The 144179-nt window shown below is 47.3% G+C and overlaps 2 protein-coding genes across 2 annotated transcripts in view; both read left to right on the forward strand.

Moving 5' to 3' along the window:
* The first annotated feature begins 10156 nt into the window (after positions 1 to 10156).
* Positions 10157 to 110784, forward strand: TRIM9 (tripartite motif containing 9). The gene is made up of 13 exons (XM_054971922.1): positions 10157 to 10990; positions 50667 to 50762; positions 52900 to 53022; positions 77982 to 78092; positions 79537 to 79690; positions 83978 to 84135; positions 86319 to 86457; positions 92037 to 92225; positions 97160 to 97195; positions 99267 to 99290; positions 100669 to 100972; positions 107874 to 108036; positions 110722 to 110784. The coding sequence occupies exons 1-13, from the start codon at positions 10157 to 10159 to the stop codon at positions 110782 to 110784; spliced, it is 2394 nt and encodes a 797-aa protein (XP_054827897.1).
* A 20714-nt stretch (positions 110785 to 131498) lies between these two features.
* The window catches only part of PYGL (glycogen phosphorylase L), a 65441-nt gene continuing 52760 nt past the window's right edge, over positions 131499 to 144179 (forward strand). The window contains exons 1-2 of the mRNA XM_054970028.1: positions 131499 to 131823; positions 134475 to 134735. Coding sequence (XP_054826003.1) covers positions 134493 to 134735 — 243 coding nt within the window. The 5' untranslated portion in view covers positions 131499 to 131823; positions 134475 to 134492. The remainder of the gene's footprint in view (positions 131824 to 134474; positions 134736 to 144179) is intronic.

The following is a 144179-nucleotide window of genomic DNA, read 5'->3' on the forward strand; positions in this document are numbered from 1 at the left end:
GCTGTCCCTGTGTGCTTCTAAGGATGTGGCTTGCTTCATTCATTCATTCATTCATTCATTCATTCATTCGTTCATTCGTTCATCCGTCCATTCATTCATTCATTCATTCATTCATTCATTCATTCATTCATTCATTCATTCATTCATTCATTCAATAGATTTATATCCCACCCTGCTCGCAGGCGGCCTCCAGCCAGGTCACAGAATCATGTGTGTGTGTGTCTGTCTGACTGTGATGTGCTATCAAGTTGCCTCTGACCTCTGGCGACCCTATGAATGAAAGACCTCCAAAACGTCCTATCATTAACAGACTTGCTCAGATCCTGCAAATTGGAGGATGTGGCTTCTTTTACTAAGTCAAGCCATCTTGTTTTAGGGCTTTCACTTTTCTTACTCCCTTCTACTTTCCCTAGCATTATTGACTTTTCCACAGAATCTTGTCTTCTCATGATGTGAGCAAAGTATGATAGCCCCAGTTTTATCATTTTAGCTTCTAGGGAGAATTCAGGCTTGATTTGATCTAGTACCCACTTATTGTTCTTTCTGGCTGGCCATGGCATCTGCAAAGCTCTCCTCCAGCACCACATTTCAAATGAATCAGTTTTATTCCTGCCAGCTTTCTTCACTGTCCAATTTACACATCCATCCATAGTAATGGGGAATACCATAGTTTGGATTATCTTCATCTTGGTATCATAAATATCAATAAATATAACAATCCATAAAACAATAATAAAATATTATAAAATATAGTATAAAAACAGTAAACACAATCCACTAGGACCTCCAAGTTGCGGCTCTCAAGCCACAATTTCAGTCACAAACTTGCTGTGGGGCAGGTACGGTAAATCTAATTAAGAAATGGTGTCCATTGCAACCCACATAGATTAGAAACCGTTCGGTGTTAATGTTGTTTAATGTTTACATTTTAGGCAATATACATTTTACAGTAATTTTATTTATATGTATGTAACTATATCTGTATTCTTGTATTTTTTGTTCTGTTTTTAATGAATGATTTTAGATTGTGATGGCCTATGGCCACATACAATAAATTCGTGTCTCTCTCATTGCAACCCCCTCAGCATCAATTAATCTGGAACAGCTACCACCAGAGCCTGCTTCTGCAGTAGCAAAATAGCAAAGAGTCCAGTAGCACCTTTAAGACTAACCAACTTATTGTAGCGTAAGCTTTCGAGAACCACAGGTCTCTTCATCAGATGCAAGTTGGTGAGTCTTAAAGATGCTACTGGACTCTTTGCTATTTTGCTTCTGCAGACTAACACAGCTAACTCCTCTGCTTCTGCAGTGATTCTCAAGGGGCAATTGGTGTGATTTAGTGTTGCCTGAAAACTTAGCCATTCCCCGGCTCACTCCTGGATGCCGATCATTGATTGATAAATTAAAAACCTCCAGTTCCGATCTGAAACGGTCCGAGGAGCTGCCATTTGTATTTCTATGCTTGACACAACAGGGCATGTAGTGGCTTCCCAGAGCCGAATCCGTTCAGGAAGAAGACTGAATCCTCCTCAATTCAGTTCATTCAATAAAAACATTAGGGATCTCAATTTGCAAAATGTCTATCATCTTGTCTGGTTTGGCCCCTAACACACGCCGATTAACAGACTCTGAGCACTCCAAAAGATTTGTGAAGCAGCATTTCCCTTTGCAGTAGCCATACTGATACTTCAACAGCAGGGCTTGTTCTTCTAAATGCTTAATGATTCTTTCTTTAATAACTAGTTTCCACAAACGTGCGCTGAACAGACGTTAGTCTATTTAGCCTGCAATTTCCTAGACCCCTTTGTAAAAAGTAATATCTTTCCTATGTTCCAGAATGATTTTCAGAGACAAGTTGCATATTTTTGCATATCAGGCGATCGACAATTTCACATCTGAGTTCCTCAAGAATCCTCATGTGTAGGCCAGGTCTTGTTAGATTTAATTTAAGCTCTAGAATTTTGTACGTCGTCACCTGCATTGGACTCAGTTCCTCCAACACCTCCAAAGCAGCGATTCCAGGGTGGGAAACCATCCCGTTTCACAGTGAAGGCTGACAGAAAGAATTAATTCCACTTCTCTACAATCTGTCTATCTTTAGCAGTCCTTTCTATTCTTGATTGATTAATGGCTCAACCAACTCCTTGACAAGTTTCCTACTTCTGATGTATTTAAAGACATTCTAATTGTTGCTTTAACATTTTTAGGAATATGCTCTTTAGACTTTCATTTTGTTATCCTTACCTGAGTTTACTCTGGGGATTTTTTAATGTCCTAGTGTTCATATTCTTTCAGGGCAATTTCAGTGGGCTTAGACTGGAGTAACTCTGTTTAGGATCCAGTAAAGAGTCCAGTAGCACCTTTAAGACTCACCAACTTTATTGTAGAAGCTTTTGAGAGCCACAGCTCTCTTGGTCAGATGCATCTGATGAAGGGAGCTGTGGTTCTCGAAAGCTGACGATGCATCTGACGAAGAGAGCCGTTGTTCTCGAAAGCTTATGCTACAATAAAGTTGGTTAGTCTTAAAGGTGCTACTGGACTCTTTACTATTTTGCCTTTTATGGTTTCCTTGACTGCTTTTTTACTGGTGCTGGCTACTTTGAAGCAAGTCACATACCATGTTATTGTCTGAAATGAGGCCTTTGTTTTAACTACTGGCCCTTTTGACATTCTATTCTATTCTGTTCGTAAGTCTGTTTGTAACACTGAGATATCAACATTTATTGATTGATGACATTTCCTTTATTTATAGTCCACTTTTTTTGCTGAATCTCAAGTCAGATCACAAAATTTTAAAAGGATTTTAATAGGAACAGTAGAAGACATAGCATACCATATGCAATGCAAAATCTGGATTGCAGAAATTAGAAAACAATGTAGTAAATGCAAGATAATGTATACAGTAAACAATGTCATGCCCTGACCTGGATAGCCCAGGTGAGCCTCATCTCGTCAGATCTCAAAAGCTAAACAGGCTCCACCTTGGTTAGTAATTGAATAGGAGATCTCCAGTGAAGACCAGGGTTGCAGAGGCAGGCAATGGCAAACCACCTCTGTTAGTTCCTTGCCTTGAAAACCCCAGTAGGGGGTCACCATAAGTCAGCTATGACTTGAGGGCATTCTCCACCACCAAACAATGTCATCATCTTCAGCCCTAGTCCTTTTATATAAATGCCCTCCTAAAGAATTCCATTTCACTATCAATCTATCGAGCAGTAATTCCTTGTTTTAAATTGAGCTCCCTGCTTGGGCATCGCGTTTGTTTTTAGAGTGTTAATCATATAGACTGCAGAATAGTAAGAAGTCCAGTACACCTTTAAGACTAACCAACTTTAATGTAGCATAAGCTTTCAAGAGCCACAGCTCTCTTCATCAGAGGCATCATCAGCTTTCAAGAACCACAGCTCTCTTCGTCAGATGCATTGTCAGCTTTCGAGAACCACAGCTCTCTTCGTCAGATGCATCGTCAGCTTTCGAGAACCACAGCTCTCTTCGTCAGATGCATCGTCAGCTTTCGAGAACCACAGCTCTCTTCATCAGATGCATCATCAGCTTTCGAGAACCACAGCTCTCTTCATCAGATGCATCATCAGCTTTCGAGAACCACAGCTCTCTTCATCAGATGCATCGTCAGCTGTCGAGAACCACAGCTCTCTTCGTCAGATGCATCGTCAGCTTTCGAGAACCACAGCTCTCTTCATCAGATGCATCATCAGCTTTCGAGAACCACAGCTCTCTTCGTCAGATGCATCGTCAGCTTTCGAGAACCACAGCTCTCTTCGTCAGATGCATCATCAGCTTTCGAGAACCACAGCTCTCTTCGTCAGATGCATCGTCAGCTTTCGAGAACCACAGCTCTCTTCGTCCGATGCATCATCAGCTTTCGAGAACCACAGCTCTCTTCATCAGATGCATCTGACCAAGACAGCTGTGGCTCTCGAAAGCTTCTGCTACAATAAAGTTGGTTAGTCTTAAAGGTGCTACTGGAGTCTTTACTATTTGCTACTACAGACTAACACGGCTAACTCCTCTGGATCATAGACTGCAGAGTAACCGTATCTAGACATGGCCCTTAAACCTCCCTTTTCAATCATTACAGTAGTTGACTCACATAGGTTTACCAGCTCCAAGTTGGGAAATTCTTTGAGATTTTAGCAGTGGAGCTGTAATTCCAGAGATCTCCAGTCATCACCTGGAGGTCTGCAACCCTAGACTCACATCATTGTCTGTAAACCAAAGAATCTAGGCCCCTTCACTCTAACTGGCACAACATGGAAGCTCCATCTGTGTGTTTCAAGGTATTTTGTGAGGAAATACGATGCTGTGAGTGCATAAGGGAGTCCGGCGGCAAATGGTCACTGCATCAACGGCAAAACATCTGAATAAGATGGGCAAGAGACAGGTGAGCTGAACACCTGTGTGAGTTGAACTCCAAGGCAAGGAAGCCAGGGCATGAAAGTCCCTTCCTTACTGCTGTAAAATCTAGAAAAACTTCAGTTTGAGTAAACACTTCAGCCTGTTAAATTAAAACCCTTTGAAAGCGCTGTGAGCTGTGAACTAGAAAACCAACAGGGAAGTGGGGGCTATCCACGTGTTGTTTAAAATGTCGATGTCGGATGATATCTTGGAAGCGGACTGAGCCCCTGGCTCTCTGCTGCTTCCCTTAAGGCCCAGATTTCTGAACCCGACAGGCTTGAGAGAGAGGCTATATGAAGCACAGGAAGGCTGGGATACAGTTGTAAACCAACTTTCCTCCAAGAAAATTCAGCCTCAGTCTTTGCATCATTCCAGACTAAAGATGGTTCCACACATGGTGACCTCAGGACAACAGAGTTTTCAAAGTTAACCGATGAGCAGAGGTCGCTTGCCATTGCCTTCCTCTGCATAGCAACCCCGGTTTTCCTTGGTGGTCTCCCAGTTTGGTGTAGTGGTTAAGAGCCGCCGGACTCTAATATGGAGAGCCAGGTTTGATTCCCCACTCCTCCACTTGAAGCCAGCTGGGTGACCTTGGATCACTCTGGCTCTTTCAGAGCTCTCTCAGCACCACCCACCTTACAGGGTGATTGTTGTGGGGATAATAATAACATACTTTGTAAACCACTCTGAGTGGGCATTAAGTTGTCCTGAAGGGCAGTATATAAATCAAATGTTGTAGTTGTGGTTATGTTATTCAATTCTAACCAGGGTCAACCTTGTATATCTTCCAAGCTCTTGAAAACATCAGGCTAGTTTGGGCTATTAGGCTGCTGCACTCAGAGCCAAACTACAAGTGACGCCTGACACAGGTTGGACACTTGTCAGCTTCCCTCAAGTTTTGATGGGAAATGTAGGCATCCTGGTCTTGCAGCTTGGCTCTCCGACTGCTGTCCAACGGACTTTTCAACAGTCACTTGTCCGACATACCACGAAGCTGCCTACATTTCCCATCAAAACTTGAGGGAAGCTGACAAGTGTCCAACCTGTGTCAGGCGTCACTTGTAGTTTGGCTCTGAGATGTGCAGTATACATGTATAAATATTTTCTTAATTATTGTATTGATATATGGTTTTATATTTTGTAGTATTCATTTTATTCCTTTTTTCCACCTGTGAGATGCCTTAAATATCTGAAAAAGTGGAGTAAAAATCTGCTCAGGAGGAGAAGGAATATGTGCATTTTCATGGATAGAGTGGACTATAAGCTCAATCAATCAATCAATCAATCAATCAATCAATCAATCAATCAATCAATCAATCAATCAATCAATCAATCAATCAATCAATCAATCAATCAATCAATCAATCAATCAATCAATCAATCAATCAATCAATCAATCAATCATACTTCTAACAAATGCTGGAAATGCAAAAAACATGAGGGTTCCCTCTATCATATGTGGTGGACGTGTGAGGTAGCCAGGCAGTACTGGGGGGAAATAATAAGAGTAATAAGTGAGATTTTACAATTTCAAATCAATAAAAACCCAGAACTCCTGCTACTAAACTTGGGAATGGAGGGTATTCCAGCTCATCACAGGACATTGTTATTTTATATGACAGCAGCAGCTAGACTTTTGTATGCGCAAAAATGGAAAGTACAAGAAGTGCCAACTATTGAAGACTGGATCTACAAATTGCTGTATATGGCAGAAATGGACAAAATGACAAGAAAATTGAGAAACCTTGACCCAGGACAGTTTAACACAGACTGGGAGAAGTTGAAAGAATATCTGGTGAAGAAATGGGAGGTGGGAGGAGAACTGTGGCAGTTTGAGAACTATTGAAATATAATAAAATGTAGAGGGGGGTGACTTTACCGGGGGGGAGAAGAGGTAAACGTGAATCTCTAAGCAGTTATGTTATTAGATTGATATATATAGAATAACAAATAGAATATTGATAGAAAATAACTAACCATAAGGGTTAACTATAAGGATTGACTAACTAATAATATTTTCTTTCTGGTAAGATTTGTATAATGTACCAAACTGAATATGTTTATCTGAAGACATATATGAGTCAAATTGATTGACACCATATGATGACAGTTATATAGATTTATGATTGAAGGGGAATTAAATATAACCAAAACAGAAAGAAGAAGATAGAATGAGTAACACATAGAGTATAAGTTAAATTGGTTGATTTATATGAATGTATGGTTTACATGGTTTATGATTTATAGAAATATTTGAAAATGGAGTTATGAAAAATGGGATAAATTGTTTATCCAATATGGAAATAAGGACTCATAGTTAGAGTACAGAGTACTAAAAATAGTTAAAGAAGTATTGCTTAGAATAAAGGGAGAATATATATTTGTTAGATAGAGGAATTTAAAAGGAGCAAGGGAAAAGGGACAAAGGGTTGGAAAACTGTTGGAAGTCAACAAAAAGGGGGGGAAAGGGAGGGGGTTAGAAATTGGAAAATGGGAGAATTGATTGTAATGTGAAAATAATTGATCCTAACCCAATAAAAATTTTTCAAAAAAAAATCAATCAATCAATCAATCAATCAATCAATCAATCAATCAATCAATCAATCAATCAATCAATCAATCAATCAATCAATCAATCAATCAATGTATTTCTTTCAAAATCTGAATGTGTAGATCTCCCTTAACTTCCTGGACATGAATCAACAGTGGCCCGTACACATGCATTCTCTGTGGTGGCCCCTGTCCTATTGAAAGGACTGCCTGAGGAGGTCAGGAAAGCCCCCCCCCCTCTCCTGGCTTTCCGCAAATAATGCAAAACTGAATTATTCAAAAGGACTTATTTATTCAGGAGGGCTGCATTGTAGGGAGGTGGTATCAAAGAGAGGTTTCACTAAGAGTTAGGGACCATAGACTTCCCCACTATGTTGCCTTATGTCCTATCTTGAGTATGTGCTCCTATGTACTACCTGTTGCTTTAAGTATGACCCTACTAGGTAGTTCTAGGTTGTTGAATGTCAGTCCTAGAATGGCTTGTGTTCTGTTTCAGCACTTTTTCAACTCTGTATTGGACTCTTGCTAATGTTACATTTTTGAAAACTTGCATTTATTTACCCTATGGCATTGTTCGTTGGAATGTCGATGTATTGTCAAAGGCTTTCACGGCCGGAGAACGATGGTTGTTGTGGATTTTCCGGGCTGTATAGCCGTGGTCTTGGCATTGTAGTTCCTGACGTCTCGCTAGCAGCTGTGGCTGGCATCTTCAGAGGTGTAGCACCAAAAGACAGATCTCTCAGTGTCACAGTGTGGAAAAGATGTTGGCAGGTCATTTGTATCTACTCAGGAGGGGTGGGGTTGAGCTGAGTCATCCTGTAAGAGTCTCCCAGGGTGTGGAATGCTAATGGCGGGAGGCTTCACTGTATCCTGAGGAGGTTCTTTTGCATATGGATTGGGGCTTGATATGCTAATCTTCTCTGTTGAAATGTCCTTGATATTGACTGTACTAATCTCACACTATGTAATCTGTCGTGAGTCTCATTGAGAAAAGTGAACTATAAATGAGATAAATAAAAATAAAGTTTATAAAATGACATGGAGGGGAATTCTGCCCCCTCTTTCCCAATGATAGCAGATATCAGCATCAGCCACTAACATTCATTGGCAGATTTGGCACTGGAAAAAAAATCAAGACTTCACATAATTAGTTTATGAAATTTGCCACCTCAAAATGTGGGGACAGCCATGGGATTAGACAGCTTTAAGAAAAGGTTAGGCTCCATTAGAACACACCTTGGTCCTGAGATCCTGGGAGGGGGGAGGCAGGTATAAATGTTTAAAGAAATACATAATGATAAGGGGGTCTATTCAGGACATTGGACATAAGAGAAAAATGCAACCTATTAAGAGGGCTTTTTACTCAGATAGGAGGGCTGTACTGTAAGGAAGTAAGCTCAAAGACATGCATCGGTAAAGGGATAGGGCCTATAGACTTTTCTACTAAGTACTGTCATTTGCTGTATGATCCTACTGGGTAGTTTCTGTGTCGTTTAATAGGTCAGTCTTTAGAACTGCTTGTGCTCTGCTTCGGCATTTCTTCAACTATGTATTGGATTTTAAGATGGCAAGAAGATACTGAATAAAAATACACGAGGATGTGCAAAATATTGAAGTTTTGCTTTGTGCTGGATCCTAAAAATATGTTATTAAATATTTTACCAAGCAATATAATAAAGGAGCATAGTGAACTTTTTAAATATATGGTGACAGCAGTGAGAGTAATATATGCAACAACTGGAAGGCAGAATCTTGTCCAGACATGATTGATTGGTTGAATAAATTGTATGAATACACATGAACGGCAAAATTAACTTCTTATATGCATAATAGACCAAACCAAGAATTTCAGGGAAAATGGAAAGGTTTTTTTTTAATACGCTGTAAACTAAGGAGAATTAAATATAAGTCATATTAAAATAGATAAATTGTTAAGATAAATAGTTAAGTTAGCATGCTAATATATTGAACATAATGAGATTGAATATAATGTTGAATATAAAATGTAAAATATAAAAGGCTGTACGTAAAGTATCTTAAGTATGTATGGAGGAAACATAGTTTCATTATTCTGATATTTTCTTTTTTGCTTGTATTTTGTGTGTATACTGTTGGTTTTTTTTAAATTTCATTGTTTAAAAAATAAAAAACCCCTCTGTATTGGATTTCTGTTGGTTTAAATCTTTGAAAATGTGCATGTACCTACCCCATTACATTGTTTATTGAAATGACTTTAAAATTGACTCCATTGACCCATACGCAAGAAGAGTCTCAAGGAGAAAGGCAGACTAGAATGAACGAACGAATGAGCGAATGAATGAATGAGAAAAGAGCTTTCGAGAGTCATGGCTCACACTTCTTCAAATACTGTAGAAGTATCTGAAGAAACAACCTGTGACTCACGAAAGGTAATCCCCTACCACAAATTTTGTTAGTCTTATAGTTGCTATTGGGCTCTTGCTCTTTTCTACTGCTACAGACAAACATGGCTACCCAACTTGAATGAATGAACGAACGAATGAATAACCCCCCCCCCTCCCATGTTCAGGGGCCAGGTACCTCTGAATGCCAATTGCAAGAGGGCCAAACAACAAGGAAGGCTTGCGGTTTTCATCCAAGCTTCCCAGGGCAGCTGGCTGGCCAGTACTGGAAGCAGTACTGGAAGACTTGGCATGACATAGCAGAGCGGTTGTTCTCTCTAGGATAGGCGCCCCTCCAAAGACCTCAATGCGCGTTTGGCATCAGGACCTCCACTTCACCCAGAAGGGTGCAGGAGAGGCGATGCAGTGCATTACGCTGCGGTGCAGTGCATTGAGCAGTGCAGTGCAGCGCTCCTAATTCCACTCCCAGCTGCCTGCGCCGCTCTCGAGGAGGAGACGCGCTCCCGACTCCCCGCAGCAGCAGCAGCAGCCGCGCAGCCCAGCTCCGATTTGAGCCAAGGGGGCGGGGCGGTGGGCGTGGTCTGAAGGCCGCCCGCCCAGGGAGGGGGCGGACAGACACCGCCGTGGCCCAATGGCAGCCGCGCGCTCCTCGCGGGCGGCCAATGGGGCGCGCCTTGGGCGGGGCGAGAGGCGCGGAGGGCCGGCTGCAGCGGCCGGGCTGGCACTGCCGGGCTGGCAGGGAAGGCGGCCGGAGGTGCTGCCGCCGCTGCTGCTTGTCGCTGTCCGCGGTGCTGCCGGCGGTGGGCCCCATGGACGAGATGGAAGAGGAGCTGAAGTGCCCGGTGTGCGGCTCCTTCTACCGGGAGCCGCTGATCCTGCCCTGCTCGCACAATCTGTGCCAGGCCTGCGCCCGCCACATCCTGGTGCAGACGCCCGAGGCCGACTCGCCGCAGAGCCGCCGCGCCTCGGGCTCGGCCGCCTCGGACTACGACTACCTGGACCTGGACAAGATGAGCCTGTACAGCGAGGCCGACAGCGGCTACGGCTCCTACGGCGGCTTCGCCAGCGCGCCCACCACGCCGTGCCAGAAGTCGCCCAACGGCGTGCGCGTCTTCCCGCCCGCCGCGCCGCCGCCGCCCGCCGCGCCGCCGCCCGCCGCCGCCGCCTCGCTGGCGCCGCTGCCGCGCAACGCCTGCCTGACCTGCCCGCTGTGCCACCGCAGCCTGATCCTGGACGAGCGCGGCCTGCGCGGCTTCGCCAAGAACCGCGTGCTGGAGGGCGTCATCGAGCGCTACCAGCAGAGCAAGGCGGCGGCGCTGCGCTGCCAGCTGTGCGAGAAGGCGCCCAAGGAGGCGGCCGTCATGTGCGAGCAGTGCGACGTCTTCTACTGCGAGCCCTGCCGCCTGCGCTGCCACCCGCCGCGCGGCCCGCTGGCCAAGCACCGCCTGCTGCCGCCCGCCCAGGGCCGCGTCAGCCGCCGCCTCAGCCCGCGCAAGGTCTCCACCTGCACCGACCACGAGCTCGAGAACCACAGCATGTACTGCGTGCAGTGCAAGGCGCCCGTCTGCTACCAGTGCCTGGAGGAGGGCAAGCACGCCAGCCACGAGGTCAAGGCGCTGGGCGCCATGTGGAAGCTCCACAAGGTCGGGCCCGGCGCGCTCCCGGGGGCGGGCGGGGGGCGGGCAGGGCCTGGGGCTGCCCCCTCCGAGGTCCCGCTCCTTGCTCGAAAGCCCTGGCCACCGCTCATCTGCCTGCCCGCCTGCCCTTACTTTCATGCTACTGCTCAGTTGGCCAGCTGGCCTTGACGTGCTTCCATCCATCCAACTATATGTCTGTCCATCTATCCTTACTGTAATGGTACTGCTCATTTGGCCAGCTGGCCTTGACTTCCACCCATCCGACTACATGTCTGTCCATCTGTCCATCTATCCTTACTTTAACTCATTGGCCAACTGGCCTTGACTTTCACCCATCCATCCAACTATCTGTCTGTCTGTCTGTCTGTCCACCTGGCCTTACTTTAATGATACTGCTCATGTGGCCAACTGGCCTTGACATCCATCCATCCAACTATATGTCTGTCTGTCTGTCCATCTGTCCATCTATCCTTACTGTAATGGTACTGCTCATTTGGCCAGCTGGCCTTGACTTCCACCCATCCGACTACATGTCTGTCCATCTGTCCATCTATCCTTACTTTAACTCATTGGCCAACTGGCCTTGACTTTCACCCATCCATCCAACTATCTGTCTGTCTGTCTGTCTGTCCACCTGGCCTTACTTTAATGATACTGCTCATGTGGCCAACTGGCCTTGACATCCATCCATCCAACTATATGTCTGTCTGTCTGTCCATCTGTCCATCTATCCTTACTGTAATGGTACTGCTCATTTGGCCAGCTGGCCTTGACTTCCACCCATCCGACTACATGTCTGTCCATCTGTCCATCTATCCTTACTTTAACGTTACTACTCATTGGCCAACTGGCCTTGACTTCCACCCATCCAACTACATGTCTGTCCATCTATCCTTACTTTAACTCATTGGCCAACTGGCCTTGACTTTCACCCATCCATCCAACTATCTGTCTGTCTGTCTGTCCACCTGGCCTTACTTTAATGATACTGCTCATGTGGCCAACTGGCCTTGACATCCATCCATCCAACTATATGTCTGTCTGTCTGTCCATCTGTCCATCTATCCTTACTTTAATGATACTGCTCATTTGGCCAATTGACTGTCTCCCTCCCCCTCTCTCTCTCCATCCATCCATCCATCCATCCAGTGGCATAGAAAACAACAGGATTTTCAGAGTATAAGCTTTCAAGGGTCAGAATTCCCTTCAAGCGCCAAGGCCCTGTATCTGAAGAAGGGAGCTTTGACTCTCAAAAGCCCATATCCTGAAAATCTTGGTCTTTAAGGCACCACTGGCCTTAAATCCCACAGTGCCTCTGAGACTGTGCAAAGTATCTTAAAAATGGATCTCTGACTCTTGAAAGCTCATATCCCGAAAATCTCGTTGATCTCTAAGGTGCCACTGGGCTCAGATCCTGCTGTTCTACTGCAGACCAGCACGGCTGCCCACCTAAAATGACCCTGCTTTTGAAGGCTCCGGTGCTGCAACCAGCATCCTACTGGGAGGCTTCGAAAAGAGATTGTGGCCCTCTCCCTATTCACAATGGCCCTGGGCCCTCCTGTTGTTTTACATTTTTATCCCTTTCCCCCAAGAGGTACATGGTTTTTGTCTTCCCAGTTTTATTCTCACAACAATCCTGTGAGGTAGGTTAGGATGACAGAGAAAGACTAGTCTAAGGCACTGGTCAGCAGCCTGTGGACTTGAACCCAGGTTTCCCAAATTCTAGGCTGACCCTCTGACCACTAAACATCACTGCCTTATTGATTTATCTACTTCATTTATATCCTACATTTCTCCCCAAAGTAGCTTACAACATTCTTCCATTCTCCTTTTTATCTTTACTGCAACACTGTGATTTTGGTTAGGCTGAGAGTGAGGGACTGGTCCAAGGTCAGGCATCCAACTTCTGTGGCAATCTGACCCTGAGTTTCCTTGATTGTAGTCCGACGCTGATCGCTACACCACCCATCGTTTGTCAGGCGCATTCTCTCTCTAGCTGCTGCTGCATTCTGTTGGGCTGATTCTTCTGAGAAGCTGTTCTGTGGCTGGAAGGCTGGGTGGAAAATCCTGCCCCATTTCCATTCTCCCTGCACACTCCATTTGTTAGGGTGTCTTTGTGTCACCCCCCCCCCAGCATCTTCTCTCCATCCACTGAGCCAGACTTGCCCTCTTCATCCATCAGCCACGTCTCTGCCTTCTCACCCTGCACCTCCTTCTCCATCGATCGTACCTCTCCAGGCACAAACAACCTTCCCAGTCCTTGCTCTTCTTCTCTGTTCCTCCTTTGCCATGGGGCCAGCTGTCTGGCCAACTGCTCCCTACAGTTCTTCTCACCATGGGTTGGAAGAACAGAACTGCCTACCGGGCCACTTGCCTTTCCCCCTTGAGCTATCCTCCCCGCATATCTCTCTTGGCTGACGTTCAGGTGTTTGCACCAAGCTTCCTGCAGTAGCAAGCCACATAGCGCTGGTGTGAATTTGACATCCAAAAACAGGCAGGGATAAACTGGGTTACTGCACCTATCCTGTATGACCCCAAGAACTGACCATACTGGATGTCCCCTCATGCACAAGTTTTTTGCTGACCTGTGTCTCATTGCCCAAACATGTAAGACTGGAGGTGGGAAAAGAAGTGCTGAATGTAAAATGTGGGGGCTCCGGGCTGGCTGGGCACCTCGACTCGTGTTTGGTTAGGAAGATCAGCAGAGGGCTGTAGAGTGAGAAAAGCACTTACCACATGCTCAGAGAGTGATCTTTTAGTGCTGCTTCTTTACAGATACTGGGCGTGGGCACTTACTCTGCAGATACAGTTTAGGGTTCACCCTGGCTCCGTGAAGCCCTGGGCTGGCAGAGCTAACTGACCGAGAAAGGACTGGGGGTTACCTCTGAAGAAGAGGCGTGGTGTTACACCTGAGAAAGATCTGCACGTTGTTGGTGGAGCAGGCCTCGGAGGGAACTCTGCAAATTGAATTTTGGGGAATAGGGCTAGCAATCCTACCCTGCCTTTCTCCTTTGAATACTGATCAGCCACTCTGTAGCATGCTTAAGTGGTTGGATTGTGCATCAACACTCTGCTGGTTCGACTCCCATTACTGCCGTGAGCTCAAAAGGTGGCCTTGGGTCAGCCACTCCTCTCATCCCAGCTCCCCAACTGTATTGTGAGAATAACGGTAACACTGACTTTCCAGGCATAAACTGCTGTAGCATAGAGGTTAAGTGGTTGGGATGTGAATCAGCACTCTGATGGCTTGACTCCCACTACTGCCATGAGCTTGAAAGGTGGCCTTGGGGAAGCCACTCCTCTCAGCCCCTGTTCCCTAGCTGTATTGTGAAGATGACAACAACACTGACTTTGTTCACCACTCTGAATGGGGCATTAATCTGCCTAGAAGTGTGGTATGTAAGCGCAGTTATATATTATACTCTGGCTCTTCCTACAAAGCTTTCCTTAGCTAAGGGAGCTAAGTGGAGCCGAAGTCTTTAGTGGAGGATGGAGAGCAGGGGAGAGGCGGGGGTTTAGGAATTTTTTTTTTGCAACCCCCTACTCCATCCCTTTCCCCTCCCCCCATCTCCCTTTCATCCAAGAGCTAGGCGTGCGAAGACAACCCTGTCTCTGAGGTAACTAGGGCAGAGAAGTGATTGCATCATGGGTGGACATCTTCTCCCCCCCTGCCCTGACAGAGCGCATCATCCATCGCAGGGGCACGCACATTGAGATAATTGAGTTCCCCTCCCCCAGCTTCCTCCCTGAGCAGTCCAGGCACAAAGCCAGAATGTGTGTGCGTGTGTGTGTGGGGGGGCACCTTGTGACATTTTGTCTCTGGAGAAGAGGGGAAAGTTCACAGGAACTCAACATATGGGGGATTTTCAAGGCAGGAAAATCTGGATTTAAAAGACGTCAGTACGCAAATGTGAATTTGAACATTTGTTCTCTCCTGGCTCCAGAACGGTTGAAACTGTAGCTAGAATTCTGCTAGTCTGTCTGTCTATTCACATTTGCTTTAAGGAGCTCAGGCAGTGTACCTGGTTCTCCTTCACTATTCTGTTGTCACAACAACCCTGTAAGGTAGGTTAGACTGAAAGGTAGAGATTGGCCCAAGGTCAGCCAGGGAGCTGCATGATTGCGTATTTGAAACTCGGGCTCTCTTGGCTTTCTGCAAACTATGCAAAACTCGTTTATTTTTTATTTATTTTTTTAGACTTTTATACTGCCTCGAACGAGGTCCAAAGCAGATTACAACATTTCAATCAATTAAAAAAAAATATATATATTAAATCTATTTTAAAAATCCACTACCATTAACAGTGAAATCCTAAACAGAGCTACTCCAGTCTAAGCTCATTGAAATCAATGGGCTTAGACTGGAGTAACTCTACTTAGGATTTCACTGTAAGTGGTTCCTCAAATACAACCAATAGTAAAAAACAAAACCAGGTGACAAAGCTGTGTTATTCAGGAGGGCTTCTTAATGCAGATAAAAGGGCCATACGGAATCAAAGTGGTTTGGAGGGATACTTTGGAAAAGGGATAGGGGCTGCAGACTGTACTACTGCGTACTGACCGTTGCTGTAACGTATTGCATCGTTTATGGGATGATCCAGCCATTTTTCACATTGACTTACCCTATGTAATTCCCCTTGAGTCAATGAGAAAGGCAGACTATAAATAACATAAATAAATAAAAAATAAAATAAAAACCTGAGTTTCCCAGGTCTGCACTATACCCACACTGGCTCTTACTGGTTATGTGCTGCGCTCAGGGAATTCTGTAGCTCCAACCTCATCTCACCGACAAGCTAGGTCATAATATGGGGAGAATATTCCCGCCCTACTTTACAGGGCAGTCGTAAAGTTTACCGAGACGGTCCAAATGCAGCACCAAATATTATTAGAAGAGTCAGGGCTCTAATTGAAATTGAATTGAACATTCCTGGCGTGGCCAGTGCCGTGGAGGGGACAGGGAAGGAATTCATCCGGCCAATTGGACTTGCACCCCCGGTAGCTGCTGCTGTAGCACATAAAGAGATCCTCCTTCCGTGTCACGATCTGCATCCAGATCCCCTCCGGTTTCGTGAATCAGTAGCAGGTCAAATTTGATGTATCGTGGCAGGAGCTTTCAAAGGCAAAAGATCACACCATACAACGCGGCAGGCTCTTGCTCGCTGAAGCTTACAGAAAAAGGTGCTCGTTGCCTAATCCCACATCTGTTTACTCCCCAGTAATCTCCCCTGCATTCAGTGGGGCTTCTTTCCAGGAATGATGCAACCTGAGCGTTTGAGACGCTGCAGGAACCTTGCTTGGGTTTACTGCAATGGAACAACATGGCTGCTCGTATTCATTTGATTTTCACATTGCTGTTACTCTATGGTGCTTATAGCAGGATGCATAGTTCCCTCTCCTCCATTTTTTCACAACAACCCTGTAAGGTAGGTTAGGCTAGATCAGAGTGATTGGCCCACGATCATTGTCATTGTCATCGTCACATTCGATTTATATACTGCCCTTCAGGACAACTTAATGCCCACTCAGAGAAGTTTACAAAGTATGCTATTGTTATCCCCACAACAGTCACCCTGTGAGGCAGGTGGGGCTGAGAGAGTTCTGAGAGAGCTGTGACTGATCCCAGGTCACCCAGCTGGCTTCAAGCGGAGGAGTGGGGAATCAAACCTGGCTCTCCAGATTAGAGTCCTGCTGCTCTTAACCACTACACCAAACTGGCTCTCACAAATGCACAAAACTTTAGAGGGTCTTAAATTCCCAGGGTCCAATATTCTAGCAAGTGGGTCACTTAGAATTTCTCACAGTGAAGAGTTCAGTCTGAAATGTAGAATCACAGAATCATAGAGTTGGAAGGGACCACCAGGGTCATCTAGTCCAACCCCCTGCACAATGCAGGAAATTCACAACTACCCCCCCACCTCCCAGTGACCCCTGCTCCATGCCCAGAAGGTGGCAACCCCTCCTCCAGGATCCCTGGCCAAACTGGCCTGGAGAAAATTGCTTCCTGACCCCAAGGTGACGATCGGCATTTCTCTAGGCATGTAAGAAGGGGCCACAAGAACTAAGCACTGATGCAACCCTTCCTGCCCTCCCTCTCATGATCTGCCCAGGTTCACAAAATCAGCATTGCTGTCAGATGGCCGCACAGATACGCAGCTGCTCAGCCAACATTCATTGTAGGCAGCCCGACCCTCTTTTTGTGCTTCTTCTCTCGTGTAGTCAACGACTACGTAGGAGAATTGTGTCGGAGGACGTTTTCCTCCTCCATCTCCGTGCCTGGAAGAGTTTCCCCAGCTAAATCATGTTAACATGAAGGCAGTTACGGCAGTCTTTTGAAATACGTTTTAATATTCCTTTCTAATAAATGCTAATGACCTTCTGAGACATACTGAATTGCCTTACTCTTGCAAGCATCATTCATAGGTATGGAGAAATCAATATCTCAATGGCCAAGTAGTTGCTACTAAGAATGCAGTATATTACATAGGCAAGAGGTCAGTCTGCACTCTGTTTTAGATAGCTCATGGTACATGATCTATGGTTGGTGTTACTGAGTGGGTGCGGGGGAAGTGTCCCGGGCTTATAACCAAGCAACAGATGCCCAAATGTCCGGGTTTGCCTTGAGCTCTGCTGGACCTGGTTTTTCTTTAGCGATGGAGACTTGTTGGGTCACAGAGAGGTAACCCTTGGACGGAACATAGTGGTGGGATATTCCTCCTGCTCCAGGCTCTTGGTAAATAAGCAAATTTATGAGCAAGGAATATCAATAGTTAACGGGGTTGTTTTCATTTAGCAATCTGTTTCCAGCATGAGCAATGCATGTGCCTTCCAGAATCTCACGTGGAGAGCATAAAGCCAATGGCTTTCCCCTGAGGTTTGCCCACATTATCTGGTGTTCAGAGGTATACTGTCTCTGAATGTGGAGTCTCCATTTAGTTGTCATAGTTCATAACCATTGACAAGCCTGTCCTCTGTGCATTTGTCCAGTCCTTTTTTTCAAGGCTGTTAGGACTTGTGGCGATGGCCAAGTCTATGCCGTTTGTTGATTCTTCACAGTCTATACGCAAGGTCTGTCGCTCTTTATGCGGATCGGCTGAGGGTCTCATGGTGGCCAGCCCCATTTTGTAGAACGTCTGATTTTATACTCTCTCAGTTCTCTTGTTTCTTCTCTCGGATGACAACGTGTGCCGTTCTTTGGGAAGAAAACAAGGCCGGAACGGTAACTCATGTTGAGATGCAACAGGCAGTCTTGTCCAAAGACTGAGTTTACAGAAGAAATGGTGGGATGTTCCAGTTGCTACTGATGCCAAGTTGAGGTTGAATTACCCACCCACAGTGCAGGTTGGTTAGAAAGAGGCACGGCCAGAGCAGTGAATCATGCAGAGTTGCAGTGGCCAGCCTCCTTTGTAGGTGGATTATTTCGGTCCACCGGAGCCTTTACTTCATCTCTGTCTGGAGGTGCCCCAGCCATTTGCCCCCAGCACACAGGTTGGGAATCACTGATAGGCAGGGCTTTTTTTCTGGGAAAAGTGGTGGTGGAACTCAGTGGTGGAACTCAGGACCGCACAATGACGTCACTTTGGGTCAGCTGGAACAAGGGGGGAGTTTTGTAAAGTTTAAATCACCCTTGGCGAAAATGGTCACATGGCTGGTGGCTTCGCCCCCTGATCTCCAGACAGAGGGGAGTTTAGATTGCCCTCCATGCCAATGGCACGGAGGGCAATCTCACCTCCCCTCTGTCTGGAGATCAGGGGGCGGGGCCACCAGCCATGTGACCATTTTTAAGAGATGCCGGAACTCCGTTCCACCGGGTTCCGGCTGAAAAAAAGCCCTGCTGATAGGCATTCTAAGCCTGCTGAGTTTTGAACCTGGGCTTTCCACTGCTTTCCACTCACCACATCTGCTGCCGCTCAGATTTGCCCGGCAGAAAAGGTGCCGGATGGATAATTCTTTGGAGGCCTAATCCTGCATAAAAATGGCTTGAGGTTAACTTTTGTCGACATCATTTTTCTGTCAGCTTCAACAGTGTCCCATTAGCCTGATTTACCCATGGGAAAACTCCACAAGGCCAGCTCAGAAACAAAGCTCTGTTTGCCTTGGCAGAGGATAATGTTTTCTGCGAAGAGAAGGCAGCTGGAAGTCAGCAATTTACATCTGCCAAAAAGAAGAAAGAACGTCCTTTCCCAAGGGGCAGCATTTGACTTACCCTCTTGGCACTTCTCTCGCATATGTAACGTTCCTGTGATTCCCAAAGCTTCGTATGACTCTTGTTTTATATACTACAGGATTTCATCTAGGAATTTACACTAGAGTAATAATGCCATTTGTCATCTATACTATTTCAAGGATGAACAGCTCTTAGAACTGTAATGCAGGCTGATATTCTGCTCATATTTCAGGTGGAGATTGGGGGGTGCTGGGAATTCGTCACCGATGTGAGATTTGTGTTGGGAACGTTGAGAATGAGAGCTCGAAACCACCGCACATACTTCTAAACGTGAGAGCGGGTGCGTTGGTGTGTGTGTTGGAGGGGACCATCATTCCATTCAAGCCGTTGCTCTCATCCACAAATGCGGAGCTCCTGAAGATATTTTTGTTTGACAGCTTTCAGTGTGAAAGCGACTCAGACAGAGTGCAAATCAAACATGGTCAAATGTATCGAGCAGAAGCTGTGAAGTTGCTACCAGACCTGTCGGTGTTTAAGCTTCACACGACGCCAGGTGTCAAAAACAAAGCACTGTTGACGAACTGTAGCCAAGGAATTATTTTGCTAATTGATGGAAAGACATCCCCCATGTAGGGCCAGAAAAAGAGAGGGAACCATTGGAAACAGCAGCTCCCATTTCTCTGATTCTCTGGCCAAGCCACCCACATAACTGCTAGAGCTGGCACGGTGACCAGGGCACCAACCCACTGCAAGGGCCTGGCTGGATCCAGGTTACCAGTAAACCTGGAGGTGGCTGGTATTGCTGGTGGGCAGCTCTATGCCAAGACCCTTGTGGCATTGGTAGGGTTACCAGTCCCCTGCTGGGGGCAGGGGATCCCCCGTTCCCATCCTCTGCCCCCCCACCTCTTACCTGGCTAGTGGGAGGGGAAGGCAGGGCAATGCGCCTCTTGGGGTGCACCCCCAGGCAGCGTGGCACACTCCCACACTCCACAGCAAGCTGATTTTGGCCTGTTTGGTGGGCCAAATCAGCTCCACCGTGGGCCAAATCGGGCCCATTTGGTGCCGAAATTGGCCCACTGCAGAGTGCAGAAGCACTCCCAGGGTTGGTACGATGCCCTGTGCAATGACATCACTTCCCGGAAGTGATGTCACCATGCAGTCTGGGAACGCGTGTGCTTTGCGTGCATGCAAAAACATAAACAAAGGTGAGTGCTGGGTCTTCTGCCTCTTGCCCGGAGGGTAAGGGCCCCTGGCAACTCGAGGCAATGCATAGGGCTGTGAGATGACAGGTGTACCTTGCTCTGGATGTCAAAGTGCCTCAAACCGGCCCTTGTACTCTCTCCCTTAACATAGCAAGTAGACCTGCGCTGTTCTACTCTGTAAGGCACCATGATGGCATCCTGTAAAACAGTCAGATGAATAATCATCTAAAAAAAATGTGTAATAGGACATTGTGTTCAGAGGTCCCTTGCCCCTGCTCTGCTTCCCTGGCTCTTTGTCTGTCTTTTTCTGTGTGGCGCAGGGGCGAGGGACTGAGAGGGCAACATCACTGCATCTTCCTGTTGATGTTCCTACTTGTCAAGTGGGGTGGAGGGGGGGGGAGAGATGTCAGGCTTCAGTTTTTGGCAGCTTAACAATCTCCATTTTGTTCATCCTCAAGTACCAGTCCAGCACCTGCCCAACTCATGTAGGTGCCCAGTGAAATCCAGTACTGACTTCCACTACTGTGAAGGGCTTATGGCCCTTAAAACTGGCTGTGTGCGGATGCTGCTGAGAGTGTTGCTATGATGGTGCTGGTTTCGGTGGTTGCCGTCTTCCCTCTTAACTAGTGGGTGCCTATGGAAATGCAGAAGATAGACAAAGAAGCAAAAAGGAAGAGCTGGAGCAGTTGTGGCCCATGAAGCGTGTAGGGTGTGTGAGGTTAAGTGGTTCAGCTGCGAATCAGCACTCTACTGGTTCGAATCCCACTCCTGCCACAAGTTCAGCAGGTAGCCTTTGGTAAGCCACTCCTCTCAGCCCCAGCTCCCCAGCTGTTTTGTGGGGATAATAATAACAGTAACTTGTTCACCGCTCTGGGCGAGGGACTAATCTGTCTAGAAGAGCAGTATATAAGCACAGTTGTTTGTTGTTGTTGTTGTTGTTGTTGTTGTTGTTGTTATTCGAATTATCCAAAACACAATCAACAATAAGCAGAAGTCACATGTTATTATTCATTGGCCTTGCTAAGCTGATATAAGTTTCCACTGGAGACCTAAGTATCAGCTTGATGATGATGATGATGATGTGATGATGATGATGATGATGATGATGATGATGATGATGATGATGATGATGATTTGGGGGTCTCCTTTTACAGAGTATTGCTCAAGGCCTACTTTCCATCCGGAAGTCAGGTTTTTAAATTATGATTATTATTTAGTGAAATCACCCCCTTCCCTGGAGCTAATAAAAGCCATTGTAGGGCCTCGAAGAGGATGAATCAGTCTTTTGAATGAGCCATCCGCAGGAAGTGACTGTACTGCTGAACAGTGGCTTCAGAAGCCGGTGGGAGTGAAGAGGGAATATCTTCGGCTTTCTTCCCAGGGCCAAGCTCTCACTACAGATTTAAACAATGCTTGCCTAGAGATAAGAAGAAATCTGGAAAAACAATGCCTTGATGGTGAAAAATTAATTGGATGGTTATCAAAAGAGGTGTCAGGGTCAAGGAGGCCTGTGTTGCAACACCTCAGAACGGAAAATGTTTTTGTCAGTTGTGTGTGCCATGTGCTGTCAAGTCACCTCCAACTTATGGCGACCCTATGAAGGAAAGACCTCCAAAACGTCCTATCATTAACAGACTTGCTCAGAGCCTGCAAACTGGAGGACGTGGCTTCTTTTATTGAGTCAAGCCATCTCATTTTGGATCTTGCTCTTTTCCTATTGCCTTCTACTTTTCCTAGCATTATTGACTTTTCCAGAGAATCTTGTCTTCTCATGATGTGACCAAAGTACGATAACCTCAGTTTTGTCATCTTAGCTTCTAGGGGGAATTCAGGCTTGATTTGATCTAGTACCCACCTATTTGTCTTTTTGGCTGTCCATGGTGTCCGCAAAACTCTCCTCCAGCACCACATTTCAAATGAATCAATTGGCTTCTGGGTCGGTCAATTGCATTAGATGTTGGTGATGCCGTAAAACTGCTTTGTGGTTTGGCTGCAACAGAAACGGAATGGACATTTTATGCCATTTTTATATATTCACTTCATATTATTATCAAGGATGAGCTGAAAAGAAGGGAACTCTTTTGGCAGTGGTGAAAAGCGCTCTCCCTCTTCCAGTGACCATTTGGAGTCTGCGGCAAAAGAGGTTGAATGGGGGTGCCCATTCAGAGTGAGATACTTCCGTCCTTACTCCTGTTTGGCTTCCTCATTCCTGACTGGCTATGCAGCATCCTGATGTTTTAACTACATGATTCCTGATCGTCTAGGGCCGTTATTCCCAGAAGAAATAGACAGTTTTTTTTTTTAAATGGCACTAAAACAGGACTAGATTAAGGAGCAAACAGGCTGTGAATACGGTGGCAGGGCTGGAGTGGGGAGGGAATGTCTTTCAAGCATCTTTCACTCCAGCCAAAAACACTGGCTGCTGAAACACAAAACAGGCAAATGTTTCCTCCAGTCCTAATGATAATTTTTTTTAGCACTGTTACATGCTCAATGCTTTTTGCTTATGGGGAAGCATAGTAGTCGATACAAACATGAAAAAAATATATACAGGGGGTGTTTTGTAGGGGGTTTAATTAGCAGAGTAAATTAGTGCACGGTAGAATATAAGAGCCTTGACCTGGGTAGCCCAGGTAAGCCTGATCTCGTCAGATCTCAGAAGCTAAGCAGAGTCGGCCTTGGTTAGTAAATGGATGGGAGACATTCAGCGAAGACCAGGGCTGCAGAGGCAGGCAATGGCAAACCAGGGGAGGTTTGTTTTCATCTGTTCTCTCATAATTTCCCATGCCTCCCCCTTCCATGTCTTCTGGCACATTTCATGACCTTCAGGCTCTCATCCCGCCCTTCTCTTAATGAGGATGTTGTGTTCCTTTTTTGTCCCAGCATCCCCGCAGCCGCCCTTCAGAAGTGGTACCCAAACCTGCTAATTTCTAAGAGCACCTGCCCCATTGTGAGTCACCCAGGAAACCTTTGCAGAGGCCCCCTCCTCCTTTGGCTCAGCGACTTTCTTTTAATTAGACATTGCTCCTCCAGCGCCGCCCTCCCGCTCCGCCCAGAGCGAGGGCCTCCCACCTACAGACTTACCTGGTCATTCCATTTCAAAGGTAAATAAATAATTGGCATAATGAACAACATCACAACTCATGGGATTATACAGGAAAGGAAACAGACAGGTGGATATCCCAAAAAGCAAGTCCCCACAGACTCAGTTCTCTTTCTGCAGCTTAGTACAAGGAGATGCTTATCAAAGGAGGCCTAAGAGATCTCAGAGTCTGACACTGAGCAAAGAACGCAGAACTTCAGTAGAGGTGAGGAAGGCTTCCCTGATCTCACCTGGAACTGGAATGAACAGAACAAAAATCAATAGGTGGTTTTAGATTCCAAGCCCTGTTCTGAGCTCGAAAGGGTTCAGAAAGGCAGACCTCCTCCGCTCAATCGCATTCACCGTGCTTCCTCTGGCTGTGACAAGCCACTTCTGTTTGTGCAAGACTGATGTCTTTCAAGGATCCAGAAAGTGTCTAGTGCAAAAAGGATGTGCGCCACCGGGCAGGACCGCCTCTGCAATGGATGAAGAAGTTTGCAAGCAGAAAGGAGGCATAGAATCCAAGCCAGTATCTGACAGTTGCCAGAAAATGAAACTTCATATGCGAGAGCTCCCAAAATAAATATGCTAGGAAGCCAAAAGCACCCACATTTACAATCTGGAGGGAAAAGGGTTTGCATTCAAATTCCAAGTGTCGACTTGAAACCTGCAAGGAGAAACTGGAAATTCTGGCAGATTTAGAGTATTTGTATCGGTTTCAGTCATCTTTCAGCTCCTAACCTGGTTGAGTCGAACCTTTTGACCATCAATTAAAAAAAAAAGATTGGCTTATGTGGTTTGTAGGCATGTGGTTGACACAAGAAACCTGTCTGCGTCTCGTGGCTAGCTCCTCGTGCACACTGTGCATTCAGCAAATGCTCTCGAGCTGGGACAGCATACTGTGATGCGGGCCAAATCCCCCACTCATCAGATATGATGGAATTGCATCCTTAAGGTTTCTGATTCACCAAAAATGACAATTCCATCTCAACTTGATTAGCTTCAGTTCTCCTCTGCAGATCTTTTCTGGGTGTGTAGCAGGCACTGAGAACCTCCCACCAGAGCTTACCACCTCCAGTGAAGAAGAGCAGGGGGCAGTGTGCCACTGAAAGGTGGCACTGGGTGACATTGCAAGCCATACCTGTGGACTCAGGTAGCCACTGCCGCTCCACCTGGGCCTCTACCCCAGGTTCAGAGCAAGATCCTGCCAGACAGTTGCCTGCCGCTGCTGCTGGAACCTGGGACTGCACTGTTTGTCACTGGCCCATAACTGATCAGATTAAAAGATGGGAAGGCCCCCTGAGAGCAAGTTTGGTGTAGTGGTTAAGAGCAGCGGGACTCTGATCCGGAGAACCAGGTTTGATTCCCCACTCCTCCACTTAAAGCCAGCTGGGTGATTTTGGGCCAGTCACAGCTCTCTCAGAGCTCTCTCAGCCCCACCCACCTCACGGGGTGATTGTCGTGAGGAGAATAATAACACACTTTGTAAACCATTGAGAGAGCTAGTTTGGTGTAGTGGTTAAGAGCGGCGGGACTCTCATCTGGAGAGCCAGGTTTGATTCCCACTCCTCCATTTGAAGCCAGCTGAGTGACCTAGGCTCAGTCACAGCTGTCTCAGAGCTCTCTCAGCTCCACCTACCTCACAGTGTGTCTGTTGAGGTAGATGGGGCTGAGAGATTATAAAAGTGATTGTAAGCTGCTCTGAAACTCTTTTGGGTAGTGAAGGGCGGGGTTTAAACCAACTCTTCTGCTTCTGCTTCTGTTTCTGCTGCTGCTTCTGCTTCTTCTGTTTCTGCTACTTTTTCTTCTACTTCTGCTGTTTCTGCTGCTTCTGCTTCTGTTTCTTCTGCTTCTGTTTCTTCTATTTCTGCTGCTTCTGCTTCTTCTTCTTTCTTCTGCTTCTTCTGCTTCTGCTACTTTTTCTTCTGCTTCTGCTGCTTCTATTCTGTTTCTGCTGCTTCTGTTTCTGCTTCTGTTTCTTCTATTTCTGCTGCTTCTTCTGTTTCTTCTGCTTCTTCTGTTTCTGTTTCTGCTGCTTCTGTTTCTGCTTCTGCTTCTGCTTCTTCTATTTCTGCTGCTTCTGCTTCTGTTTTTGCTTCTTCTGCTTCTGCTTCTTCTGCTTCTGTTTCTTCTATTTCTGCTGCTTCTGTTTCTGCTTCTGCTTCTGCTTCTTCTATTTCTGCTTCTTCTGCTTCTGTTTTTTCTGTTTCTGCTGCTTCTGTTTCTTCTGCTTCTGCTTCTGTTTCTTCTGCTTCTTCTTTTCAGTCTGCACCTGGTGCCTGTTTGGTCCCTGTGCTTCTGTTTCTTCTATTTCTGCTGCTTCTGCTTCTGCTTCTGTTTGTCTACTTCTTCTGTTTCTGCTACTACTTCTGCTGCTTCTATTCTGTTTCTGCTGCTTCTGCTTCTGCTTCTGCTTCTGATTCTTCTATTTCTGCTGCTTCTGCTTCTGTTTTTGCTTCTTCTGCTTCTGCTTCTTCTGCTTCTGTTTCTTCTATTTCTGCTACTTCTGTTTCTTCTGCTTCTGCTTCTGTTTCTTCTGCTTCTTCTTTTCAGTCTGCACCTGGTGCCTGTTTGGTCCCTGTGTCACCTGCAGCATGCCTCACCTTTCCTCCAGGGAGCCAAGGGGAGCATGCATTGCTTAGCCTGGGACGGTACATCCGGCTCGAGATCATGCAGTTTTCTTCATGGCACAGCACGGATTTGAACCCTGGCCTCTCTGCTAGCCCTTCCATCGCTTATTTTCTCAGTGCTTTCTCATTCATTAGAGGCTTATGCTCCAGGATGCAACCACAAACAGCCGTATCAATGTGTCAGTACCGGGGAGATTTATATCACTGGAGGCTTCTTATCATGGATGACTAACCAGTCGATAAATTAGGGGCTGAGATTGCTAGATAGATTCACTATTGATTTCTTTCTATGCAGCCGTCTGTCAGACTGTTGGGTTGTAAAAGATTTCAGCTTTGTGTTGAGTTGATTGAGGCCGTCTTGCAGCTGCTGATTCAGACGTCCCATTTTAAGTCTCTCTCTCTCTGTGCCTGACACTTTACCTTTTGTTTTTGGTCAGTGTTACTTTCATTAAAGTTTCCTTAAACTGCAGTATTAATGTTTAAGGTATGTTTTCTCAAGAGCTGAGCTTGCTAGAGGAGGATAAATATTTTGTTACAAGTGCTGTTCTGAAGCAGAATTAAAATAAGTCCAGCAAAACCTGATCCGCAAGAGCAAAAGAACCTCAGGTTCTGAACTTAGATTTGAACTACATCTGACGAAGAGAGCTGTGGTTCTCAAAAGCTGACGATGCATCTGACGAAGAGAGCTGTGGTTCTCGAAAGCTAACGCTACAATAAAGTTGGTTCGTCTTAAAGGTGCTACTGAACTCTTTACTATTTTAAGGTTCTGAAAGGTTCTGAGTGCGTGCTTTTCAGTAGGCATTTAGAAGCAGAATGTGAACTAATGAAAATATCTTAAATATATTCCTTAGTTCTCTTGGTTTTCCTTTCATCATGGGTCAAGAAATGGTGGCAGAGTGTAAGGGGCTTAAGATCATTTCACCAGCTCGACAGACAGACAGACAGACAGACAGACAGACAGACAGACAGACAGACAGACAGACAGACAGACAGACAGACAGACAACTCCAGGACACCTCAGAGCTTAACTAGAAGTATTTACTTGCAAAACTGTTGAGAAGATCCAGGGGGAAACTGGGTTGGATCCAGCCATCTTTTCAGCAGTGAAAAAGGGAGGAGAGGGTCCCCGTTTAACCATCAAAAAGCCTATGTTTGGGATCATCCGACCTGCATTAACAAAGGGACATGGGAAAAATCAACAGCTGCTGGTACAGATGCATTGTCTGTAGTGGTTTTGACATTATGGAAAGGTCTGAAGTTGACAGGAAATCTTGCAGTCTCCTGGTTTTTCAAAAACTGTGTACAAGGACTGTAGACTGTACGACTGTGTACTGTCTGTTGCTTTAAGCACACTCCTACCGGATAATTCCACACAGTTTAATAAGTCATATCAATCTGCTTATGTTTCATCATTGTTTTTCAACTTGTTTGCCAATTTCTGCTATCTTTACCCTATTGTATTGTTTATTGAATGTCCCAGTTGTTGATTTTATTCAGTGATACCACGTAATCCACTTTCAGTCTCAGTGTAAAATGTGGACTATAAATAATGCAAAATAAGTAAATAATTGTCCGCTGTGGCTGGTAACAGAAACTGTCCTGTAAGAGATTTGCCAGACTTGAACCTTGAAATTAATGAAACTGTCGGGGGTTGGAAGTGAAATCTCTTTCAAGTCAAGGCCTGATGGGCAATCTCGATCCATGTTTTCGTCATAAGAAACAAAATCTTAATGTTTACCCGTAAATTGGCCACAGAGGGCAAATGACAGATGATTGCACTCACCTGTTTGGAATCCTTTGAGTGTCAATGGGCTGATTCCGCACATGTTGGATAATGCACTTTCAACGCACTGTAGCAATCGTTTGGAAGTGGATTTTTTGTTTCGCATACGAAAAATTCAGTTCCAAATGATCTCGAAAGAGGATTGGAAATGCATTATCCAACGTGTGTGGAATCAGCCAATGACTCTTCTTAAAATCTTTTTCTTCCAAGTTCTCAGCCAAGAACAGTCCCAGGTGAAAATTCAGCTTGTTCTTATCCCTTGTACCTCCTGTGAGTAATTCCATTAACAGATGTCGTTTTTAGAGTGGATGCCAAATTTCATAGACTCTGAATTTCCCTACAGATTTTTGGCTTCCATTGCTAGATGAGCCCTGCCTGAGATATAGCCCATGCTTAGCTAGAATTGATAGCAGTTTGGTAAGGTAAGTTGCACAAGACCACAGACACATAGTGCAACCTAGGGTAGATAATGTAGCCACTGTAGCGTCATTGATCCTTTGACAAGATGGAGATACCCACTCTTATGCTGGCATAGCATAAGGACCTCCTCCCGTACGGCCCAGTCATTACTGTGGAAAATGAAATTTCCATGCTCAGAGATATTTGTACCTGCCCAGATTCTCTGCTCCCGGATGACTTTATGGGTTCACTAGAGAGCGTTCACTCTTCGTTGAGTGGCCTGCATCCTGACTGGAGACCTCAAAACCATACTGTGCCAGGGTCTTTTCCACAATAAATCAGGGTGCTGCATTGGTGTCCAAATTAATGACAAAGTAAAACCTGGTTCAGCCATGTAAATTCACAGAGTGACCTTGGGTTAATCCTTCTTCATCAGCCTTACCTACCTCACAAGGCTGTTGTGAGGAAGAGTTGTGTGTGCCACCGCCTGGGAGAAAGGACAGGGTATAAATGCAACTGGCAGATCGATTGACTGGCCCAGACATTAATTCAAAGGAGTGATTCATTATGGAATGGAACAGGGCTGCTCCCACACACGTTGGATAATCCACTTTCAGTACTCTTTAGTGAACATTTGAAACTGATTTTCCATGTGTGGAACAAAAAATCCACTTCCAAAGGATTGCAAAAGTGCATTTAAAGTGCATTATTCAACATGTGTGGAAATGGCCCAGGTTAGCTCTACCTTTCGCCAGCTACAATCTGACCCTTTTCTGAATGGCTGAAGGGGGGCAGGGTGTGGCCGCCTTAACACAAGCCATTCTGGCAGCTGAGCTGCAAACCTGCCGCAGGGTGACGGATGGGACCCACCAGATACTTGCGCAAAGACTGTTGTGTGAGTGATAATTACAGCAAATTACCTCTCCCCGAGTGTCACACCCCAGGCCCCGACTCTCCAGAAATTTCAAAGATAAAAAAGGATACCTCAATTAAAGCATCTTACAGCCCAGTCTGGAAACAAGAAAATGAAGGAGACTGGCTGAGATGATTCCAGGATTTGGTGAGGCACTTGGAATGAGGCACACCCCTGTAACTGGGAGACTGGGAAAAAGAAAAGTACAGGCAACTGTTCATAGAATCATAGGGTTGGAAGGGACCTCCAGGGTCATCTAGTCCAACCCCCAGCGCAATGCAGAAAATTCACAACTACTCCCCCCCTTTTTTTGGTAGATAGCCTCCTAGAATGGCATGTAATACTAGTAACTGTGCTTATATACCACTCTTCTAGATTGATTAGTGCTCCACTCATTGCGGTGAACAAAGTCAGTGTTGTTATTATCCCCACAATACAGCTGGGGTTTTTAATGAGGTTTTGCAAACCCAAATAAATAAGAACCCAGAATTGCTGCTACTGAACTTGGGAATGGAAGATGTTCCAATGCAGTACAGAACATTGTTATTTTACATGACTACAGCAGCAAGACTTTTATATGCGCAGAAATGGAAAGTACAAGAAATACCAACTACAGAAGATTGGATTTACAAATAGCTGTATATGGCTGAGATGGATAAAATGACAAGAAAACTCAAAGACCTTGATCCAGGAGAATATATTGCAGATTGCGGGAAATTGAAACAATATCTAGAAAAAAAATGGGATGTGAAAGGAGGACTGTGGCAGTTTGAGAATCTGATTCTGGCGGGTTGAAGGGTGGGTGGTTATTGCCACTTGCTCCACTCCTGATTCCAGGCAGGTGGCAGGCATTGTCGACTGCTCCACACCTGATCCCATCTGGGTGAAAGTGGAAGGCAGGCATTGCCACCCGTTCCGCTTCTGATCCCAGCTGCGTGAAGGCAAGTGGGCATTGCCACCTGCTCTGCTCCTGATCCAAACTGGTTGATGGTGGGGGGCAGGCATTACCATCTGCTCCACACCTGATCCCAGCCACCTTAAAGATTGCTGGGCATTGCCACCTGTTCTTTATCTAATCCTGGCCAGGTGAAGAAAGGTGTGCATTGCCACCTGCTCTGCTCCTGATCCCTGCTGGGTGAAGGGGGAGTGGGCATTGCCTCCTGCTCCGCACCTGATTGCAGCCAGGTGAAGGGGGGCAGGATTGGTGCCTGCTCTGTGCCTGATCCTGACCCTGTGAAGGGGGGTGAGCATTGCTGCCTGCTCCGCGCCTGATCCCAGCTGGGTGAAGCATGCAAGGCATTGCTGCCTGCTCTGCACCTGATTCTGGTAGCTTGAACGGGGGCGGGCATTGCCACCTGCTCCGCTTCTGATCCCGGCCTGGGCTTACTGCCACGGCATGCTCTCTGGAGGGACAGGCTGCCTCACCTGGGCTTCCCTTTGCAGCAGCACACTCTGATGGCACACCAGAGTAGGAAGTGAGTCGTCTAGAACATGCTTACGCTTTTATATAGTAGGCCTGTAAGCATAAATGGAATAAATTTTGAATAGATATTGCATACAAAATCCATAAAACATACACGTCCCCCAACAAATAAGTGCCATTTATAACAAAAATGGATGGCCCAAATCTTTGTATAATAACAATGGGTTGGAACCAGACTAAATATTCTCCTAGCAGATGGGAACGTTCCATCAAACCCTCCTGCAGGCCCGTGATTTTCCCCTTATGCTTAGAGACCCCTCTCAGTCTTCCTCTCCATTGCCTGCTGGCCGTTGAGGGTCAGAAGGAGAAAACGCTTTCGAAAACCACACCAGGCCAACATTGTGATGTCACTTCCTGGAAACATCCAGAAGTGATGTCGTGCCAGCAATGTGATGTCACTTCCAGAAAATACCTGGAAGTGACATCATACTGCTTGTGCCACATCTCCCATTCTCCTCCTTTTCCTGCAAGTTGCCAGCCAGTGGGTGGCAATTCTGTTCCCTTCCCCTAGGAGTAGCATTTCAAAGAGATCAACTGGCTGCAGCAGCCCACAGGAGTGGGGAGTAAGAAGAGCCTGGCTTGAGCAGAAACTAAGCTGAATCCAACCCGATGTATGGAAATAAAGAGAAATGAACAAGGGCAGGTTCCCCCAAGCTCTATTTGGAATGTAGCAGGCAGAATATCTTGCTTTGTTGCTCAGGAACAGGCAGCTGGACGACTCGATTTATGCCAGAATGCACCAATTGAGAGGCTCCATACTGCCTGCCAATCACTGGGGCTGATGTTTATTTATTTATTTATTTTATTCGATTCTGCCCTCCCCGCATCAGCAGGCTCAGGGTGGATTACAATTTATACAATAACATAAAATATATGTACCTTTAAAAACCAGTAAAACTCATTAAATATTTAAAAACGCACAAACAGACAATACAAGCAGCAGATTTTTTTTAAAAAACATATAGTAGCAGATTTCTCCAGCAACCACCACCCAACCACCTCCAAGAATGTATGGCAAAGGCTAGGTGGTAGATACCCTTTGTAGGGGCACAGCTATCTCTAGGTGGCCGGCAGGGAGGCCCAGCGCATCAACCATATTCCTGGCGGAACAGCTCTGTCTTAGAGGCCTGGCAGAAGGATGGCAAATCCAGCCGGACCCTGATCTCTTTAGACAGAGCGTTCCACCAGGTTGGAGCCAGGACCGAGAAGGCCCTGGCTCTGGTTGATGCCAAACGGGCCTCCCTGGGGCCAGGGACCAGTAACAGCTGTTTATAGCTGGATCGAAGCATCCTCCGGGGCTCATACGGGGAGAGGCGGTGCCGTAGATACGCCGGTCCCAGTCTGCATAGGGCTGTTGCAACTGCCCACCTCCCTTCTATGTCTGTGAGCAGCCCCTCTGACCAGGCTCATGTCCAGACACAAGGATTCTGGATGGAAGACCAGGGAGCAGAGATGCAAGGAAATTAAGTGGAGTGATTGAGTTGCGACAGAATCAGGGCCCGGAGACTGGGCAGAGAGGCCGCGCTCAGCAGTACCGGTTGGCTGGAAATAGCCAGTCAGATCTTCGGCTAAAACACCTGTGAACTTTGTGCCAGCTGCCCACACACCTTCAGTCTGATTGCTCCCGGCAGCCATTTTTTCCGCAGCAGGAATTGCCAGGGCTTATTTTCATAGAGAGCAACTTCGGAGGAGAGGAAGACCCGCCAGGCCAGGATGGTGCAGCCGGGCCTCAAGTACTGGAATGGACTAAACGTATTCTTTATTTCTTCCTTTCCTGTTCTGCTTCTTCCCAGCCGTGTTCTCAAAGCGATTTACCTTTTAAAAGCAGTAAAATAATCCTTTGACCTTTAAATTGGACGACAGGGACGTGATTTCCGTAAGCACGAATTCACTGGAGAGGAGTGTGTGAAGAACTGAGAATCGGGTTTCCTGGTTATTTGGAGGGGGTCATATTTCCTGTCGCATATTCTCTCTCTCCCCATATCGCCAATGTCTTCATCTCCAATTTGCTCTCCTAAAAACGCACAGCCAGGCATTCACTCTTCTGCAGGGAGGCAGGTCCCGCTCGTCACCTTTTGCCAATCAAGCCAAGTTTAATTAAAGCCAAATTGCCATGGTAGCGACACCTGCGGAACCATCGGGGAGGATCTGTATGAATGCTAAGCTCCTTCATTAAGAACTGAGCAAATGCCACGCGAAGGAGCCAAGGCCCGCGATGCAGCTGGCTGACGGCTGTCTTCAGAGACTGGAGTTCGCGCCAATCTTCCCACCCCAGCACCATTTCAGACCCCGCCCTGGGGGGAAAGGCGTGCCCCAGTCCGGTCACAAAAAAGTTGCGGTTGAGGCTGGACTGCAGCGTGGGGTGGGGGCGCAGGCAGGTCAAAGGGGAGGAAGGGCCACTGCCCACCACCATGAAGATCAGTTATAACTCCAGGAGAACTCCAGGTCCCATCTGGAGGTTGGTAACCCTGTCTTCAGCCTGGAGGGTTACCAGGTCCCCTTAGCCTACCAGCAGGAGGCAGGCAACCTGGCGCTTACTTATTGCTGGGCCCATGATGTACGTGCACGTGCCCCTGCACCTGCGCAGTGATGTCACCTGCGCAGGTGCAGGGGTACGGGACATCACTTGTGCAGGTGTGGGGGTGTGCGCCCATAGGAGGCCAAAATCGGCCTGCTACAAGGCACAGGAGTGCTGTTGGGGCAGTGCGATGATGTAACTCTCGGGAGTGATGCCCCAAGAATGCACCCAGAAGGGCCATTCCTGTGCATTCCTCCCCCGCTGACCTGTTAAGTGGAGGCAGGGGGCGGAGGGTAGAAGTGGGAGATCCCCCGACCCCACTGGGGGAATGAGATCCCTACCTGCTGTAGCACAGGGGTTAAGTGGTTTGAGTGCAAATCAGCACTCTACTGGTTTGAATCCCTCTCCTGCCATGAGCTCAGCAGGCGGCCTTGGGTAAGCCACTCCTCTTGTTAGCCAGACTGCCTCAAAGACGGGGAATTAATACGCAGCAGGCTATTATTAAGGGATCGGGACCAATTTATACCAGGGTCAGAAATCCTGGTGGCCTCTCAAGAAAGAGGAGACAAATATTTCAATGAATCAAGGCTTTTACGAGAAACTCACACACACACTCAATGCAAGGCTAGGAAATAAAAAGTGGAAAAGTATAGAGACTGTCGCATTAGCAGGAGTGTCCTTGGACAACACTCACTTGTCAGTTGAGAAGCAGAGATCTTAGCAGCGAGCAGGCGGTGGGGGAGAAGTCTAATGTAGTACGTTAGTTAGGATGGGGGGAATGGCGCGCACACTGGGGAGCGCTGCCCTCTCCCTTAAATAGCCAGTTCTCTCTCCTGGGGCATGACCAACGAAATGCCGTTGACGGTTCTCAGGAAATTTACCAAGAGCAATTAATGTGTCACTTTAACAGGACATAAGATATCTGGGATGGACAATTTGGCATCTAATGGTTTTCTTGGTGACACCTTGAATGGATAGGGAGGGGGAAAGAGGTGGAAAGAGCGATTGAGTTTATTGGTGGTACTTGGTGACGCTTCCATGGAGAAGAAAAGATGTAAGGGAAGGATAAATGGGGAGCCGTCTGCATTTTATTGCAGTCTGTTGTTTTGATAGATCCAGAGGAGTTAGCCGTGTTAGTCTGTAGTAGCAAAATCAAAAAGAGTCCAGTAGCACCTTTAAGACTAACCAATTTTATTATAGCATAAGCTTTCGAGAATCAAGTTCTCTTCATCAGATGCCTGATCAAAACTGGGCAGATACAGAAGAGGAGGGGGAAAGAGAGAGAAAGAGAGGAAAGAAGGGGGCATAAATCACAAGAGGACAGAATACAATTAGCATGGAGGCAATCAAAACATTCCTTTGCTTGGAAATGTAAACATCTCCTTTTGGTGTGCAGTCAGTTTGCTGTATTTGTAGCAGTGAAGGTATCCAATTCCTATGTAGTATAAGCCTTCGGTAACCACAGCTCTCCCTGCCAGCTGCATCTGACAAAGAGATCTGTGGTTCCCGAAAGCCCACACCAGGCGTCACTGGGCTCCCCCAGATCACGCCTCTGTAAAGAGAATCTGTTACCTGTGGTAATGTGATAACCATTCATAGTCCCTATTCAGTCCCAGTTTGACAGAGTCAAATTTGCATATGAATTCCAGTTCAGCAGCCTCCCGTTGGATTTTGTTTTTGAAAGGTTTGTGTTGAACCACAGCGACCTTTAAGTCTTTGGTGGAATTTGGTGGAAGTCTTTGGTGGAATTCAATCCCGGTAGATTGAAGTGTTCTCCCACTGGTTTTTGGACGTTTCCATTTCTAATGTCAGATTTGTGTCCATTTATTCTTTTGCGTAGGGGTTGGCTGGTTTGTCCAATGTACAGAGCAGAAGGACATTGTTGGCACATGAGGGCATATATCAGATTGGAGGATGAGCAGCTGTAAGAGCCAGAGACAGTGTAGTTGATGCCATTGGGTCCTGTAATTGTCTTCCCTGGGTAGATATAGGGGCAGAGCTGGCATCTGGGTCTGTTGCAGGGCCTGGTACCTGTGCTGGTGACTCTGCTGGCCGATTCATGATTGTGGGTGAGAAGTCGTTTAAGGTTGGGGGGCTGTCTGTAGGCAAGGAAAGGTCTTCCACCCAGGGCTTCTGAGAGAGAGGTATCATTTTCCAGGATGGGTTGTAGCTCACTGATGATACGTTGGATGGGTTTGAGCTGGGAGCTATAGGTGACAACCAGTGGTGTTCTGTTGTTGCTTTCTGGAACATGGCTTCTCTTCTCTATCTCTCACTGCTGATCCTGATTCCTGTAGGGATCTCAGCAGGGGCTGGCATCTTGGCAAGCAGGCCCATTTGTCTGGGTGCAGCGTGGCCACTCCAGAGTGTTTGCAGAGAGGGTGGCCTGCGGGTGCTGATCGGGGGGCTGCCCTGCCCATCCCATGATTTTCCCTTCTTCATGCATCATATTGGCCTCACTACTGAGTTAAGCCCTGTTCGTGCATACAGTCCACGTCCAAACTCTGGGGAGGGGGTTCTAGGCAACACTCAGCCCAGCTCCCCAGCTGTATCATGGGGATAATAACATTAACTTGTTCACTGCTCTGGGTGAGGCACTAATCTGTCAAGAAGAGTAGTATATAAGCACAGTTGTTGTTGTTGTTATACTGTAAGAAAGCTGCTGTAGCACAGTGGTTAAGTGGTTCGGCTGTGAATTAGCACCCTGCTAGTTCGAATTCCACTCCTGCCATGAACTCAGTAGGTGGCCTTGGGTAAGCCACTCCTCTCAGCCCCAGCTGCCCAGCTGTATTGTGGGGATAATAATAACACTTAACTTGTTCAGTGCTCTGGGTGAGGCACTAATCTGTCTAGAAGAGTAGTATATAAGCACAGTTGTTGTTGTTGTTGCTGTTATTATTATTATACTGTAAGAAAGCTGCTGTAGCACAGTGGTTAAGTGGTTTGGCTGTGAATCAGCACCCTGCTAGTTCGAATTCCACTCCTGCCATGAACTCAGTAGGTGGCCTTGGGTCAGCCACTCCTCTCAGCCTGGCTCCCCAGCTGCATTGTGGGGATAATAATAACACTTAACTTGTTCACTGCTCTGTGTGACACACTAATCTGTCTAGAAGAGCAGTATATACACTCAGTTATTATTATGATTACCAGGAGCAGAGGCGGGTTGTCCGCTGGGGATGGAGGAAAAGCAGTTCTTTCAGGGCAGAAGCATTTCCCAATCAGCCTGCAGGGGAAGGAGCTCGATTGGTGCCGAAGGCTGCCTTGATATGGGAGTGCCAAAGTCACACACCTGGAAGCTTTTATTTATTTTAGGAAAATGTTATGCCGCCAGACAGCTTACAAGTAAAAACACCATAAAAATCACCATAGATTATCAATATGAATGAATTAGCCTAGGCAATTTACACAGCAAGCATTAACCCATTAACTCCTTGTTCTTTAGCCTCTCAAACACACAAAGAGAAGGGAAGATGCTTAGACTGTGGTAAGGAATAATGACAAATATCACGTTATGTGATCTTGGGGGTACTTAAAAGGCTGTATCCAGCAGTGGCACCGCCACCAGTACTGGGCAATGAACTTTTCCTGAGAATGAAAATTATTTTCCCTGTAAAATTATTCCAGGCCATATGAGGCACGATCATGAAGGAGGAACTGTCTAGGTTTGGGTCAGTGGGTGGACCTCACCCTGGAGCCTGGAATGCTCTTACATGCTAGAAAACGGAAGAAATGAACTCCCGGCAGAGTGACCAAGAGTCTTTTGGCATCTCTCCACTGAGACGGGTGCCCCTGTTGGATATAGATCCAGAGGAGTTAGCTGTGTTATTCTGTGGTTGCAAAATAGCAAAGAGTCCAGTAGCACCTTTAAGACGAACCCACTTTATTGAGGCATAAGTTTTCAAGAACCACAGCTCTCTTCATCAGATGCATGAATCTGACAAAGAGAGTTGTGGTTCTGAAAAGCTTATGCCTCAATAAAGTTAGTTCGTCTTAAAGGTGCTACTGGACTTTTTACCTGTCGGATATATCCTGCATATGTGTGATTCACCATCTCTGTGTTATTAGTTTGGGTCCAGTAACACATGTATAGGCATTAGTGGGTCCGGTTGCTAGTTTTTCCAAATGAAAAGTAGCATCAGGAGGGAGTTTTTTGATGACTGGGGAGAAGGGGGTTCTTTATCTGTCTTTTATTTCTCTGATGCCGATTGCCTCCCCCTTCTCACCTCCCATGGCAATTTCCCTGCAGAGCTTTTTGGAAGACTTAAGGGGTGATTTGGAACGGGAAATGGTAAGCAAGAAAAATGTTAAATGCCCCCTCTCGTTTTCTCTTTCTGTATTTTCATTCATCTCTGCAAAGCTTTTCTTTCTGTTTTTCCTTTCTTTTTAAAAAAAGATACAAGTTTACCACTTTCTAGGTTTATTTAGGTTCAAATCCCTTCTTTGCTACATTTTGTAGATCTAAAGACTCTAGTTAAAAGGTGTTAGGTAGCAGCAGGGGTCATTTCCTAGAAAAAGAGCTGGAGGAACTCATTAGCATAACTCATTAGCATATGCCACACGCCTTGACATTACCAGAAACGTGCAATTAGCATAGCTGATTTGCATATGCCACACACCCCGACATCACCTATCCTGGCTGTTTTGGACCCAATCCTGGCCATTTAGAGCCAAAATTGGGCCCAAAATGGCAAAAAGGGGCTGAAAATGGCCAAAAAGGGCCCCAAAATGGTCAGGATTGGGCCACTGCTGAGCGGGAGAGTGATCCGTCCCCCATCAGAGGCCCAATCCGGCCGTTTCAGCCCTAATCCAGGCCAAAACGGGCCCCAAATGGCCGAGAGTCAGGTGGGAGGGACCACCTGACATGTGACCTCTTTGGGGAACTACCGGAAATGCGTTTCTGCGTGTTCTCCCTCAAAATGAGCCCTGGGTAGCAGAAAAGGCAGTTCCCTGTGATCTTGAGCTATAATCACTTATTTGGAAGTAGGCAGGTGCCTGAAGGACCTCACATCCATCCATCCGTTTGCTTTGGGGAACATTCACTGTAGTCACTGTACAAGTAGATTTTTAGAAATATAATCGTTTTATCAATATATCCCTTCTCGTAAATTTAACCTCCCCCAAGCTGCAGTCTTTGAAACCTCATTTGCTCTCGGTTGATTTCCGTTGATTGAAATGCGGCCTCCTAAGCCATCAACTCCGCTAATGAGATGTTATGGAATAGTTACGAACATTCAAACTACTGAGAAGTTTAGCCTAAGGTATACAAACACATAAGCTTGGGGGAAACAATCCAGCAGAAAAAAAATAGGCAGTGTTATAAAAGGATAAAATGTGCGCTTAACTGTGCACTTAACACAGGCTCAGCTATGGGTTGGGAGGCAATTAGATTCTAAAGTTATATCCCAGGAAGGAGGACCGAGAATGGAATTGAAACCTGTGCTCCTCTCATCGTTTGGCCGAGCTTTCAAAGGAACCTTGATGGAACATTTCTAATTTCCCTTTGAGGTCCTCCAACGTCTCTTATTCAGGCTTTGGAAGAGGTACCAAACTCCTAGGTCGCAGGAGAATCACTGTTAGCCTGGTTTGTAGTTCTGTTCAAGACACTGATATCAAAGGCAGGTCCTGTCAGGCCGTGCCCGGATCTTGGACCCATTTCTAGAAAGAGGAATATTAAGGTTTTTCATAAGCATAGAATTAGCTAGCAAGATCCCTGTTCATGATATCTTTCTAGTGTTCTTCCTAAGTTGTCTGTCTATGAATGGTTCCCAGTCATCTGTGCCTGCTAGGATTTGTTTAGCTATTAAAGATTTATTTTACACATGATTTCGGAGAGTGAACCGACGGCCACGTTTAGCCAGGCTACCGTGTTTGCGCTGACCAGCTCCATCAGCAGTGATTAAGAGAGCAGTCGCAGAGGGAGGGAAACAAAAGCGAGGAAAGAAACGGACGCCCTCAAAAGCCCCCGGCTGGCCCTCACAAATACCCTCCTCCACAAAATATCTGGTGTACAAGAGAGCCAGGATAAAAGCATTAAGGGGGGGTCTCCTGTTCAGGGCTGCTAACTACCAGAGTAACAACCCCAGAGGGAAAGGGGGGTTGGGAAGGAAAAGGTTTTTAAACAGTTAGATCCCCTTGGTTCTTGATAAACCTTGGCGCAAGGCGGTGGGGGACCGAGACAGCGGTTGTGAGAGGCAGCACAATTAAAATATTGATTAATGATGAAGCTGTGTGTATGAATGTTGTGTGTGTGTGTGTGTGTGTGTGTAAGTAAGTGGTAAATGAATGGTGTGTGAGTTGCATGAAAAATATGTATGCAAGAAAGTGAAGGGGAGCCGTTCCGGCCAGCTCTTCCTTGAGTCCGGTGGGGCTGTGGCCTCTTGCAGATAATTTGGGGGAGGCAGCAGCCTCTGTACCCCACCCTTACCACCACCCCCAGTTCCTAACACATCCCTTCCCTTTTCACTCCCCAGGTATCTTGAGTCAGGTTGTTGTGGATTTTCCGGGTTGTATAGCTGTGGTCTTGGCATTGTAGTTCCTGACGTTTCGCCAGCAGCTGTGGCTGGCATCTTCAGAGGTGTAGCACCAAAAGACAGAGATCTCTCAGTGTCACAGTGTGGAACAGGGCACAGTATCTTATTCCAGGACACCAAAATACTGGACAACACTTCCAACTACTTTGTCAGACTGCACAGGGAAGCCATTGAAATTCACAAGCATAAACAAAACTTCAACAGGAAAGAAGAAACCTTAAGAATGAACAGAGCATGGTTTCCAGTTCTGAAAAACACCAGGCTAACAAAACACTCTATACCCTACAATAGCCCTGCAGAGAAGATTAGCACATCAAGCACCAATCCATATGCAAAAGGACCTCCTCAGGATACAGTGAAGCCTCCCGCCATTAGCATTCCACACCCTGGGAAACTCTTACAGGATGACTCAGCTCAACCCCACCCCTCCTGAGTAGATATAAATGACCTGCCAACATCTTTTCCACACTGTGACACTGAGAGATCTCTGTCTTTTGGTGCTACACCTCTGAAGATGCCAGCCACAGCTGCTGGCGAAACGTCAGGAACTACAATGCCACGGCAATACAGCCCGGAAAACCCACAACAACCATCGTTCTCCGGCCGTGAAAGCCTTCGACAATATATCTTGAGTCAGTTTGGTGTAGTGGTTAAGAGCGGCAGGACTCTAATATGGAGAGCCAGGTTTGATTCCCCACTCCTCCACTTGAAGCCAGCTGGGTGACCAGACCTTGGGCCACTTACAGCTTCTTGAAGCTCTCTCAGCCCCACCCACCTTACAGGGTGATTGTTGTGAGGATAATAATAATAACACTCTTTGTAAACCACTCTGAGTGGGCTTTAAGTTGCCCTGAAGGGCGGTATATAAATTGAATGTTGTTGTTGTTGTTGAAATGCAGCAAGGTAAGCTGCGTGTACCTACTAGGACTTCCCACCCAGCTTCTGGATGGTGATACGGAGTGGAGACTTGAGCGATTGCCTCTGGGGAAGCCCTCTGCGGCATCTCCCCTGCAGGCAAAGGATTCAGAGAAGAAATGGCATACAACATAAACCTCTGCTCTGGCATGCTTTCTCTGTCAAATGGTGCAGAAGGATCGCACACACACACAGGGCACACCATTATGTTTCTCTCTTGGGCACAATAGAGTGTCCAGATCTTTATCCCCCCCCTTTCCTTTAGCAGCTGAAGCCGTTGTTGCTCCGACTAATCCCCTACCAGCTTCCCCGCTTCTTTGCTTTCTCCTCCTCCCCGCTATTCACACTCTCGCTCCCCAGCGGCATCTTTGCTCTGCTCCAGTAATCTCATTTCTCCCTGTACAAAAGATGGCCAACTAATTATAGTCTGTGCGGCCTCTTCCAGAACCAACACGCAGTTCCGCCCAAGTCCTCCCTTCTCCAAGGTCATTTGAGAGCAGGGAGGCTTTCGAAGCGGCTGAGGCGTCCCCCCACCCACCCCCAGTGCCGGAATCCCTTAATGGGTTGGCAGAAGCTCAAGAGGGGAAGGGGAGAACGGCTTAAGAGATTCCTGTGGCATTTTGTTTAACGAAAGCGTTACAGCAAACCATCTTTGTCTCCCTTCAAAGCCCACCCACTCTTCAGAGCAGCCGTCTGAAGATGCCTCCAATCCCACTGCTGGCCTGAGTGTTTGAACCAAAGCAGCTTGTATGAGTGGGAGGAGGTCTGCAAAGGCGACAGCCATTTCGGGCTTGGTTGATGGGCAGCCTTAGGGAAATGAAGTCCTTTGCACTCTCTTCCTCTCGGCCTTCCACCTTTCCGTTACTTACTTGGCCAACGGGTGGTTAACTAGGTTTTATTATCTATCTCAAAAAGAGTCCAGTAGCACCTTTAAGACTAACCGATTTTATTGTAGCATAAGCTTTCGAGAATCAAGTTCTCTTCGTCAGATTCCTGATACAGAGACTGGTCAAATACTGGTATTTGACCAGTTTCTGTACCATGCATCTGACGAAGAGAACTTGATTCTCGAAAGCTTATGCTACAATAAAATTGGTTAGTCTTAAAGGTGCTACTGGACTCTTTTTGATTTTGCTACCACAGACTAACACGGCTAACTCCTCTGCACTTATTATCTATCTGTCCCTCCCTCCCTCCCTCCCTCCCTCTGTCCGTCAGTCCCTCCGTCCGTCCCTCCCTCCATGTCATTTCTCACTGAGACTCAAGGCGGAGTACATAGTGTGAGATTATTTCAATCAGTATCATTTCCATACAGCGTCAAGAACATTTCCATATACCATGCTATAGAGTAAATAAATACAAGTTTACCAAGATGTAGCATTAGTGAGAGTCCAATACAGAGTTGAAGAAATGCTGGAACAGAACATGAGCAATTCTAGGGCTGATATTAGACAACGCGAAGCACAGGTAGCTCATAGGAGCACAGATTTAAAGCAACGGAGAGTACGTAAGCCAGCATAGTGGTGAAGTCTATGGTCCCTAAGCATCTGAGACCCCTTCCTCAAATACAGCCCTCCTCTCTGAGTAAAAAGCCTTTTTGAATGATTTGCAGAAAGCCAGGAGAGTGGGGGCTCTCCTGACCTCCTCAGGCAGGCCGTTCCGCAGGGTAGGGGCCACCACAGAGAAAATCCTGCCAGGGTGCTCCATCACAGACTCACTGGGTGGCCTTTTGAGCGACTTGGACAGCCTCTACTTCCCTTCCTCATCTCAGGGCTCTGCCTTCTAAAGGTGTCCTCTGTCTTCTATTTGTCTGCTGACATTTGGGTGCATTTGCACCCAATTTGCACCAACAGTACGCCAAGGAGCAAGCAGTTAAAAGCCAGCTCTTTCCATAAGGATTAGTGCTTTAGCCCACCCGCTTGAACATTTTGGAATCCTTTGGCTCGGCATGTATATTCTGTCATTAAGAAATTGAAATTCTGCGCTTGGAAAACAAATTCTGCAATCAGATTTGAGAGCCAGTTTGGTGTAGTGGTTAAGAGCGGCAGGACTCTAATCTGGAGAGCTGGGTTTGATTTCTCACTCCTCCGCTTGAAGCCAGCTGGGTGACCTTGGGTCAGTCACAGCTTCTCGGAGCTCTCTCAGCCCCACCCACCTCACAGGGTGTTTTGCTGTGGGGATAATAATAACATATTCAGTAAACCGCTCTGAGTGGGTGTTAGGTCAGCCTGAAGGGTGGTATATAAATTGAATGTTGTTGTTGTTGTTGTTATTGTTATTATTTGACTATAGCACTTCTTTAGCATAATGTGTTCTGATTCTGCCCACCCTGGAAATCTGATTTATTCCTTGGGTTTCTTAGATTTCATAAGGAATTGACTGTGTGCATTACCAAATTTACCTTTACGACCCTAAGGGCCGCTGCACCAGTGGCAGACAACCTATTTGGCTGGAGTGCTGAAAAAAGCTCAGTGTCTTCCTATGAAGCAATTGATGTGGTTAGCAAACAGGTCGGGAGAGAACGGGGTTGTATTTTCTTGGGCCTTTCTTGGTTGCTTGGATGGAGAACTGGCTCCATGTGCTGAGTAAAATGGTCTGGCATGTAATTGTTTGGCATGTGCGCCAGGTAAAGCAGCCAGCTCCAGGTAAATTCCTGGAGATTTCAGAAGCGGAGCCTGGAAAGCACAGGGTTTAAGAGAGGGGAGGGACCTCAGCTGGGTATAATGCCATAGAGTTCGCCTTCCAAAGCAGCTATTTTTTTCCTAAGAGGTGTGACCTCTGTGGTCTGGAGATGTAATTTCAGATCTCCAGCCACCCCCTGGAGGTTGGCAACCTTAGTGTCACGGGTCGCCTGTCCCAGGATAGAAACTTTCTTTTTCAAAACAGAAAATCTGACGAGATTCCCTGTATGCACAATCCCTCTCACTAGTTCCCAGCTGTGCATATTTGCATCACCTAGAAAACGATGCATTTCTTCAGGGTGTCTCTCCTTTGCAGCCAACATAGTGCTCGGATGTCTTTCATGCAACGAGAGTTCAGCTTCGCTGCAGCGGCGGGGGGGGGGGGGGAAGTGCGATATAAGCCTTAAAAGAATTGTGAAATAGTATCCCTAAGCAACTCTCTCCCAACTTGTGCCAGCCTGGTACCAAATACCTACGTGCAGGGATTTTTTTCTGGGAAAAGAGGTGGTGGAACTCAGCGGGTTGCCCTCGGAGAAATGGTCACATGGCTGGTGGCCCCGCCCCCTGATCTCCAGACAGAGGGGAGTTCAGATTGCCCTCTGTGCTGCGGCGCGGAGGGCAATCTGAACTCCCCTCTGTCTGGAGATCAGGGGGCGGGGCCACCAGCCATGTGACCATTTTCAAGAGGTTCCGGAACTCCGTTCCACCGCGTTCCAGCTGACAAAAAGCCCTGCCTATGTGGCACCTATATGTTTCTCCTTGAGGGGCAAATGGTAGCTCTAGAGAGGGGTGACCTGCACTGGGAAAATGGCGTGGAGGAAAGGGTTAAGCTCTCCTCGCCCGCCCCCACATTGCAACCCCACTCCAAACCACCTCCCTCCCTACTGCTGCTTTCGCATTTAAAAAACGTCAGCGGAAGCTTCGCCTCTTCCACATTGTGTGTAACTTAGCCTTGGTCCTTGAAGTGTTCAGCCTGTGTCTGGGATGTATCACTTCAGACGGCATGTGGCGGTGGCTTACATGACTGAACGCCCTTCACAGAAAGCAGTTCCCCGAACACAGAAAGCTAGCCCGTCAGGGAGAAAGGTTAGCCTTTCTCTTGATGTCTGGTTAGGCAGGTTCAGGGAGGAGACATCCATCCGTAGCTACTAGCCACGGTGACTAAAGAGAACTTTTGCATTTAGATCCAGAGGAGTTAGCCGTGTTAGTGTGTAGTTGCAAAATAGTAAAGAGTCCAGTAGCACCTTTAAGACGAACCAACTTTATTGTAGCATAAGCTTTCAAGAACCACAGCTCTCTTTGTCAGATGCATCATCAGCTTTCGAGAACCACAGCTCTCTTTGTCAGATGTACGGGACAAAGAGTGCTGTTGGACTATTTACTCTTTTCCACATTTAGAGGTAGCAAACCTTTGACTACAGGGGACAACATCAGGGGAAGGCCACGGCCTCTAGGCCTGGTTGTTGGCCCTCAGACTAACTGGTTGGCCTTGCTGTGGGACGTTGCACTAAATGGACCATCTATTTGATTCAGCAAGTCTCTTCTTATGATGCTTAGATATATTTCCCGCCCCCTTTATTAAAAGGTAAAGGTAGTCCCCTATGCAAGTACTGAGTCATTACTGACCCATGGGGGGACGTCGCATCACGACGTTTTCTTGGCAGACTTTTTACGGGGTGGTTTGCCATTGCCTTCCCCAGTCATCTACACTTTACCCCCAGGAAACAGTCATGATATAATGTTAATCAACTGACACGTTTTTAAAAAGAGAAACTGAAATGGCCCCCGTGCTACACAATGGCCACGGCTAGGAGACTGGAGCAGGGAAGACGCGGGGAAACGTGCCCAAGCGGAAACGCCGCCAGTAACTGCAGCCGCAACTGAAGAGTTACAGCCACCTGTTCCCCTGTGGAAAACCCCAGACATGGGTTTATCGATTTACCCTCTAAAAACTTTCCAGAGACGGGGAGGGTTTTGAAGGATAAAGAATTCCAGGACACTCTAGTCGTTTTCAGAAATCCATCCCGGACATCTCAAAAGCTAAGGGACTAAATAAGGCCAGCGTTTTCTCAGGGACAAAATAAAATAGGGGGAGATGGGAGTATGCATGGAGTGAGAGCATAGTGTAGCGGTTGGAGTGTTGGACTAGGATTTGGGAGATCCGGGTTCGAGTCCCCTCTTTGCCATGGAAGCTTGCTGGGTGACCGTGGGCCAGTCACGCACTCTGTCTAACCTACCTTTCTGGATTGTTGTGAAGATAAAATGGAAGAGAAAAGAATGATCTCAGTTGTTTTGGGTCCCCGTTGGGGAGGCAAGTGGGGTATAAATGAAGTAAATAAGAACATGAAAGTGAGTCTGGGTGCCAGAGAAGGAGGCCAAAGTTTCGAACCCCTTTTCTAAAAAAAGGGGGGAGATTTGGACTGATACAGACAGTATTGCAGTAGTGACCATGAGCAGAGTTTGCAACAATTTTTTTTCAACTCAGTCCTGAATATCAATACAAGTGGATCTTCACATATTGCTGACATTTCCCGGCTCCCTATTTGCCTCCCCTGTTGGGATGTGAAAGGTCACTGCTACCTCCAAATTATTTGTGAGTTTAACAGAACCCGTTGAGCCTTTCTAGTTCGCAGTGGATCTTAGCCCCACCGTTTCCTGATGCCCCTTTGGTCATAGATCCAGAGGAGTTTGCCGTGTTAGTCTGTAGTTGCAAAATAGAAAAGAGTCCAGTAGCACCTTCAAGACTAACCAACTTTACTGTAGCATAAGCTTTCGAGAACCACAGCTCTCTTCGTCAGATGCACCATGCATCTGACGAAGAGAGCTGTGGTTCTCGAAAGCTTATGCTACAGTAAAGTTGGTTAGTCTTAAAGGTGCTACTGGACTCTTTTCTCTGATGCCCCTTTGTTTTCCAGGTTGCTTTGTGGGGGGCTTGGCGGATGGCCGAATGCAAATGACGCCATTTCCATCAGGGACCCATCCCTTGATTAGCAACCTGCCCTAATAACGATGTTGCTATAAATTACCCAGGAAAGAAATTGCAAGGGTGGGGGGGGGGGATTGCATTAAATCTTTCTGCAGAGGAAACAGTCAGGTCATTTTCCAGCCCATTAAGCTGCACCCACCCTTCCCCCCATCTCCAATCTCTTGGACATCGTCTGCATTTGGAGACAGAGAGAGAGGGAGAAGGAAAGAGCTTTAACCTCCATGAATTTCTATTCACTGCACGCTGACGATCTCTGTTTGGTCTCCAAAATACTCTTTGACTCTTTCTTACACTCAAACAAGAAGAAGAGATTTACGGCGGATTGGGAGGGTGGAATTGTATCAACGGAGCCCTCATAATTTGCAGTGGGGTTGTGGTGCACTGGACTAGATTTTGTTTGGGATGCTATGGAAGCTTCGTCATTAAGAAAAGGTGGGGCCAGAATTCTCTGGCTGGTTCAAAGACCCCTCCATCTCTTGTTTCCAAGAGTGGTCAGCCAGAATGCCCCTGTAAGCTCACAAGCAGTCTTTTCTTCTTGCTTGTTCTTAGTTGTTGGTATTCTGTGGTATACTGCCCCTGTCTGTGGAGGCTCCACTTAGTTAACACGTTTGTGAATGAGTCTTCTGCTTTAAACCCGTCTAAGCCAGCAGCAATCATTCACTTCTTACGACAGAGAGTTGTGCCCATTTATTGTCGCCATGCAAAGAAGCACTTTATTTTTTCTCTCCCGAACTGGCTGCCTATCAGTTGCACCTTAGAGATCAACAAGATTTTCAGGGTGTAAGCTTTTGAGAGACATAGCTCCCTTCTTCAGACACAAAGAAGGGAGTTCTGAATCTCGAACATTTACACCCTGAAAATCTTGTTGGTTTTTAAGGTGCCACTGCACTCAAATCCTGCAGTTTTAATGCAAACCAACATGGCTATCCACTTAACTATGCCTATCAGTTTCTTTGAGAAGACTGATAGCACTTTTAAGACTAACCTTTATTGTGGCATAAGCGTTCGGGAACCACAGCTCTCTTGGTCAGATGCATCCGACGAAGAGAGCTGTGGTTCTCGAAAGTTTATGCTACAATAAAATTGGTTAGTCTTAAAGGTGCTACTGGACTCTGCTATTTTGTGACTACAGACTAACATGGCTAATGCCTCTGGATCTTTGAGAGGACCCAAATTCTGTTATTATGGGAGAGGGAGAAAAAGTTATGTCCACACTGTGCCACAATTCACAAGCCTCTGTCACCTCTCCCCTTTAACTGCCCCCTTTCCCTAAATGAAGAAACCCCAAATATTTTTAGCTTTTCCCCGTGATCATGCAGGTTCCCTTTTTCTGGTTCCACCTTCCAGCGTGATCACCTATACACTTATAGAATGGCATCATGGCCCTTTGTGGTACCCGATGCTTCCTCCGAAGAGCCTAGAGTGGCTTCCGTCTGACAGCCAGCCAGGACCCCCGTGCCTTCTGTCAGCGCTTAGGGCCAGTCCTAAACATATTAAGCGGCCTTCTACTGATTGAGACCCTTGGTCCATCGAGATCAGTATTATCTACTCAGATGGGGCAGTGGCTCTCAGGGATCTTTCACATCACCTGCCACCTGGTCCTCCATCTGTAGATGCTGGGCGTTGCACCTGGTCCCTTATGCATGCCGAACAGGTGCTCTGCTGCTGAGCCACGTCCCCTTCCCACCTGCTTAGCTGAAGGTGTAGAACGATCGTGTGCTTTGAGAGAGGACAGATGTTCCTCTGGGCTGCACATGTGTCCAGGTGGCCAGTTTAACTCAGGCCAGAAGCTGTTTTCTGTGACCGAAGAATTCCTTCAGAGTGACTCGGTCTCTGTGGAGATTGGATGGCATAAAGGATGAGCAGGAGACAACCTGGCTGGGGGCCGCCCTGGCAGGACAGCCCAAGATGGCCAGTTGATTGACTCAGAGCTTCTGCTGCTGATCCGCTCTCGGTTTGCCTCCGCTTCCCTGGCATGAATCTTCCTTCCTCGTCATCCCAAAGCTGCTCCATCAGCTCTGATGCGCTTCAGGAATCAGAGGGAGGCAATGAATCACCTCCCTGACCGCCCACTTTGCATAACGTGGCGCAAGCCATTGATTGCAAGGAGGCTGTTGCAGGGGTGAGTAATTTGATTGCCTCCGACTGTCTTTCTTTCTGTCTCTCCTGCGATCAGGTTCCTGAGAGCTTGAGCTTTTCCGCCAAGAGGGTTCCAAGATGCATGAAGGCATTGTCTTGCTCAGGAGGGTTGCCAACAGCCCAGGACTAGTCTGGACGGGCTGGGGAGTTGCGCAGTGTCCTTTCAAAGACACACACATCTGTGCATCTATAGTGAATGCAGTCATGTATCACAGCCAGAGCCAGTTTGGTGGTTAAAAGCGGCAGGACTCTAATCTGGAGAGCCGGGTTTGATTCCCCACTCCTTTGCTTGAAGCCAGCTGGGTGACCTTTGGGTCAGTCACAGCTTTCTCAGAGCTCTCTCAGCCTCACCCACCTCACTGGAGGATTGTTGTGGGGATAATAATAACATGCTTTGTAAACTGCTCTGAGTGGGCGGTAAGTTGTCCTGAAGGGTGGTATATAAATTGAATGTTGTTGTTATTGTGTGATCCTACTATCCAGAAAAAGGATCTTGTCCCTTTCAGAACCAGAGAAGGCTGTAGTGGAGGCAGGGAGGGGGGAAGATATGGCTGCCATGGAGCTCAGACCAGACAAGAGAACCCCACTCCACCAGACTCCCGGTCTTTTTTGGACTGCCGTGTGTAAATGATCTGGATTCAGTCTTCTGTTCTGAGGTCCTTGGTGGCCCTGACTGGGCAGAAAGACAGGCGACAAATATTGTAAATAAATAAAATAATTAAAGTTGCTTCTTCAAAATACTGAACTCGTCAGGTTCACGGTTTTGGTACTAACCTGTAGAGCCCTTAGTGGACTGGGACCAGCATATTTGTGGAACCGCCTCTCACTCTATGTTCCCCAGAGAGTGCTCCACTTGGCCGAAAAACAGCTGTTGGTGATTGCTGGCCTCAAGGATGCTCACCTGGCCTCAACCAGAGCCAGGGCCTTTCTGATCCTGGCACCATCCTGGTGGAACTCTCTGTGGAAGTTAGGACTAGAGATGGGCACAAACCGAAATACGAACCAAAATTAAGCACGAACCAGGCTGGTTCATGGTTTGCGAACCACAGTTCGTTAGATCCCATTTCTGACGAACTGCCACGAACTTTTAGGCTGGTTCATTCGGTTCGTTTTTTGGTTTGTCACTGCAGACAGCCTGGTGCCAATCAATCAGTTTCCTAGGCAACAGGGGATGGACTTCCTGCAGACCTTCGGCTGGCCTGGAAATGAACTTCTGCTGGCCCGGAAGTGACTTTCTGCTGACCTGGAAGTGACGATTTTCTGACCCGGAAGAGACGTTTTCATGAACCAAACGAACCAGTTCACAAACCAGGGGCAGGTTCGTGAAAGTTCGTGGTTCGTGGTCTGTGAAATTTGATGAACCACGAACCACATGGTTCGGTTTTTTCCCAGTTCGTGCCCATCTGTAGTTAGGACCCAGAAAGATTTGCTATCCTTCCGCCGGGCCTGTAAGACAGAGATATTCCACCAGGCATATGACTGAGGTCGGGGCGGTGGTGGGCTCACCTGCTGGTCTCCCGGCTTTCCACCAATACACTTAATACTGTCTGCTGGTTCCAATCTCATGGGATATTTTGGTCAGGTTAATGCAATACGGGCTGCCATCTACAGTTCTATGTTTACTGAATTTTATGCTTTTTAAAAAATCTGATTTTATTGTGATATAATATATGTGATGTTATTCACTCTGAGCCCGCTTGCGGGGAGACCGGACTATAAATTTAATAATAAATAAAATCATTTATTTTTGGCAAGTGGCAATAGGCCAGGAGGAGGAGATTCTGGGCTGGTCAGTAAAATCTTCCCTGGAGGTCAGAAAGAATAGAGTAGACCGTATCCCAAACCTGAATCCTTCAGATCTATGTGTTTAAAGCGCTGTCAAGTTGCAGCTAACTTATGGCAACCCCAGAGGATTTTCAAGGCGAGAGACAAAGAGAGGAGGTTTGCCAGTAGCTGCCTCTGCGTAGCCACCCTGGTCTTTCCCGATCATCTCCCAACCAAGTTCTAACGCTGCTTAGCTTCAAAGCGCTGACAAGATCAGGCTAGCCTGGGCATCCAGGACGAGTCTTCTTGAGCTTTACCTCTTGCTAACCTGCAGGTCTGAATTTGAGCCGAGGCCTTCATTCAGCCGTCTCTCTGGAAGGCCTCTGTTCAATTTTGGAACTATGCAAAAAATGACATGGTTCTCTGAGAATGAGCAGAGTACGTTTGCATCACAAGTAAGGTTAATAATCCTTTCCCTTCCTGTCCACAGAGCCAGCTGTCCCAGGCGCTGAACGGATTGTCGGACAGAGCAAAGGAAGCCAAAGAGTTCCTAGTTCAGCTCCGAAACATGGTGCAGCAAATACAGGTAGCGTATTACATCATAATTGATCTCTGTCTTCCTCTGCCTTACCTGATGGATTGGGGTAATATTACCTTTTGTTTGTTTGTTTATAGTCCGCCTCTCTCACTGAGATGCAAGGCAGATTACAACAATTGTAAGTGAAAATACAATATAATCAACAGCTAGGACATTCAGTGACCCTGACCTGGATAGCGCAGGTGAGCCTGATCTCGTGAGATCTCAGAAGCTAAGCAGGTACAGCCTTGGTTAGTAATTGGATGGGAGACCTCCAACGAAGACCAGGGTTGCAGAGGCAGGCAATGGCAAACTACCTCTGTCAGTCTCTTTCCATGGAAAACCCCACCAGGGGTCGCCATAAGTCAGCTATGACTTGAGGGTACCCCCCCCCTCACACACACACATATACACAGAGGACATTCACTGAGCAAAGTCTAATAGTAAAGAACAGTTAGGACATTTGGGGAAACAGATACAATAGGGAACGATAGCAGGGAAATTTTAAACAAGCATAAAGCCAAGCATAGAGATGCAGTTTATCTGAAACAAAGCATACATTAATTTACATAAGTTTAGCAATATGGAAACTCACGAGTAGGTGCACATCTGCAACAGCAGACAATACCCAGTAGTGAAGCGTTCAGTCCTTGTCCCTACAAAGGTATCTCTCTAAGCCGTTTCTTACGACATAGTCCTCTTATCCGGGTAGAGTGCCCTCCTGAATAATTCAGTTTCGCATTGTTTGTGGAATGCTGGGGGGGGGGCTTTCCTACCCACCTCAGGCAGGCCATTCTGTAAGGTGGGGGCTACCACAGAGAAAGCACGTCTGCAGGCAGCTATTGACTTGGCCCAGTTGTAGGGTGATATCTTCAGAAGACCCTGTTAGATGAGCGAAGCTGCTGTGAAGGAACATGGTGTGTGGGGGGGGAGGGGGTTGAACATCCAGAACACCCTTCAGTCCCACTCCGTAGCCACTGAATAATAACATCTTCTGGGCAACAGGAGCATCGTGTCCAGATCATGCGAAGTGACGGTATCGCTCTACTCTGCTCTGGTTAGACCTCACCTAGAGTATTGTGTTCAGTTTTGGACACCACAACTTAAGAAAGATAAAGACAAGCTGGGCTGTTTCCACACAGCTTACCTTTTGCCAGAACACAGCATCTTCATCCGCGAAGTCGCGCCAGGAAGACACTGTCATCGCGCAATTTTGCGCGGGAACACACTGTTATCACGCGAGAACATGCTGTGTTCTGGCAAAAGGTAAGCCGTGTGGAAATGGCCCTGGAGCGAGACCAGAGGTGGGCAATGATGATGGTGAGGGGTCTGGAGACCACGTCCTATGAGGAAAGGTTGAAGGAACTCGGTATGTTTAGCCTGGAGAGGAGATGACTGAGAGATGATAGGATAACCATCTTCAAGTACTTGAAGGGCTGCAATATAGAGGATGGTGCACAGTTGTTTCCACTGCCCCAGAAGATTGGACCAGAACCAAGGCTTGAAATTAAATCTAAAGAGTTTTCAGCTAAACATTAGGAAGAACTTCCTGATAGAGTAATCCCTCAGTGGAACAGGCTTCCTCGGGAGGTGGTGGGCTCTCCTTCTTTGGAGGTTTTTAAGCAGAGGCTAGACGGCCATCTTACAGCAATGCTGATTCTATGCAGATCATAAGAGGGAGGGCAGGAAGGGTTACATCAGTGCTTAGTTCTCGTGGCCCCTTCTTACATGCCCAGGGTAAGGCCAGTCGCCAGCTTGGGATCCGGTAGCAATTTTCCACAGGCCAGTTTGGCTAGGGCTTCTGGAGGTGTTTTGCCATCTTCTGGGAATGGAGCAGGGGTCACTGGAGGTGTTGGGGAGGGGGGAGATAGTTGTGAATCACCTGCATTGTGCAGGGGGTTGGACTAGATGAACCTGGAGATCCGTTCCAACCCTATCATTCTGTAATTCAAACATACACACAGAACAATGTAGGATTACAATTCCTGGAGATTTGGGGACAGACTGGGATGCGATTCCATAGGGTTCCACCTTCTAAAGCTACCATTTGCTCCTGGGCCACTAATTTCTCTAGACTGAAGACCAGTGGTATTTCCAGGAGATTGGCAACCCTGAGAGGTGACTGACAGGTGGTTCTGCCCTACAGGAGAACAGCGTGGAGTTCGAAGCTTGCCTGGTCGCCCAGTGCGATGCCCTGATAGATGCTCTCAACCGGAGGAAAGCCCAGCTGTTGTCACGGGTCAACAAGGAACATGAGCACAAGCTGAAGGTGAGTCTGAGATGGCCCCAGCTGGCCCTTGGGAAAACTGAAGAAGGGATTGAGGGGCATGGCTGGAGGGGGGGGGAGCTCCTTTGGAAAGAGGGGGCAGCTTCTTGGGTTATGTTTGTGGAGGGTCTCAGGGGTCTCAGACCAGGAATGCTAGTGGAAGAACCCTGATTCCACACTTTTCATGCAGCCAGAGCAGCTTGTGAGTGGAAGGAATGGCTGGCTTGCTCTCTGCTGCCACCATTACAAGTGGTCAGGGGATGGTATTGCAGGGCCCAGATGGCACAGGAAGCCAATAAAACTGCTAGTTCCGATATGGCTCCTTGTTGCCCAGGGGCAAACCAATCACCTTGGTCGTCTACCAGTCAAGCCTGCTGGCTGCAACCTCTACCAGCCAGGATTTGCACATCAGGGCAGGGGCCACACCGTGTCCTCAACAAAAGTGGCATTCACATCTCTTCTGTTCAAAATGGAAATTGGTCCCTCATCTCGAAAGGCTACATCCAGCTTCGCATTTTGCAAGTTACAGCCGGTTTGTTTTGAACCGTTATAGAGTATTTTTAAGCCATCGGAACAAACTCCCTATTTGCTTTTCAGGACCTGCGAGACAGGATCTGTTGCAGGGTAAATCAATATTTCATTTAGCCTGTGGCAGAGTGTTCAGCGGTGCCTGGGAGGGGTGGGGAGGAGGCGCATAGAAGTGTCTCTCGTGGACAAGCACCCTAATGCTGCAGGACGTGCAGGGCCTGCCCGGGCTGTCTTTCTGGATCCAACCCCAGCCTCCCCCTCTGCTTTGGACTTGCCCCTTGGTCAAACCCGTGGCCCAGACTGCCTTGTTGGATGGTCCAGATTGTCTCCCACTGAAAAGCGCCTCTAACCTCACTGGTAGGGGAGGGGGAAGCGAAGGGACCCCCCCACTACAGCATGCACGGATGAGCTGAGATGGATTTGGAGAGGCTGTGCAAAGGGAGGGGGCTGAGTATTGCCATGGTGATTGTCGCCATAGAAACAACCAAGGATGGATGGAGGAATGGCAAGCCGGCTTGCCGAGGACCAGCAACCAATCGGCCAAGAGGAGAGACCTCGAAGGGGGAGGGGGGCTGGTGGGCTGCCAGAGAAGAGCAGACCTCAGTTGAAGATTCTGATGCCCTTCCCATGGGGGGGTTGTGGTTGTGAAGCAGAAATGACTGACGGGAAACTGGTGTGTGTGTGTGTGTGTTTGTGTGTGTGTGTGTGTGTATTTTAACTGCACTTCTGCAAGCCAAGCCAAGGGAAGGCCGGGAGCCAGCAGTCTTTCCCTCGGACAGTAAAAGGCAGGCAGCGAGCACTGAAACGTTTTCAGGTTCAGTTAAGCAGAATACGTTTTTGCCCATTCAGCGGAAATTAGCTTTCCCCCAAGGCCCCTCTGCCCCCTTTCCCTGCACACACGGCCCCATCAGCCCCGGTGCTTTCAGCTATCCAGGTGTGTTCTCCTTCGTCCATTAGGCCTTTCTCCATCTGAGCGCTGCTGGCGTTTTCAAAGCAGACCGGAACTCTTTTCAGAGCTGAGTGGCTCATCTTCATTCCTAACTGTGCAAAAGAGCAATCGAGGACAGCTTGAGGTTTTCGCTGCCCAGTGGAGGCCATGGCAGGGATGTTGAGAGTGCCTCCAACGATGCCTCGCTGTGTAGCAAAGGATTCTTGCTGGCTGGATCTGAAATCAGACCCGGAGTGTGTTTTTCTCCAAGCCAGTGAATCTGAGTTCAGGTACAGCCTGGCTCTGTTGACCACGCAAGGCAGCGCTCTGGGTATTTATCCGAGGGCTGCTTCCACCTGGGGACAATTCCTTGTTCTGTTCTCTTTGCTGCTGCAGTGGCTGCCAATATTTGCTGTGGCAATGCTTCCCTGGAGTATTTCCTTATGCCTGACGGTCTTGCTCCCCCTCCACTGCCAGCGCTTTTTGCCTTTTTGAAAAATTGGTTAAAGGCAAGATACTAGAGGGAGGATTGCTAAATATGGGTTGGGAGATTCCTGGAGATATGGAGGTGGTAGGGTTGCCACGTCCCCTTACCCTCCTGGCGGGGGGCAGGGGGAGATCTGTCGCTTACCTCTTTGTTGCTCCCAGCATGCTCTTTGCATGCGTGCTTGCGCCCATGTGATGACATCACTTCTGGGAAGTGACATCATTGTACAGGTGCAGGGGTGTGCGTGCGTGTCTCAGTGGGCCAATTTTGTCCCCCAAAGGGCCTGTTTGGGGCCAAAATCAGCCTGCTGCGAAATGCGGGAGTACTCTTGGGGAGGCACAATGATGTCACTCGCAGGAGTAAAATAGTAAAGAGTCCAGTGGCACCTTTAAGACTAACCAACTTTATTATAGCATAAACTTTCAAGAACCACAGCTCTCTTTGTCAGACGCATCATCTGACGAAGATGATTCTGCAACTATAGACTAACATGGCTAACTCCTCTGGATCTACTCCCAGAAGAGACATTGCACCTCTCTGGGAGCCCCTCACGAGGCCCGTTCCTGTGCCTTCCCCCCACCCAGCCAGGTGAGTGGTGGCAGAGGTCAGGGGGTGGGAGCAGGGGAGCCCATCCCCACCGGGGGAATGGGAACCCAAGGAGGTGGATCCTGGGGAGGGCGGAGTTTGGAGGGGAGGGACTTCAGGTGGAATGTGGTGTCTTAAGGATCCACCTTCCAAAGCAGCCATTTTCTCCAGGGGAACTGGAAAGCAGTTCTAACTCCAGGAGATCTTCAGACCTCACCTGAAGGTTGGCAGTGCTACCTACTACTGATTCTTTTTAGGATGGCAAAAAACCTGCTCATAGCAGCAGGGTGGAGGGTGGCAGGGGTAAGGGGAGAGCGAAGGATAACGGCACTGGATGTGGGCACGGAGGTGTGGAAACCTGTACCTTCCTATTCACACTGTGGGCAAACAGAGAAATAGGAGCAAAACAAGTTTAAGAAACTTTAGGGCAACACATGGAAGGAGATGGAAGGAGGAGGATGTCATTTGGGTGCTCCAAAAACCCTATCCTGGTTTGAGAGCCAGAGAGGAGCATCCTCTGTGTGGAAGCGGCAATTCAGAAGTTTCCATCCTGACTGCCTGCCAATCGCACTTTATGTTGTGCATTCGTCAGTATGTAGCGCAGTCCTGTAATGCTGCCCTCAATGTCCTTAGCAGAATGAAGATGGGTAGCCGTGTTAGTCTGTCTGTAGCAGAAGAAAAGAGCAAGAGTCGAGTAGCACTTACAAGACTAACACAATTTGGTGGCAGGGTATGAGCTTTCATAAGCCACAGCTCACTTCTTCAGCTAGAAAAGAGCAAGAGTCCTGTAGCACCTATAAGACTAACAAAATTTGTGGCAAGGTACGAGCTTTCGTGAGTCACAGCTCACTTTTTCAGATACACTTCTGAAGATATCTGAAGAAGTGAGTTGTGACTCACGAAAGCTCATACCCTACCACAAATTTTGTTAGTCTTATAGGTGCTACTGGACTCTTGCTCTTAGCAGAATGGAAATTTCACCGGGGCTGAAGACAGTCATGGTTTTTTTCCCCCTATGGGGCTCTTTTGCCTTAAATGATAGTTTTGATTATGGATTCATTTTGCATCTCTACGGTACCTTTTAAGCATACAAAAGGCTTCATGCCATTTGAATAATATTCAGAACAACTGTGAAAGTTAGGTGAGTAGTATCTTAGAGACCCTTTAAGTTGGAGATGGCAGGGACCTTGTGTGTGCAGAATGTATGGTCCCTTCTTCCGTATAGCCGTTGAATCACTGCCTTGCATGAAGTTGTTAGACCAGAGAATCCTGAGGGGAAAAAAATCTTGGCAGTCCTACACTGCACACATGGCACTTCTCAGCAAATGGGAACTGCAGAACTGACCTACTTTATCTGACACACATTTTGACGGGCAGAAAAGAGCATTGATTCAATATCACAGGCTAAAAGTCAGCTTAATTTCTCCCATTGCTCTAGTAGTTGGAGAGGCTGAAGCAAAGGGACATAGTTTGTAATTTCCTCTTTTTGCACATCAAGTTGCAGAAATAGGGGTGCTGAATTTCCAAAACCAGACATGAAAAATCTGTGGCTCAGTACTCCACCGCACTGAAGCTGTGGAACCGGAGACTCTAGTCCTGTTGGCACCCCCAGCTTGGCTCAGATTGCTCCTGGACTGTTTTAACTTATTTCTTACTAATGCTCTGTCTTTGTAAACTTGTGTTTATTTACCCTATAGTATTGGTTATGGAAATATCCTTGAAATTGAGTATAATTTAACTTATACTCTCCTAAACTCTAGCCCACCTGAAGTCCAGAGGAACTTGAGGGAAAATGGTACCTAACGAACTATAATATCAACGTTATCTCAAGGTACTTAGCCTCAAGGTATTGGTTATTACATACAAAGCTCTTCATGGCTGGAATACCTAAGGGACCACCTCCCTCCCTACGTTCCTCCACGGCAGATTTGCTCATCTGAACAGGGTCTCCTGCAGGTGCCACCCTGCACGTGGGCAGAATCAACAGCAGCCTGTACATGGGCTTTCTCTGTGTTGGCCCCTTCCCTGTGGAACAGCCTCCTGAGAAGGTCAGGGGAGCCCCCACTCTCCTAGCTTCCTGCAAATGATGTGAAACTGAATGATTCAAAAAGACTTTTGTATTGTAGGGAGGGGCTCTTAGATGCTTTGCTAATGAGTTAAGGACTGTAGACCACTACTATGTTGCTTTATGTACTATCTGTTGCTTTAAATATGTGTTCCTATGAGCTACCTGTGCTTCATGTTGTCTAATGTCAGCCCTAGAATTGCTTACGCTCTGTTTCAGCATTTTCTCCACTCTGTATTGGATTCTTACTAATGCTCTGTCTTTGTAAACTTGTGTTTATTTACCCTATAGTATTGGTTATGGAAATATCCTTGAAATTGACTGTACTAATCTCCCACTGTGTAAACCACCTTGAGTCTCAATGAGAAAGGTGGACTATAAATGACATAAATACAATAATAAATAAATAAAATTCATTTCAATTAATCAGCAGTTGGTATTCCAACCATATAAGGGGTGGACTAGATAAACCTGGAGGTCCCTTCCAACCCTATGATTCTATGTTTCTACATTTAATGGAGAGCTGAAAATCTTATTAGCTCTCTCCGTTCATACAGAAGGAAGCCAGAAATATAAAACATAACCTGTAGCTTTTAGATTTTAGTCAGAGTTCCTTAAAAATAAGGAAAAAATGTCTAAATACAGTCTAAACAAGTTCCAATTAATATCTAAACATATATTCCAAGTGGCATACTTATTTAGCCTTCCGGCTAACCTCTCTCCACATCTGCTTGATCCACGTTATTAGGAGAGGGAAGAACTTGAAGTCCTCCAATTAAAAAGGGCCCATAATCTTCTGATCTTCCTCCCACATGACAGCTGGAGCATCTCTTAGTTGTAAAGAGATGAGCTAGGATTGATATCTCAACTCTGCATGGCAGTTAAGCCCAAAGTGCAGAGGCGGCACGAGAGCATGCAAAACTATGTGCCTTTAGATGGTAGCCGTGTTCCAATCTCGCTATAAGCCCTTGTGAACGATTCCACATTCCTCGGTTAAATAAGAGAGTGCCCGCCTGACAAATATGGGGAGACTACTCCACAACTTGGGGGGCGCTACCAAAAGAGCTCTGGGCCAAAAGGTGATGGTTTTAACCAGCCCACAGGAGGGAACAGACAGGAAAAAGTGACCCCCCCCCAACCTCTCTAAGCTGCCTCTGGGCATTTCAGCAGTCTTGGGTAGTGGCAGACAGATGAAGAAAGAGAAGGAGAAAAGTACACAAGAAACGCGAAGTGGGTTCGGTATTGAAGGGCTGGAAAAAATGGAGCCAAGTCTACGCAAGATGAAGACTACTTGTGATTTAGAACAGGGATAGCTGACTTCTGTCCTCTCCGTTGCCCATTCCATGCAAGCAACTTGGCACCAGCTATTTTTTATTTACTCATTTAGCAAACTTTTATCCTGCCTTTCTGTTATAAGTAATACCCAAGGTGGCATAAAACCTTTATGGTAAACAGAGATATATTACAAATACCAATACTGGAAAACAAATTGACATACCGGTCTAAAACAGCAGTTTAAAATCAATGTTCCAAACTGCAGCCTAAAACAATATGCCGATAAAACAGAGGACGAAAGAAAGTGCAGCCGGCAGGGATCGAAAATACAAGTAAGATGCCATTTGCACAGCAGTAAAACCAAATCAATACAGTCAGAGCACTAAAATTACACCGTGGTTAATAATTCAAAAAGAATAGTAAAATCAACAATTGGCAATTAAAACACACACACCATTAAATCAACATGCTGGGCAAAGAGAATCAAAGCGTTCACATTTTAACAGAAGGCCAACGGGGTAGGTGTATGTATGAACTGCAGGTGCCAACCTCCAGGTGGAGCCTGGAGTTCTCCCAGAATTACAAGTCATCTCCATACTTAGAGAGATCAGTTTCCCAAAGGAAACAGCAGAACGCAGTTGTGGTATATCGATGTTAGTATTGTCCAACAGGTGGTGTTTCTATGCCAGGTGTTCCTGGTCTCCATGTACTGTGTACCTGGTCTCCATGTATCTGACAAAGAGAGTTGTAGCTCTCGAAAGCTTATGCTACAATAAAGTTGGTTAGTCTTAAAGGTGCTACTGGACTTTTTACTATTATGTACGTTACTGGCAGCTATATGTCCTCAGAAAGGAGAGGCCACTTCCAAAAGATTTATTGTAATTCCATAGATAGCAGGTCATACAAACAACTGTCTCACTTGACATTGGGGTCTGGCTGGAGGAAAAGTGTTTTGGTGGATGGATTGTGCTGGTCAAAGCATCTGTGGGGGTGGGAGATCTGGTTAGCACTTTAAATAGCACCCCCACCCCAAGCTTTAGATGGGGTGGTAGTAAACCCACATTTGAAGGTACGTACCTGCCTCCATCACTTATAATTTTGGCCTCGCTCAGCTCTGCCTGTTCCCTTGGAAGCCTCCCGTTGCTGCCTTAAGTGTGCTTTTTAGCAAACAAAAGTAGAAAGATGTATTGTCGAAGGCTTTCACGGCCGGAGAACGATGGTTGTTGTGGGTTTTCCGGGCTGTATTGCCGTGGTCTTGGCATTGTAGTTCCTGACGTTTCGCCAGCAGCTGTGGCTGGCATCTTCAGAGGTGTAGCACCAAAAGACAGAGATCTCTCAGTGTCACAGTGTGGAAAAGATGTTGGCAGGTCATTTATATCTACTCAGGAGGGGTGGGGTTGAGCTGAGTCATCCTGTAAGAGTTTCCCAGGGTGTGGAATGCTAATGGCGGGAGGCTTCACTGTATCCTGAGGAGGTTCTTTTGCATATGGATTGGTGCTTGATGTGCTAATCTTCTCTGCAGGGCTATTGTAGGGTATAGAGTGTTTTGTTAGCCTGGTGTTTTTCAGAGCTGGAAACCATGCTCTGTTCATTCTTAAGGTTTCTTCTTTCCTGTTGAAGTTTTGCTTATGCTTGTGAATTTCAATGGCTTCCCTGTGCAGTCTGACAAAGTAGTTGGAAGCGTTGTCCAGTATTTTGGTGTCCTGGAATAAGATACTGTGCCCTGTTTGAGTTAGGCTATGTTCAGCCACTGCTGATTTTTCAGGTTGAAGTAGAAAGTTCTGAGACTTGGGCTGTGGAATCGCACAACATGCCTGGCTTTGGGAATTTGGACACTTGTCTTGTTTAGAAGGGAGAGAAGGCTCAATCTTGGGGGGAGCAGAGGCTCTCAGGATCTCATCACATGAGACAAAATACACTCGAATTACACAGGTAATTTTTTGTCTTGTGTATTTTTTGTCTCATGTGGTGAAATCTTGAGAGCTTCTGCTCCCCTCAGGATTGATGCTGAGACCAAAATTCGAGACAAAATACACTCGAATTACATGGGTAATTCGAGTGTATTTACTAATTCGAGTGTATTTGAGTGTAATTTGAGGCTGAATCCACATTACCTCAGCGCTGTCAGACTGTGGCTAGATAAGGTACTCTCTGCAAGATTCCCTTTAGAAGCAAGAATAAGTCCAATGTCTAGCAAAGGAAGTTTTATTGCAGAAAAGGTCCATTATAGTCCACTGTCCTGAATAGGAGACTCAGGATGGTACATGATCATTGTTACCAATGAAGAGCAAGCATAGGATACAGAGTAACAATACCCATCTGGAACAGCCTCCCCCCACAGTTCTCAAAACAATATCTTTCAGTCCTGGGAAGCTGCTCTCCTCCAAGGCCAATGCTTGGTGGAATCGGGTTAGACACAACAATCTCCTCTGGTGGGAATGCTGCCTGGGAACTGGTGCACCTGGGGAGAAAGCACTTAAACACTAGAAGCATTAGAAAATGGAGTCAGTACAGTTTGGAAACATACTGGACCTGACAAGCGCGTCCCGGTGTTACATTAAATGTTCGCTAAACACCCGGAAGTATAGCGTCTTTCAAACGCGATTTCTGAATTGCGCTAGAAAGACGCTATACTTCTGGGTGTTTAGCGAACACTTAGTGCAACACCGGGACGCGCCGAGGTAATGTGGATTCAGTGTATTTTGTCTCGTGTGGTTTGACCCTCAGAAAGGAAGAGATGACTTTGCAAAGCTGATAATGAGCTTAGGGGTTCCTTAAAGGGGATGGGTGTAAACTGACTTTCCTTCCGTGTTTATTTACACAGCGTTGCCCTCTAAGCAATGAGTATCCCAGCCTCTCACCACCCCCTCTGTTTGCTGTGATATTTTGTTAGCTGGAACGTTGGGGAGGATTTGTGTATTTCATGCCCAATTTGGAGGGAATCTTTAAATCCAGAGATCTTTAATTTTGAAATTCCGTCTTATTTCAAAAAGAGTCCAGTAGCACCTTTAAGACTAACCAATTTTATTGTAGCATAAGCTTTCGAGAATCAAGTTCTCTTCGTCAGATGCCTGATCAAAACTGGGCAGATACAGAAGAGGAAGGGAGAAGGGAGAGAGAGAGGAAAGAAGGGGACATATATCACAAGGGGACAGAATTAAATTAGCAGGGAGGCAACCAAAACATTCCTTTGCTTGGAAATGTAAACATCTCCTTTTGGTGTGGAGTCAGTTTGCCGTGTTAGTTTGCTGCAGTAAAAGCATCCAATTCCTATGTAGTATAAGCCTTCGATAACCACAGCTCTCCCTGCCAGCTGCATCTGACAAAGAGAACTGTGGTCCCCGAAAGCCCACACCAGGTGTCACTGGGCTCCCCCAGATCACGCCTCTGTAAAGAGAATCTGTTACCTGTGATAATGTGATAACCATTCATAGTCTCTATTCAGTCCCAGCTTGACAGAGTCAAATTTGCATATGAATTCCAATTCAGCAGCCTCCCGTTGGATTTTGTTTTTGAAAGGTTTCTGTTGAACCACAGCGACCTTTAAGTCTTTGGTGGAGTGTCCTGGTAGATTGAAGTGTTCTCCCACTGGTTTTTGGACGTTTCCATTTCAGTTTCTAAGGTTTCACTTTGGTTTCAGAGAGTGGAGTTTGAAATCCCGGCTCCGAGATGTGGGATCTGGATTTTGCATCGGGGTGGTGGATCAGAGCTGTCGCCAGCCCAGAAGGATGGAAAGCTCTGAAATACTCTCAGAGCCAAACTACAAGTGACGCCTGACACAGGTTGGACACTAGTCGGCTTCCCTCAAGTTTTGATGGGAAATGTAGGCGCCCTGGTTTTACAGCTTGGCTCTCCATTACAGCTGCAAGACCAGGACGCCTACATTTCTCATCAAAACTTGAGGGAAGCCGACAAGTGTCCAACCTGTGTAAGGCGTCACTTGTAGTTTGGCTCATAGCCTCTTCTTTCTGGTCATCACCTTCCCCTTTTCTGCAGGCTGCAGAGAGAGCACGGCTTGTGAGGAGGTTATTAACTGCTGGGTTGGACAGTACTGGAGGAGGCCAAATTCATTTAGTTGAATTGAGCCTGGAAACAAATGGGCAGCCGGTGGAGATTTTTAGTTCCGGGGTGATATGATCCAGCTCCCAGCAGTAACTTGTGTTTGGACAATTGCAAGTTCCAGGCAGTTTACAAGGGCAGCTCCACGCAGAACACATTACTGTAGTCTAACCTAGAAGATTTTAATGCATTGAGTCACCATGACCGAATCATGCTTTTTGAGGAACACCTGTGGCTTTCTCACTGAGACCCAAGGTGGATTACATAGTGCAAGTCCACAAGATTAACAGCTAGGGCGTTCAGAGAACAAATACAATAGGGTACGGGTTGTAGAAATTTGAAAAACAGCATAAATCCAAACAAAGACATTGCTGAAACAAAGCACAGGTAATTAAATGACATTTTTAATGATGCGGAAACTACCCAATATGAGCATATTTACATCAATAGCCAGTACCTAGTAGAATAGTCTACAGTCCCTGTCACTTTATCAAGACATTTCTCTGCGTCCCTTCTTACAGTACAGTTCTGTTACTTGAGTAAAAAAACCCTCCTGAATAAGTCAGTTTTGCATAGTTTGCAGAAAGCCAAGTGAATAGGAACTTTCCTGACCCAGCAGGCAAGCCGTTCCATAAGGTAGAGCCTTATTTTTCCCAATAGTAGGATGGTATCTGCAGAAGGTGCTGTCCAGATGTCTGTATTGCAATAGGTCCATCTCCTCTGAGACCGCCTGAAGCTGTGTGGCCACCATCCACTCAAACACCATGGTATGGAATAGCACGGCTTGAGTCCAATAGCATCAAATGGGTCAAAGAGCAGATACCTGCCGAAAGGAGCTTTGACTCTCAAAAGCTTATACCCTGGAAACCTTGTTGGCTTTTAAAGGGCTGCTGGACTTGAACCTTGCTCTTCGACTGTAGACCAACAGGCTACCCACTTGAAACTACGATATGGAATGTTGGCCACGGAGCAGAAGTTGTTTATGTCATTGCAGTCCAGGGATGTTCTTCAGGAGAGGTCTCATGACCACCTCTTTCAAAGCAACTGAAACGACACCCTCATGTGCCTATTACCTCCTGGACCCATTTGACCCAACCCAACTTGGCTCAAAACTGGCAGCCGCAAAGGGCAAGGGTCGAACCTAGGTGTGGTGGGCCACACACATTTTAGCAACTTCTCCACTTTCTCAGGCCTTACCGTTCCAGCCTCTAGGACTGGACTGTGCTCCAGTAGCGTCCTGAGACTGAACCAAACCAGTTGTGGCATCCCAGTAAAGGGGGGGGGAGGAGAGAAGAGCCACGTGGCTTTCCCTGAGCTCCTTGGAGGGAAGCTGGGATAAAAATGGACAGATCATATACAGACAGTTGGCAATATTTAGGAGCTGAGCATGCAGCTGTTTGCTCTTTGCTCATGGCACCTAGGAAGGTCAAAAGCAGAGAGAAGCACTTGTTCAATATGTCCAGTCTTCCCAAGTCCCGTGAGCTTTTTTCTTCCCTAGGAAATAATAATTTTGACCCCATCCCAGTTCTTGGCCTATCTAGTTCAAGGATCTCAGTTTGGGAAAAAGAGGTCGCTTTGGCTGAGTCCCTGAAGAGCTGCTCTAAGCCAAAGGAAACCAGATTGTCTGTATCTGCTTCCCTTTGCCTCTTGCTGGTAAGGAGACCCGCTGATGGACCTGCCCTCCGGGAGTTCCCCATCCTGGAGCGAAACCTGCAGGTCGTATTGATCTCTGTGGACTCCTTAACTCTGATGCAGAGGGATTCCCTTGGAGGGAATGTTTGGCTCTTCCTGGTACGTCAACCTCTAAAAATAATAGGAGGCATGTGTGTTTAGAGGGGCCTGCAGCTGTTCTTGGAATTTCAGGCCAGTATTAAAATGCAAATCATGTCTGTTTCCGGCTTGCGAGGAGCCAGAGTGGATGAGCCAAATGCTTTGTGACCGGGTGCTAATTAGCAGCAAAGAGTCGATTTGGGGACTCCCTTTGTGGAGCCCAAAGAGGCAAAAGGAGGTGAGGAGACCACAGACTTGGGCTGCTTTGCACGCATTCCAGCCTTTGTCCAGCTCTGCATAACCCCCTTGTTTGAATCTCCTCCACCAGCGCCTTCCCAGGCATTATCCATCATCTGTGGCATTTCTAGAAATAAGTGCAGTTCTAGAAAGCAGGGGGGTCCTGGCCGGTTCATTGGCGTGCAAAATTCTTGGGCCTCACTTCAGTGTAGTGGAGTGTGGTGGTGGAGAGTGCCCTCGAGTCCTAGCTGACCTCGGGTGGGGTGTTCATGGTAAGAGCCTAACAGAGGTAGTTTGCATTGCCTGCCTCTGCAACCCTGGTCTTTATTGGAGGTCTCCTATCACTGGCCAAGGCTGATTCTGCTTCGCTCCTGAGATCTACCAAAACAAAGAGGACTCCCTCAAAGAAAGCCAACAGGAGAGAATACATGTATTCTCTCAGGTGTATTCTCTCATGTTTGCTCCTGAGATCTGACAAGATCAGGCTCTCCTGGGCTATCCAAGTCAGAGCCCTCTCTGAGAGCTAAACTGCACAAGACGCCTGACATATGTCAGGTTCCCAGACGGTTAGTAGCGGCAGAAGGAGCTGCTGAGGCTGCCGCTGCCACTGCTACTCAGCCATCCTTTCTCACAGAGAGAGGAAGGAGTCTCCGTCTGCCGCTGCTAGCCACCTGTCAGCTTCAGGCTCCCCTCGCTGACTCTCTCTCCCGTCCTTCTGGCCCTGCTGCTGGCCTGACTACACTTCCCAGGTAAACTTGCAGGAACCTGACACGTGTTGGGCGTCTCGTGTAGTTTAGCTCTGAGACTACCCTGACTCAAGGGGTTGTTTTGGGGATAAAATGGATGGAAGGCAAAGCCCACCTGGAGGCCAGCAACCCTAAACCTCACTTGCGGGCAGGTTGAGACAAATGGCTCTCTTTCCGCCTAATTTACTTCACAAACTTGTTGTGCTACTTTAAAAAATTGTCACTCTGACTTCTTTGCAGCCTGGGCTGGTTCCGATGTGCTGTAGGGCGTTGGCTCCCTCCCAGGTGGAATTGACAGGAGTCTCCTGGCGTCTCTGAGCTTGTGCCTCTGCCAGCTGGGTCCAAGCCATGTGGGAATACCATAGGAGGGTTGGCTTGGACTTGGCTGCGGGGGTGCGGGCCAGGGAGCAGATGGGTATTCCTTGCTTGGGACAGCAACAGATGAACTGTCCTTGTTTTGAGAAAGGAGCGACTGAATTAATACAAGACATTTGGAGGCCTGTTTTGAAGGACCAAATTGCCTTTTTTCCCTACAAGAAGCTCACGTGGCTTAAGCCCCTGAAGAAAAGCTGCTTTTCCTCTGAGCTGTGTCCTTACTGGTGGCCCAAATCCTGGGACCTTCTGTGCTCCAGGGATGGCTGGTCTGGAGACCCCTCCTATTGTGTCTTCCCCTCATTTGCAGAGCTTCGGTTCACTTCAGCCCACTCAAGTGGCTGCTTGGGAAGACCAAAGGGAGGCATAGGTTTGCCAACTCCAGGTTGGGAAATTCCTGGAGATTTGGAGGGTGGAGCTGGGGAGGGTGGGGTTAGGGGAGGGGAGGGAGCAGGGTATAATGCCGTAGGGTCTGTCCGGGGTCTGAGCCCCAGCCCCCAGACTTGCCAGGAGGGAACAGGGGGAGGCAACCAGGAGGCAGCAACCCTGCCGCCCCAGCCAGCAACCAGGGCCAGAACCTGCCTACTCCAGGGGGAAGGGGCAAAAGGCCAGGGCCTCAGAGGGCTGGAGGGAGCAGGGAGAGACCAGCTAGTCCCACCCTCCAGGGGGAGGAGAGGGGGCTAAGCAGGCCAGAGGAAAAGGGCCAAGGCAGGGGGAAGGTGGGTCCAGCAGCAGCAGCAGCCCAAGCAGAGCCCTTACCTGGCAGGGAGAGGATGCAGCCACTGCAGCCCAGAGCCACACCCTGGCTAGAGGACAGCAGCCTGGCTCAAGAGTTGCTAGAAGCCAAGCCTCTCCAGGGGGGGCTGCCACAGGCATTCCGGGGGAGGAGATGGGTAGCCCCGCCCAGCATTGCTGAGCAGGCAGCGCAGAAGCTGGCTAAGGCAGCTCCTCGTGAGCAAGGCCAGGCAAGCTCAGTAGCTCAGAGGCTGGCTGGGGCAGCTCCTCGTGAGCAAGGCCAGGCAAGCCCAATAGCACAGAAGCCGGCTGTGGCAGCTCCTCGTGAGCAAGGCCGAGGAGCCCTCAGCTGGGGATGGCTCACACTCAACCCCAAAGGGATTAGTGGATGGAGGGATTAGTGGTTGGAGGGAAACGCCTGGAGGAATGCACAGCTGGGCCCGGTCAGGAGAGGGAACAAGCCTGGAAGGAGGGTGGGGTGGAGAGAGGAGACCCTATAAAGGGTGGCTGGGAAGAGCTCTGGGGTGGTTGGGTGTGAGTAAGGGGATGATGGAGTGGAGTGGAGTGGAGTGGAGTGGAGTGGAGTGGAGTGGAGTGGAGTGGAGTGGAGTGGAGTGGAGTGGAGTGGAGTGGAGTGGAGTGGAGTGGAGTGGAGTGGAGTGGAGTGGAGTGGAGTGGAGTGGAGTGGAGTGGAGTGGAAGCAGAGCAGTGCGAGAGCAAAGGCTAGGAGGAGAGTGGATGAAGGAGGAGGAGATGGCAGAGGCTAAAGAGGGTGAGCAGGCCAGGTTGAGCAGGCCAGCGAGTGGACTGAGAGGGAGTCTGGGTGAGGTATACCGCCCCTCCTTCCACAGAGCAGGGTCCTGCAGAATCCCTGGCCCCCCTTTGACATCAGGAGCGGACCGCCCAGCGGCGGCTGCTGCTAGCCCTGACAGAGTCAACCCTCCAAAGCAGCCATTTTCTCCAGGGGAACTGATCTTTGTGGCCTGAGGATCGGTTGTAACCTCCAGCCACCACCTGAAGGTTGACAACTCTAGGGGGGCAACAAGGGAGAAGGTGGAGGACATGGCTTGTGGTGCTTCTGCCATCTGGGCTGCTCAAGGACATTCCTGTCTGCACTGCCCAGGATTCTGTTTGGACAGCTTGGAAGGAAGCACGCATCTCCTGTTCTGTTGGAGGCCGCGGGATCCTCCAAGGGAGGCTGCAGAGAAAGGCACTTGGATCCTGCCAGAAGTGGGGAGGGGGTTGGGGGAAGAGGGGAGCATGAGAGGAGAGGGTTTTGGGGGCAGCCCACTAGCTTGAGCCAGCTGTGAACCTGACATCTTATGCCTGACCCACAGATAAAATGCAAGAATAAGTAGAACTGATATGGGGGAGGAGGCCACGTGGTCTTTTATTGCCTGAGATTTGCATTAGAACGCAAAAGATATCTTGGGAATATTTTATTAGAATATCCAGGGAGAGCAGATAATGATAGATTAACAATGTCACTTGCTGTCAAAAGTAAATGGATAATGATGCAAGAGTGATACAGACTTTATGAAAACCATCCACTGTTGTTATGGCTGATGGATAAATCTATGTATTTTGTTGACTGTCTGGCTGAATTGCAGGAACTGATGTTGGTTTTAACTCAATTTTTTGCGTGATTTTAATGTTTATACATTGTAAAGTATATTAAAGTCTTTATTGCTGTGATTGTAGTATTATAATTCTGATATTGTTGGGATTTTTGGTGTTAATTACTAAGGCTGTGAGCCAATACAATAAAGTTGATGATGATGATATGGCAGAGGTTGTGGGCTAGAAGAAACTTGGCTTATCAGCAGCTTGGGTTGAAATTGCATGGCAACAGTAGGCGTGTTAGGTGGCCTTTGGCCATCTAATTTTCTCTTTCCTTGGCCAACCACTCTAACTTTTTCTACAGAGAAATGCCAATTTATTTTCTCTGTGGATGGTTCCAGATGTGACCCTGCTTGGTTTTGTGTCCACTGAAAAGAAAAGAGATGGTTTTAGGTCTTAGATCCAGAGGGGTTAGCCATGTTAGTCGGTAGTTGTAAAATAGTAGAGTCCAGTAGCACCTTTAAGACTAACCAACTTTATTGTAGCATAAGCTTTTGAGAATCACAGCTCTCTTTGTCAGATGCATGGAAGACTCATGAATCTGACGAAGAGAGCTGCATGGGAGATGAAGAGAACTGTGGTTCTCAAAAGATGACTATGCATCTTACAAAGAGAGCTGTGGTTCTAGAAAGCTTATGCTACAAATAAATTGGTTAGTTTTAAAGGTGCTTTATGGTTTATGGTTCTTTATGGTTTTAGGTCTGCCTCTTATGAAGTGGGACTTCCCCCCCCCTCCTGACTACAGCTTGTTGTGCTCCCCAAAATGTAGCCATCGAGTGGGGCAGGGGACCCACGGGGTACATCTTGGGAGTCTGTACTGGGAGAAGGAAATCAGTAGAAATCCTCTTCTCTCTCCTGAATAGAAAAAGACCAGGGCGAGGGGATCTCATTCCAAATATGTCAGCTCATTGTAGTAAAAGCCAGACATATTCCATGCCGACGAGCATCGGGGAATGGGACGGAAAATAAAACCGCCAGTAATGACCTTCTACAAATCTCTAGTGTGGTCACATTTGGAATACCGTTTAGAGTTCTGGTTGCTGCTTCTTAAGAAGGATATTGAAGAGCTGGGAAAAGGTTGGAAAAGGGCCGCCAGATGAGGTTGGAGCACCTGCCCTTTGAACATCTGGGAGCTTTTGTGTTTATGAAAAAGGTGACTGAGAGTCTCTCTACACAAGACATTTGACACATGAAGAACACGTGCCGGGAGATGCAATGGTAGCTCGGAAGGGTCATTTTAAAAAGACAGCAGAAGGGAAACTTCAGCCCATTATAACCTCTCCAGGTCCAAGCCTGGCTCTGGAAGGCAGCTCCAGCCCATTTCCGTTCCTCGCTGCCCTCTGGTTGCAATCTCACACAGTTTTAGACTGGAGAAGTGAAATTAACAGAGCTTTCTGGAAGGTGAAGATGAAATTAACAAACCCTCTGAGGAGTGATCTTCGCTGGCTCTGTCTTTTTAAACTATGCTTCCCTATTTTAAACTATTGCATCTCCCTACACTTGACGAACATGCACCAAGGCGTCTCGTGTAGAGAGACTCTGAGATATGCCATGATAGAGCCCTTCAGAGGTAAAGAAGGTGGCAACCAGAGACAGGGCTTTTTCAGTAGTGGCCCCTTGCTTTTGGAATGCCCTTCCCCTTGAGGCTTGCCTGGCATCTGTGTTGTTTTAGGTGCCAGGCCAAAACGCTTCCATTCACCCTGGCTTTTAATTAAGGGGTAGACCTTTTAACTCCACTGTAGCTCGCTTTTACTCTGAAAGCTGTTATTTTAAGCTGGTCACATGTTTTTATGCTGCAGCTGGTTTTTAATACTGGAACTTAATGCTGGTTTTTCATGAATAACTATTAATATGTTGTTTTTATTCTGTTTTATTTTGTAAGCTGCCTCAGGCACGTTCCCTGGAAAGGTGGTGTAAAAAAAAATGTAAATAAATAAACAGAGGGCTACAAAATTATGCATGAAGTAGAAAAATCTGAGAGAATCTTTTCTCCCTCTCCTATAAGACTAGAATTTGGGGGTCATCCTATGCAATTGATTAAAGACAGACTAAGGGAAAGACTACTTAGTTGACTGCCACAAGATATAGTGAGGACCATGGCTCAGGTGGTTAAAAAGGTGAGCTGGACAGATTTCTGGGGAACAGGTCTATTATTAGCTATTAGACATGAGAGCTGTGTGCGGCCTTTGGTTCAGACTGTCAAATGCTGGCTGGCAGTCCTCAGGGGACGGCTGTTGTGTGCGATCCCACACCAGTTGAGGGCTTCCCAATGGCGTCTGCCTGGTCCGGATTAGACATGGGCACGATCTGAATTACGATTTCAAAAAAACCCCGATTTTGGCGTTTGCGCCATCGTGACTCAGCTAATCGGTTCCGTCCACGGCAACCGATCCAGCAGTCGGGGGTTTGCTTGTTCGGGACTTGATCGGATATATCGGTTTCTGTTCGGAATTGCAGACACTCTGGCGCCAGTAATTTCTTCCCGGGGCAACGGAGCCAGGGGAATGAGCTGTGTTTGCCCTCCTTCTGTCGCCCTCGAAACAAAAATGGAAGGCCAGCTTTCCTTGATTAGCAGGCTTCCTTCCAACCACGGAGCAGCAACCCAGGGGAGGGAGGGGGGAGGGGGTGTTCTGAAGCCATGGGCACAAAGGAAAGGCAAAAGGCAGAGCGCGAGGCTGGGAGGCCACCTGCGCCGTTCACCTTTCCCCAGGACAAGGGGCGCACGGGCAAGCCGGCCGCCCCTTGTCTTGCGGGGCAGGTGAACGGCACGGGCAGCCGCCGAGCCACTCGCGCTGCCACCAGCTCTGTAGCACACCGGGACAGCCGGCTTGCTGTGTGGGCGGGGGGAGGGGCGACCCAGGAGTGCGCACGCACAAGAGCCTGACTATGGTTGCCCTGGGCACTGGCAACCATAGATCCGGCCCTGGGAATGTCCCCTCTCTGAGGGGAGGCGGCTCGTTGCCGGGTTAAAAACTCCCCCCTACTCTAAGTGTGTGTGTGTGTGTGTGTGTGAATGTCCCTTCCCTCCCTGAAGGGAGGCGTCTCATCGCCGCCTCCCCCTGCCCGCCGGGCCTGGTGGCCGCTGCCACCGACCACCATTCCTATATCGCTGGAACAGCGGGGCGCCCTCCCGCTTTGGCCTTCCCGATTCCGGATTGGAAATGGGACTTGATCGGTTAGAATCGGTGGCCTGGGTTCGGCAGCGGCCCGGATCCACAAACGGCTTAATCGGTATTTTTTTTTTTGGATCGTGCCCATCTCTAGTCAGGATCCTGGCCCATCTTCTCCACTCAGGTCCACAGACCCCACCTGGTCTGGAAGGCATGTGTATGGGACCTGCCAGGGGAGGGACCCCACAATGTGTCCCAGAACCCCTGTGGTGGTCAGTGCCAAGAGCTGCCATGGAAGCAACGTGTTTTCTCTCTTCTCTTCAGTGTGGTTGGTCATGTGCCCATCACACCCGAGAAAAACAGGTAGCACATGATGTGAAAGACCTCTGTCTGGGACCCTGGATGGACCTTTCATTTGTTCATCAGCAATGTGAGAGTACAGCATACGAACATGCCAAGTTCAGTGCCTGGTTCTCGTGGTCCCTTCTTGCATGCCCAGGGTAATGCCACTCACCACTTGGGGGTCAGGAAGCAATTTTCCCCAGGCCAGTTTGGTTAGGGGTCTTGATGGTGTTTTGCCATCTTCTGGGCATGCAGTAAGGGTCACTGGGTGTGTGTGTATGGGGGCGGGGCGTGTAACTGCATTTCCTGCATTGTACAGGGGGTTGGACTAGATGACCCTAGAGGTCCCTTCCGACCCTATGATTCTAACATGTTTTCTCTCTGCTCTTCAGTGTGGTTGGCCATGTGCCCATCACACCCCAAAATACCCAGGTGGTACATGATGTGAAAGACTTCGGCCTTGGACTCTGGGTGGACCAAGGAACTGATTCAGTCTAGGGCAGCTTCATTAGTTCATCTGCAGTGTGAGAGTACAACATATGAACATGCCAAGAAGCTGCCTTAGAGCAAGTCAGACCATTAGATGGTGTCGCTCCATAGGATGTGCCAAGACTAGGAGTCTCTCTACACAAGACATTTGACACGTGAAGAACATGTGCCAGGAGATGCAATGTTAGCTGGGAAAAGACAGAGCAGGGGGCGGGGCAAAGTAGCGGTGAAATTGACAGCCTTTCAGGAGGCAAAGACTAAATGAACAAACCCTCTGAGGAGTAATCTCTGCCTGCTGTGTCTTTTTAAACTACACTTCCTGGCACAGTTTTAGACTAGAGAGGTGAAATTGACAGAGCCTTCCCGGAAGTGAAGATGAAATTAACAAACCCTCTGAGAAGCGATCTCCACAGCCTCTGTCTTTTTAAACTACGCTTCCCAGCTAACATTGCATCTCCCTACACTTGACAAAAATGCGCCAAGGCGTCCTGTGCGGAGAGACTCTGGGTTTGGTATACTGCTGGCTAAGACAAATGCTCTCTCTGCCTGGGCCTTTGCTCTCTCTTCCACATGGATGTTTTGCATGGGTAACAGTCCAACGTCACTGAGATACCATTCATGTGCAAAAGCCTTCAGGGGAGTGCTTTGGCCTCCATCAGCTTTGGCACAGTGCCAGAGCCGGTGTGGTTTTTGAAGACGGATTTGAACAAAGAGAAGAGGTGCCGTGTAGGTGTTGTGGGAAGGAGTTCAAAAGGCAAGAGGCAGGAAAGGTGAAAAGATCGTTGTTTCAGGGACCAGGAGATCTTTGGATGGCTCAGGATTGTGGCATGAAGAGCACGGGCCAGAGTCGATCCCTGGCACAAAAAAGGTGTGTCCTCCCTCGCTGCCCCTCTGACGATAAGGGCACTTCGTGGACAGCATCAAGCTCTTCAAAACCCCAGGACGGTCTAGGTCACCAGCGTGACCTTTTATATGCCCTTGTTGAGGTTGTTTCCTTTACATGCCTGAGATAAAGCAGTCGCTAGCCTGTGATGTATACATATGGGGCTCAATGCAGCAGATGGTGAATCCTGAGTGTCAGTTCTGAGCAGAGCAGCCAGCAATTTCATTATCTGGGGAGAACAGGAATCTTGGCTTACGCTGTAAAGAAGATAAGGAGATAAAAGTTGGTCCCCCCCATCTCCTATCTGTGATTTCCCAATCCAGGGCTGCTCTCTAAGGCATCTTAGCAATGAAGGGGCAGAAGGCTTTTGTGACATGTCTGGAAACTGCAGATTTTACAGCAACCGCTTAGTGGCTCAGCATTTAGGGTTGCCAACTGCCAGGTAAAACAGCCAATATTATAATACCCCTGCTTAGATCTGTGGTGCAGCCTCATTTGGAATATTCTGTGCCGTTCTGGACACCGTATCTCAGAAAGAACATTGCAGAGCTGGGAAAAGTTCAGAAGCGGGCCACCAAGACGATGAAGGGGTTGGAACACCTATGAAGAAAGGCCGGAAAGTTTGGACTTTTCGGTTTAGAAAAGAGGTGACTGATAATGACGTATAGGGTAAAGAGAGCAGATAGAACATTTTCTCCGTCTCCCAAAATACTAGAACTCAAGGGTGCCCAATGAAGATGATGGGTATTAGATTTGGCACGGATTTTAAGCAAATATACCACCGTAGGGGCCTTCCATTTGTTGTCGCACTGCTAATTCCCATTCCCATTGCATGCACACACACACGCCGGCCAAGTAAGAGGTGGCGGGGGAGCAGAGGCTGGGAGTGGGGGATCCCCCACCCCAGTCAGGGGATCTGGGAACCCTAGTTGGTCTACAGGGAGCTGGGCCCTTTTGTCAGTTGTGCTCCAGTTAGGAAGTCTCCTCCCAAGGCATGATGTGCCAAGGAGGACAGCTGAGCCCGCCAAGACCTTGTGTCTTTTCGGCAGGCCGGCATGACAGAGGTGTTCCGCCAGGCATATGGGCGAGGCCAGTTCCCTAGATCCGTCTAGCCTCCCTTCCTGTCTCCTATCAGCGGGGGGCAATATGGGTTGCTGCCCCCTTGTAGGAATAGTGACAAACCATATGCCAACTCACATGCCCACCCCTCAATTCTTCGCCTGATGGATTGTTGGGAAGGGTGAAGGAAATCCTGTCCCGGGATAATAGAAACTATGAGCAGAGTTTTATGCCACTGAGTTGATTTTATGATCCGTGATTTTATTGTAAAAGAGACAAGGTATTGTATTTTTAACAGTTCTTGTAATCCGCCCTGAGCCCGTTGGCGGGGAGGGTGGACTATAAATGAAATAAATAAATAAAATAAAAATAAAATGATGCGGGTGAAGTCTGTTTCCTTCACCTGAAATCCTGCGGGTGGTACTGCTGGATGGCCCAGACTTTTGCAGTTTTAAGGCTACGCTTCCTAGTGACTGCCCGCTTTGCTTCTTTCAACTGTATGCTCTGCTTTTGAAAGACTTCCCTGGCTCATTTTAGTATTCCCTGTTCTAAACAGTTTCTCTCTCTCTTGTTTAGTTTTTAAATTTTTCGTTATTCAGGTTTTATCCTTCTTGCAAAATGTCTTGACTCCCACATTTGCTAGAAAGGCAGGCTTCACATTTTTTTTAAATAAATGAAATAAGTGGCACATCACACTTCAACAGCCAGTTCTCCAATACTGAAATTAAATCTCTGATCCAATACAGATCTCAAATATTGAGCAGGCAGGCTCTGTCTGGAGAATATTTGATATCAAAATTCACTAAACGGGAGCTGGAGGAGAATTTGGAGGGCACAAATTCATTTGATCTTTCATTTTGAGCAGGGCACATGGACAATTAGGTCAGGAGGGGGCATTATTCAGTGCATGCCTGTGGCAGGCTCCCACACATCTATGCATGTAGATTCATGTGGAATCATGCTTGTCAGGCAGGGGGTGATCTCATAGACTTTTATTTTTATGGTGGGGGCTGGAACAGAGCGGTCTGCATACGGAGGTAATGTCTAGAAGCTCTGTCTGTAGATGCCTGCCTCACTTTCCAAGACACAAAGCATCCTTCTCTTGCAACATAAATAGTGGCACACAGATGGACAGTGGTCATAAAAAACAGCTGCTGCCAAAGTCCAGCCCTAGAAGTTTACATTTGGTCATTTATCATGGAGAAACAGCCTCTCCTACTGCCTGCAAGCAGTACTGCGACAATAAAGATTTCCTCCAAGTGGTAAGCGGCAGTACTGGAGCCCAAGCTCTGCTCACGACCTGAGTTCGATCCTGGCAGAAGCCGGGTTCAGGTAGCCGGCTCAAGGTTGACTCAGCCTTCCATCCTTCTGAGGTCGGTAAAATGAGTACCCAGTTTCCTGGGGGTAAAGTGTAGATGACTGGGGAAGGCAATGGCAAATCACTCCGTAACAAAAAAGTCTGCCAAGAAAATGTCATGGTGCGACTTCCCCCCATGGGTCAGTAATGACTCAAGCCAGTACATTGGCAAACTAGATATCTAGGTCTGCCTGGTCCATTTCTCTGGGGAAGGCAACCTCACTTTCTTCCAGTCTTATAAATAAATTTATAATTTAAATTTTAAAAAAATGAAGAGATACTTGGGTAATAGGAGAAGAAGAGGACAGGAAAAATGGGAGGGGCAAGTACCATCCTTCTTTTCTTCCTCTGACCATAGAGCAAGAGCCTGCCACATTGGCTGCATATGGTAATTTCCATTGCAAACCCTTAATTCCATTAGCCTTCTCCTTCTTTTACGCAAATGGCAATTCCGGCAAGGACAGAGACGTTTTGCAGTCCCTGGATGTGCCCAGTAGAGACCAGTGGGTTGGGGGGGAGGGGTTCAGAGGCATGTTTCAGACAGCCTATCACTGTTGGCATCTGTCAGGGAGGGGAGGGGATTTGGACGCTGTCAGATCAGCAGCTGCCCGTTGCAAGAGAGATAACATGGAGGTGGGGACTGGAGCAGGCTTAAAGTCCCGTTTGAATGCATGACTTCCCCCTCCGTTCAGTGAATTATGCTCTCTGTCACAGGCTGAAAATGGTTTTTCTAATCTCTGCTGTAGATCTCCTAGCCCCAAAATTACACATTCTGCGCACAGAATCTATGCTAGCATCCATTGTGCATTCAGAGAGAGAGAGAACACAGACAGCAGGAAGGATCTTGGTTGACAAGCTGGAGAGCTGAGAATAAAGATTCTGAGTATACTCAGAGTCTCTTTACACAAGACATCTTACTCAGGGATGCTCAAGTGTAGGGAGGCACATTGTTAGCCAGGTAGCCTAGTTTAAAAAGACAGAGCCGACAGAGATTGCTCCTCAGAGGGTTTGTTAATTTCATCTTGGTATCTCAGAAGGTTCTGTCAATTTCACTTCTCTACAGGAGGACAGTTTAAAAAGACAGAGCCATTCAGAGGGTTTCATCTTCACCTCCTCCAGGTAAAAAAGATAATGGTAGTCCCCTGTGCAAGCACCGAGTCATTACTGACCCATGGGGGGATGTTGCATCACAACGGTTTTTTGGGCAGACTTTTTACGGGGTGGTTTGCCATTGCCTTCCCCAGTCATCTACACTTTACCTCTAACCTCGGAAGGATGGAAGGCTGAGTCAATCTTGAGCCGGCTACCTGAACCTGACTTCCGCCAGGATCGAACTCAGGTCGTGAGCAGAGCTTGGGCTGCAGTACTGCAGCTTACCACTCTGCGCCACGGGGCTGTGTCAATTTCACCTCTCTACAGGAGGGTAGTTTATTGTTTGCCTCCCCAAAAGCTCTGTCAATTTCACTTCCCCTTTGGGCAGGTGAAGATGAAATTACTAAACCCTCTGAGAAGCGATCTCTGTCTTTTTAAACTACCCTCCTGTAGAGAGGTGAAAATGACAGATCCTTTGGCTCTGTCTTTAAAACTACACTTCCCAGCTATCATTGCATCTCCCTACACTTGAGTATCCCCATGTAAGATGTCTTGTGTAGAGAGACTCCCATTGGTCTGAAACCCAAGAGCAGCTGCCAGCAGAAGTGGTACAACAGGGGTGAAGAATTAGGGCTAGAAGCTTTTGCTTTCAATGGAGTCAAACGTGTTTGTAAGTTGGGATGGCTCTGCGGATGAGGAAGGTGATTTGGAGATACTAGACCATCAAGATTTGGGGTGGTGGGACTTCTCCCTATATTCCAGCTATGTAGAATGGGACAGCTCTGTTAAATGGGGTGTGGGGAAATTAGCCAAACAGAACATCTGAAAGGGGCTTATATTTCTACTCCTTTCCACATGGAAATTAAGAGTGTCTGCTATGTGGTTTGTGATATTAAGCCCAATGTTTCCTCACTGTTTCTTTTAAGCAGACTGACAACTTATGAATGGGAAGTATCTTTTCTTTTATGGGGCCAGCACACTGTTTCCCAGAACCACCATTCCCCCGAGTTCTCGGCTCAGATAAAATCATGTTTGGAACCAGGAGGGACCCATGGCCCTCAGGGGGATCCACTAGGTCTCTTGCTCTGCTTATCCAATGGCAAGTGGTCAGGTTGCTTCTCCAAACTCTGTGGTTTCTCCTGCTATTAGTTCTGGGAAAGGACTGCACAGCCCTAAGCGATCCGCACCCTCAGAAACATTGCCGTCTCTAACACTTATTGCAGGTGGTGCGAGACCAGATCTCTCATTGCACGGTGAAGCTACGACAGACAACGGGTCTAATGGAGTACTGTTTGGAGGTCATCAAGGAGAACGATCCCAGTGGATTCTTGCAGGTGGGTGCCTATTCGGTTCTCTTTTTGGCTGCAACTTAACAATGTTTTACAGAGAGAGAGAGAGAGAGAGAGCATTGCAGGGGGAGGCAGTGACATCATTTCTTCATTAAAACAGCACTGTTTTGAAATTAAGGGGCTTAAAGTAAGTTTGCACTGAATTACATTGTAAGCCCTCTAGCCTTTTGAGATCAACCTTTTGTTTATGGATAGGCTGTAGCTCTATAACAGAATGTATCTTTGCATGTAGAAAGTCCCCAGTTCATTCATTTCTCTCCAGTTAGAAGATGGCAGGCTAGCAGTACACGGTATTGGGTTAGACTGGCAATATAAGGATGCTGCACATGTCCGTATTTCATAGGACTGTGTAGTCCAGGATAGCCCAGGTGAGCCTGATCTCGTCAGCTCTCACAGGCTAAGCAGGGTCAGCCTTGGTTAGTAATTGGATGGGAGACCTCCAACGAAGACCAAAGTTGCAGAGGCAGGCAATGGCAAACCAGCTCTGTTAGTCCCTTGCCATGAAAACCCCACCAGGGGTCGCCATGAGTCTGCTATGACTTGAGGGCACTCTCTACCAAGTACATAGAAACACTGCATATACAAGTAATAGCACTGGAGGTAATCTAAGCTTGTGTCAGTTACCCGATCTTGTGGCTGTGAATTCCATATGTAAATGGTGCCCCCCCCCAAAAACTCTGCACTGAAACTTGGGTGAAATAAATGTCCACTTTCCCCCCCCCCACTCCATGAGGAGGGCAAGAAGGGTTACATCAGTGCTTAGTTCTTGTGGCCCCTTCCTACATGACCACGGTAATGCCAATCACCACTTGGGGTCAGGTAGTAATTTTCCCCTGGCCAGTTTGGCTAGAGATCCTGATGGTGTTTTGTCATCTTCTGGGCATGGAGTAAGGGTCACTGGAGGTGTGTGGTGGGGAGGTAGTTGTGAATTTCCTGTATTGTGCAGGGGGTTGGACTAGATGACCCTGGAGGTACCTTCCAACCCTATGATTCTATAATTCTAGAAGATGTCACTTCTAAATTCCTTAGGATTTTTGAACTTTGTGGTAAATAGTCATGTTAAATATGAGTGGATTTCCTTTGAGACATTGGATTTGACCCTTTGCTGATTTTTGCTTTCCCAAAGCAAATTCTAGAACTAGGATGATGGGGCATCCAAACCGATTGTTGGGCTGTTCGAATCTCAGAAAATGGATTCTAATTTTCGGCTGTCAAGGTCTGTAGCTCCTAGGAGGGGGTTTCTCCTTGCAGTAATCTTACACTTGTTCTTCCATTGTGGATACACATTCACTGCTAGGGAGACAGCATACACTTGAATATAGGACTACACAGAAAGTAAGTCACTTGAGCATCCCCGTGTTATTATTCTCAGTCCTCGTTTATTATTCTTTGCTGTGCGTGCTTATTCTCTGGCCTCCTCTGCCCTCAGATCTCCGATGCGCTCATCCGGAGAGTCCATCTGACGGAGGATCAGTGGGGGAAGGGGACACTCTCCCCAAGGATGACAACAGACTTTGACCTGAATTTGGACAGCGCCCCCTTGCTGCAGTCTATCCACCAGCTCGACTTCATGCAGATGAAAGGTACAAAGGCTTCGCAGGGCCCCTCTGCCTCTAAAGCCTAGGGCGGCTCCGCTCACAACACTGGCCAAAAAAAATTCAAATAAAAATACGTTAAAGGCATAACATAGCAGTAAGATAAAAAATATCATTGGAAAAGTGCCTTTTGTTGGGAGGGGCCGTGGCTCAGTGGAAGGGCTTCTGCTGTGCATGGAGAAAGCCCCCATTCAACCCCCAGCATCTCCAGTTAAGAGTTACCAGGCAGTAGGTGTCATGGAAGGCCTCTGCCTAAGACCCTGGAGAGCTGCTGTGTTACCTGAAATGGGCCTCCTTGCGAGTAGGGGGAATTAGCGGCAAGGGGGAAGGCAAGAGGGGTTACGGCTGGATAACTCCGCCAGTATTTACGGGGTCCTTTCCCCAAGGTAGCAGATGAGACTTGGCGCTTAAATAAAGTAGTATTTTTATTTGAAGGGGGAAAACCAACATACAAGAGGCAATTAAAAATGGTTGGTACACACACGCACACAGAGTCCTAGGAAGCTAGCCAGAAACTGAAATAGAGTGAGGGAGGGGGAAGTTTATTTACCTATCCAGAGGAGTAGAGTAGTCCACGGAGGAAGAGAGCTTCAAACGTCCCACGTTCTCGGCCAGGGAAGAGGGCTCCGAGAGAGACGCTGAGGGCCCTATCAGGGTGAGTGTGTACAATTTGAATGGGGCAAAGCTCTGGTTTTTTATAGGGCAAAACGTGTCCCGAGGCTGGGGAGCCCCCTCAGCCGCTGGAACAAAGATCGTAAAAGTCATCTCCTGGGACTGACAAAGGTTTAAGTACCTTTGATTGATGCTGCCGGGATGTGATAAAAGAAATGCATATTTTCTCCTGGTGCGTCACAAAGAAGCAGTTTGCTAATGAATGTTCCCAGAGCTAAGTTGATGAATTTGGACCTTGATTACATGTTCCCAGAGAAAATTTAGAAACTTATCAGTGCAGATTAACGACTCTCGATTTTGGGGTGGGGATTTAATCACAGAAGGAGGATGTAGTAATGTGTCAAGTGGGGTGACTCGACAAGACCCTTTCTTATCACGGCTCATGCTCGCAGCTGGTGGGGCCATAAACCAAATCACCTCAATCCTCTGCATTTCACATGAACATTTCTTTCATGACTTAATCTCCTGGGCTGGACTCAGCAACTCTGGCTGGAATTCTCCTGCTGCAGATTGGGCTGCATTAATCCAGGGGCCTTGTGATTTTTATATCACAGGCATCTATCAAACAGCTATTAAATATGGTGGCGGCTGGGGCTGACTGCTTACAGCTGCCAGTCAGGGAAACAATATTAATGGATGTATTTGTGGATAGAGATGGGCACGAACAGAAAAAAAAGGAACATGTTGTTCGTTGCCATCCACGAACAGGGACTCATGAACAACCACAAACATGGCCCTGTTCACAAACATGTTCGTGGTTGGCTGTTCATGGGGGCCAGCAGGCTCTCCTCCAGCCATCATCCAAGTCAAGATCCCTACCGCACCACTGCCAGAAACCTTACCTGAGCAGGCAGCAGGAAAGGTACCAATAATAAATAATAGGTTGGCCCCAGAGCCTGGCAGCAGCCCTGGAACTTGAAGGGGTAGATCCCTATCCCACCACACACAAAGAAAATTCAAGCTGCAATGCACTCTATCAAAATGCCAACAGCAACTGCCTCTCCCTCTGCACAGTCTGCAAAACCAGAGCCTCCCTTGTAACAAATTTGGAGCTCCACACTTGAAAGGAAGACCTGCCTATCAAGCTAAATTGGGCTTAGATTGGGGTTCCAGGGGAACAGCAGTTCAGACAGAAGTTCAGACAATCCCTGCCTAGGTTGCCAAGGGAATTGATTGCAGGTGCCAGACTGCTTGGCTTGATGAACAGCAACGAAAAGCAACGAACGAGGCTTGCAGCGACCACCTGTTCGTTTAGAATGGGGCCTAGAGGTGGGCACAATAAAAAAAAAATTAACGATCAAGCTGATCGTGGATCGGTGTTGGCGACGATCCCAAATTAATGATCCACACCAATCATCTCCCGTTTCCGATCCGTGGATCGTGGATCATGGAGGCCAAAGTGGGGTGCGCTGCTATTCCCAGCTATATGGGAAGGTGGGTGGTGGTGGCAGCCGCCAGGCACGGCGGGCATGGGGAGACAGCGACAAGCTGCCTCCCCTCAGGGGCCGGGGGGTCTGGCCGCTCGCCAGCAGCACCCCCCATGTGACCGCCCACCAGGCCAAAAAGGAGCGTGCTGGTATTCCTGGCGCACGCTGGAAGGTGGATGGTGGTGGCGGCAGAACACCCCCTTCCCCCTCTCTCCCTTGGGTGTCTTCTCCCAGCTGGTGACTGCTTTGCTGCTCCATGGTTGGAAGGAAGCCCTGCTGATCAAGGAAAGCTGGGTTTCCATTCGGGTTTCCAGGGCTATAGGAGGGCAGACACAGCTCAGGCATTCCCCTGGCTCCGTTGCCAGGGGAATAGATTGCTGGCACTTGAGTGTCTGGATCCCCAATCCGAGTCCGATCGCCCTGATCCGGGCCCCTCCCGATCTCTGGATTGTTGGCCGTGGACGATCACGATCCGCTGGGTCACGATCGCGCAATCACCATTTTCATGGGGGGTTTTCTATCGTAACGCGGATCGTGCCCATCTCTAATGGGGCCTCATGAACAGCTTGTTTGTGAACAGCAGATTGGGCTGTTCGTGGCTTTTTTTGGTTCATATTGCTGTTCGTGCCCATCTTTATTTGTGGACAGATTGTCTGATTTATTCATTTATCTGTCCAATATTTATGGACAGATTGTCTGATTCAGCGTAAGGCAGCATCACCTGTGTTAGAAACCCATTTTAAAAGCTGGGCTTTACCTGTTATCTCAGAAAGACCATTGAAGCTGCATTCTCACACACCAAATGGAACAGAGATACGTGCAAAACCGTCACGCCTGTATTGCTTGCACGCGTTTCAGGTGGAGAAGTCCCTTCTAAAGATTAGGTTTGGCGAAGCCAACTGCTTTCTTGGTTCCAACTGCTTGCAAGCTAAGCTGACCATTCCATAGGGCAACAACAGACATGAGTTGACCAACACTATAGGCTGGTCATAAACTGAATGCTGCTGTGCGTGGGGTCTCCAATCCCAGGGAAAAACAACAACAACAACAACAATATTCGATTTATATGCCACTCTTCAGGACAACTTAATGCCCACTCAGAGTGGTTTACGAAGTGTGGCATTATTATCCTCATGACAATCACCCTGTGAGGTGGGTGGGGCTGAGAGAGCTCTGAGAGAGCTGTGACTGTGAGCTGTGAACGCTCAAGTGTACAGAGACGTAATGTTAGCCGGGAAGAGTAGTTTAATAAGACTGACCTCTCTACAGAGCCAGCAAAGATCATGCCTCAGAGGGTTTCTAATTTCCTCTTCACCTGACAGAGCCTTAGGGGAGGTGAAGAGGAAATTAACAAACCCTCTGAGGAGCGATCTTTGCTGGCTCTGTAGAGAAGTGAAATTGACAGAGCCTTTGACTCTCTGTCTTTTTAAACTGCTCTTCCCAGCTAACATTGCATCTCCCTACACTTGAACATTCTTGTGTAAAATGTCTCATGTACAGAGACTCAGAGACACAAAATTATACTAGGTTCAATAAATGATTGCTCTAACATACACTCAAAGATTCTAGAGCAAATGTCCCCATCGTACAACACAACCAACGTTAGCAGTCCTCTACATCATTAATAGAGCGATTACATGGACCACAGAAATTCCCAACAAAGTAATGGTGATTTGGCTAACTACCCTAAGAAGGAATGGCAGCCAGTCCCTTGCACAGGAGAAGCTGAAGGGCTTCATTCAGGGACATTGCTAACAGGGAGGGAGGAGTTGCCAACTCCAGGATGGGAAATTCCTGGAGATTTGGGGCAGAGCCTGGGAAGGCGGAGTTTACAGAAGAGAGGGCGGTCTGGAGGGATGTGATGTCATAGAATCCCCCTTTCAAAGCAGTCATTTTCTCCAGGAGAACTGATCTCTGTAGTCTGGAGATCAGCTGTAATTCCTGGAAGATGGTAATTCCTGGAGATCAGCTCCACCTGGAAGATGGCAACCCTACCTCCAGTGCCTCCGCTTCACCCTTCGGCTACACCCGCTTGCTGTCGCATTGCATTCCGTTAAGTTGAGAAAGGCCCGCCGTTACTTTCCCAGCAGATTTGGACCAAGCGAATCCTTGCAGAGGCTAAAGATTTCCATTGTGGCTGGCGGTAGAAGTCAGGGTTACACTAATTTTTGTTTAGCTTCCTCCCCAGTGCCGGCTACCCCGATTCTGCAACTGGAGGAATGCTGCACCAACAACAACAGCGCCACCTTGTCCTGGAAGCAGCCTCCGCTCTCCGCAGTGCAGGCGGAAGGGTACATCCTTGAACTGGACGACGGGAACGGTGGCCAGTTTAGGGTGGGTATTGCAGAGGCGCGATGCATGCATGAGTAGGGTTGGAGCCGTGTTGGCCCAGACAGCCGTGGACTCGGTATCCCTTTATGATGTAAGATGACCTCTGTAAAGGAGCTTGGCTCCACTGTCCATGTTTCTTTACACAAGCATCAGCAGTACCCCGGTTGTGTCCTTCTCCCCTAGATAAAAGTAGGGATTTCACGCAATAATTCAACATGAACTGCACACAGGGAATGTTTTTCATTAGGTTGTACCTGAAGTAATGCTGATTGACATTTTGGAGTCAGAAAGAGTCTTCCTCCAGGGCAGACTGGCTGAGGATCCTGGAAGCGGGTTTTTTTTTTTTTTGCGCTTCCTCTGGACATAGAGTAGGGGTCATTGGGGGAGTGGGTGGGAGGTGGCTGTGATTTCCTGCATTCTGCAGAAGGTTGGACTAGATGACTCTTGGGGTCCCTTCCAGCTCTTTATCTCTAAACGAGATGCCTCGGCACGTGTTCGTCAAGTGTAGGGAGATGCAATGTTCGCTGGGAAGCGTAATTTAAAAGACAGAGCTGGTGGAGATCGCTCCTCATAGGGTTTGTTAATTTCATCTTCACCTCCGGTCAGTTTCACCTCTGGAATCTAAAACTGTGTGAGATTAGAACCAGAGGGCAGCGAGGAATGGAAATGGGCTGGAGCAGCCTTCCAGACCAGGTGGTGACAGCCATGAAGCATGCCCTCCTTCCTGACAGACCCCTTTCCCCACCATGCCCTCCAGGCTTGGACCTGGAGAGGTTATACTAGGCTGAAGTTTCTTTTCTGGCATTTCACAGCCCTTTCACACAGCTCCAGTGTATAGCAAAGCCATTGCCCTGCTGCCGACTCTGCCTTTTTAAACTACCCTTCCCGGCTAACATTGCATCTCCCGACACATGTTCTTCACACGTCAGATGTCTCGTGTAGAGAGACCCTATGTTTCCAAGCAGTGTGAAATAATTTATACCTCTAAGTTAATCGATGGAGAAGTTTGGCCATTCAGTGAAGGGGCGTGCTTGGCTGAGTTGAACTTTGGCCTGGCTCATACCCTGCGCTCTCAACCATTAAGCTGCACTGGGTCTCACACAGCTTTCTCACCAGCTTTTGAGCAGAGCTAGGCCCCGCCCCTGGATGTTCGAGGCCAATCAATCCCAGATTTGCCTGTCTGATTCAGGAGCTATCTTTGAGGGTGGCCTGCCTTTCAGGGGCTGAGTACCTGGAGAAGATACCCAGCACAATCCAGTTAGAGGGTTCTCAGGGAGCTTGGCTGGAAAAGATGTCTGTTTGAGCCAATAACGGTCAGGATGAAGCCCTCAGTCTATAATGCCTCCACTTCCAAGCATTTCCATCGTCAGATTTAGAACATGCTCTGATAGCATTCAGTTACATCTTTCCCTGTATTAGAGGTATATGAATTAACATGAAGAGACTTTGGTAAGTCAGATCAAAGTTTTTATGGATTTCCCCAAACTTTGTTTGATGTAGGTCGAGGCTCCCGAGAAGCTCACAAATGGGATTCTCTTCGTCGTCTTGCCTGTCTCATGCAGGTGTTTGTGTGGATGGATATTGTTGTTATTGCTCAGTCCGTTTGGACATCACACAAAACCAGGGTGCATTTAAACCGTGGTTAGTTTGGGAGGCCGGGATTCAGCTCACAGACGACTGCTCAAATTATCTCCACTTGCTTCACAGACGTCTCTGTAGCTGGGGAAGGTGTGAAGAGGGAACCAGTAGTGACTAAGGCTACCTTCATTCATCCTGCGAAACCATGAGTGATTCTGCATACGTTGGATAATGCACTTCCAATCCTCTTTATAGATCATTTGGAACTGATTTTTTTGTGCGTGGAACAAAAAATCCACCTCAAACAATTGATAAAGTGCATTGAAAGTGCATTATCCAACGTGTGCGGAATCGGTTCATAATTCAGACTTACTGTGGTTGAGCAACCAACTTCAAACTACAGCTTCAAATCCTAGCTAACCATAGTTGGTGGACTGGCCCCATTTCAGACAGTCCCGCTAACCCCGGTTAGCTAAGCCAGGGCTTTATGTCATGTCTCAGCTGAGCCAGTGCATTTTGCATTTGATATGTTTGTTATACGAATGTTTCTCGGGACAGTTTTGCTTTGCTGGGTCGGTAGAAAGCCGTTTCCTCTGTTTGGCATCTAGGAAGTGTATGTTGGGAAGGAGACCATGTGCACCGTGGACGGGCTTCACTTCAACAGCACCTACAGTGCTCGGGTGAAGGCCTTCAACAAGACAGGGGTCAGCCCGTACAGCAAGACACTGGTCCTGCAGACCTCTGAGGGTAAGCCACGGCTGCAAGGCCCTTCTTCCCTGGGCAGTGAAGTGTTCCCGTGCACCCACATGCCACGGTCCCCTCCACTGGGGACGTGCATCATCCAGTGTTGCCCCTTTTCTGTACTCCCTTGCTGACCCATGACCAAACAAATAAAAGAGTAGAAGTGTGACGCTGAAGACATCCTCTTTGTCCTTTAAATATCTTACCCAAGAGGCCGTAATTTCTGAAGGAAAGAACTGCTTCCTCGAGATCCAAGGACGGTCCCCCTGCCCTTGAAAAGCATTTTGCAGAAAACCTGCCCCCATTTTGTCACCTGCCGCCTGCCCTTCCTCCATCCCTGGGCTCTGCTTTCTCTCTCTCTCTCCCTACATCTTGATTTTTGAGATCTGAGACTCTCCCAGATACTGGAAGGATACCCTCTGGAAATATTCTCAATATGAGTTTTTGACTGTGTGATGGTCCTATGCAGCTCATATATGTGCGTGGCCTAGATATGAGATATGAGAGCCCCGTGGCGCAGAGTGGTAAGCGGCAGTACTGCAGCCCAAGCTCTGCTCACGACCTGAGTTTGATCCTGGCAGAAGCTGGGTTCAGGTACCCGGCTCAAGGTTGACTCAGCCTTCCGAGGTTGGTAAAATGAGTACCCAGTTTCCTGGGGGTAAAGTGTAGATGACTGGGGAAGGCAATGGCAAACTACCCTGTAATAAAAAGTCTGCCATGAAAATGTTGTGATGCGACATCCCCCCAAGGGTTAGTAATGACTCGGTGCTTACACAGGGGACTACCGATAGATAGATAGATAGATAGATAGATAGATAGATAGATAGATAGATAGATAGATAGATAGATAGATAGATAGATAGATAGATAGATTTGTTTTTTTTTAAACGCATACACTGGCTGATTCCGCACACGTTGGATAATGCACTTTCAATGCACTTTATCAATCATTTGAGGTGGATTTTTTGTTCCGCACACAAAAAAATCCATTCCAAATGATCTATAAAGTGGAATGGAAGTGCATTATCCAACATGTGCAGAATCACTCATACAAAAGTATAACCATTTTTACAGCACTGAAGCAATGCCATTTTCTCATAGCTCCGTAGGACCAATTTATTGATTATTGTGGTTGAATTGCGTTTCCCTGGGTTTGATGACACTGATGTGAGAATTTGTCATGCATTCTTCCTGCACCTGGTGCAGGTGGAGATGTGGTTCAGTGGTAGACTGCAGGCGTTGCATGCAGAAGGTCCCAAGTTCAATCCCTACCATCCCCAGATAAGACATCTCAAGTGCTGCAGAACTTTCTCTAACCTACTGCAGTGAGAGGGACTAGTTATCACAGCTGGTCAGACTAAGGGTACTGAAGGAGAGCTTCCTGGGACTGCAGGACTGGATCCAGTGGAGTCCAGAACCCTTTCTGTCCTCATGGAGGATCTGGTGGCCGCCATTCAACACCCAGTTTCAAGGAATAACAAAGGGCAGCGCACTGAATGGCCTGGCATAGTGGTGTTTGTCTTTTCCAGCAGAGATCTCGGTGGGCTGACTCCTCACTCACAAAGAGCCAAGCTACAAGTGATGAATGACACTTGCCTGGCAAGTGAACAGACTCACGTGTGTTCCTCCCTGTTCACTTGCCATTCACTTGCTCTCCGCTTGATCAAGTGGAGCGCAAGTGAATGGCCAGTGAACAGGGAGGAATACACGAGAGTCTGTTCACTTGCCAGGCAAGTGTCATTCGTCACTTGTAGCTTGGCTCAAAGCCTTCTTTACTCAGTACTTCAGCTCTTGGTAACTTGTCCTCCTGATCAGAGAATCTGACGGAGTTGGCAGCCTGAGCTCACGGGGTTTCTGGAAGCAGCAGTCCCGGCAGGATGGGAGCTGGCGGAGCGCTGGAAGAGATCTTAAACCCAGAATCTACGAAACAGGCTGACATGAGGCCATGCAGATGGGTGCAAATTCAGTCCTAAGCCAAGGAGCTGTGGAGTGAGCTGAGATGCAGGCGGACAGCAGGCCGATGTTGTGGGCATGTGGATGGATTTGTGTGAGAGCCGCAAGAGCCAGGCCCAAAAGTTCTGTGGCTCCTTTCCTGAACAACATGGACGATAGTCAATGTGGGAATAATGGGCTTATTTGTAAAGCGCTATCCGTGCACCTGGCAACTTACTGAGCCTCATAAGCAAAACTGATCACTCACTAGGAGCTCCCTGCCTTCAAGGGGCCTACACTCTCAAGGAAGCCCCACATAAGAGCTAGAAATGGACTCTGACAGCCTGTCCCACAGGTAGGCTTACCAGGTCCCCTTATCCTCCCGGCAGGAGAGAGGGGACCGAACGCTTACCTTCCCAGTGCTCGCGGACTCTCCTTGTGGTGTGCACGGCCCTGCGCTGGCACAATGACATCACTTCCAGGAAGTGATGTCATCAATCAAGGCTGGGGAATGCACATGTGCTTCATTGGGGCTGGATTTGCGCCCCAAATGGGCCTGATGCAGCACATTTGGCGCTCAAATCAGCCCGCTGCAAAGTGCAAGAGCACGTTCAGGACAGCGTGATGACATCAGTGACGTTGTGCTGGCCCCAGAAGCATGCCCAGAGGCCCACTCCCTGCCTTTCCACCCACCGACCAGATAAGGGTGGTGGTGGGGCAATAGGTAGGAGTGGAGCATTCCCCTGTCCCCCACCGGGGAATAGGATCTTTACCCACAAGAGGAGCTGAACATGGAGGCCGAAGCAGCGATGGCGTCTGGGAGAAAAAGGACTCCAAGTAGGGGAGGCAGATGACTGGAAGTTCAGAGGGACAGAGACACGTGGGAATGGTGTTGCGCAATGCCGTGATTTCATTTCTCGCTGAAAAACCACCTTCTGTAGGAATCCCTCCAATTCTGCTATCGTGCAAAGGATCTCTGCCTCTCGCTCTCTTTCTCTCTCCCCCTCCAACCCATGAAATCAGAACGCAGGTGAAACTCTTGCTGATCGAGCGAGAGAAGAAAATCCTGCAGCCAACATGGAGATGGGTTTGGGCCCAAGAGCCTATTGCTGTTGTGTTGCCAAGGTGTGAAGCGCCACCTCCTGGATCACAAATGCACTGTGCCCATTTGCCGCGTGCGTGGCGGCTGTGTTACAGGCACAGAGTGGGTACTGACTGTAATTAATTAGGAAGGGGACGCAGCAGTCCTTGAGTGACATCCTGCAACGCAGATGGTATGACCCCACACCCGTCGGCATATAACAAGGAATTGTGATGTACCTCTTAAATCAGGCTGTGAAGGAATATCTTGTTATTTCACTACAAATAGAGGACAGAAATGTGTTTTCTTTTTAAAAATCTTGGGTCAGCCTTGGTCACATCCTTATCACCACTAGTACAGGGAATGCTGGTACTCAGGGGTCATTTCGTAGAAAAAGAGCTGGAGGAACTCATTAGCATAACTCATTAGCATATGCCACACCCCTTGCCATCACTGGAAGTGTGTCGTTAGCATAACTGATTCGCATATGCCACACCCCCTGACATCACCTATCCTGGCTGTTTTGGACCCAATCCTGGCCATTCAGGGTCGAAATTGGGCCCAAAAGGGACTGAAAATGGTCGAAAAGGGGCCCCAAATGGTCAGGATCAGGCCGCTGCTGAGCAGGAGAGTGATCCACCACCCGTCAGAGGCCCGATTTGGGCCCAAAATGGCCGAGAGTCAGGTGGGCGGAGCCACCTGTTGTGACCTCTTTGGGGAACTGCCAGAACTGCGTTCCTGCGCGTTCCCCCTCAAAATGAGCCCTGCTGGTACTTATACGCAACAGTGTAAGTACCAGCATTCCCTGTACTAGTGGTGATAAAGATCATTTACAGTCATGGTGCAATAGCTGGAATGCTCTTGCACGATGTACTTGGTGTGGGTCTATGGTTCTGTGGTAGAGCATCAGTTTTGCATGGCAAAAGGCCCAGATTCAATCCCTGGCAAATAGGGAGCCATGTGGAAGACGTCGACCAGCTGAGACCCTGGAGAGCAGCTGCCAGACAAACCGAGGGTCTGACTTAATGGAAGGTGTATTGTGTGGGAAAACCTAGGTTAAGTTTAATATGCCGCTGATCTTGTAGCACTCCTGTCTATTCCCAGAGTTCCTTCTGGCCCCCAGAAAAATCAGGAATAGCTGCATGATTTGGTGGTGGTGGGGGGGAGCTGGTGAGGGGAAGGGGGTGAAACTGCTTCTTCTGTGTCTCACGGAAGTGAAAGGGGGAGGTGATTTCGCCCCCTTCCTGCTCCTCCCTGCATCATCTCAAAAGCTCACTGTGCAGCGGGTTGGACTAGATGACCGAGGAGGTCCCTTTCAACCCTATGTTTCTATGTTCTCAACTCACACAGCTATTCCTTTGCACAGATCCCACAGACCCCAGGATATTTGCTTGTCTGCTTATTTATATCCTCCATGTCTCCTCAAATTGGCTTACGATATAGAAAACAAAATACAACAGAAACAAACTGGAAGCAGGCTGGGGGGAAGCTTTTGCGGGGAGAATCAGCTCGGCAAGATGAGGTTCTGTGGCTGCTAACTGGCTAGCACCTCCCCAACCCCTCCAGGGCTGCAGGAACGGAAAGGAAAGCTGGGAAATTCTGTGCACAGATGGTAAGCAAGAGGCCATGCTGGTATTCAAGTTGGACAGTGTTACGACGTTGTTCTTCCCCTGCAAAATGTTACCGATTTCGAATTCTGTGTCGCACCTCTTTGATGAAATAGGGTTTGAGAAGAACCACCGTAACACATGAGAAAAATCACTGCGGGATTTATTGAGGGTGTATGGGGATTGAGACCAGAGCCGTTTCCACACACCCTTAAAGGGACAGCCGTCCACTCACCGAACGCTGGCGACTTTCCCCCAGGAATCCAGGCGTCTCCGTTTGCAAAACAGTTGCAAGCTGTTTAGCTTCCATTTTTTTTGGCACCTTTTCTGGGAACACACTTTCTGCGGTCACAGAAGAGGCGCCGAAAAAATGGAAGCCTAACAGCCCACAAATGTTTTGCAAACGGAGACGACGCCAGCGTTCCGTGAGCGGGCTGTCCCTTTAAGGGCACGTGGCAACGGCCCAGGTTACGGTCTCCTTCTGCTTGTGTTGCACTTTTAAGCCTATATAGACAGTGGCTAGCAGTAGGAGAGCAAGATTGGAGTCCAGTAGCACCTTAAAGGTCAACATCATTTCCAGGGTATGAGCTTTTGAGAGTCAAAGGTCCCTTTGCCTCTTTCCTACTTGTATCTGACAAAGGGAGCGTTGACTCTTGAAAGCTCATTTCCAGGAAATCCTGTTGATCTTTAAGGTGCTGCTGGATCTTTCTCTTAAGCACATGTTGTGGCTGTTTCTGCACAATGAGGGCCACCCCCTGCCCTGTTCGTAACACATCAGCGGGGGAACGAGACTCTCTGTGTTTTAGGTGAGAATCACAGTTTTATATGCCATTTCAAATGGTGAGCTCCTCTAACACCGTTGCTCCTGCACAGGTAAGGGCTCGGGTTCTTTGCTGGAATCGCATCTCAGGTAATGGCCTAAAAACAGAGTTCTGACCTTGAGTTTGCCTTGCTCTTGCGTTTAGACTCCGAACCCGAGGAGCAGGCCCTGACCTTCCCTGTGCCTTTGGAAAGGCTGCAGCTGCGTAGATCCAGCCCCTTCTCCTCCACCCTAAACCTGCAAAACAGCTTTCCTGGGAGGTCCTACTTTGAGCTCCGGTCCTCGTCCCACCAAATGAGCTTGCACTCTTCTTTGCAGTCTCTGAATTCAGCTGGTGGGTGAGCCGAGCACGCTGGGCGTTGCCTGTGAAGCTGTGCTTCTGGACGTCCCCCGTTTGTTGGGGGGTTCGGTTCTTGTTTTGTTGCTGTTTTGCTATTTGGCTCTTTTGGATTTTTTTGGTCCCCACTCACCCCCAACCCATGACATCCATGTGAGACGGGGTCAGTCGTTCTATGTTGTCAGTGGCCTGCTTTCCACAGTGGAGGAAACTCTGATGATGTGCCATGTTTGTTTCTGTGTAACAGCTATACTGGCTGACCAGGTAGTGTCAGTACAGAAGCAAGACTCCCTGCTGGCTCTCCGTTCTCGGTGCTGGAGGAGAGGTGTCTCGGATACAGAAGAGTGAACTTAATTCTCACATTCGTGCATTTGCGTATGACAGTGTTTTAAAAATAACGTACTAGATCAAGTACATGATACCTGATAGGGGAATTTTTTTAAACAGTACTCTGATGTCAGTTATAAATTTCCCTACTACCACTTACCCAAATATATTCCAAGACTCCAGTCGCAGGGATACAAAAGAAATATGAGTTTCATTATTTCCAGATATAGCTCAGATCGGGGCTTTTTTTCTGGGAAAAGAGGTGGTGGAACTCAGGACCACACAATGACATCACTTTGGGTCAGCTGGAACAAGGGGGGAGTTTTTTAAAGTTTAAATCGTCCTCGGCAAAAATGGTCACGTGGCCGGTGACCCCGCTCCCTGATCTCTAGACAGAGGGGAGTTTAGATCACCCTCCACGCCATGCACGGACTCCCCTCTGTCTGGAGATCCGGGGAGGTGGGGCCACCAGCCATGTGACCATTTTCAAGAGGTGCTGGAACTCAGTTCCACTGCGTTCCAGCTGGAAAAAAGCCCTGGCTCAGATGCATATTCTCTCTCTAGCTCATATACATAAAGAACAGTTACATCAGAGAGCCTTATATACCTTAGCACTAATTGTTTACAGAATAAAAGATCAAAAAGGTTAATACAAACATCCCTTCGGAATTACAATTTCCCAGAATACATGGCACCACAGAAGCTTGAGTGACAAGACAGTCAGACCTCACTATAATACAACCACCTGAAATCCTGGAGCCATACTTTGTTATGAGTTCAAAATACTTCTGGAAAGAAGCTTGTCCAGGGCTAAAATCTTAGTTATGGAACGAAAACCAGATGTTTACAGTTGCCAGAGCTTTCTCACTTGTGATGAGATCACACTGAGCCTGCAGCCTAATCTTGGAAGTGAGGGAGAAAGAATTTGCAACTGAGGTGTGGGTGACTTGCGAGAACGAATGCTCACATATTAATTTTGAGGGGTCCCTCAAAATCCCTTAACAATACCATAACAAAAAACACAGCCCCCCACAATGAAGGCTTCTAGTGCCCTCTTCTGAAGGCATTTTACTAGCCACAGATTACAGGCCAGATTCCCATCACCCCCCCCCATGGGACTCCATGTGGAACACTACTTGTTGAATGTCCAGATACAAGCACAACACAGCCTGGTTCATCTCCCCGTTCCATGAATTTTCCTGGCCCATTGGGTCAGAACCTAGAACTATTCTGGCGACCAGATCAGTATGATAGCAGGATTTGAGTCCAGCGACACCTTAGAAAACAACAAGATGTTCAGAGTAGAAGCTTTCAAGAGTCATATCTCCCTTCTTCAGATACCTGATACAGATCAATCTGCAGACTGAAGACGCCAATTTGTGTTGGGACTTCAGCAAATGCAAACCAGCGGTGTGAAGTGGCCATGAATGTATCGTTGCTTTTAATAGTTTCTATAGCCATTTTAATTTACAACAGTGTTCAAAATAAATATTCATTCATTACAGAAACAGCTCTAGCTGTAGCAACAGAAGGCAAGTGAAACGATGCATGACTGAATTCTCCTTCTGCAAAACAAAAACCTCCCTGCTCATAGAAAAATGGCACATCTGAGCGCCAAACTACACAAGATGACAGACACGTGTTCTTCACGTGTCAGGTCTTGCAAGGTTCCCTGAGAGGTGTAGTCTTACAAAGAACAGCTGCTCGATGAGATTCTCCACCAAGGAATCTCTCTCTCTCTCTCTTTCAACAATCCAGTCAGCTTGGATTTTCCTCTGGGAGCTGGTGGGGTGGGGTGTAACAAGAGGCAGGGAAAAAAGCTGAGGCTTTTTGCAAGAGAGAGAGAGAGAAAATCCCTCCCACTGTGATTCTCACTTTATTGTCAAAAAGAGTCCAGTAGCACCTTTAAGACTAACCAATTTTATTGTAGCATAAGCTTTCGAGAATCAAGTTCTCTTCGTCAGATGCATGGAACAGAAACTGGTCAAATATAGAAGAGGAGGGGGGAAGAGAGGAGGAGAGAGAAGATGCAGTTAGGGGGGGAGAGGGAGGGTGCAACCAAAACATTCCTTTGCTAGTAAATTCCAATGTAGTATAAGCCTTCGATAACCACAGCTCTCTTCATCAGATGCATCTGCCGAAGAGAGCTGTGGTTCTCGAAAGCTTATGCTACGATAAAATTGGTTAGTCTTAAAGGTGCTACCGGACTCTTTTTGATTTTGCTACTACAGTCTAACACGGCTAACTCCTCTGGATTACTTTATTGTGATTGTCTATCCAGTTGCTCCTTCTCTCCTTTCCATCTCCCCTCCCCTCCCCTTTTTAAAAAAAAGTTAAGTCCATCCATCACAGGATCAATGAATCGCTGGTTTGAAAGCACCAAGGGGGAAGTTCTCTTTTTATTCTTTTTGCAGAGAGTCCCTGCACCTGAGGTTGACCGACCTTCGTCAATTTTACCTCCTAGCTAAGTAGAGGAGGCAGGTCAATTTCACCTGCACAGGGCTCTCTGAAAAAGAATAAAAAAAGAACTTCCACTTGGTGCTTTCAGGCTGCTGATCTTTGTAAGACTACACTTCCCAAGGAACCTTGCAGGACCCGACACGCGGCTGCACGTATCGTGTAGTTTCCCTCTGAGAGGAGGTTGGGCTAGAAACCTTTTGTGCCAGTTTTTCATGGGCCGGGAGGCTTTTGTGTAGGGGAGCATTTAGCCAAACTTTGAAGGACTTTTCCAGAACATGCGTTTTCCATGCCATCCAACCAAAAACATAGCAGAGAAGATTCCTAGACAGGGTTATAGAATCTGCTGCAGGGTCTGCAGTGTGCCAGGCCTTATTTCTTCAGCAATCAGCCAGAAAGGAGGAAAATTCTTCAGCCCTTTGCTTGCTAATGGCTCTGGCAGCATTAACAATAATAATAATAATTGCGCTTATATACCGCTCTTCTAGACAGATTAGTGCCTCACCCAGAGCGGTGAAATTTATTATTTTGATTTATAAACCGCCCATCCTCAGGGGCTCTGGGCAGTGAACAACAGTTAATAAAAACAAGAAAACAATAATTCTAAAATAAACATACAATAAATAATAATAAAATAAATTAACCAAATACATTACGGTGCAATGGTGGGGAGAACCCCCCCACCCCAAAGGTGGGAGGCCAACATGGCACCGTCCCCTTGAGCCACCAAACGCCTGGCGGAACAGCTCTGTCTTACAGGCCCGGTGGAACGATAATATGTCCCATTGGGCCTGGGTCTCCATTGACAGAGCATTCCACCAGGCTGGGGCCAGGACTGAAAAGGCCCTGGCCCTGGTTGAAGTGAGGCACGCTTCCTTAGGGCCGGGGACCACCAATAAACATTTATCCGCTGATCAAAGCGGTCTCCAGGGAACATACATGGTCCCGAAGATATGCCGGTCCCAATCCGCTCAGGGCTTTAAAGGTTAGTGTTGTTATTATCCCCACAATACAGCTGGGGAGTTGGGGCTGAGCGGAGGGGCTTACCCAAGGCCACCTTCAGAGCTCGTGGCAGGAGTGGGATTCGAACTGGTAGGGTGCTGCTTCGCCGCTCAGCCACTTAACCACATTGCTACAGCAGCCACTGTTCTCTCCATTCCAGCACAAGGATTCAGGTGTCACTGAGGCCTCTTCTCAGACACTGTCAGAAGGCAGCAGGCCCAGAACTTCTTGTCTCACCTCTGCAAAAATCAACATTTCCACCTTTCCTTTTTTTGGCACTCTCCCATTGCTGCAAGCTTACACCAGTGTAGTCCCATTAGTACCTGCCTGACACTGATGTAAGCTGAAGGAGAGTAAGCTGGACATTTTTTTTTCTTTCCACCCCATGATTTGGAATGAGGAATGACGCAGCATTTTCGTTGCTGGGCTACACGGCGGGGGCCACTGCTTGGCCTTCCCTTTTTGGTTCTGTTTTCTCCCGTTGTGCTTTTTTATGGGTTTTGCATCCCCTTTGCTTTTGTGCGACTGGCTTTTGACATCTCTCGTTCCTGAACGTTTTCTACCTTCTGTCCAGTGTTCAAAGAGTTAATGGAACTGCCTGCTTACCTGTATGTGAAGTTTGTCTCTTTGGAGCAACCTGGTTTTATGCTGGGCATAGAGGGGTTGGTGGGAAATGGGGTGCCGGATAAGGAGCAGAGGCCCCAAAAATGTGGTTGGATCTATGTACTGGGAGAGCACCAAATCATGAAATAATTTCCCAAGACAGTTTAAGGCCAGATTTGTTTGAAAGGCTGCCTCTCAATTTCATATAAACAGAGTTGGTTGTATTCTACATGCACAAAATTCTGCTCGGATTTCTGTGTTTGGAGCACCTGTTGATGGTTTAAACTCGGCTCTCAGGTATACAGAATTCACCTGAGAACTGACTTTAAAAATTGTTGGCATTCTGACCTCCACACATCCCTCTGGTTTGGCCTACAGACCCATGCAATTCACGCAGACCTGCTTTCAAACCCAGGTCTTCTGCCTTTGAAACAAATCCGGCCATTTGTTGTGGTATCCCAGGCACTTTGGAGATATTTTGGTTGCATGGATAGGGTTATATTTTTGAGTGTCCAAGTGTGAAATGTAGTATCTCTTTGTAGGCTTTGACGCTCAGTCAGGACCTTTCTCTCAATTAGGCAAGTATATTTATTCTGCTTCCGGGGCCCTGCCCTCGCTTGGGCCAGTGCTTTCTCTGATTTTCTCGTTTGTATTTGGTGATCGTTTAATCCAACAAAATGTCTGTCTATACTTGTTCGTAGTGGTCTGAAAAACAAACATGTGCCATTTTTGATTTCAAGAAAAGAAGGTTTTATTTCCCCACCCCGCTCAGCTTAATGGAGACAGCAGAAATCTATGCCCAGTAAGGTGACCAGGTTTCCCTAGCCTTCCAGAGGGAGGCAGGTGACCTGGTGCTTACTTTTCTGGCGTTCCGAGAAGTGACATCATTGCGCAGGCACGGGGCATATGCGCAATTTGCCGTGGGCTGATTTTGGCCTCAAATGGGCCAAAACCGGCCCGCGGCAAAGGGCAGGAGCGCTCTCAGGCAGCTCGATGAGGTCACTCCCATGAGTGATGTCATGGCGCCACCCTGGAGCATGCCCAGGAGGCTCATTCCTATGCCCCCCCCCGCCCTGCCGGCCAGATGAGTGGTGAGGGGGCAGAGGGTGAAAACGGGGAATCCCCCGCCCCCACTGGAGGAATGGGATCCCTTATGCCCAAGGAATACCCCAAATTCATTTCCAAGTATTCTCTTCCATTCCTTCCAGTAGAGGAAATTTCATGCATTCTGTCCCCCCCCTCTCTCTCTCCGTCCCTTTGTGCTTCCCAAAGCTTATGCCTTGGGTGAGCTCTGAGCCCCCCTGCAGAATCAGGGCTGCTCAGGAGGAGAAAATAACAATCTATGTCTCTGCGGGATACAAATTCTTTTGAGAATCTTGCCTATTTTAGTGGCCTCTCCCACCCCCAAAATTTGAGCAAGGCAAAACAATAGGTCAGAATGGCAAGCAGAGTTCCAGGCAGGCATGGAGAGAGGGTGGGCCCTGCTCTTCCTGGCACACCCAGTGAAAAGATGTGTCAGCTGTTGAAAAAAGGCCTTTCTGTACCTAAGATCCAAGAGAGCGGCTGCCAGTCAAAGCAGACAACACCGAGCCAGAGGGACCTCTGGTCTGAAAGCAGCTTCATGTGTACGTAAGCAGTGGAAGTGGTGGGCCCGAGGAACATGTGGAGGGCCTATGGAGTCAGGAAATAAAGCAGACCCTAGAAAGGGCCAATGAAGAGCTGAGGCCAGGAGCTGTCATAGGGAAAGAGAAGGAGAAACCGGGATAGACTGGCCCTCTTACTGGGGAAATTCCTGAAAGACCTCTGATGGCCAGGAGCGAGCCGAGCCCCAGAGATACGGGCAGCACAGCCTCGTGGATGCTGGCTACTGTTTTCAGCATGCTCCAGGTGTCCCATTCTTCTGCTGTCCCGAAAGATAGTGACTCAGGGCCAAGCTACTCATGACGAATGACACTTGAACAGCAAGTGGATTGCGTGGAGGGCAAGTGAACAGGGAGGAATACACTTGCCGTTCAAGTGTCGTTCGTCATGTGTAGCTTGGCCCCAAGGATAGTGCAGACAGGCCGAGAAAAGCAAAGAGCCAGTAAAGCTACCGGGGCTCCAGACATCTGTGGCTTTTTATAGAGACAAGATGCTGAGGACAAGTTTGAGTTCACTCCATGCGGAATGGCCGTGACTGGCCCAAAGTCACCCATAGCATAGTAGCGATTCCAACGAACCCAGTAATCCCTGGGCCACCCTAACTGCTACAGTCACAGTGGCTTAGGGGTATAATGAAGCTGTAGCACTGATAAGGGAATTCTGGGACAGGGCCATACATGTAAGGAAGCGAGCTTGGGTTCAGCCCTGAAATCTCAAACTGGTTTTGTTTTATGAATAACCAGAGCCTGTTTTTGGAAATAAACTGGTTTGCTTTTATCACCCTCTTTCTTCCATCTCTGCACGTTATGTGGTCTCAGGTGTGTTTTGTGTATACCTATGCCGGGTTTCTGTTAACAGCCAAATGATGTACTGATTTTTGTGGGGCAATAGACAAGCACATGGGTTAAAGCTGTACAACCCGCAACGGAGTTGTCAGTCTCTGTATATAATTGCCGATTTTGCTTCCTGTTTGTTTTCCTTCATGCACCTTCCTTGGAATGACTACAGTTGATATTAAAAAACTGGTAGCAGGTATGAAATTCTTAAATGCATGAGGGGTAATGGAGGGGAGTGCCAGGAGATCACGCTGGCTGGCTGGAGATGTTTATTTTTTAAAAAAATACATGTAGCATGGCTGAAGATGTGTGCTTCTTTTGTGTAAATGTCGAGCAGGTGGTGTGTTGTTCTTTAGAGTTCTTGTGGCCAAATCAAAATGTTGCAGTTGGAATTTTCGCTTGCTCAGGTGACCCCTTGCAGTGTGCATATGAAACTTCACATGTGCAAAGGTTTCATTTCTGACAAACTGCCACAAAGTTTAGGCTGGTTCGTTTGGTTCATTTTTTGGTTCGTGACTGCAGACAGCCTGGTGCCAATCAATCAGTTTCCTAGGCAACAGGGGATAAACTTTCTGCAGACCTTCTGCTGACCCGGAAGTGACCTTCTGCTGGCCCAGAAGTGATGGTTTTCTGACCCAGATGTGACATTTTCACGAACCAAACGAACCGGTTTGCGAACCAGGGGCAAATTCGTGAAAGTTCGTGGTTCTTGGTTTGTGAAATTTGACGAACCATGAACCGCATGGTTCGGTTTTTTTCTGGTTCATGCCCATCTCTATGTGAGACTCTCAGGAGGCCAGATTTTGCACCCAGGCCCACATTTGCAATTTGGAAAGCAACCTGCGGCTAGGTGTAGGGAATATATGTACAGTTGGATATGAGGAAGTTTCACAGAGCGATGTCATGTTGTTTGCAGGGGGGATTCGGTTTTGCAGCCCTTTTGACTTAGAGTCTCAGTAGACAATCCTTCTCAGTGCTGTTTGAAATTTCATTCCTTTATTTACAAAACTAAAATTGTCTAGCAAAAAAAGTGAAAAAGCAAAACAAGCCCCTGTGCCAGTGTGCTGGCCTCCCGATTTTGCTAATGAAATTCAGCCCCTTGGATAGAAATCAAATCTTGATTTATAAAATTCGGGGGCCAGATCCGATAACGTACGTGCCCTGAAGTCGGTGCTGTGAATGCAGAACCTTCTTGAAAAAGCATTCCTGCGCAGAAGGAAATCCATGTGCAGATTGCCACAGAGGGATGATTGCACAGGGTGCTTTTTGCATCACGAGTAGTCCTTCGTGTAGCCACTCCCTTTCCATCATTCCCTCAATTGGGACATGAATTCAGAGACATGAATCTAGACCCCTTCTTGCTGTCTACCCAGCCTGCTTTTTTACAATCTCTCTCACCCCGCCCCCCTTGGATTTGCCAGTTGCCCTCAGAAAGAGCAAGCTGCCTGGGCCACAATCCAGCTTTCCTTCCTGCATGGCAGAGTGCGCACCGCTCCCCGTTCTTCCCGTGCTTACCAGGGGCCCCTGATTTCTTTCCTGCTAATAACTTGCCTGCACCTTGTGTATGTTTCCAGTGGCCTGGTTCTCATTCGATCCCAGCACCGCCCACTCCGACATCATCTTCTCCAATGACAACCTGACCGTCACTTGCAACAGCTACGACGACCGGGTCGTGCTGGGCAAGACCGGCTTCTCCAAAGGGCTCCACTACTGGGAGCTGTCGATTGACCGCTACGATAACCACCCGGACCCGGCCTTTGGGGTGGCTCGGGTGGACGTACTCAAGGATGTCATGCTGGGGAAAGATGACAAGGCATGGGCCATGTACGTGGACAATAACCGGAGCTGGTTCATGCACAACAACTCGCACACCAACAGGTATGTGGCCCCAGCTCATCCTGTCTGCCTGAGACCCCTTTAAACTCAAAATGCTGTGCATTAAACCAGGGACCAGCTGGATTGGGCCATTCCAGAGCAGCCCAGTCTGTGCTCGAGAGGCAAGCTGCTCAGAGTGAAAAGACAGGCCACACTCAACAGCTTTATAGAGCAAGGGGCAACTCAAACGTTTCCTGGACAACCTCTGATCTTTGCAAGTTGATTGATGTAATATTACGTTCTGACCAGCGGGTGGCACTGGTATGCAACAGAAAGATCAGCTCTTCCCTCTTAGGTGGTGCAAGGAGAGAAATTTGTATTATTTACTTCCTTCCTTTGTACCCCAATATCTTTATACCTTTCTCGCCACGGTGGACCCAAAGCAGCTTCCACCACCCTCTCCTCCATTTTATCCACGCAACAACCCTGTGAGGTAGGTTAGGCTGAGAGTGTGCACGACTGGCTCACGGTCACCCAGTGAGCTTCCATGGCAAAATGGGACTTGAAACTGGTTGTCCCAGATCCTGGTCCAACACTTTAACCACACCATACTGGTGGCCACTGGTTCTGCTGCTAGACAGTCCCATTCAAGACCCCTTGCAGAAGGGGGGACGTATTAGGTTTGCCTGTTCATGGTTGGGAAATTCCTGGAGATTTGGAGGGTGGAACCAAGGGATAGCCAGTCTGCATAGGGAAGGGACCTCAGCGGGGTATAATATCCCCCTCTGACGCAGCCATTTGCTCTGTAATCTGGAGATCAGTTGTAATTCCCAGAGATCTCCAGGCCCTACCTGAAGGTTACAATATAAAAAGACTATGACTGGGGAAGGTCTGCCAAGAAAACGTCATGATGCGCCCCCCCGCCCCCGCCCCCCCCCCCCGCCATGGGTCAGTAATGACTCGGTGCTTGCACAAGGGACTCCCTTTACCTTTTTATCACAACAATTAGATAACAGCAACACAATATCGTGAAAACGAACTAAGCAACACAACTGTCATTCCAAAATTGTGTTCTGTGTTCTAATAAAGCTTTCACAAAAAAAAGACTTATTATAATATTCTTATTGATATAATATTCAAAACCAAAAATTATTATTATTATTTATTTTATTTTTAACCCGCCCTCCCCGCAAGCGGGCTCAGGGCAAGGTACAACATTGATTAAAATACAACTTAAAATCAATCATTAAAAAAGCAACGGATAAAAGACTGTACCCCTTTTGGGGCAACCAGCGGGAGTGGACTTTCCATACCCCTTGTAGAGGGAGACCAGTGGAACGCTTGGCAATGATGGGTTAAAATTAGCCTCCACCATATGCCTGGCAGAACATCTCCATCTTACAGGCTCGCCTAAATGATACAAGATGCTGATGGGACCGATATATTCATAAGTCCATCAGTTACATTCCTTACACACGGTTATTGAAAAGCTTTATACAAAAATGTGTTCCCCAAAAATGGCATTCCCCATTATAATATAGGGATGTGAAAGTTGGACAGTGAAGAAAGCTGACAGGAAAAAAATGGATTCATTTGAAATGTGGTGCTGGAGGAGAGTTTTGCAGATAACATGGACGGCCAAAGTGACAAATAAGTTGGTACTTGATTAAATCAAGCTTGAATCCTCCCTAGAAACTAAAATGACAAAGCTGAGGCTATCGTACTTTGGTCACATCATGAGAAGACAAGATTCTCTGGGAAAGTCAATAATGCTAGGAAAAGTGGAAGGCAATAGGAAAAGAGGAAATCCTAAAACGAGATGGCTGGACTCGGTAAAAGAAGCCACGTCTTCCAGTTTGCAGGATCCGAGCAAGTCTGTTAATGAAAGGACATTTTGGAGGTATTTCATTCATAGGGTCACCATAGGTCGGAGGCTACTTAACGCCACATAACACACACACACATACAAAAATGTAGAAAAGCCTCTGACTTAAAGACCACTCTTCAGCCGCTTGTTCTGACTCATGAGTAAACTCAATCCATAAAGTGCTAGTGCAAAGTTAACATTTTCCATCTTCTTCAATTACATTTTTTCTAATTATTGCACCAGCCCAATATTGATATATCTTAATCTTGAAGAGATTTATAGCAGCATGAAAAGAGGTAAAGTGTCTCTGTGCATGTAATTCATACAGAAAATAAGTCCATTCATAAATATTCAACCAGTGCTGGGTCCATAAATCCTGCTGAAGTAGTAACAATGGCAGTTGGTCAGAAATACATTCCTTAAGTCATAAGGGATCCCCTCCTCCCCTTAGCTGAAAAAAGCCGTGGGTGTTTGAAAGCAGGAACACTTTTCTTGCTGTGCAAGGAAAGTGTTGCTGCTTTCAAACGCCGGCAGTTTTTTCAGCTGATAGGGGATCTCTCTCCCATCAGCTGAAAAGCGGGGGTGGAGTTGAAAGCAACACTTTTCTTGCCATTTGCAAATGGCAAGAAAAGTGCTGCTTTGAGCTTCGGTGTGCTACGTAAAGATTCCCGGGCAAGTATGCCTTGTTTAAACCCGAATCCTGTAGCGGCTTGCCGAATTGTTTTCCCGCTTCGGGTAAACCCAAACCCAAAGCGGGAAACCCAAATATTTTTCGGGTGTACACCTCTAATCGCAAACCTTGCTGGGGCCAGCCTAGTGGACCGTTTCCTACAACTTTGCTTTTTGCAACATATTCTTCACCTGCTTGGCTTCCATCTCAGATGAAGGGGGATGCAAATATGCCCTGTTTTTCCTGTAGCTCTTGAGATCCAGCCATCTACCTTTTGCTTGGTGCCAGCACAACGGATAAGGAGTGGGTAAAGGTGTCAGGATCCCAGGGAGACGAGGCAGGGAGTCATTCAGTGTTCCATCCAGTTCTGCATCCTAGTTCACACACTCGCTAACCAGATGCCCTAGAAGGCTGACAATCAAGGCACCAGGGCCAAACCTGCCCCCTGTTGTGGCCCACCAGCACTGCTATTAAGAGGATTACTTCTCTGAACATGGAGATTCCATTTATTCCTTGTAACTAATAGCCATTGATGGACCCTGAAATTACCTAATTCTCTTGTAAATCCAATCAAACGACCGTGTCATCACCACCCTTCCTGTGGCAGGGAATTCCTCGAGTAAGTTACTCTTTGAGCGAAGAAGTAAATAAACACATGAATTTCCCTATACTGAGTCATACCATAGTCTATTAAGATCAACACTCATCTGGCCGGCAGCAGCTCTTCAGAGTCTCAGGCGGAGGACTTTCACGACAGCTAGCGCCTGGTCCTTTTAAACTGGAAATGTTTGAACCTGAGATTTCCTGCGTGCAAAGCAGATGCTTTACCACTGAGCCACGAACCCCCTTTGAAAAGTATTTCCTTTTGTCTGTCTTGAATCTACTGACCATCAACTTCTTTAGGTGCCCAGAGTTCGGCTATTATGTGAGAAGGAGAAAGTTCCCTATCTACTTTCACTGCCCCATGTATAATATTATTAGCCTTCCTCCCTTCCTTCTTTCTGCCCCATGTATAATTTTATTAGCCTTCTCCTGGGCTTTTTTTCTGGGAAAAGAGGTGGTGGAAATCAGTGGTGGAACTCAGGACCGCACAATGATATCACTTTGGGTCGGCTGGAACAAGGGGGGAGTTTTTTAAAGTTGAAATCGCCCTCGGCGAAAATGGTCACATGGCCGGTGGCCCCGCCCCCTGATCTCCAGACAGAGGGGAGTTTAGATTGCCCTTTGCGCCCAGTTGGGCACAGAGGGCAATCTCAACTCCCCTCTGTCTGGAGATCAGGGGGTGGGGCCACCGGCCATGTGACCATTTTCAAGAGGTGCCGGAACTCCATTCCACTGCATTCCAGCTGAAAAAAAGCCCAGGCCTTCTCAATCCTGCCTTCCTTCCTTCCCATGTATAATTTTATTAGTCTTTATTATCCTTCCTTCCTTCCTTTTATCACCATCCTCATCTGTTCATTCATAGTCTTTCTCACTGAGATCCTAGGTGGATGACACAATGCAAGTGAGATATAATATAATCAGCAGCTAGGACATTCACTGAACAAGTACCACACTGATCAACAGTTATTTATTTACTTCATGTATAGCCCACGTTTCTTGCTGAGAATCAAGGCGGATCACCAACTACAAAAAACAGGGCAGAACTAAAGTCACAAAAATTAGAAGACAATCTAAGACATGTCACACTACAAACGATGCAGGGAGTCAACGACACGTGTAGTGAAAGGAAGACCGTATATACAACAGAGAGCACAACTGACCTCAAACTCATTCAGTTATAAAGGCAGCCTATTGAACCATTCCATTATACTACAGCCCTGGGGCTTTAATATAAAACAATCTCAACTGAAGAGCCCCAAATTCCTTAACCTTCCCACATTGGAAAGATGCTCCAATCCTTTGACCGTTTGAGTCACCTTTCTCTGCACCTTTTCCAATGCTATGGTATCCTTTTTGAGATACAGTGACCGGAATTATTCCAAATGTAAGTAACACCATAGATTTATACAGGGCTCATTTCGAGGGGGAATGCACAGGAACGCAGTTCCGGCAGTTCCCCAAAGAGGTCATATCAGGTGGTTCAGCCCACCTGACTCTCAGCCATTTTGGGCCCATTTCGGCCTGGATTGGGGGTGAAACAGCCTGGATTGGGCCTCTGATGGGTGGTGGATCACTTTCCCACTCAGCAGCGGCCCGATCCTGACCATTTTGTGCCCCTTTTCAGCCATTTTCAGCCCCTTTTGCCATTTTGGGCCCAATTTCGGCCCTGAATGGCCAGGATTGGGTCCAAAACAGCCAGAATAGGTGATGTCAGGGAGTGTGGCATATGCAGATCAGTTATACCAATGACACACTTCCCGTGAGGGCAAGAGGTGTGGCATATGCTAATGAGTTATGCTAATGAATCATGCTAATGAGTTCGTGCAGCTCTTTTTCTACGAAATGACCCCAGGATTTATACATTAACATTGTGATGATGTGCGTCTTGTTTTCAGTCCATTTCCTAATAATCACTAGGATAGAATTTATTGTTTTCACCACTGTTACATGCTTTGCCTACATTTTCTCTGAGCTGTCCAGCACAACCTCATGATCTCTTTCTTGGTCATTTGTCTTAAATAAATATAAAATTCTTAAATAAAAAAACCCCTCTTTCTCTCTTTCCTGGTCAGTAAACACCAATTCAGAGCCTTTCTGTGCGTAAGTAGTCTTTTTGCCCAATCTGAAGAAGGGAGCTTCGACTCTCTAAAGCTTTTACCCTGAAAATCTTCTTGGTCTCTGAGGTGTCACCGGATTCAAACCTGGCTGTTTTTGCTCAATGCGCATCACTTTACTTGCCTAGAATAGAGTAAGCGAATGGCTTGTTATTTCCAGAAACTCTTGTGGATCCATTTTTAGAAACGATACATTTTCTACCTCCGGAAAGAAAGCTATTTTAGCAACGTCACATATTTTTGTTAGGAAGTAGAAAATTTCACATTTGAGTTCTTCGAGAACACTTCAGTATGTGCTACCCAGCTCCAGAGACTTAATAATAACTGTGCTTATGTACCGCTCTTCTAGACAGCTTACTACCCCACTGAACAAAATCAGTGTTGTTATTATTCCCACAATAGAGCTGAGGATGAGAGAAGCAGCTTACCAAAGGCCACCTGCTGAACTCATGGCAGTGGTAGAATTCGAACCAGCAGCGTGCTGTTTTGCTACCCAACCACTTAACCACTTTGCTACAGTAGCTTGTTAGTTTTTAGCTCATGCATCAGCCCTAGAACTTCATTTCTCATCACTTCTTCTTCCAATATCCTTTCTGAAATCGGTAGATCTGACATGGGTAACTGCCCCACATTTTCTGTCATGAAAACTGATGCAAAGAGTTAATTCAGTTTCTCAGGGAGACTCCAAAGTTGGCTCCATGAGAACAGGGGCGGAGGGGGGGGGAGTTGATGATTTCCTTCCAGGAGGGATCATGATAATAAGACGAATCCTGTTGGATCAGACTAAAGAGCCGCATAGCAGTGACATTCCAGGAAGCCCATGAACTGGGCATGAAAGCTGCAACTCTTATCTGTCCCCCAGCAACTGGCATTTAAAGGAATACTGTCAACAAACAGGGAGATGCTGTATAGTTACAGTTCGTTTATCACAGTTAATGTCTATTGGTGATAGATCTATTCTTCATATATTTATAGAGCAGATTAATTAGCACCCACTGGAGTAAATGAGTCATAAGGACTAGGACAAAAGATATACTCAAAGATGGTGAGTAGGGTATGAAATAGAACCTCAGTAACTTGTGTCCATGTGACGAGGACGCCGTCGGTCCCCTGCGCAAGACAACCCTGCCTCCTATTCGGACTCCTCTGCCCTTCCAATATGGTGCAGCCCTGAAACAGGGATGAAAAAGCACACCATCCCGTTGTGCATCAGTGCATACTGCACGTGCAACTTAGCCATAGATTTCCACAAATGCAAGCGCATTTACATTGAGTCGCCTTGAGCACTTGTGGAGAAAAAGCAGCTAAAATGTATGTATGAATGAATGAATGAATGAATGAATGAATGAATGAATGAATGAATGAATGAATTTCTCTGCTGCCAGAAATCATTGCAGTGGTCCACAAAAGAAAACGCTTCCCAACGATTGGCTGGAAATGTGTTCCCCTGCTCTAGAGAGCTGCTCTAGCACAGTTGTTAAATGGGTACAGCTGCGAATCAGCACTCTGCTGGTTCGAATCCCACTCCTGCCATGAGCACAGCAGGGGGCCTTGGGTAAGCCACTCCTCCCAGCCCAGCTCCCTTCGGGGGATAATAACAACACTAACTTGTCCACTGCTCTGGGTGGGGCCCAAATCTGTCTAGAAGAGCAGTATATAAGTGCAGTTGTTATTGTTGTTGTTATTGTTATTTGTTTCTCTCCTCGACAGGACCGAAGGAGGCATAACCAAAGGGGCCACTGTGGGCATCTTGTTGGACTTGACCCGGAGGACGTTGACCTTCTCCATCAACGAAGATCAGCAGGGGCCTGTAGCCTTCGAGAACCTGGAGGGTGTCTTCTTTCCCGCTGTCAGCCTGAACAGAAACGTGCAAGTAAGGCCTGGGAGGGGGACTTGGGCGGCTGGGCAGAGAGAACGGGAGGCTGTTGCCGTCTTGTTCGTGGAGTGGGACGGCGCCCTTATTAAGTATTGAGATTTCAGCTCATAGTAACAGCTGTATTGAAACTGGAAGCAAGCAGACCCAGACAGGCTCAACAGGAGCCAACTATATACACACAAGCCACGCCCCTTTTCCAAGCAACAACCAATAGGCACGCATAACTAGACTCCTTAATTTGCATTATATACAAAGTAACTTATTTACAGTACAGTGATTGGTCTTTATTATACGGCACTGATTGGCTGCTGCCCGCAGAAAAGAACCAATTGAAGACTTGAGGAACCTTCGCTCAGACAGAAGCGAAGTCAATACATAACAGCCATCCTGCACTGGAGGCAAGAAATCCAGTTCAGAGTAAGGCCATTTCCACACACGTTGAATAATGCACTTTCAATGCACTTTCGCAATCCTTTGGAAGTGGATTTTTTGTTTCACACATGGGCTGATTCCGCACACGTTGGATAATGCACTTTCAATGCACTTTATCAATCGTTCGAGGTGGGTTTTTTGTTCCGCACACACAAAAATCCGTTCCAAATGATCTATAAAGAGGATTGGAAGTGCATTATCCAACGTGTGCGGAATCACTCACGGAAAAGCAGTTCCAAATGTTCACTAAAGAGTCTTGAAAGTGGATTATCCAACGTGTGTGGAAGCAGCCAAGGACTCGAACACTGAGCTGGAGGGGGAAATGCAAGAGGCCTGGGGGCCTGGAGAGCGCAGAGGCAACCTGAGCCTTCTATGGCCAAGCAAAAACACACTCTTAACCATGCTGGTCACGTATCACTCCTGAGACTGACCTTCTACGGAGGCAGAGCGTTGGTCCCTCCAGCTCCTTCTCAAGACTCTCTGCAAAAGTCAATAATGCTAGGCAAAGTGGAAGGCAGTAGGAAAAAAGGAAGCCCTAGGGCAAGATGGCTTAACTCAATCAAAGAAGCCACGTCCTCCAGTTTGCGGGATCTGAGCAAGCCAGTTAGTATGAGGACGTTTTGGAGGTCTTTCATTCATAGGGTCACCATAAGTAGAAGCAGTTTGACGGCACGTAACACACAAAACTAGCAGCAGCCCTGCAAGGTCTCAGCGGGCAGACGGCAGACTTTCCCCACGCTCATCCTTTCAGTGGCTTGAACCTGGGCCTCTGCATATGTGGCTGGATCTCTACGACTAAGACTCACCACACTGTGATGCCCGGCAGGTACCCTTTTAAGTGTCGGGTTTTGCCATTTTACCTGGGAGCTGTCGTTTTAAAAGAGCTGCTGGATAGAGAATGATTCACTCTTTTTGTAAAACAGAGAGTTGGGGGTGGGGGTGAAAAAGAAAAGGTTTTGGCTAGTGCCCTTAACGCCTTAGTTGCTGAACTACAGAGTCTCCCCCCACCCTCTTTATTTTAAGATCCACCCAGTGGGGTTGCTGAACTACACAGGGCCAAGCTACAAGTGACGAATGACACTTGAATGGCAAGTGTATTTCTCCCTGTTCACTTGTGGTCCACTCAGAGCCTTGCTACAAGTGACATTTTACACGCGAAGGATAAAGGATCATTTTCGCAAGTCTTTCCGGGAACTGAAGTTCCTCTCCCCCACCCCTTTTCCTTTTGTTCCTTCCCCTCGCTGCCTGAAGAGACAGAGAAAGCCTGCGGCAACAGCAACTTTTGCAAATCGTTCCTCCAGTCACAAGCCTGCTCTCAATGATCTTTGGGGCAGGCAGCTGCGACTTTCTCAGCTTTCTCCGGAGCATTCCCCCCGCCCTCCAGCAAGATGATTTGCAAAAGCTGATGTTGCCGTAGGCTCTCTCTGTCTCTTCAGGCAGCGAGGGGAAGGAACTGAAAGAAAAGGGGTGGGGGAGAGGAACTTCAGTTCCCAGAAAGCCTTGCGAAAATGATCCTTTATCCTTCACGTGTAAAATGTCACTTGTAGCAAGGCTCTCAATCCACTGGCCGTTCAAGTGTCATTCGTCACTTGTAGCTTGGCCCGCAGTCTCTCCCTCCCCGCCTCCCCTGGGTGGACTCTGCTGGGCAGGGGGGTGGGGAGAGACGGTGTCGTTCAGCAACTAAGGAGTTAAGGAAGTTAGCCAAAAGCTGCTTTTCTTTTCCACCCCTCCCTCTCGACTCTTTGTTTTTACAAGAAGAGTGAATCCTTTTCTCTCCACAGGGATTCGATCCAGCGGCTCTTTTAAAACTACAGCTCCCAGGTAAAATTGTGAAACCCGACACTTAAGCAGCAGGTGCCAGGCTCCACTGTGTGGCAAGACCCTGAGTAGCAGTTCACGCCCCCTCCCTTTTTGGCCAGGACAAAAGCAGGAGCTATTCTGCAATGGTGAAATTTCTGGCTTTACAAAAGCCAAGCTTGAGTAACTTCGTGGAGCAGGGGAAATCTTTTTTATTTGTCCTAGATTCTGAGGTCGTGATCAGTACTGTGAGCGCTAGTAATAACTCGAACTTTAAGTCCAATTAATTCTGAATTCTACAGTCTACATGCTCCTCGCTGCCAGATATCCTGCTCGGGGGGTGTTCCCACTAAGGGTATGGACCCATCAGCCCATGCTAGAGTAGGTTCTGTGATTGCAAATGGCCTTCTTTAAAATGCTCCCTGTATTAAACAGAGTTACCTTTGGTTGCAGGTGACTCTCCACACCGGATTGCCAGTCCCGGACTTCTACCATTCACGAGGCGCCATGCAGTAAGGAAGGAGTGAGTGGTGGGCGCCGTCTGGCTTTTTCTCAGGACACATCCAGAGAGCTGTGTTGATTTTCTTCAGGAACTGACCTCAGAGGAGGAAGCAGGAGGATATCTGGCGGGCCGGCCAGCAAAAACCAAATGTGAAAAAGAAAGAAAGAAGAACATCTAGACAAGAGAAAGGACAAACCAGACTGCGTACCCTACAGCTGCGCAGTGAACCCTCTCATTCTCTCCAGCCCTGCGTGCTCTGTATACATTGGCTTTGCTGTTTTGTGCTCTTTTGGCCAAGATCCACGTTCTCGGGGAGCCCGAGATTTGACGTCCCGCCCTCCTTTTGGTTTTTCGTTCCAGCGTGGATTTCCCTTTTCTCCCAAATGTGAATCCGCTGCAGATACTGCTTCCTCAAGGAAACCTCTCCTTCAGTTGCCTTGGAACAAGTGACTCATAACGATGAAGCAAATGTTTGGGTGGGGGGAGAAATGGGGAGGTCTGACGAATCCGTTTTTGCTCCAAGCATTCTCTGAGTCTGGTCACCCGCTCCTCCTCCCTTTCTGCCCTCATGGCCTTTATCCTCAAAGATTTTGGACAGGGATTACAAGTCCGTCTATACACAAAGCCATGTGGGAGGAATCAAGCCTTGGGTCATGTTTCTCCTTTTCTTTTTTCATCAAAATTGAGGAGCAGGGGACATTTTCAGCAAAACGGGGCAAGCTCTCATTATGGCGCAAGGAAGGCTGACGACACGTAACACTGCTTGGTTCTTTATTTTTAAAAGTTAGGTGCAAGCTTTTTGACCAGGAGGAGGCTCGAGAGAGTTAACCTGGATGGCCCAGTCTTGTCAGATCTCAGAAGCTAAGCAGGGTTGGTTCTGGTTAGTACTTGAACGGGAGACAACCCAGGAAGACTAGAGTTATGCATGTTCTCAGAGCCAGTTTGGTGTAGTGGTTATGAGCGCGGGACTCTAATCTGGAGAGCTGGGTTTGATTCCCCCCTCCTCCGCTCGAAGCCAGCTGGGTGACCTTCGGCTAGTTACAGCTCTCTCGGAGCTCTCTCAGCCCCACCCACCTCACAGGGTGTTTTGTTGTGGGGATAATAATAACGTACTTTGTAAACCTCTCTGAGTGGGCATTAAGTTGAACTGAAGGGTGGTATATAAATCGAATGTTATTATTATTATTAACAAGAACCCCACAAGATACAAACGTAATCTAACCCTCACCTTGTTAATAACCTTGTTGCTCATAAATGCCAAGATCTCGGTAAAGAATCCCCAGTCCTCTGGACTGAGGCCCACTCCTCACTGCCAAACCAGGTCTGATAGAGGCCGACATGTTTGTTCTTCATCTGCGTGCCCTATTCGTATCTAAACTGGAAGGAAGGCTACGTTTTACAGGAAAGGCGTGGGTTTGCGAAGAGAGCAAAAATGCTCTCCACTTGATGGTTGTTGTGGTTTTTCCGGGCTGTATTGCCGTGGTCTTGGTATTGTAGTTCCTGACGTTTCGCCAGCAGCTGTGGCTGGCATCTTCAGAGGTGTAGCACCAAAAGACAGAGATCTCTCAGTGTCACAGTGTGGAAATGACCTGCCAACATCTTCTCCACACTGGGACACTGAGAGATCTCCGTCTTTTGGTGCTACACCTCTGAAGATGCCAGCCACAGCTGCTGGCGAAACGTCAGGAACTACAATGCCAAGACCACGGCAATACAGCTCGGAAAACCCACAACAACCATTGTTCTCCGGCCGTGAAAGCCTTCGACAATACATCTCTCCACTTGACTTCTCTGTGCTCTGTTGTTTCCAGCTCCTTTCTCCTAGCACAGATCTGACATTGGAAACCAGCCAAACTGGGGACAAATGCCCGAAGTTACAGAGTGCTGGGAGGAGAGGCCCCCCCCACTTGTAGGCACTTGCTGTTAAAAAAGTAGACACCCTCCTCCATTTGCTGGTGGGTGCTGAACTGGGGTTCTAAGCCACGTGTTTTTAATCTGTAGTTTGTATAACTTGTGGCTGATTGTGACATCCGGACACAAAAATCCCAGTTTGTTCAGCCTTCTTCACCTCCTGCGTACAGAAAGGGAAGCGCTTCACTTTCAAAGGGTAGTCCTGGCCTCCTCTATTCTGCCTTCTCTCTGCACTTGCCACTAGAGAAGACTCACAGTGCAGGAACGTGGCTCAGGCACTTAAGCCTCTTGGAGGGGAAATTGAAAAGGCAGCAGCGGAAGAAGAGAGAAAGTGAGGAAGAGGGCATGCAAAGGTTCTACTGCATTTCAGAGAACAGCGTAAGGAGCAGTTGGGTGGAAAGAGAGGGGGAGAGACTGGTGACCCTCAGCCAAGAATGAAGGAGGGGGGGCAGTTTATCCTAAGCTTCCCCCCCCCTCCCATGTTGCAGCTGACTGATAACAAATGCATAACGAATCTTTGCCGCCACCCTAGCCATTCATAGGAGCTCAGGGTGGAACCAGAGATTCTGCTTGGAGGAGGGAAAGGAGACAAGCAACAGACTCGCTAGGATTTGCAAGAAAACGGTGGTCTGCTAGGTAGATTAACCAGGGTTTGTGCAACACCCAGTTGTGACTTCTGAAGCCCCTGGTTGTTAGGCTCAGAGAGGTGCCTGTCCTTCCTTTGGGGGAGAGTTAGGGGCTCCTCACCCAGCCGTTTTGTTTTCAAACTTCATGTAAACAGACAGGCAAGTGAGCAAAGATTCCAGGCAAGGAGCTTGAAAACACAGATGCATGTCCAGAAAGATGAAGGGTTTATCCAGACATCATACAACTGAGCCGTGTTCCAAGAGGATTATATTTAGACCACGAACAGAATTGTATTCAGTTAGCATCACAGTTTCGTTCTGTGGAGCACACGTTACGAAGAAGTTTGGCCTCTTATTTTTTTTCCTGCTTAAATAGATAAATGAAGCTCTTCTGGGGGGAAACGCCATTCCCTGTCCATATCATGATGCAAATTTTGTATACTCACCACGACTCAGCAAAACCTGGGAAAACTCTGCGCTAGGTTTGATTGTTTTTTGTTACAGCCAATTTTGCTGAGTAATGTGAGACCCTAAATCTTCCGGTTGGCCACAGCCTTGCCTCTCCAGGATACCCACATCACAGGGAAGTAAGTTGGGGGTCGAAGCAGATTCACCGCCCTTTACTGAGAGCTGCACTACAAAGGCAACTGATGCAAAGCAAAGGCGGGATTTCTCAGGAGGCTTGCTGGTTGCCCCAGCAGCACCTGGGCAAAAAAAGCAGGAGGTGGGAAGGAAAAACTAGATCGGGCAGGTACAGAAAAGTCCAGCGCAGAGACTTGATCCGGACCCTGCTTCTCAGAGTCTCTCTACACAATGTCTCGGCGCATGTTCATCAAGTGTGGGGAGATGCAATGTTAGCCGGGAAGCGTAGTTTAAAAAGACAGAGCAGGTGGAGATCACTCCTCAGAGGGTTTGTTAATTTCAGCTTCGCCTCCCCAAAGGCTCCGTCAATTTCACCTTTCCAGACTAAAACTATGTGGGATTGCAACCAGAAGGCAGTGAGGAATGGAAATAGGCTGGAGCTGCCTTCCAGAGCTGGGCTTGGACCTGGAGAGATTAGAATGGGATGACGTTTCCCTTCTGGCATTTCACAGCCCCTTCACACTGCTCCAATGTATAGCAAAGCCTTTGCCATGCCGCCAGCTTTCTCTTTTAAAACTACCTTTCCCTGCTAACATTGCCTCTCCTGACACGTGTTCTTCATGTGTCAGATGTCTTGTGTCGACTGAGAAGCCGCTGATGCAAAGCAAAGGCGGGATTTCTCAGGAAGCTTACTGGTTGCCCCAGCTGCACCCGGGCCAAAAAAAGCAGGAGGTGGGAAGGAAAAACTAGAACGGGCAGGTACAGAAAAGTCCAGTGCAGAGACTTGACTGGCCCCTGCTTCTCAATGCTGTAGTAATGGCGACATTTTAGTATGTAGAAAGTAACCGTGTGAGTTACTCGTGGTTACTTCTTGTGCTTCTGTTTAAGAAGTGGGGTGTGTGTAGGGCTTTCAGTTTGAAGGGCCCTAACTAAAAGTTAGCCTCTTGCCAAGAATACCCTGCCAGGGGGAGCCATAAGTCATCTATGACCTGAGGGCACTCTCCATCACTACGAAAGGTCTATTCTTGGATGCGTTTGAGGTTAGATTTTTTTTTGTTTAAAAAGCCCTATATTTTAATAATATTTGCTGTGGCTTTTTAAATACATTGTAATAACTACAGCAATATTCTCAACACTCAACAAAATAATGAGTCATCTCTCTCTACCGCTGGCGGCAGGGTTTCTGGTGCCTGCGGCGATCCTGTGCGTGCGCGCCCCCGGACTGGGTGATGATGTCATCACGAGATGATGTCATCATGCTGCAAACGCTGGGCCCGTTGGCCAGCGGGTGACTGGGGCAGCGCACGGAGGCTGCCTGTGCTCTGCATGCCACCCCAGCTGCCTGCTGTGCCTGGCCCGTGGCTGCTGCGCCCAACTGGGGGCGTGTGGTGGCGGCACGGGGCTGGCCGGCTGTAGCAGCCACGGGCCAGGCATGCCAGCTCCATGGCGTGCGCCTCTGCCCCCAGCACTCCCTCTGGCGCCCCCTCCAGCACCTGCGGCGCCCGCCTCACCACCACAATGGTGGCGCTGGCCCTGTCTCTCTCTTAAAGCTACGACATTTGTGGCTTTGATGTATAAACTCAGTGCATAATCCTATTTAATAATTTTTCACAGTAGCCATTTAGTTAAATTGATAATAAACCATCAAAGATTCTCTGTGCATGAAAACAAGGACTATTTATTTTTTAATAACTTTATTTTCATTTTAACTTTATAACAACTGACAAAACAAACAACAACAAAGCTTTACAACAACTGACAAAAACAGATGTCGACAAGGCTTTTAAGTACAGTTACAACAAAAGGAAGTAATATAATTATTCTTGTCCAGTTCAGCTACCGGAGATTTATAGCCCAATATACCTATGGTGCATCAAAATAGATAACTAGCTTATAGAATAGTAATAGGTCAGAGAATCGCAAGAATATCACAGGCCACTGGATTTGGCAAGTATGTTTGGCCAAAGGCAACCATGGCTGTTTCCACACTGCTTACCTTCCCTCGGAACGACCCGGAACATCGCGCAAAAAACGCGGAAGATCGCGTTTTCTCACGCGAGATTTGGACAACATCACGACGGGTTTTGTGTGATGTTCCAGGTCGTTCCGAGGGAGGGTAAGCAGTGTGGAAACGGCCCATATATTCCAAGAAGGGGAGCCATAAGGGCTGCTTCCACACATGTTGGATAATCCACTTTCAATACTCTTTAGTGAACATTTGAAACTGATTTTCCATGTGTGGAACAAAAAATCCGCTTCCAAAGGATTGCGAAAGTGCATTGCAAGTGCATTATTCAACGTGTATGGAAATGGCCAAGGACTATTTATTTTTGTCAGCATCTCAGACATTGTCTGGAGGAAAATGCTGGCATTTTTTGATTCTGTAAGTAAGTCTTGCCGTGACCTGGATAGCCCAGGAGAGCTTGGTCTCATGAGATCTCACAAGTTAAGCAAAGTTGGTTTTGGCTAGTATTTGGATGGGAGACCTCCAACAAAGACCAGGGTTACAGAGGCAGGCAATGGCAAACCGCCTCTGCTAGTCTTTTGCCATGAAAGCCTGGCCAGGGGGCGCCATAAGTCAACTGTGACATGAGGGCAGGATTTCATTTTCAAATAAGCCTTATGCGGCACAATTCATACTGCTGCTTATCATGTCTCTCTCTTGTCACTGCTGTGGAATGAAGCGGTTTGTAACCATTTCAAAGGTAACTATTTTTAATAGTTACAGAGACTACTTTGCCTTAGAAAACCATCGCCAGTACTTTTTTGAGGCCAATGAAGGAAAAGCCAGAAAGTCTAGCAGAAAGAAAGAATTGGAGGGACCACTTTCACCCCTTTCCCTGCACTTCCACATTCTCAGGAAATTAAATATATTTGTTCCCATGGCAACCTTTCCTGGGCACCACCGTGTGGGTTTGAAACTCAGCCACCCAGTGCTTTTTCATCATGCACTGCGCCGTATTAGCATTTTCACCTTCTTTATCATCATCATACAATTATTGCTAATTTCTAATTACTTCCTTTACCAGGGCTTTTTTTCTCTGAGAGGTGGTGGAACTCAGTGGGTTGCCAGCACAGGGGGCAATTCTTGGCGGGAGGTGGTGTCCCTGGTACCACATGTGTGCTCGCAAAGTGCGCGCACGCTCCCAGGGCCAATGACGTCGCTTTGGGTCAGCTGGAACAAGGGAGGAGTTTCTAAAAGTTTAAATTGTCCTCGGCGAAAATGGTCACATGGCTGGTGGCCCCGCCTCCTGATCTTCAGACAGAGGGGAGTTTAGATTGCCAAGTGGCGCGGAGGGCAATCTCAACTCCCCTCTGTCTGGAGATCAGGGGGCGGGGCCACCAGCCATATGACCATTTTCAAGAGGTGCCGGAACTCCGTTCCACCACGTTCCAACTGAAAAAAAGCCCTGTCCTTTACATTTCAGCTATTGTTAACCTGAGCTTGCCTTGTTTGTGCTGCTACACTCCTACCGATTCAGAAAGAATGGCATCACCACAGTCTATCCCCCCGCCCCCCACTGGGGGATTGCACATTAATGCCACTCCGGTGGTGCTTACGCCAGCATGGGTGTGTTGTACACTGGAGGTTCCACAGACCGGATCTGCGTCTGACCCAGGAAAAAGAAAGTGCAGACATGGCTCTAGCAGAGGGCAATTGGCAGATGCGCGCGTTTTTCAGTGAATTCGTTTATTGTCCTGTTACTCCAGGGAAGGGCCATGGGGCTTATCTGAGCAATTGCTGAAGGAGACCAGCTTGGAGCAAAACGGATGTCAGACAGCAGGTAAAATGGAACAAGGCAGGAGGTAGCAGACGGTTGGACAGTGGATGGCTGAAGAGGCAAAGCCCTTATATTCTTCGAAGGCCCGAAAACAACGGACAGGGCCACGCATCAGTTGAGGAGGAACAGGAACTTAAGGAGACCGCACTATGGCAGTTTTGTGACGTGGTGAACTTCTAGGTCTGTCATCTGGGTTTGCAGAGGAGGAAGAACGCTTTGAGAGCTGGTATGCTGTCTCACAAAAAGACCGACCACCCTGCTCTCTCAAGTGGCCTGAGGCGGAGGACCTCAGCGCCCAAGTCCAACGTCTTCCTCGTTCTAGATGCTTACTGGATGTTTCCTCTCTCTGCACAGGCCGAGTTTGGCATGTGAGGTGGCAACAGTTTACTCTGGACCTGTATCACTAGAGACAACCCCACGTGTACGCACTGCAGAGTGCTTTCTTGTAGCCAAGGTGAGGACACGCAACCCAGAAGAGGTTTTTCTTTAACGCAGGAGGCACCAGTCCTTAAAATCTGCCTGCCAACCTCCCAATTACTTTCTGCAAGGCAAATTGAGGCTCCTGTCACGTACAAACTCAACCCTCCCCTTTTGTCCACCCAGTGTATTGGTGCCATAAGATCCTCTCTGCAACATGGACAGCGCGCGGCATGCTCAGCCGGCATTGCGTTCTGCTTCAGGTTTGGCGACACCCCCTGGAGTGCCTAGATGGTGCTAGGCAGCAGAGAGACCATATCCGCTTTTCGCCATCGTGTCCGGGCATTGACGCCTGAAGAAAGATGGCTCTTGGCACTGAAGCAAGAGCAGAGAAGAATTGGGTGAAGGAAAACATCAAACGTAATGACATAAGCAGCACACACACGCCCCAAAATGAAAGACATTTCTGTAAATAAGTACTTGCCCCTCTCTCTTAGAACCAATTTCTATCTGCTATATGACCCCCTCGTCCTGCCATTATGTTAACATAATTTATTGAACGGGTGCTAATCTGCGGTCATGCTCTTTGTTCCTCTTGGCTGCGGAGGGGCCGGGTCGCAGGCTGACTCGGTTTCCAATTCCCAGGAGGTGTGGTGGCTGGGCCATAGCAGCCTCAGTCTATTGATGTTTCTGATACGTAGATTAGATTCCTAGTGGCTCGTAACATGTCGTTGGCACCGTATTGCGATTGTTAGCTGCAGACAGCCGCCCTCCTGGCCAGAAGTGGCCCCGTGTGTTGTTCTAATAAAAGACTTTTAGTCAGAGAGTTGCCAAGTGTCTGGCTGTTTTCTTGGTTTATTCAAATTGGGAGCAGAAGGCAGGGGATACTCTACAAGAATAGCCCCTGAGAATCTCCCAGCAAAACCTGGGGGGTGGGGGAAATACACATTGCAGATTTCCTGGGATTTGATGTGTGCTTCTCAATTCATGTCCAGCTGTTCTTGCTTGGTGCACATGCATGCCGCTTTCACGGGAGCTCCCTTTGTGTGATTGTATCTGTGAGTGTGTCCAGAGGGCAGATTGTTGTGAGAACAAGTACTGTAGGCTCCTTTGTATTTGCATTTCTTTAAGGTGTGAGCCCTTGTGAGGGAACTAGAGAAGATCCTTAAAGATAAAGAGGTCTCTCTGGGGACCAAGATCAAGATAATCCAAACTATGGCATTCCTCATTACGGTGTATGGATGTGAAAGTTGGACAGTGAAGAAAGCTCACAGGAAGAAAATAGATTCATTTGAAATGTGGTGCTGGAGGAGAGTTTTGTGGATACCTTGGCCAGCCAAAAAGACGTATAAGCAGGTACTAGATCAAATCAAGGCTGAATTCTCCCCAGAAGCTAAAATGACAAAACCGATGCTATTGTACTTTGGTCACATTATGAGAAGATAAAATTCTCTGGCAAAGTCAATAATGCTAAGAAAAGTAGAAGGCAGCAGGAAAAGAGGAAGACCTAAAATGAGGTGGCTGGACTCAATAATTAAGAAGCCACGTCCTCCCGTTTGCAGGATCTGAGCAAGTCTGTTAATGATGGGATGTTTTGGAGGTCTTTCCTTCATAGGGTCGCCGTAGCTCAGAGGCGACTTGGCAGCACATAACACACAACACAAGGTGCGAGAAAGTGTCAAGATCTGCATTTCAATGAATTGAAGTGGGAGGTGGGGGAAACGAGGATACTTTTAGCAAATGAATGAATGTACTCACGCGGATCAAATTGAAGTGTGACTGTGCGAGCAAGTGCATGGAAAGTTGGAGGGGGGGACACGTGAAATGAGGTTCACTTGAGCTTCCCTAGGTACTTAGTAACATGTATTTCCCCCTCACTGTCAGCATCCTTCAGGACTAGATGAGCATCTTCTTATTTGGCAACTGCACCTCAGCATTGATCAGGATGAGGCCAGGAATAAGGCGCTCACTTAGTCCTGGAGTAGAGCAACCTCCTGTTGTATTGTCGAAGGCTTTCACGGCCGGAGAACGATGGTTGTTGGGGGTTTTCCGGGCTGTATTGCCGTGGTCTTGGCATTGTAGTTCCTGACGTTTCGCCAGCAGCTGTGGCTGGCATCTTCAGAGGTGTAGCACCAAAAGACAGAGATCTGAGAGATCTCTGTCTTTTGGTGCTACACCTCTGAAGATGCCAGCCACAGCTGCTGGCGAAACGTCAGGAACTACAATGCCAAGACCACGGCAATACAGCCCGGAAAACCCCCAACAACCAACCTCCTGTTGTCTGGGAGAAAGCACATAAATATTTCAAGTAAAATGAAACACATTTTATGGCTTCAGTGCTTGCTTAGCATCGGAGGCAGTGAGCTCTGACTCAGAAGAGCTTATGCTGAAATAAATGTTGTTACTTTTTAAGATGCCACTGGACTTAACTTTGCTACAACAGATTAACATGGGTACCCCTCTGGAATTATGGGCCCCCCCAAACGGCCTACTTACTTTCTAGCACTGTGTAATCCACCTTGGATCTCAGAGTCTCTCTACATGAGACTTCTGACGTGGAGATAATGAAATGTAGAGAGATGCAATGTAAGCCGGGAAGCATAGTTTAAAAAGACAGAGCCTGCGGAGATGGCTCCTCAGAAGGTTTGTTAATTTCATTTATACTTCCCCAAGGCTCTGTCTTTTTAAACTACCCTCCTGTAGGTAAAGGTGCAAGCACCAAGTCATTACTGACCCATGGAGGGACGTCGCATCACAACGTTTTATTGGCAGACTTTTTATGGGGTGGCTTGCCATTGCCTTCCCCAGTCATCTACACTTTACCCCCAGGAAACTGGGTACTCATTTTACTGACCTTGGAAGGATGGAAGGCTGAGTCAACCTTGAGCCAGCTACCTGAACCCGGCTTCCACCGGGATTGAACTAAGGTCATGAGCAGAGCTTGGGCTGCAATAGTAGAGAGGGGAAATTGACAGAGCTTTGACTCTTTAAACTATGCTTCCCTGCTAACAATACGTCTACCGACACTTGAGCATCCCTGTGTAAGATGTCTTGTGTAGACAGACTCTCAGTGAGAAAGGCAGTCTATGAATGAATGAATGAATGAATGAATGGGAAGCCAATCAGAGATGCCTTCTGAATTTTCCCACGGTGATATTTCAGTGAGAGGGATATAAAGAAGATATCCTGGCTCTGGTATCTAGCCTCAGAGAATCAAGCCCTGCAAGTGACCCTAGCCCCTCCTAGACACTCTAGTGCTCACCTAGGGAGGGGGCTCATTTTCTCTTAGATATGGCCTAGGCTGTCCTATGGCTGGTGGCTGCCACATGGTGTCAGTAGTTGGTGCTGCAATTCCAGAAAAGGGTTGATTGTTTTGGATCCACCTCTCCTTTCCCCAGGCCACACCTGGCTGCATGCCTGGCATGTCTGCACTACCCATGGAAGGGCCACCGTTGCTTTGGGCTGGCTGGTGGGAGCAGAGGGGTGCCCCACATTGGGATTGGAATCTGCATCACAACTCTGAAGGCCTGTTTGGGGTTTAGTATCCGATGGATGAAATATGTTATTTGATCTTCAAAATAACAGTATCAAAATAGATACTTATTTTCCTCCATGTGCAAAATCATTTGAAGTCTGAAGATCTCAGTTCATTCATTCACAAAAGGTTTTTGCTGTTTCAGATTCACCTGTCTGGAGGGGAAAGAAAAAATCCAGTGTAACTCCAGATACTTGCAGAGGAGTTAGCCGTGTTAGTCTGTAGTTGCAAAATAGTAGAGTCCAGTAGTGCCTTTCAGGCTAACCAACTTTATTGTAGCATAAGCTTTCGAGAACCACAGCTCTCTTCATCAGATGCATTGTCAGCTTTCGAGAACCACAGCACTCTTTGTCAGATGCACGAGAGCTGCGGTTCTTGAAAGCTTATGCTACAATAAAGTCGGTTAATCGTAAAGGTGCTACTGGACTCTACTATTTTCCAGATACTTGGAGGCTCCAAACAACTGCACCATGGAGATGTGTTTTTGCAGAGAGCAACTGGATAGCAAGGCACAATTCTTTGATGGTGCAAAGCCTGAGCGTTTCTGTTCCAGCCTCTTCCATGACCAGGCACGTATACCTCTAATGTGCACCTTTCACGTTATGCACTGATACATTTGTCAGTAAGGATTTTTTTAAAAGCCCAAACATCATTATCATTTATTTATTTATACCCAGCTTTTCTCCCCAGTGGGGAACCCAAAGCGGTTTACATCATTCGCCTCTCCTCCAGTTTATCCTTACAAAAACCCTGTGAGGTAGCTTAGGCTGAGAGTGTGTGAAGGCCCCAAGGTCACCGAGCAAGATTCGAACCTGGGTCTCCAGATCCAAAAATAAGGTCGGTGAGCAAGCACAGCCCATCTTGAAATACACTTCCTAATGCAGAAATGTGTTCATTTCTACCATACATATCCCATTCCTCCATGAGGCCCAGAGCAGTATGCATGGTTCTTCCCCTGAAATTGTCCTCTCAGCAACATAGGCTAGGTTAAAAGAGGGGGTCTGGCCTAGTTTTATTTATTTACCTCACTTATACTCTGTCTTTCTCCCCAACAGGGACACAAACAGCTTACATCATTCTCTTCTCAGGCTGAGAATGCCCAAAATTAAAGATCAAAGGTTACCTTGCAAGCTTCCACAGCCAACTGGAGATTCAAACCGGGGCCTCCCAGATCCTAGTCCAGCACTCAAACCACTATGCCATACTGGCTCTCTAGTGAGTTCTATGACTGAGTTGGGATTTGAACCTAGATCTGTGCCATACCGACTCATCAATGAAATAACAATTCAGTTAAATTATCTCCATACAAAGAAATGCAAGAGTTTTTATAAGTGGTCACAGGAATATTTTAATATATCGGAATCTAGGATCAGTTGGAGGATTTTATCGCTCATTTCTGGTCTAATTTGCCATCACCGGAAGTGTGTCATTAGCATAACTGGTTTGCATATGCCACACACCCTGACATCACCTATTCTGGCTGTTTTGGACTCAATCCTGGCCATTCAGGGCCAAAATTGGGCCCAAAATGGCAAAAGGGGGCTGAAAATGGCCAAAAAAGGGCCCAAAATGGTCAGGATCGGGCTGCTGCTGAGCGGGAGAGTGATCCACCACCCATCAGAGGCCTGATCCTGGCCATTTCAGCCCCAATCCAAGACGAAACGGGCCCAAAATGGCCAAGAGTCAGGTGGGCGGGGCCACCTGACATGTGACCTCTTTGGGGAACTGCCAGAACTGCGTTCCGGCGCGTTCCCCCTCAAAATGAGCCCTGCTAACCACTATACTTCACTAGCTTTGGATTTTAAAGTATTTACTCTCCCCCTCAAACCTTGTCAAATCTTCCCTAAACTCTGTGAACTCTGTTCATTCCCACATATGTATTACCTGGGAAAAGCAGAATTATGAAGAGACAGCTCACAGGAAATGAATCTTTATAGTGCTGTTTATTCTCTAAACCAGAGAATCTTATCTACTCACGAGGAGACAAGATTCTCTTGAAAACACAATAATGCTAGGAAAAGTAGAAGGCAGTAGGAAAAAAGGAAGACCTAAAACGATAAAAGAAGCCACGTCCTCCAGTTTGCAAGGTCTGAGCAAGTCTGTTAATGATAGGACGTTTTGGAGGTCTTTCATTCATAGGGTCGCCATCAGTTGGAGGCAACTTGACGGCACATAACACACACACATTCTCTAAACCATCTCCCTAAAAGGGCAAGATCTTGATTTACCATGCCGCCAACAGATAGAACACAAGTGGCTGCTCACACTGCCCTAAATGGTTTTTATCAACATCTGGAGTTTTTTTGAAATGTTGCTGATTTTGGTAGCAGTTCAGTATTGGCTCAGGGAGATGAGCAGTGGTATAATCTGACAGTGGCTTAATTTTTCAACAAGCCAAAGATTAGGAGAAAAAATTCTTGTTGATTCCCTGAAGATGGCGCCCTAGCCGTAATTTATGCATTAACATCAAAATGGAATGCTTATAACTTGAACCACTGGGTCAATCCAATCCAATAAATGAACGAACACACACACGGGTGCAGAGAAAGACTTGTGAACTGTGATTACAGATGCAATTTATGGAAATTTCAAAGCCATAGGAGAAACAAATTAAAACATGAAATACTTCCCTATCAAACCCAACCCTATTTTGTTACTTTAACATCATAACACACATAATTTACATCTTAGTTAGCATGCAAAGGTGTATTAATTAGCATATTTATGGGATTTAGAAGTTACTTTTCTTTTGTCCAACAAATACATGCAAAGCTAGATAGAGACGTGCAAAGTGCTGCACTTTATACTATCTAAGGGAATTTAAAACCACTCTAACTGAAGCCCAGATACTCCAGATTAGGAAAGATCCTGCCAAAGTCTGAAAGAATGCCTACATGGTTCATCGTGACACAATCCAACTGCATTTGATACCAAGAAACGGCAGAATGCCTGCCGCCAAGCCAAAACGGATTAGATGAAGCAAGACCAGGGAATCATGCAGAGAAGTGGCTGGTGGACCTTTCTGTGGCTTTAATCAAATATTTAACTACTAGTAACACAGCCTATTGTAAAAATGAATACAGCGGGGTCTAGCTGCGGTGCCTCGAGAGGGGCTGTGCCAGCGCAGCCCCTCCCAAGGCCCCGCAGCCACCGCAGAGGTGGTGGGAAGGCTGCGTGGCGGGGACGCAGCTCCCCCGCGCTGCGCCTCCCCACCGGCTGCCCAGCCCCTCAGAGGCCTGCTGCTGCCAACTCACTTTTTATCCTGGCGCTGGACCACCGCAGGGCCTTCAGTGAGCCTGCAGCAGGATAAAAAGTGAGTTGTTGGGAACATGGCTCGGCTTTTATGTTTAAGGATGAATTCCTTCATTTCTCATGGTGACACCCACAGCCAAGCCGTTCTAGGCTATACTCTGGCCTGTTCTCGCTCTCTTTTTTTTGGCCTTATCAATGATAGAATACTGCTGTATTAGGGAGAGCGTTCAAAGTCAAGAGATTCCTAACAACTCTCCCCCCATATCTAGGGCTTTTTCATCTCACCCTTTTTCTCCTTCCAGCTGCATTTCAATTTGCCAGCTGCTCAGAGGATACATCCCACTGGCCTTCTCAACCGAGACAAGCACAGCCAGCATGCGGCCTCATCTGGTGTCTTCTTGCAAGTCGGTCAAAAGGCAAATAAGCAGCCCTAAACAAACAAAACCCTGATACGATGAGCAGCTCCAACAGAGTGCATAAGAATCTATTGAAAGGGCTTGCAATAACATGGTAACATTCGATTTATACACCACCCTTCAGGACAACTTAACAGTCAGAGCGGTTTACAAAGTGCAAGCCAGTAAGTGGGCTTGCAATGCAAACAGTTAAGTCTTCACATCCAGGCTCTGTCAAGCTAATTACAACATGTATTATAGCTAGCTTCCTGACACTCTTAATTCACAATACCCCTCTCACTCTGCCTGGATTATAAGGACTGCTTCCTTTTTCCACTCCTTGTATCTGATGAAGGGAGCTCTGCTTCTCTTTTTTTTATAAAATTTTTTATTGGATTAGACACATATGATATTTATTACAAACACATTCCCTTAAATTTTCAATTCCAATTCTAACCCCCTCCCTTTCCCCCCCCTTTAGTTGACTTCCAAGTTTTCCAACCCCTTATCTATTCTCCCTCTACTCATTTCAAACTTATTCTACTTATTATAATATACTTTCAAACTCTTCTAAGCCTTATCTTCTTCAATACTAATAATAATAATCATTTTAATGTCCTGTACTCTATCTTACTTTTTCTAATTACTTCAAAATGGGACAAACAAACAATTTGTCCCGCCTTATACCTAACTTCAAATACTTCTATAAACATTGCATACATTTATTATAAATCAATCAATTTGACTTATACTCTATATATTACTCTTTGTTTTCTTTTACCTATCTCATCCATTTTAATTGACTAATTTCTTCATTATAAGACTATCTAACAAAAATAGACAGTTCATGCACATTTAGCATAAGTCTATCAATTAGACCCACATTCTGTATGCTAATGTATATTCATTCTCCATTGTACAGTTATCTACCAGCAAATAAGATTAGTTAAATTCTATCCTTATGATCCTTATAATCCTTATAATAATAACGCTATTAATACCCAACTATACTTACTAGTCAAATAAAGTAATTGCTTAGAATTTTTCCCTTAACTCTCCCCCCCCCCCCGGTATAGTCACTCCCCTCTCCTTTTGTCATATTTCAGTAGTTTTCGAACTGCCACAGTCCTCCCACCTCCCATTTTTTCACCAGATATTGTTTCAGCTTTTCCCAGTCCGTGTTAAACTGTCCTGGATCAAGGTCTCTCAATTTTCTTGTCATTTTATCCATCTCCGCCATGTACAGCAATTTATAAATCCAATCCTCAATAGTTGGCACTTCTTGTACTTTCCACTTCTGCGCATACAAAAGTCTAGCTGCTGCTGTCATATAGAATAACAATGTCCTGTATTGTGCTGGAATGCCCTCTATTCCCAAGTTCAGTAGCAGGAGTTCTGGGTTCTTATTGACTTGAAATTGTAAAATCTCACTCATTACTCTTATTATTTCCCCCCAGTACTGCCTAGCTACCTCACAAGTCCACCACATGTGATACAAAGATCCCTCATGCTTTTTACATTTCCAGCATTTGTTAGACATATTCAAATTCCCTAGCGCAATTTTCTTTGGTGTCAAGTACCAAAGGGGAGCTCTGCTTCTCGAAAGCTCATACTCTGGAAATCTAGTTGGTTTTTAAGGTGCTGCTGGACTCTGAATCTTGCAAGTCTTGACAGATCATCATCATCATCATCATCATCATCGATTTATATACTGCCCTTCAGGACAACTTAATGCCCACTCAGAGCAGTTTACAGATTTGTTTGGGACATTTGGGAGTCTTGGCGCAAGCACGTGGGAACAAAAGGATAGGCTTGCCAACTCCGAGTTAGGAAATCCCTGGATATTTGGAGGTGGAGCCTGGGGAGGGCGGGGCTTCGAAGGGGAGGGACTATAATACCATAGACTCCACCCTCCAATACAGCCATTTTCTCCAGGAAAGTAAAGAGTCCAGTAGCATTTTTAAGACTAACCAACTTTATTGTAGCATAAGCTTTCGAGAACCACAGCTCTCTTCATCAGATGCTGCTACAGACGAACACAGCTAACTCCTCTGGATCTATTTTCTCCAGGGGCTCTGACCTCTGGAGGTCTGTTGCAATTACCTGAGATCTCCAGGACCCATCTAGACGTTGGCAACCCTAGGGTCCACTTGTACACACCCCTCTCCAGGGTGCGCTGCCAGAAACCCCAGTACAACACCCAGCAAACACTATCAGTAGAGCTGCCCAGAGCTCACAGGCGTCTGCTACACTGACCAGCAATTCTTTTTCCAGCTGCAAATCTCTGCAGAATTACCTGTCCTTTGCAAACCAGCCAAGCCAGGCCTTTAAGCTCTCCGGGCCCAGCAAAAGGAAAATCTCATTCCTCTTGTCGCCTCTAATATCACAACCGTGGGTCGACCCTCTAAAGCAGAATTACCGTGGGGTTTAAAAGCCGTGCGGGACCAAAGGACACCCTCTCCTTGACACCTAAATGCCATTTAGAGCAGTCCTGAGCTCCCCTTCTGTCTAGAGTTAGCATCGACTTGATAAGCAAACGGGGTTTAAGCTCCCCTTCAGACTATAATCCGATCATTGGCTCTTTCTTTGTTCAGTTAGCCAGGTTAGACACAGCAGGCTCACCTAGGGCAGATCAGGTGTTTGCAAAAGGCCAGGGCTGCGTTCACCTGGGGAAGACACACCCAAGGGCTTATTCACCTCTGAATGGTTCTAGAGAAGCAGCCATGCTGGTTGGCGGCAGAGAGAAAGAGCAACAGTAGCCGGACACCTGATCCTAAGCAGAAGGAAGTCCTATTGAGTTCATAGATCCAGAGGAGTAAGCTGTGTTACTCTACAGTTGCAAAATAGTAAAGAGTCCAGTAGCACCTTTAAGACAAACCAACTTTATTGTAGCATACAATGATGCATCTGACGAAGAGAGCTGTGGTTCTCGAAAGCTTATACTACAGGTGCATCTGACGAAGAGAGCTGTGGTTCTCGAAAGCTTATGCTACAGGTGCATCTGACGAAGAGAGCTGTGGTTCTCGAAAGCTTATGCTACAGATGCATCTGACGAAGAGAGCTGTGGTTCTCAAAAGGTTATGCTACAGATGCATCTGATGAAGACAGCTGTGGTTCTCAAAAGCTAATGCTACAATAAAGTTGGTTTGTCTTAAAGGTGCTACTGGACTCTTTACTATTTTGCAACTACAGAGTAACACAGCTAACTCCTCTGGCAAAGAGAGCTGTGGTTCTTGAAAACTTATGCTACAGATGCATCTGACGAAGAGAGCTGTGGTTCTCGAAAGCTTATGCTACAATAAAGTTGGTTTGTCTTAAAGGTGCTACTGGACTCTTTGCTATTGAGTTCAGTGGGACTTACTCCCAAGACAGTATGCCCAGGCTTGCAGCTTTAATCTTCAACAGCTGCAGTGAAACTTCTCCCTTGCTTATAAATCAGATACAACAATTTCACTTCCTTGCTATTTAGTGCTCACTCTTACTACTATCACTAGTAACTCCATGGTAATAAAACAATACGTCTGGTTGTCCATAAGATTTATTTGCTGTGAAAACAGCAAGCCCTCTATCGTGTTCTTTCTTATTGCAACCTATTTTCTTCTTTCTCTGCTTAAAATACTACTCTTTGACTACTATCTGGTCCCTTACTGGTTAAAATACAAACCTGGTCTTGGCACCTCTTGTGCTGTGGCAGGAATTGCAGATCATGTGTGCGCATGCAACTTTTAGACCATGTGCAGATGAATTCCCCACATGCTTTTCATGTTTGCATTGGTTAGTCTGGGGGGGCGGCGGCAAAAACAGCTCTCTATTCATCTTTGTAGTTAAGCTTCCATCTGTTTTTCTGGCTAACATTATACAGTGTTGTAGGACTGGAAAGTCAGTGTTGAGATTGCTGTGGGCAACACGGAGAACAAACAGAGGCCTTATGTACTCCAGGCCCTGGGGCACATCTGATTGTCCAAAAGATGAGACCACATTGCGAATTACTAGTGGATATATTGTCGAAGGCTTTCACGGCCGGAGAACGATGGTTGTTTTGGGTTTTCCGGGCTGTATTGCCGTGGTCTTGGCACTGTAATTCCTGACGTTTCGCCAGCAGCTGTGGCTGGCATCTTCAGAGGTGTAGCACCAAAAGACAGAGATCTCTCAGTGTCACAGTGTGGAAAAGATGTGGGCAGGTCATTTGTATCTACTCGGGAGGGGTGGGGTTGAGCTGAGAGGATAGATTGAAAGATTTTTTTAAAAGAAAGAAAACGGCAAAGCAGAAGTGTTTTTAAAGGCTTTTGGCTAAAGAGTTTTATGTGGGGTTTTGTGTGCGTTCTAGGTAGGATCGCTAAGAACAGACTCCTTCTGAACTTAAAACCCATGCAAGGTCTGCTATTCGTCTTCCTGTTCGCTGCTTTGGGTCTCCTAAGCCTCAAGGCCATAGCCAAACCGACCTTGCACATCCCCACAAAAGTTACTTATGAACATTCTGTTACTGACACACACACGCCGCAGTCCATAACATGACAGCAGAGGAAATGCTTTTGGATTACCTTGATCTTCATTCACAAAGGGACACTTCCCATTATACTTGTTAGGTATTCACCTAACATGAATACCCACCGTGGACCTAAAACGTGAAGCACAAATGTCATCAAAAGCATGTTTGCAAAGACATGTAGCAAACACGCACATTAAACCCTATTATTACTTTAAAAATGTCTGAAGGGAGCTCTGATGCTCAAAAACTTACACCCTGAAACGTTTGGTGTAGTGGTTAAGAGTGGCAGGACTCCGATCTGGAGAACTGGGTTTGATTCCCTCTGTTTGAAGCCAGCTGGGTGACCTGGGGTCAGTCACAGCTCTCTCAGAGCTCTCTCAGCCCCACCCACCTCACAGGGTGAATGTTGTGGGGATAATAATAATATATTGTCGAAGGCTTTCACGGCCGGAGAACGATGGTTGTTGTGGGTTTTCCGGGCTGTATTGCCGTGGTCTTGGCATTGTAGTTCCTGACGTTTCGCCAGCAGCTGTGGCTGGCATCTTCAGAGGTGTAGCACCAAAAGACTCTGAAGATGCCTGCCACAGCTGCTGGCGAAACGTCAGGAACTACAATGCCAAGACCACGGCAATACAGCCCGGAAAACCCACAACAACCAATAATAATATACTTTGTAAAGTGCTCTGAGCGGGCATTAGGTTGTCCTGAAGGGCAGTACATAAATCGAATGTTGTTGTTGGTCTCTAAGGTGTCACTGGACTCAAATCTCACTGTTCTACTGCAGACCACCACAGCTCCCCACCTAAAACTTAACAATGCTCAGAGTTTTAGATGTACTTCATATTCATTATCTTGAAAAGTAAACCAATACCATTACTTCCATACTGCAGACACAGAAAGACAGTTAACATAAGCCCTCTTTTGAAGTTTACGGCAGAGGCGAAATCTAAACTCAGGACTTCCTGATTTGTAGCTCAGCGGATAGGCTGTGGCTCGGGGCCAAGTTTGCAGTCAAGAAAGGCATGAAATAGTTCCAACTTTGCACGTTTCAGGAGAGAAAGGGGCAGGTGGGGGGGCGGCGCAGTGGGGACTGAGCATGCGCTGCAGCTGGGCAGCAGCCAGCTCCGAGAGACTCGCTGGAGGGGTCGCAGGAAAGTCAGCCTCAGCCTTCGCCTGTACTCGAGGGCCGACGCTGCTGGCTCACCTCGCAGGGTCGTTGTTCTACGGCAGGGATCGGGCAGCATTTTTGGCCATTGCAAAGGCGAAGCGTCTTAGCGTTTCGTCTCCAAGAGAAGCCCGTCTAGCGGATACTTTCCCTTCCCCGTGACAGTGGCAAACGTCCCACAGGTGCAGCCGCTCTTCGGGCTGGCCCACGTGGACGGCAGAGGATGCCCTGTCTTGTAAGGTTGCCAACATCCAGGTAGCTGGAGATCTCCCGGAATTACCACAGATTTCCAGACCAGTTCCCCTGGAGAAAATGGCTGCTTTGGAGGATGGCCTTTGGCATTATACCCCGCTGCGGTCCCGCCCCTCCGCAAAGCCCGCCTTTCTAAGCTCCACGCCCCCAAATCTCCAGGAATCGCTCCACCTGGAGCTGGCAACCTTCCTGCCTGCCCCTGACGCGCCGCCTTGCTTCCCTTCCCGTGCGTAAAAGCGCAGGCCCACAGGGAGTCGATCTTCCCCCCAGCCGCCGCGCCCCCTTCTGCAAACAGGCTTTGGGGCTACGGATTTCCGCGGTCACGTCCTCCCTGCCTCCGGGGCTGGCCGGGCTCCCGCGACGGCCTCCCACCCTGGGCAGCCACGGCCGGGCACAGCGGGAAGGAGCCCCACCGGAGCCGAGCCCGGTTCCTCTTTTCCCGTCCAGGCCTTGCAAAGGCGACTCCCTCCCCCCGAAAAACTTCCCGGGGGCGGTGCTTGCGCGCTGACTGGCGGGCGCCCAGGCGAATGGACGGCTAGAAAAGGAGGGTGGGGCGGGGGTGCCTCTTTTCCTGCAAAAGCTGCCGCTGAGAATCGGAGCCCCAAATTGTGGGAGAGGCTCGGCGTCCCGGAACCTGCCGCGAGTAGGTAAGTCGCTCCTGGCTTGGCTGCAGCTCTTGCAGCGGCTTCCCTTGCGCTAAGGCGTCCCGGCCAAGGAGGCTCTCCGAGGACACGCCCCGGGGGGGAGCGCTTCTTTCCAGGCACTTTTGCTCGGAGAAAAGCGGCCCCCGCGGCCCCCCAGCCCAGGATTTGTGAGTGGCCGGAGCCGCGGCCAGCTGTGCGTAAAACGCGCGCGGGGTAGAAGAGGGGTAAGAGCTTGCCTCCGGGGTACCAACTTTCCCTCAGGTGGTTGGAGCTCCTCCCCGGGGTAAAGGAGAGGAGGCAGGGCCGCCACCCCTGCAAGGGTTGCCAGCTCCAGGTTGAGAAATTCCCGGAGTTTGGGTGTGTGTGTGGAGCTTGGCGTGGACAGAGTTTGGAGAGGAAAGGAACCTCCCCGGGGTATAATGCCAGAGAGGCCACCCTCCACAGCAGCCATTTTCTCCAGGGGAGCTGGCCTCGATGGCTTGGACAGCAGTGGTAATTCTGGAGAGCTCCAGGCCGCAGCTGGAGGTTGGCAACCCAACTGCCATGGCAGCCTTGCCTGCGCAAGAGGGCGCGGCTGTCGTGGGGCAGACATTTCGGGGGTCCTGTCTTGCATGTCCGTCCCCCCCCCCCGCCCCCGGTCTTCCCTTCACCTCCTATCTGGGTTAAAGATTCGCAAGCGAGCCTTAACTGCACTTTGCCGTTCAGAAGGCTGCAGTCCCAATGAGAAAATCGTTGTTTCCTTTTTAAAACTTCTTACCTGGTGTTTTGGATACGGGCCTCTGCCCGCCGGGCGTGCTTTTCGTCGCTTGCGAAGAATTCCTGCTCTTGCGAGTCGAGCCCAAAAGTCACGGACTTTAGCGGAGCCTCCTGACTCGCGTGTCCGTGTGAAAGGACGTTCTGCCGTCAGGGCAGCCTCGGGGCATTCCCTGCCCTTGAGCTGTCCTTGCAGCGGAGGTGGATCTGGGCTAGAACTTGGGACCTTGACGTCTGGTTCTGCCACCTCCCGCTTCTCCTCGGCAGCATTCACACGAGATGCATCTAGCAGGAGAAACCTTTTAGGACCCTATTCTTTGCACCTTGTACTGAGCAATATCTAAGACCTCTTGTGGTGTTCCGAAGCAGAAGCTTGTACGTGGGAACCTATGTTTGCAGACCGGCGTGGCTACCCACCAGAAACTTTTATTAAAGCAGCTTCAGGTGGGTAGCCGTGTTGGTCTGCAGTCGAACAGGAAGATTCGAGTCCAGTAGCGCTATAAAGACCAACTCGATTTCCAGGGTATGAACTTTCAAGAGTCAAAGCTTTCTTCCGATACAAGCACCGGAGAAGTGTGCTCATATCTGAAGAAGGGAGCGTTGAGTCTCGAAAGTTTACACCCTTGCAAAATCTTGTTGGTCTCTAAAGAGCCACTGGACCCCAGTCCTGTTTTATTGAAGCATAAACGGATGTGAGTCTTGTGAGCAAAGCACCCAAGGGAAAGAGCAATGGCAGTCTCTCATTTTGCCTTGAATCGTGGAACAAAAGATTGCCCTCCTCCCCACCCTGCGTTTCCAAGGACAGAAAGATTCTGCTGCCTGCCCAGTTAATGCAGAGATGTCTGGGTCATATTGCTCCAGACTGCAGGAGGAGCTTACATGAAGAAAACGATTCCTTGCATGTAGAAAGCTAGCATATCAGAATAAACTCTAACTTAGAAACCACCCTTTTAATACCTAGATTTCTATATGGATGGAATCTTTCTCTGTGGTGGAACATACAGCTCCCTTGTGGAACATCCCAAATGCAGGCTTCCCACCTAATTGTAAGCTATGCATTTGAAAAGGCTTACCTCCTTAGTCCCCCCCCCCATTTCCAGGCCCTCTTGTGTCTTTTAAAAGCCACCATTTCCCATACATTTTACCTGTCCTCGCTTTGCTCCATCCCTGACAAAAAGGGGTTAATTAAAGACGAGCATGAGGGCAGCCCCCTCCCCTTGGCCCTGGTATGGGTGCAGAGGCTTGAAGCTGGCTAGGTCCGGGTTTTCTGGAGAGAGGCCAGTCCTCCCCTCCCCCTCCTCTGAGCTCCTTTTGCACCCGGTTTTTCCACACCTCAGCCCCCAGCGGCAATGGCTCGGCCCCTGACGGAGCAAATCTGCATAAATATTAAAACACCATTTAAAACAGCGACATTTTGTATTGTGAGGCGACACATCAAGGAAGACTTATAATATTTTGCATGCATACTGTGGTGGACAATTTTTCACAATGTTTAAATTTCCTCCCCCCCCCCCGGCTTGTGTCTTTTAAAAACCACCACTTCCCATACGTTTGACCTGTCCTGGCTTTGCTCCATCCCTGTCTGACAAAAAGGGGTTAATTAAAGATGAGCGTGAGGGCAGCCTCCTCCCCTTGGGCCTGGTGTAGGTGCAGAGGCTCGAAGCTGTCCAGGTTTCCTGGAGAGACGCCAGTCCTCCCCTCCCCCTCCACTGAGCTCCTTTTGCACCCGGCTCCTCCCTGCGTTTGGTCAGCCCCTAAAAGGGACGGAAGATGCACAGAGTTGGCAGCAGACAGGAGTGACCTGCCAGGCTGCAGGCAGGAGCGCAGAGCCCTTGCTGGTGGGTGGTGGGGGGACACTGAGGGAGGCCTCCTGCCCCAACCCCTCTGCCCGTTTTTTCCAGGCCTCAGCCCCAGCGGCAATGGCTCGGCCCCTGACAGACCAGGAGAAGCGGAAGCAGATCAGCATCCGTGGCATCGTCGGGGTGGAGAATGTGGCCGAGCTGAAGAAGGGCTTCAACCGGCACCTGCACTTCACGCTGGTCAAGGACCGGAATGTGGCCACCCCTCGAGACTACTACTTTGCCCTGGCGCACACCGTGCGTGATCATCTGGTGGGCCGGTGGATCCGCACCCAGCAGTACTACTACGAGAAGGACCCCAAGGTGAGACCCTGCAGAGAGGGAGGTGAAAGCTGGGAAGGGGTGATCTTGAACTGGGCGGGCTGAGGCAGGAACGTGCAAGCTTTCAGAGTTGTACAGAATTCATCATTTAGTTTGATGAAATGCTCTGTGGATTCCCGAACCTTGCACACTGCTATGCTATTCCTCTAAAGGATGTGGTTTGAATGGCTTTGTCTCTTCCGTAACTTTGAGTAAAGTAACTCTTTGCACTATGCATAACTTCTTGAATTCTCTGTGCTGCAGGGTCTGGTGGAGGTGCCCAACGTAGATAGCTTTTAAAAAAAAAGATATTAAACAAATTCATGCAAGAGAATAGGTCTGTCAACATCTGTTATTCTTGCTAAGTAACAGGAACCTCTGTGTTGAAGGCAGCATGCCTGAGAGCCAAGCTACAAGTGACGCCTGACACAGGCTGGACACTTGTCAGCTTCCCTCAAGTTTTGATGGGAAATGTAGGCATCCTGGTCTTGCAGCTGTAATGGAGAGCAGAGCTGTAAAACCAGGACACCTACATTTCCCATCAAAACTTGAGGGAAGCCGACTAGTGTCCAACCTGTGTAAGGCGTCACTTGTAGCTTGGCTCTGAGACTGCCTAATGCCTGGGGACAGAGGACAGGGTAGCCTGCTTGCGGGCTTTGTTTGTTTGCAGTTTGGAAGCAGGGTGGGTGAGATGGCGTTCGAGCTGGTTTAAGTAGGCGATTCGTGGTATTTTTTTAAAGTTAGGCTGGACTTAAGGTCTTTAAACAGCAGGGTCAAAGAGCCATAACATGCAAGAAGAATGGGGTGAGATGCAGTTGGGTAAAATTCGAGTGTAATCAGAAAAATACAGTAGAAAAGAGCAAGAGTCCAGTAGCACCTTTAAAACTCACAAAATTTGTAGTAGTCACAGCTCAGGAAAATACAGAGAGTGTTTGCGAAAGCAGTTACAGCAGTTCTCTCGTTTTGCCAAATTGATTAAAGCCTGTAATAGGTGGGAAGTACAAATCTTTGCTAAAATAGTCCGCACTTCCAGCGAGTGAATGGTCCAAGTCCTAGCTCTACCCATCGTAGAGATAATGTGAAACCCCTTAACAAATTCCAGTTCAGTGTTTTCATGCTGGAGCTGCCCTTTGAAGTTGTTTGTTGAAGAATGGTGACTTTCGGGTCAACGGCAGCGTTCAGGGCGATTGAAATGGTTTCCCCCTGGAGTCTGAATCTTGCCAAATTTTGATGCCCGTTCATTCTTTTGCCTAAAGGCTGACCTCTTTGTCCTGTGCAAAGAGCAGACGGGCATCGTCGGTAGGTGGTGATGTCTGTGACACCGGAGGACGAGCGTAGCTGATTTTACGAAGAGGTCCCTGACTTAAGGAGGTTTTGCCCACATATCTGAGCCCTGACAGTCGATCAATTAATTAGTTAGATCTGTTGGTTTTGAAACCCTCTTGACTGATTAAAAAGGTGCCCCCATTTTTCAACTTTATTTTTTTTTTTTAGAACTGCAGGTTGCAAATATTGTCTCAAAGGCAGTCCCTTCCTTTACTTATGAGTAGGAGATGCTGTTTCTAGGACGATGTCTCGTGGCCTGCAGAGGCTCTGGCTCAGTCGCAGAACAGGTGGTGGTCCCTGGCACCTCCTGCTGGGCAAAGCCCTTTTTGTTCTGAGACCCAGGAGAGCTTCTGCCCGTTAGAGCTGATGGTCTTGGGCTGGGTGGATCAATGCAAGTCAGATTTAGGTGATTTACAGTGAAATCCTAAGCAGAGTTACTCCAGTCTAAGCCCACTGATTTCAATGGGCTTAGACTGGAGTAACTCTGTTTAGGATTGCACTGCTGGAAGAGCTAGGTTTGCGTCCAGCGGCACCTTCAAGAGCAACAAAATTTCCAGATGGTTGTTGTGGGTTTTCCGGGCTGTATTGCCGTGGTCTTGGCATTGTAGTTCCTGACGTCAGGAACTACAATGCCAAGACCACGGCAATACAGCCCGGAAAACCCACAACAACCATCGTTCTCCGGCCGTGAAAGCCTTCGACAATACAAAATTTCCAGAGTCAAGCTCCCTTCGTCAGATACGACCAAGAAGGCAGCTTCACCGACGTGAAAAAGCACACAATTGGTTTGATATATTTTATTTATTTAAACCATTTGTGTGCCACCTTTCTACCTAGATAGGGTCCCCACTTGGCAAACTTAAAAAAATAAAATAAAACAACACGTTAAACAATTTTCACTTAAAATGAAAACATTTTAAGACCGTATAAATTAAATAAATATGGCCACACAAACACGCAATACAAAGAACAGGGAGAGGAGGGCCAGTAAAAGTTATTGGGGGTAATAAATAATAATAATAACAAACAAAAATAAATTCACCCGCTGGCAGAAGACAGCGATAGAGGGGGACAGCCAAATCTCCCTGGGGAGGGAGTTCCAAAGTGTTGGCATGACACCTGAGAAAGTGCTTTCTCAGGTTGCCAGCCGTCCCGAATGAATGGGTAGGTATATATGCAATATATATGCAAGCCCTGTTGATTTCTTGAATTGGGTGACGCCTGTGTGCGTTTTGACAGTAGAGGGAGAAGGGAGGCCAGGCAGAGAAGTGTAAGGAGGGCTTTCTTTTTGCCTGGGATGAAGGGAAGGGGTTAGTCGAAGGGAGGGCCTTTGTGTGACTTGAGGGCAGCAGCTCTGGCTCGCCTAATGGACGCTGGCAGTCCATTGATCTTCTTAAAATTGCTCTCCTGCCAGGCTGGTGTCTTGGTTCTGCTTGGGAAATGTTATGCGGAGAGGGGAGGAAAGAAGCCACCTTAAATCTGTTCACTGATAAGGAAGTGAGGCCAGCTTGAGTCCAGGAGGGTGCCTGGAGGGGCTGCAGAGCTACGGGCTGCTTGCTGGGGGGGGGGCGGTATCAGAACGGTGAGCAAACAAATGCTGGTCAAATGCAAGCATGAATGGATTTCTGCAAGGTCAGCTGGAGGTTGCGCTCTCTGTGGTCGTCCTCAGTCCTGGGCGCTTGCCACCGTAAGGTGGAGCTTGGCATGCATACGGGTGCCTGCATTTGGTTCCTGTCCTCTTTTTGCAAAAGATCTTTTCTTGCAGGATTTGGAAGGGATTCTTGGGCAGTCGCTGCCAGGAAAAGCAGGCCACAAGAGCTGCTTATATTCCTTGCCCTGAATGCTCGAAGGCTGTGTTCTGTCCCAGAGGAGCTTGCAGCCACTGTACTTGTCCAGTACGGTATGGTGGCCTCTGGGTAGGTTTCTGGAGAGGGTGGGAGAGGGGGCCGCTGCTTGGGTTGTGCCTGTATGATCCCTACTCCCGGGTGAGGGGACAACTGCTTTCCAGTCTGTTTTTCCTTCCTTCCAAGGAGCTCAGGGCGGCATACATAGTTGTCCCCTCCCCCTTTCCTCCTCACAACAACCCTGTAGGGTAGGTCAGGCTGAAATAAAGTGAGGTCACCCTCAGGCTTCATGGCAGAGCGAGGATTTGAATTTGAGTCTCCTAGCTCATAGTCCGACACTGATCACAGCTCTGCAGGCGACCCTTTTATCTGTTTATTGTCCCCATTTCTCACTGGATGTTATGAATTGTAATAGGGTGTCGATGGTGGATCATTGTGAATTTAATTGATATTTTGCACTTGCGCCTTATATAAACATTTACAGAGCCACAATTACAAATTGTAATTCTTTAATTGCTCTTTAAGCGCGGCTGAAGCGAAACTTCTTTCCCCTACGAAGCGTTTGTTGCAGGGGGTTCTTTTCTTTTTTGTTATCTATAATTGCTGTGATACTCCTTTGTTTTGTACTCACTGAGACTCAAGGCAGATGACACATTGTAAGTCCACACAATCAACAGCTGGAACAGTCAGTAAATAATACAACAGGGTAAGGTTGGCAGAAATTTGAAAAGATGCATAAAATATGAGTATAGGAACACAGAGATGAAACATTGCTGAAACAAAAACATAAATAAGTTGACGTGACAAATTAAATTACACGGAAACTACCCAGTAGGAGCATATATTCATCGTCAGACAGTACACAGTAGTATAGTTTACAGTTCCTGTCCCTTTACCAAAGCATCTCCCTGAATCAGTTCCTTACAGAACAGCTGTATTGCCTTAGTAAAAAAAAAAGCCCTCTTGAATAATTCAGTTTGCATCCTTTGCAGAAAGCCAAGAGAGTGGGGGCTTTCCTGATCTCTTCAGGCAGGCCGTTCCAAAAGGCGGAGACCATCACAAAAAAAATGTTTCTGTATAGGCAGCTTTTTATTTTTTCCCCATTTGCAAGATGCCATTTGCGGAAACTACCCAGTAGGAGCATAAAGGACAAGTGTCATTTGTCACTTGTAGTTTGGCCCTTAGAGAATGAAAAACGGTGTGGGGGCGGGGGAAGCCAGTGTTGTATAGTGGTTAGTCTGGGCCAAGCTACAAGTGACGAATGACACTTGAACGGCAAGTGGATTGAGTGGAGGGCAAGTGAACAGGGAGAAATACACTTGCCGTTCAAGTGCCATTCGTCACTTGTAGCTTGGCCCTCTGTCAGCCTAGGTTCTGGGAGATCCAGGTTCATACTGCTACTCTGCTATGGAAGCTTGCTATGGAAGCTCGCTGAGTGACCTTGGGCCAGTCACGCTCTTGCAGCCTAATCTACCTCACAAGGTTGTTGTGAGGTGAAAATGGAGGCGAGGCGAACAATGTAAGCTGCTTTGTGTCCACATTGGGAAGGAAGGCAGAGTATAAATGAAGTTAATAAATGAATAAAATTGGAATTGCCTGCGTTTTGCAGGGGGTTGGACTAGAGGACCCTCGAGATACCCTTCCAACCCTGTGATTCTATCATTCTGTGAAAAAATTCTGGCTTTCCTTTGCTCCGTAAATACGACTTCCCAATATGTAAAAGATCTTCAAAATGGTGGAAGATAGATGTGTGTGTTATATGCTGTCAAGTTGCTTCCGATTTACGGCGAGCCTATGAATCGACAGCCTCCAAAACGTCCTCTCGACGACAGCCTTGTTTAGGCCTTGCAGACTGAAGACTGCGGCTTCCCTTACTGAGTCAATCCGTCTCTTTTTGGGTCTTCCTCTTTTCCGAGCATTATTGTTTTTCCAGTGAGTCTCGTCTCCTCATGATGAGACCAGTAGAATAGCCTCCATTTCATCATTGTAGCTTCCAGGGAGAATTCAGGCTTGCCAATCTAGAACCCGCTCATCTGTCTTTTTGGCAGTCCATGGTGTCTATAAAACTCTCCTACAAGAAAAACACTGAAGTGATTAAGTGATAAAAATATGGCTGAGCTGGGATCAAGTGTTAGGGGCCTGTAAAGCCTGGCGTGTTGGGATATTTCGTCTGACATTCGTCGCTTTAAGGCAGGGGCATTTCTCTGGCAGAGCAACCCATCCAACTGTTCGGGCAGCACCACGAGGTTTCGGCTGACTTGTTATTCGTCGCTTTAAGACAGGGGCATTTCTCTGGCAGACCAACCCATCCAACTGTTCGGGCAGCACCACAAGGTTTCGGCTGACGTGTTATTCGTCGCTTTAAGACAGGGGCATTTCTCTGGCAGACCAACTCATCCAACTGTTCGGGCAGCACCACGAGGTTTCGGCTGACGTGTTATTCGTCGCTTTAAGACAGGGGCATTTCTCTGGCAGACCAACTCATCCAACTGTTCGGGCAGCACCACGAGGTTTCGGCTGACGTGTTATTCGTCGCTTTAAGACAGGGGCATTTCTCTGGCAGACTAACCCATCCAACTGTTCGGGCAGCACCACGAGGAGGCAGAAAACAACATGGGCCTGGCTCATTTCTGACCCATCAGCAGCAGGGCAGGTTTCAGGCATTGCCTCCTGGACATGTGCTTCTGCCTGCTGGGTCCAAGCCGTGTCTCTGGGGCACTGTCTGTCTGGCAGCTGTGAGTAAGGATGGAATGGGCGTCCTATGCTGGAGATGAAAAAAGAGTGGGTTTTTAAAAACGTTTAAAATCTTATTTAAAAAAGAAAATGGGAATAACAATAGAAAGTGCATAGAACCTTATACAAAATACATTGAGGTACAATGTAAAGAATATATAGTAATAAATTTAAGCTGCATGGAAGATATATGACATAACTGAATTTCATACGGTTACTCCTCTCCCTCGATTAATCTGTTATAAAAGAACGAAAGAGAGAGAGAGAGAGAGAAAGAGAAAGAGAAAGAAAGAGAAAGAAAAAGAAAGAAAAACATGCTTCTTGGTAGAGTATCTAGTAATATATTTCGGGGGCGGGGGGAGGCGGGAATTCAACACACAATGACAGTTTAAACATTTTATATTCAACACTATATTCAGCCTTACAATATTTAATATGTTAAGTTATTGGTTTAACTATTTAGCTTGGCTGTTAATTTATTTTAATATTAATCGTACCTTCTAAATTTAATACAGTGGCCTATTATGTATATAGAAAATTCATCCAATCATACAAAACAAACATAATAAGAATAATGTTGAAGAAGAAAGAAAAATAGAAATTTTTATAACCTAGCTATGTAAATCAACACTAATTGTACATATAAGCTTCAAAATAATATCTTTCTCTTCATCTCCATGGTAGTACTTCTAAGTAAAATATCTAATAATATATTTTTAGAGTTTATCACAAGGTGAAACTTTGAGCATTTTCATTTTGCTGGGGCTGAAAAAATATTGTTAACTGTCCCCGGTGCTTTGAAAGGCCAGATGTTGGCCAGTGCAAGTAGCCATCAAAGGGCATGGGAAACAATAAAATTAAGTCATGCCTGCTTTAAAACTAATTTGTGAAATAGAGAGGCTGGTTGCTCAGTATATTGGGACCGAGGAGACGCTAGATCTGTCTTGGAGTCAATGCGCTATGCTGCGTCCTCGGTGGAGATAACATTTGCTAGCTTCCTATTTTGTGCAAATACAATTTAAAAAATATTTTAAAAGGCATTGCGTAGGTTTTCTTTGAAGCCTGTAAAAACGTTGCCCTCCTTGAAGGAGGGAAGTGGAAGTGACGAATGGAAAGGTGAAGGTGTAAAATAGCCAATAGTCCTTTATTAATTGGATTGACTTAATGAACTCTGCAGTTGATTGTCCGGGCCTTTAATGGAGTTTTAGGCTGGTAGATTAAGGAATAATCCCCTTTGTGACCTCACCTGAAACGTTTTTGGGAACGGATGCAGGCAGGTTTTCGGTGGAGATCTTCACACCGAATTAGGCCTGTCTCCAAGTTTGTCTTGGAACCAGTTGTGTCTCTTCTGAATCTCTATTGCATAAGTCATTTTAAAAATAGTTGTTTTAAATTAAGAAAAATTGAACTTTTTAATGCCCAAATGGAGCCATGTAGTGATTCCTGATGTAATATCTATAATTTACATCTAGGAGCCATGAGGGGAGACCCTTTTCCCCACAAGGAGACCTGCTTACAGACAGCCTGCTTCAGACTCAGCCAGCCATATGGAGGAAATAAGTGTGTGCGTGCATGTGCGTATTTGTTCGTGCATGCGCACACATCTGCCACAGAGTGCCATCCAAATGTGTTCTTTTTTAAAAAAAAATTATTTTATTATTTTTATTGTGGGAAAGTTAAAAGATAGAGCAAAAGAAGGAAAGAAAAACAAAAACACAACTACAAAGAGCAAACAATGGCCTACATATCGATCTACAAAGTAAAAAATAGTAAAAAGCATATATTTTAATATATATTTATATATTTTTTAATATACTGTCTATATGCGTGGCAGATTGGAAACCCTTTATGTGAGAAACGAAGAAAAATGAATTAATGATTTGTGGTTTTGATTTTTAAGGTTAAGGATTTGGGATATCAAGAAGATGAGACACAGAAAAAAAGATAATTAGACCACAAGATGATTGATAATAAAGGAGGAAGTGTTGTAGGTTAAAAACTAATGGATTAATAATAATATGCTTATTATGCTATCCAAATGTGTTCTGAAGACGAGAGCACTTGCTCAGACTGAATGGGAGTATCACACCACTATGAGAGATACTTGAATAATTGGTTTATTTTAGTACAAATGCTCAGTGGAGCTCATGTACAATGATGAGAAATACATAAAAGCATTTGGCAGAAGTAGAGGAGGAGAGGTGCACCCGTTGATTCGAACAGGCTCCATCTAAGTTTTTGGACTGGGATCAGCAACTGGTCGCTCAAGAATCAAATGTGGAACCAAAGTATGGAACCAAAGACAGTCCTTTAAAAAAGAAAACCAGATCTTTAAGTTAAGATATATCGGAGGGGTAGGTGGGATGCTGGAATGACCGGCGTGTGAAGGGAATGGCAGGCAAAGATTTTTATGGGACTGAAAGGTTTCTTAGAGATGCTTTAAGGAAAGGAAAATGAGACCGGTGAGCAGTTGCTAGTAATCCAAGTAAGAACCTTGTGTAGATTTATACCATTAGCACAATTTATACCATTAGCACAACTGTGCAAGGTATAGCACATTTATATTATTTATTGCGGGATCTTTTGATTGCCAGTTCCTAATAAAGGGTTCATAACCATCAGTGTTGAGGCTTCAAATTACTGGTAATATGAAGTCATATATTTTCAGTTATACAAATAGGCTTTTTTATCCTGGCTGTTTGTTGATCCCTTGCTCTGAATTTTGACATAGTTGGGCTCTTTATTTTATTGACTGATGTCATTTGTAATCCGCCTTTCTTACGGAGACTCAAGGTGGATTACGTAGCGTGAGATTAGTACAATATCAAGGACATTTTCAATAAATGTTACCATAGGGTATATAAATGCAAATTTACACAGACATAACACCAGCAAAAATCCAATACCGAGTTGAAGAACTGCTGAAACAGAGCATAAGCAATTCTTGGACTGACATTCGACAACATAAGACTACCATAGGCAACGGATAGTACATTTGCTGATTCCTTTTTTATAAGTTACCCCTTTGGCTTGAGCATGTCAGCCTAGAGTAGGTGATGCATCTAAACCTACCGTTTGAAATTATGTCGAGTCATGGTGAAGGCTGAGTTGCAAACTGGGAAGTCTCAAGTTTGACCCTCGACCCTCATACAATATCGACTCTGGTACGTAATGTATGTATGTATTGTTGAACGCTTTCACGGCCGGAGTACGTTAGTTGTAGATTTTCTGGGCTGTATGGCCATGGTCTTGGCATTGTGGTTCCTGATGTTGCGCCAGCAGCTGTGACTGGCATCTTCAGAGGTGTAGCACCAAAAGACAGATATCTCTCAGTGTCACAGTGTGGAAAAGATGCTGGCAGGTAATTTATATCTACTCAGGAAGGTGGGTTTAGGCTGAGTCATCCTGTAAGAGTTTCCCAGGGTGTGGAATGCTAATGGAGGGAGGCTTCACTGTATCCTGAGGAGGTTCTTTTGCATATGGATTGGTGGTTGATATGCTAATCTTATCTGCAGGGCTATTGTAAGATGTAGAGTATTTTGTT

The sequence above is a fragment of the Eublepharis macularius genome, chromosome 2, assembly GCF_028583425.1.
Source record: "Eublepharis macularius isolate TG4126 chromosome 2, MPM_Emac_v1.0, whole genome shotgun sequence".
NCBI lineage: Eukaryota > Metazoa > Chordata > Lepidosauria > Squamata > Eublepharidae > Eublepharis > Eublepharis macularius.

Bases quoted from the DNA above. Each gene is read 5' to 3' on its own strand.
- TRIM9 (XM_054971922.1), top strand. From the start codon at position 10,157: ATGGACGAGATGGAAGAGGAGCTGAAGTGCCCGGTGTGCGGCTCCTTC. The intron at 10,991-50,666 runs GTCGGGCCCGGC...TCCTGTCCACAG, and splicing joins CCATGTGGAAGCTCCACAAG to AGCCAGCTGTCCCAGGCGCT. The intron at 50,763-52,899 runs GTAGCGTATTAC...TCTGCCCTACAG, and splicing joins ACATGGTGCAGCAAATACAG to GAGAACAGCGTGGAGTTCGA.